Below are 133,562 nucleotides of genomic sequence, written 5' to 3' on the forward strand. Positions count from 1 at the left end.
CCTTTTTGATATATCTTGAAATTCAATCACTATTTGACTTTAAAATCATGTTGCTTCCTAATAAAATACATAGTCATTCAGTTTTCACTATGTTACCAGGTCCAGCTGTTTTCCCTGATTTCTTCTTAAGTTCCAGTGACCATTTCATATCCCTTTGTTGCCCTTCTTTGTTATTATTGTTGTTGTTCAGTCATGTGCAACTCTTTTGAGGGGTCAATGAGGGTTAAGTGACTTGCCCAGGGTCACACAGCTAGTAAGTGTCAAGTGTCTGAGGTCAGATTTGAATTTAGGACCTCCTGAATCCAGGGCCAGTGCTTTATGCACTGGGCCACTTGGCTGCCTCCGTGTCCAACTCTTGATGACCCTATTTGGGGTTTTCTTGGCAAAGATACCAGAGTGGTTTGCCATTTCCTTCTCCAGCTCATTTTACAGATGAGGAAAATGAGGCAAACAGGGTTAAGTGGCTTGCCCAGGTTCATACAGCTAATGATTTTCTGACGCTGAATTGGAACTTGGGTTTTTCTGACTCCAGGCCCCCGAGCTCTATCCACTTTACCACCTGTTGTTCTGCTGCCCTTCTACTTTAAGTAATCAAGACTCTCAGAATGATCTTGAACCTCACACATATTCAGCTGAGTCTCACCCTCTGTAGCCTCATTTTCCTTTTCTTTTTGTAGTTTTATGAGGCACTACTTCTTCAATCTTCCATCCTCTTCCAGAATGGTTTTGCAAATGAGCTTACACTGAATAATGTTTTGCTCTGCTCTCTGTGTCATGAGGAGACTGTGCTGACTGAAATGACTTATGGATTCTTTTAGTTCCCTCAGTACGGTAACTGCGGGCATCTGTTAAAATTTTTAAGAGGTTATGAAGATCAGAATTAATGTCTTTTGTTTTGTCCATTTTCTGCTTTCCAGAGTTTAACAGCTTGTTGATAGCTGCTATAATTGCACACAAGGTCATAATTTTTCACTTTTTTTTCCTCCTAATTTGTCATGTTAACCAATCCAGGAGCTGACTACCAAAACACAGTTGCACAGCTGATTACAGAATGATTTTTATATCAGGTAGCTAATTGTTTCTTTTCTGTAAAGATATTATCAGTTTCCCTTTTTATGATGTTGCTAGATACTTGGCATTTATCACTAGCCCCTTCTGACATCCCTTTAATAGAAGGTATTTGTGACTAACAGGCATGAGGTATTTGAGTCATCCATAAACCTTTGGCCTAACTGTGTCCCCTAGGACACAGGCTCCCCTGGGTCCACCATCTAGAGACATATCTACTTTGTTTAGAGAATCTTGTCAAATTCTTCATAGGATTTTGTTTTAATAAAGAAGAAATGATCATCATAACAGAGAGAGTTACACTGTGCTTTGTATCTACCAAAACACGTTCTCATCTTATTTGATCATAAGATAATGGGATTTAGAGTTGGAACAAAAGATACCATCGAGGCCAGTTGCCCCATTTTACAGATGCTCACATCAATCCTGTGAGTTGACTAAAGTATTATTATACCTCCCTTACCACTAAATCAGAAATTAAATGACTTGCACATAGTCACACAGGTATTAGTGGTAGAATATGGACTAAAGTCTAGATTTCCTGACTCTTAATTCCAGTGGTTAGGAAAGAGAATAGCTTTAAGAAAACAAAATTTTAGGTAGAGAGAGAATCTACATCATGCCCCTAATTCTCTGTGGGAAACTCCCTCTGTTCACACAGCTACTTTCTCCTTTAGTCCAGTATGAAGATTATTATCACTGAAAGTGTTGCACAATGCGCTATCAAAACTTTTTTTTTTTGGTGGGGCAACAGGGGTTAAGTGACTTGCCCAGGGTCACACAGCTAGTAAGTGTCAAGTGTCTGAGGCCGGATTCCTATCAAAACTTAAAATAATGGCAGGTCAAGAGCACAGCTTTCTAATTGATTGATTAATATATCTTGGCAAAATGGAACCAAAACCTTTGACAAAGTCAAGTTGAACAATCATTATGGCATCCAGTATTCTGCCACAGAAAGAGCTGCTCTCTTGTCGGGAGCACTGCAGAGTTTCGTGTTTAAGGTGTGGGTCTGCCTAGTTGATTTCTAAGATCCCTTCCAGCTCTGGGTGTCTATGACTCAATCAGATTAAATTAGATCAACAGTACTCGATGTTCAAGAAGCTACGACTTGTGCCTAGTACCCTATTCTTTACCAATCATTCTGATGATTTATCTAGGCCTTTTCCTAGATATAGTCATTAAGAACGCTGCCGGAGTCCCCTAGAGCCATGGCTGCCGCCTCGTCCGCCGCCACCGTCGCCGTCCGGGTCGGCGGACCAGCCGCTGTGGAAGGCGGACGCCGAGAACGTCAAGGAGGAGCCGGAGGACTTCGACGATGACGAGCCCAATGAGACCTTGACCGAGAGACTATGGGGCCTGACGGAGATGTTCCCCGAAAGCGTGCGGTCGGCCGCGGGCGCGACTTTTGACCTCTCCCTCACCGTGGCCCAGAAGATGTACAGGTTCTCCCGGGCGGCTCTGTGGATCGGGACCACCTCCTTCATGATCCTCGTGCTTCCCGTGGTCTTTGAAACGGAGAAGCTGCAGGTGGAGCAGCAGCAGCTGCTGCTGCAGCGGCAGATACTCCTGGGTCCTAATACGGGCCTGTCTGGAGAGATGCCGGGGGCATTACCTCCACTTCCCGGAAAGATTTAGAGAGAAGCCGCTGCATCTGACTGTGCTTGAGGGGGAAAGAGTTTCAAATTCAACTGTTTGCAAACTGTTGATTATTTGAAATGGCTTTGTTTTTTCTGGGGTTATTTGGGGCATGTTGAACCAACTGAACATTACGGGCCTCAACCTCCTCACCCCTTCCCTAGAGATATCCGTCTTTCCGCTCGGCCCTCCACACCGGCATGAGGTTTTGTTCTTTGGTCCTCCCACTCTGATGCGAGTGAGTGCCAGGACACGGTGACCCCAGCTCTGGCCTCCCCATCCCCACCCCAAGCTGCTGTCAGTCAGAGCATCCTTGCCTTTTCCTGGGACCTGAAGTCAGCAGGGTCGTGCTCCTTCGTCGGAGCAGGAACCCGAATCAGACCCAACGCATCAAGTTTGGGGTGGACAAGAGTCACTGTGAATCTGTGTGTCCTGGGGGGGAGGCGGGGCGCAGAGTGAAGGGTGAAGGAGTCGTGGCTTCCTCCTGGTGTGCTGGCTCTTTTTGTTTGCCCTGTAAAACAATGTGTGTATGAGAAAATCCGTGCTGACATTTTGTATTAAATATTAAAAACGATCCGAAAAAAAGATGCTTATGTAACTTTAAGGGTTATTCTTTACCCCATTTTATAAAACAGTTTCCTGAGGATCCTGGGCCTGATTCTGGGCCTACCCTTCCATATTAAGCTGCTGCCCGGAGGGATTTTTCAGGAGGATTAGCCTTGTCCAGCTTGGCCCCAGTGAGTAGGAGACAAATGTCTTTACCCCATTTTATTGTTTTTGTTTTTGCAGGGAAATGAGGGTTAAGTGACTTGCCCAGGGTCACATAGCTAGTAAGTGTCAAGTGTCTGAGGCCAAATTTGAACTCAGGTCCTCCTGAATTCAGCGCCGGTACTTTATACACTGTGCCACCTAGCTGTCCCTCTTTACCCCGTTTTAAAAAGATAAGTAGAATGATAACAACTTTTTTGGTTGGAGTAAACCTTATTGGTGTAAAAGGTGTGTCCAATCTTTGTCCTGGACCGTCATTTCCCCAGTGCTAATGAGGATTTTGTTTTGGCCCTGACTGGTTATCTCTGGGGAGCATAGCTCGCTTGCTCTGTGTGTGTGTGTGTGTGTGTGTGTGTGTGTGTGTGTGTGTGTGTGTGTGTGTGTGTGTGAGAGAGAGAGACAGAGACAGAGACAGAGACACACACACAGAGACAGAGAGAGACAGACACACACACAGAAACAGAGAGTGAGGGGAAGAGCTGAAGTTGGTTGAAAACACACTGATTTCGTTTTTCATTCACTAGAGAACATGGTCTCCTGTTATCCACAGTTCACTGTAGGAGACAAATGGCTAAGCAGGGGGTCCCTCCAGGAAACTAAGCCCGTGTGTGTCCTAACAGTTTCTCTGTGTCTGACCTCCTAGCTCTTGTTCTCCGTGCTCCTGTCTCCCATCTCTCTTTTAAAGTGCATGAACTGGCTGTAAATTAGTCATCCTCAATAATGATGTCAATTAAGCAACCCAGAACAATACAACATCACTGGCTAGACCAAGCCCTCAGTAGTGACTGGCCTCTGACCTGTCTGGTAAGGCACCAGGAATGCCGTGATTTGCAGTTAGCTGGTACACTGCAAAGTCTGGGACTTGGAGTTCCAATTCTGCTAGTTGTGTTGACTCCAGGCAAGTCGCTTAACCTCTCTCAGCCTCAGTTTCCCCTTCTGTAAAATGGGGATAATTACACACCTACTTCACAGGGTTGTTATGAGGTTGAAATGAGATACACATGAAAAGAGCTTTGCAGATCTTAAAGTGCTATATAAAATTATTATTATTATTCATTACTACCTCATCTGTAAGAACAATTAGGGACAACAGTACCTGGGTATATCCTCTGTCTTTAATGATCATTAAATATATTTGAGTGTCTACGTATGCCTATGTAAGTATGTAGTGCTGATAACTTTGATTTAGCCCATTTAGTCTATCTTAACAGGGATAGAAGATTTAAACAGATTTAGTTGTATCTGACAGAAAAGAAATGAGAAGTGGATCTCAGGGGGCAACCTAACTCATTATTTGACTATCGAATTAGACTCCAGCTTCCCCTTGATAATAAAATGATAATATGAAGCTTTGGTGGTGTTTTCTTTTTCTAATGAACAATCCCTCATCAGCTCTTTGGTAATAACTAGGATATTGTTATAATTAATAAGAGTTTATAAAGCTTTTACCCACTTAAAAAAAAAGTGTTTTTACTTAATCTGTGCAGTCCTGCCCCAGTGGAGCAAGTACAGTAAGCATCATTTGCATTTTGCACAAGTGCCTCCCAAAACCTTGTTCAAAGCTTCTCTTCTCCTGTCCTTCCTGGACATAAGTAGATGGAATATCGAAGAACCACTCATGGCATTTGAGGAGGATGACTTTGACTACATAATCTCCTTATCATGCCCCATTTAGCCAACCCTTTGGAAAAGTAAGAGTCATTCCTGGTCTTGCAGAAAGTTCTTTTACTTTCTGTCTTAATCTCTTCACCAAAAGCTGTACAGATAACATCATCAGCTTTTCCCCATGGTCCTTATAGGGAGGACAAGTTGGTATTTGTAAAACATTTTCAGTTGCTGCCTGGGAAATCCCCAAACAATGGTATTTAGTATTCGTGATTGTGATTCATCATCTATGAGTCCAAAGAATGCTTTTAGGTAGAGAATGCCCACATAGGAGACCCTGCCCAAGAAACTTGTGATGTTAACATTTAAGCAGAAGACAGGCTACTTTGTCCTGAGTGAGTGCATGCTTAAATAGGAAATGACTGCCAGGATCTTGAAGTGTTTTCAAGGGCAAAAGGGAAGGACAACCCCAGGGAAAACTGTGAGGTAGAGAAAGTTAGTCTTCCCTAAGCCTTTACCTCATTCAAACCCATTTATCTCATTGCCCCTAGACATCCAGTGTTTTCCTCTTACTCCAGCCACATATTTTTTTAGATCTAGAAGGACCTTCATGGATGAGGAATCTAAAGCCCAGAGAGGGTTATTGATTTCACCAAAATCACACAGTTAAATGATAGAGCTACAAAAAAAAGGGGCTTCTGACTACCAAAACCCTGTTCTTCCACATCACCATGATCTCTCCTGAGAAGGAGAAGAGCAATCTGGTCAATTGAGTGATATCTAGGTGTGGCCTTTCCCAAGAGTAATTACTTCTTAATGAAAGATTCCATAGGGAAGTCCATATTTACGTAAGCCAAAAGAATGAATCTCTTTTGTTTCTGTTTTGTAGACATATATAGACATATAGGCACATTTCTACATGCACAAGTTGTTTTATCTGATAGAATGAAAGCTGCTTGAAGTCAGAGGTTATTTCACTTTTGTTTTTATACCCATCAGTGCCTGGCACATAGTAGGCACTTTAAAACTGTTTATTGATTGATTGATGAGGGTATATTTTCAGGCACCATATTGCTTGCATGGGAAAGATAATTTGGATGAACTGGGGCTGATTTTGATTAGATATTAACTTTTTATGTGTCATTGGACCCCTTTGGAAGTCTGGGTCTATGAACCCTTTCCCAGAATAATGTGATAATATTTGCGCAGGATTATAAAGGAAAACATTTCTATTCCTTTCCTCGTTTCTCATCTAGCTACATCACTCTGGGACTTCTCTGACTGACTTCTCCTCTAAGCCCCTGGAAGTTCATCACTGGGATAAGTTCATCATTCTATTAGATCCCATCAGCCTTGGCATTGTACCTTTTTACTCCCTCTGATTGAACAGTGGGGTCATGGATCACAAATCACTTCAGGAGAGAGCTCGGCTCAGATGTTTCCTCATTTCTTACCTGGTTTCACAACTTAGGGAATTAACTGACTGACATCTCCCAATGCTTACCTTCTCCTTCCCCTGCACTTCCCTCCCACTCCATACTTTTCAGCTTCTTTTTATGTATTCTCCCCCCCCCTCCCCGCTAGATTGTAAGCCCCCTTCGTGCAGGGACTGTCTTTCTTTTTTCATATTTGTATACCCTGTGTTTAGCACAGTGCCTGGCAAATAATAGCAGCTTAATAAATGTTCACTGACTATTGATTATATTGAAGTGCAGTTGTCATTTAAAAAAAATAAGTTTCTGGGCTCCAAATTAAAAATTCTTCTCTAGATGTTATCTAAGGTATCTTCAAGCTCTATTATCTAATTATTCCAACTTGAAGAAGTTATCATAAATGAACAAAGACCAGAAAGGCCAAGAGTTGAACATTTCACTTAGAAAGGAAAGGGAGAGTGAAGCCAATGACTTTATGCAGCTCTTGCCCCATACATATACAATTCACTTGCAAGTCAAGACATCACCCTAGTGATGTCATCAGTCCTCTTTGAGAAGGAACAACAAAATCACATTTTAAAAATTGACACACATATGTTCATAAATCTTTATATAGATATAGATACATATTCTGGTAGCTATTGAGATATATAGAATTCTGATTATATATACACTGTCCTTTCTATATACAAAGGTGAAACTTCCAGAATCAATGAAGTATTCCCTTGGAGGTATTTTGTTAATAATAGTGATGGATTAGGCCCGAACCATTCACACTCCTACTAATGTTCTCAAGACAAGCAAAAGACATTTTTAAATGCCTGGATAGAGTCATAGAACAGAGTGAAGCCAACTGATCCATAAACATAAAGACATAAAATGAAGAATTGATTTTATATGCAAATATTAGAGGGGGGAAATTAGGTATTTTAATGGACAACCATAAGTCAACAATATAGCACTATAACTTAGAGTGCAAAAAGATTCCAGGGTAGGTTTGGTATTAGCATAGTGCCTGATACATTCTTTAGCATTTTGAAGAGTTTTGTTGTTGTTGTTTTGACACCCCTACTAAAGTGGGGACCCTAAGCCAGTAATAATCATGATAATTATAACAACAACAACAATAATAATAATAATAATAATAATAGCTAACATTTATGTAATGCCTTTTATGTGCCAGGCACTATGTCTCAGACACTTGATACTTACTAGCTGTGTGACCCTGAGAAAGTCACTTAACCCTCATTGCCTTGCAAAAAAAAAAAGCATATAAGGAATATGAGGCAAACCTCCCATTGTATTTGGTACTGCATTAGACCCTCAATAAACTGTATACAGTTCTGGGCTCCACAGCTAAGGACTTAGAAGAAACAGCTCAGTACAAAACTACAGAAATTATGATTAAAGGGCTAGAAAAAAATATTTCTTATCCTGAAAGATTAAAAGAATTGTCATTATCTAGCCTGAGGTGACTTGATAATGCTTTCCAAATATATGAAATTCAATGACATGAAGGATGGTGACCAGCTGTTCACGTTCCCTATTTCCATGGAGGATAGAATATGGAGGAATGAGCTTAGATAGCAGCATGGGGGAATTTAGGTTCTGTGAAGTTTAAAAATTCCAAAGAGGATTATTAAACTCTGGAATGGGTGACTGGGGGGTGGGAAGGCTGGTAATGGCATATCCTTTTCTGGAAATCTTTAAAAATAGAAGAGATTCTCATCTGTATGCAATGGCTTAATAATGCCTGAAGACAGACAATACACTAGGTAACTACTCATGGTCCCTTCCAACCCTCTAATTGAGTATCTATCAGAATGTAATCTAAACCAAACATACTCGTGAGTTATCTGCTTTTTCTTTCTTGGATACTTGGGACATACAACTGAATTTGTTGTGCCTCCAGAATTCTGTGAGATTTTCATGAGTGCTTATAAGCAATAAACCCGTAAGAACAGCATATCATGTTTATTTACTGCTTTAAGTTTTGAAAATTGCTTTATATGTGTTATATCCCTAAATTTATGCAACAACTCCAATAATATGAGGGAAATGATGCTGAAAGTTTACAGAACCCCACTCATGACAACAAGCCATCATGATTCAAAGGACTGTGTGAAACAGGTCATCCACCTGTCGGCAGAGGTAATGAACTAGAGGTGATGCAGCATATTTACAGATATGGTCAGTGTGGTGCGTGGTTTGGCTTAAACATGCTCTTTTATTACAAGGCAGAAGGGAGTGTTAGTGGTTAGTGATAGAGATGAAAGAATAGAATATCATTAAAGCATTTTTAAAATACACAGAATAAACAAAAAAAATGTTCAGAGGGGGACACAAAGAAGTGATTTTTGTTACCCTTAAGTTAAATTTAATATACAACTTTAAAAAAAGACACTATATAACAGAAGTACATGGTTTCAGATACAAGCTATTTCTTTTGGTCTTTGTTTACTGAGTGCTCATGTTTGTTATATTTATACTAAAAGGGGGGATTTATTTTTTTAAAAACTCATAGTTTTTATTTTTTTTAACTCTATTTTACAAATGAGGAAACTGAGGTTTGACAACACTTAAGTGATTTGCCCAACACCACTAAGTGTCTGGAGTTGAATCTGAATCCAACTCTGCCTACCTTCAAGTTCATTACTCAAACCAATCCTCTACAATGCCTCTGTGTTAAGAGATGCTTTCACACAGAGAAGATGGACACTGCCCCACTAAGCTCCAAATGGAATGCATAGGGCTCACAGCCCATATTTGACCTACTGGGCCACTACAAAGTCCTTTTAGCCTGGGTTTCCTGCTGTCTGTATCTTGATCCTAGGAATCAGTCAACTTTTCTCCCTGATGGTTTGTTGTGGTGGTTATTTAAGATTCACCCTCCTTCTGTTTTGAAGTTTCAAATTTCATAGTCATGCTTCTACATCTTTAAATGGTACCATCTTGCAGCTGGAAACGCTATGGAAGCTGATGAGTCAGGATGAGAAAAAACAAATAAACTTTTATAGCTGATCTCTCTCAGACACTTTCCCTGACTCATTCCCGTGAACACTCTTTAACTCTGGATCAATTCAAGTCAAATCAATAAGCTGTTGTTAAAGTGCTCACTGTGTACAGGCACTGTACTAAGCATTGGGAATAAAGATACAGACAGAAAGAAAAAGAGTCCCGGCCTTCAAAAAGATTACATTCTAATGGGGAAACACAACGTATAAATATAAAATATTGAAAAACAGAACCTGGGAAGGGGGGGGAGAAATGAGGGCACCTGGTGTGGGGACATGGGAAAGACAATTTGGAGAGTCAGGAGTGCAGCCTGGAGAGGAATGAAGACATGGTTGGTTTGGGCATCCTTTTTTAAATGGATATAACACCTAGCACTTATATGGAATTTTGAGGTTGAAAAAGTGGGGTACATACATAATTTCATTTGATACTCATTACAACCCCATTTTACAGATGACATTAAAGCTAAGAGAAGTTAAGTGACTTGCCAGGGGTCACACAGCCAAGTAAGGGACTTCCTCCCTTTACCAAGTCCATAACTCTCTCTCTCTCTCTCTCTCTCTCTCTCTCTCTCTCTCTCTCTCTCTCTCTCTCTCTCTCCCCTCCCCCTCTCCCCTTCCCTCCTCTTCCTTTCTTCTTCTTCTTCTTCTTCTTCTTCTTCTTCTTCTTCTTCTTCTTCTTCTTCTTCTTCTGTCTCTGTCTCTGTCTCTCCCTCCTTCCCTCCCTCCCTCCCTCTTTCCCTTGAAGATGAATATTTTTGTTTTTATTTTGTTTTGTCTCTCACTTGCACTGTACTGTGTATATATATATATCACTCTTTTCCATTTCTGTACATGTAGAGTATCTGCAGTTCTAGGGTAAGTCTCCCTTATTATTTTAATTGAGGTTTATGGACAAAAAGTAAGGGATACAGAGAGAATTAAATGTCTAAACGACAGAAAGAAATACAGCTGATTGGGGCAGCTAGGTGGCATAGTGGATAAAGCACTGGCCCTGGATTCAGGAGGACCTGAGTTCAAATCTGACCTCAGATACTTGACACTTACTAGCTGTGTGACCCTGGGCAAGTCACTTAACCCTCATTGTCCGGCCAAAAACAAACACACAAACAAACAAAAGAAATACAGCTGATGTACCTTAGGGCAGAGGCCTCCAATCAGTAGGTGAGGATCTACTGGCCAAACTAATAGGCTTACATGATCAATTCCAAAGCTTGCTGGAGCTGTCACATTCCGACTACAACAGGCTTCACTTTTTAAAGTTTGCTGGGAGAAGCAGTGCATCTCATAGCAGACACCACCTTCGTCACTCCAAGAATTAACTGTCAGCACTCAAAGCCCCCTCCCCAGCTGTCACCTTTGTTATCAGCAATCCTTATTCATTTTCCCTCCCCCACTCTGCCATCCCTTGTCCCTACCAGGACTCTCAAAGTTTCTCCTGGAAATAGATAAGATAAAATGGGGACCTTAGGACTGAAATCAAAAGCTGCCTAATGTGAGAAGGCATCCTCTCTTCCCTATAGCTCATGGCTGGAGTTGACATTTCCCTCACAAAACCTTAACATAATCCAGCTACTTCAGTACTCTACCAGATGGTTATGTAGTAGAGCTAGTAAAACAAGGGTTATGTTAGGACACCATTTGTACTGATTCTCCAAAAAAGGATCGAACCAATCGCAAAAGTAACATTTTACTGCATAAGACACATACCAGTTGACCATTGCTTTAGGGGCAAGGGATCTATGAACTTGTTTCTTTAATGTAACATGCTACTCTTGCCCCACTCTTTTTTTAATCATAAAAGTATTTTATTATTTTCCAGTTACATGTAAAGATAGTTTTCAACATTTGTTTTTGTAAGATTTTTAGTTCCAAATTTTTTTTCCTCCTTCCCTTCCCTCCCTCCTCCCCAAGACAGCAAGCAATCTAATATAGGTTATATATGTACAATCACATGAAACATATTTCTGCATTAGTCATGTTGTGAAAGAAGAATCAGAAAAAAGGGGAAAACCTCAAAAAACAAAACAAAAAAAAAAGTAGAAAGTATGGTTCAGTCTGCATCCAAATTCCACAGTTCTTTTTTCTGGATGTGGAGAGCATTTTCCATCATGAATCCTTTGGAATTATCTTGGATCATAGTATTACTGAGAAGAGTTAAGTTTATCACAGTTGATCATCACACAATGTTTATACTGTGTACAATGTTCTCCTGCTTCTGCTCATTTCACTCAACATCAAATCATGTAAGTCTTTCCAGTTTTTTTCTGAAATCTGCCTACTTATCATTTCTTACAGCACAATAATATTCCATTACATTCATATACCACAACTTGTTTAGCCATTCCCCACTTGATAGGCATCCCTTCAATTTCCAATTCTTTACCACCACAAAAAGAGCAGCTATAAATATTTTTATACATGTGGGTCCTATTCCCTTTTTATGATCTCTTTGGTATATAGACCTAGTAGTGGTATTGCTGGGTCAAAGAGTATGCACAGTTTTATAGTTCTTAGGGCATAGTTCCAAGTTGCTCTCCAGCATGGTTGGGTCAGTTCACAACTCCACCAACAAAGCATTACTGTTCCAATTTTTCCACAGCTTCTCCAACATTTATTATTTTCTTTTTTGTCACATTAGCCAATCTGATAGGTGTGAGGTGGTACTTCAGAGTTGTTTTAATTTATATTTCTCTAATCACTACTGATTTAGAACATTTTTATATGACAATAGATAGCTTTTATTTCTTCATCTGAAAACTGCCTGTTCATATCCTGGTCAAACATTTTCATCATGAAATTACACATCACATTGGCTATTAATTGTACACCCTACAATCAGTCCATTTTTACCAAGTCTAGCCTTGATTCTAGCCCAAAAGCTTTCTTTCTTTTTTAAATTTGAATTTTCTTTTGTTTTTGAAAATTCTGAACACAACACCAAAACAAATTGCCATTTTTATATACATAGTAGAACAGGAAAAAGAAGATTATATACTAAATAGTGAATTTTGGTTACATGCAACTTGTTTTTCTATTTAAATATATAAGAATCTCAGCATGCGACTTTCACAAAAAGAAAAAGAAACTGAGGTCAAAACTGATGGAGTAACTATGAAGGGCAGGTGGGTGGGAAATGTAAAAGTCAGAGTTTGAACCCAGACTTCAAATCTTAACTCTTTCAGCTTCACCAAGTCTGTGATTACAACATGTTCATCAATGGACTCAGGCTGACAACAGGAAAAGGAAAAATTGTAAATTGACATATCCTCTTGATGAGTTACATAACATTCAAAGGAGGATGGTAAAGAATCCAGGAACCACACTAATGGAAAGCTGATTGAAGGAACTAGAGCGATTGAAGTAGCTGCAGTCCTTTGTGTATCAACACAGCTCTGGTATGAGCTAACTGGGTTTTTCCAATGAGTATTCAAGGAAATGTTTCAATAACAAATATTTATCAAATGCCCACAATATGTGAGGTGCTTTGCTAGGCATTGGTAAGTGGCATGATGGTATTATTCTGTTGCCTGAGCCCTTTTCTGGCTTTTCCTCTCTTTCTTCTTTAATCTTAATGACTAAGGACAAGTTAATGAGGAGATCCCCTAAGAAATGCAAGCTGGAAAATAACTGTTCTCACGGATAGTGGCTATGAAACCAAGATTTGAACCCATTGTGCAACCTGTATTTATGTACATCATTGTTATTATTATTGATAGTCATGGAATTGTTCTGCAATAAAATTGATTCAATACCTAATATAGGGTCTTTTTTGTGGGGCAATGAGGGTTAAATGACTTGCCCAGGGTCACACAGCTAGTAAATGTCGAGTATCTGAGGTTGCATTTGAACTCAGGTCCTCCTGAATCCAGGACTGGTGCTTTATCCACTGCGCCACCTAGCTACCCCCATAATATAGGGTCTTTTAAACTCCAATTTCCCAGGTAACTATCCCAATTCTCCATTTCACTTGAACTGTGGAGACCTGGTCCATCAATCTAAAAAGCCCTGACAGCTTGCTCTATATGCTGGAAGGCAGGGTGCTACTTGCCCTGCCTACTCAAATGTTGCACTATCAGGCAAGGGGCCAATTCTCATTCCTCCATCCATCTTTCTGCCTACTGAGTTCAAAGGGTGAGGAAAAGGAGAGGAGAAAATCACTGGCCTGGTGAGTGAAGCATCTCAAATGTCAGTGTGAGAACTATGTTTAGGGTACTGTGTTGCTATTGTCTTACTTGGGTATAACAACTGCTCAAGGGATTTCCAGAATTTCTATTAGAAAAATTTTCCCCTTATGAAGCAGCAACATAATAAAGTGGCCTTGATAGGGGTCAAGAGCCTTGGGATCTAGTTCCATCAATTGCCTAAGCCAAGTCACCTCCAGTCTCTTTGTCTCAGTTTCCTTACTGATGAAATAAATTAAATTAAGAGCTCTTTATAAAATAAAATTGGGGTCCTTAACTTTTTTGAATTATGAACTCCTTTGACAATTTGGTGAAGCTAATGGATCTCTTCTCAGAAGAATGTTTTAGATTTATTAAGTAAAATTGATAGGATTACCAAGGGAATTTGTATTGAGATAGAGTTTGGGGGGAAAAAATTAAATACTTTCATGGACCCAGATTAAGAAACTTTAGACTTATTATTGTTTAGTCTTTTCAGTTGTGTCCAACTTCTTATGACCCTGTGGACCTCTGTCCATGTGGTTTTCTTGGCAAAGATACAAGAGTGGTTTGCCATTTCCTTCTCCAGGGGCAAACAAAGGTTAAATGATTTGCCCAAAGTCACACAGCTAGAGAGTTTCTGAGGCTGGAAGTTTCTGAGACTAGATTTGCAGTTTCTGAAGCTGAATTTGAACACCAGTCTTCCTGACTCCAAGCTCAGAGATCTGTCCACTCCACCACCTAGCTTCCTTAAAAAAATATTGTATGAAATTGTAAGAAATGAATGAAGCCAAAGGCTAGAGTCGTGACCCCAGTTGGGGTCTTTCTTGGCTAAGATACTGGGGTGGTTTATTATTTCCTTCTCTACCTCATTTTATAGATGAGGAAACTGAGGCAAATGGGGTTAAATGACTTGCCCAGGGCCACACAGCTAGTAAGTAGCTGAGGCTGGATTTGAATTCAGGTCCTCCTGATTCTGGGGCCCATATTCTATCCACTATGCCACCTAGCTGCCCATATACATATAACATGTATCTATATATTATCATTTAGTCAAAATGATGTCTCAAAATTACATACATTTTTATACAGGGATATATACACATATGTTCCTTATATGTAAGAAATGTGTGTAGAAAACAAGTTTTCCATTTGTCTTTAAACAGGTTACCTTGAGCTCTTTTATGCTATCTGGGCCTGAATTTGGTTGGAATGTAAATAAAGCCTCAAGGGAGAGTGTCTGTTTTAGATGTGGCTTCTAAGCCTGGTTCTCTTCCCCATTAAATTTAGCCAGCTTGAGGGAATAATCCACCATCTCCCCAGTCCAGATGACTAGTAAAGCTAGTTAACTTCTTGAAGCAGTTAAGTGGTTGCTTTAGGGATGCTCTTCATGTTACAGAAAACCATATCTCTGATTTCCCGTCATCAAAGTTTTCCAACCACAGTGCTCCAAATATTGGAAAAGCGATCTGTTTTGAAGCTAAATCCATTTTTTATACATGACAGCATTCTATTTGATATGGTGGATCAGTGTGCAACCAAATGAAGACAAAGTGATTGAAAATAAGGCATGCATTTGCTTCACAAGTAAAGAAAGATTGTAAAGGAAATGTTCATAAATTTTAAAAATTGTTAACTCTCAGAATATCTGAAAGAAAGAAAAAATGTCAGACTTCCTGTATCCTAAAATCCATGTAAATACAAGGTTAAGTGCCTCTATAATATTTAGCGCAGAGGACATACAAAGCTCTACTGGGTTTTATAGACCCCCCCCCTATCTTTTTTCAGTGGTGCCCACAATAATTGAAAAAATTACTACTTGGCACTACCAACACATGCTTATATGTAACACTAGGTAGGGCCTTTCCTTGCATGCCTTACTATGTGGTTTTCTTGGTCTATCCCTTATTAAATATGCCTTTGGAGATGTGGGGCTATAGCTGGTAGAAGCTGGCGATCTCATTTTTTCCTCTACAGCTGCTAGTTGGTATCTGACCCCAAATCTGCACCCTGAAATAAGTCTAGAAAACCTATATCCTATATTGTGGTTGATTATGTTGATATTGATCCAAGCCTATTTCTAACTGTTATAGCAAATGTTCCCTCTCCAAGATGAAAGAGGAGGCCTGGTGGAAGAGAAAAAGCCTTATGCTAAGAGCCAGGGACCTGGGTCCTAGACTTAACTCTGTTACTAACTACCTATGTAATCTTAGACAAGTCATTAAACCTTTCAGGGTCTTGGTTTCCATATTTGTAAAATAAGGGAGAGATAGGAATGGATGGTCTTTAAGGTTCTCTCTAGCTCTAAAGTCCTATGTTTTGTATTAAAATAGAATCATGAGCCTTATAGGATTATAGATTTCAGAGAAAAGCCAGATCCACTTGTGTAGATTGAACTGGCTAATGGAGCAGGGCAGATCTATTAGGCAACACTTTGCCAAAAGAATCTAGATTTTAGGGAAAAAAATAAAACTCTGATATGATATAAATCTACCTAAAACATCTGGCTTCCTTTCTAGCCAAAAAAACTTTGACTGTAACTTGAAATATTCCAGATGCATAGAGAAGATTTTATTCAATAGTCCAAAAATTTGGGAAGAAAAAAAAAGTATACGGATAGTCATGGTGGTTTATGTTTCAGACAAGTAACCATTATTTCTTTTTTTTTCTTTTTGCGGGGCAATGAGGGTTAAGTGACTTGCCCAGGGTCACATAGCTAGTAAGGGTCAAATGTCTGAGGCTGGATTTGAACTCAGGTCCCCCTGAATCCAGGGCTGGTGCTTTATCCACTGTGCCACCTAGCTGCCCCCCATTGTTTCTAAAATGTCTACACATCTTCAACTGGGTAAATTCCATAATTCATAAGGATCGTCCTCTTGGTGGTAATGTTCTAACCACAGAGCTTTCACCCTTGGCCAGAATCCAGTGAGGCCCAATGATCCCAAGAACATTCCTATGTAAAATACACAGAAAGGACAATCAATGACCATTAAAATGGAAGACACTTGTCAGTATTTCTATGATAATTCCTTTTCATCATCAGTGTCCTAGGAAGTACCAAATTTGGACCCTAATGTTCTAGTTTTATAATGAAAATGGTGTCTAAGGTGAAGTGGGGGGAGGGGGAGTGGGGAGACAGAAAATTTAGAACACCATGGTCTTTAAGGGATCCAAGTAATGGACAATTTGTAGGGCAATGGAGAGAAGCACAATAGGCTTGAAGCATATTTCCAAGGATAAAGAAGTGACTTAAGGGTTACTAATTATCTAAAAGTCCTGGAAATTACTCTATATTTACTTAGTGTGCCTGTGATTTCCTTTATGCAAAATGTAACCTCCATAAGCACCGGAAAGCCCTGCTTCATTTTTTAATTTGCATGCTCAATACTTAGCATATTACCTGCTATGTAGTACATAGTAACAAAAGTAGGATTCAATTAAATCAAATCTACTTGATTTTGGTTTCAGTTCCATAGTTATGGGAACATGCTGAATAGACTTCCCTTGGTACCAGTCAATTCCCTGACTGCTGGATTATGGTGAGATTATGAACATTCTTCCCAATGGTATATTCTGACTTGGATCTGGAAACATATGAAATAGCAAAAGATAGAACATAAGATGAAATAAAGAGCAAGATTGCTTTGAAACCATCTGTTGAACTTACTGCATACTTTTTTTTTCCTTTTTGGGGGGCAGGGCAATGAAGGTTAAATGACTTGCCCAGGGTCACACAGCTAGTAAGTGTCAAGTGTTTGAGACCAGATTTGAACTCAGGTCCTCCTGAATCCAGGGCCGGTGCTCTATCCACTGCGCCACCTAGCTGCCCCCCCTTGCATACTTTTTAGAAGGAAACAAGATGAATGTAGTGGAGGTACAGTTTTGTTTGTAATCTTTTTTTTTCCCCTTTCTCAATTGTATATGGAAAGGTTCACGTTTGTTGGTGTTTGTCAAGTTCAGAATAGAAAAAGAAAAATTATTTAAATGAAGAGAAAAATAAGAAGAAGTCTCATTCCTCTTTCTTTGGGAAAAGTATAGACAAAATACTGATTTTTCTTATGTTTGCATATGTGAACATTTTCATATTATTATGCTATTTTAGAGATGAAGGGAACATCAGTTTCTATCCCCCAAGTAAACAAAGGTCTAGAGAGGTTAATCCACTTGTGTTCAATCATTTAATGAGACATAGCCATAGCTGGGGCTTTGACCAGGGTATAAATGTGGGGAGAAGGGCGCAAAGAAGGATTCTATGCTTTCTCTCTCTAGTGGTCTGCAGACTACCATCCCTATGGCTTGAGTTCTACCATGTTGCGCCCTCGTGACAGTTGGAAGGAAAGAGTTGCTGAGTTATTGAGGAAGTGGGGTGCAGAACTGACAGAAGTCAGAAGAGGACACATCCTGCCTACATCCTCTGTCCATGGCTAGACTTTCCTTTGAACCAAATCACTCTCCCACTCCTCCCAAACTGTTCCCAGTTATACTTTGGCCCCAGATTCTCATTAGACCTGAGCTTTGACTTTGATCTCTAGTACACTGCTCTGTCCACCAAATCAAGTTGCTATTTTCTCATCTTTTTAAAGTTCTAAGTTCCTCTGGGACTGGGTTCTTAACCTTTTAGATCCATACGATCCCAAGGACTCTATGGACAGATACCAAGGGGTCCATGAACTTTGATGGGGAAAAATTTACATCTTCCTTTTCATTAACCTCTAACTGAAAGGTTCTATTTTTTCCATTATGAATGTAGGTAATGAACATTATTGTGGGAAGAGATCCATAGGCTTTACCAGCCTGCCAAAGGAGTTTGTGACAAAAAAAAAAGGTCAAGAAGCCCTACTCTGTGGTGAAAAGAATCATTTTCCTCTGTCTCTTCTGGACATCGAAGAAAAGGATCAAAGCAATTCATTACATAAGGTTCAAGGATTCCAGAAAAGTTTTGGCCACTGGTCACCAACCTGGAGATGTATTTGAATTAGCTGACCTCAGGAAAGTGGACTGCACAAGGCAGAAGAGTCCAGACCTTGATTTGCATCACCATATAATTATGATATTTAGTTTAGTGTCATTTACTAAACAGCAAACATTTAATTTTGTTAAATCATTAAGCCTCAAAAGCCCAAGGAGTGATTGATGGAGGTCAAGGAATATATGAGCATTATTTTGGTAAGGGGCAGTTAATTCTGTCTTTCTTTCTGCTCCTTTTAATTTTCATTTCCTTTTGCTCTTGCTGTCAAGATTTTGAATAAGAATGCTAAGACTTAACTGGAAACTATAGCATCAATTGAGGCCAATTCTAGTCCTTTCTCAATCTTATTACCTCTTCTTTCCAAAACGCTGTTATTCTAACAAGGCATTAATTTTCGTTTTCCTTTGAATGTTTTGGGAAACTATACTGTAACCAAATTAACCAACCAACCAATGAATTAACAGCATTTGTTAAGTGCTTAGTATGTGCTAAGCACTGGGCCAAGTACTATGAATCCAGTGGGGGGTGGGGAAAACAAAAATAAAATAGTCCCTGCCCTCAAGGAGTTTACATCCTAATGGAGGAAATAGCTGTCTATGAGATAAATACAGATTCAAAGTAACCTTAGAGGGGAATGCTTCCTGGAGAAGATGGTCATTGGGATGAACCAAAGGAACTAAGAGGTACAGATGAGGAACAAGAGAATTCCAGGCAGGGAGGATAGCTAATGAGAAGAAGGCAAGGAAGGAGGCAGAATGAGAATAATAACATCATCTACCTCTCAGGGTTGTCCTCCTTAATCTTAGTGCCTTCCCTTTGAGATGACCCAGTTCATCCTGTTTATATCTTGTTTGTACATTGTTGTTTTACCCTCATTAGACTGTGAGATCCTTGAGAGCAGAATGTGTGTGTGTGTGCACGTGCACGTGCACGTACACACGCACACATGCACACACATTCCTTTGTATCTCCACCACTTATCACAGTGCCTGGCACACAATAGGTGTTTAATTAATTCCTGTTGATTGACTAACTTGTCCAACCACTTGCCAAAGCATGTTGTTTCTCTCTCCACAATATCTCTCATGTCTGTCCCCTATGATATGTAATGTTACAAAGCCACAATCCTCACTCAGACCCTCATCACCTCTCAACTGGAACACTAAAATGGCCTCCTAATTGGTCTTCTGTTACAAGGTTCCCCCCTCTCACCCATCTTTTACATAGCTCCCATAGTGATTTCCCTAAATTGTAGGTCAAACCCTGTCACAACTTGACTCCATACACTCCAGTGGCTCCTTATTATGTCCTGAATCAAGTACAAACTCATGTTAGGTCTTTAAGGCTCTTCACACACTGGCCTTCTTCTATTCATCTACTCTTCTCCTTTATAGCCTGGCACATATTTTGTGGTCTGCTACTACTATGGGCTACTATTGCCCCCACTCATGTTGTGCTCCATCTTCAACTTAATAGCTTAAAACTTAGATAAGACTGTTGGAATACCTTGTATAGTCAGAGATTGGGGCAACAGAAAGTTACCTCAGATCTTTCTCTTTCCAATCTTTTTACCCATTTACTGATTCCAGTAATTCTTTTAACAGGAAATAAAGTAAATTGAGCCCTAAAGGTCATAGCTGGAAAAACATGTGAAGAAAATGGAGGCTTCAAGAAATAAAATGTAATATAAGGGGGTCAACTCTCTTTTCCCTGTGTGACCCTGAGTAAGTCACTTAACCTCTGTTTGTCTCAGTTTCCTCAACTGTAAATTGAGGATAATAATAGCATCTACTTCACAGGGTTGTTATGAGGCTCAAATGTTTGTAAAGCATTTCAGCACATGGTAGGTAGGGAAAAGAGAATTGTTTCTCAATAAAACCTTTCAGTGTAACATGGTTTGACCCTGATAGCCTCAAGGCCACACGATACTGAGGCACCTCATGATATGAACAACCTTGAGACTATTGAAGACTTTCTTCACTCCTCCCACCTTAAATGTTGCTACTCACATTGAGTTTGGCCTTCTTCCTACCCTTTAAGGTCCCTTCAGCTCTAAATCAGCAATCCTAAAAGCCTTTGAGCCAGCATATCAAACTCTTGTTCTCCAAAAAAGGATGTATGGCTATCCTTTGCCTGGTTCATTTTACTGGGATTTATTGTTTGTGTTCTCAGTACTCCAGGTCCAGTGTGTTGTTTTCAGTTCGAAGGGTAATTTTCCCATTATCCTCTACAAGGCTAACCTCTTAGAGTGGATTATCCTCCCCTGAGGTGGATAAGCATCCAATAGAAATAAATAAATGAAGCAGCCTTGGCAGGTGTCCCCAACCCACAAGAGTTTACCAAAATGAGACTTCATCTCCTTCTGGATTTTGATTCACGTCTTATCCATATGAGGCATCATCTGGCACCCACTGTCTGTCCATAACTGGTAGCCTGGATGTTGGTGCCTGAATAGACAATTCTACAATGTCCCTGTCCTCATTTCCTTGAGAGTTTACAGCTCCCCTATGAATAGCAGTTGGTTTCAATGTATAGTGTTGGCCATTCTCAGCCTAAAGTAGCATACAACCAGTTCTTCATTCAATATGAGTTCACTCTCCAGTTTAGTCTTGTACTTTCCCCTGACACAAAGATTTCTTGGGAGGACACTCTTCCCTGGCCAGGATTCTTGAAAGCAAATGTAAGTATCAGTCAGAACACTGCTTGTTTGCCTGTGTGTTCTTTAGGCTTCTTTCAATAGATCTCTCAGCTAAGTTATGTACTGACTGTAAGCTTCCACATCTTCCTATCCCTTCCAAAGCACAATTGAACAGAAAGTTTTGGCTTGCATCCAAACACCAACAGATAGGGAGTGAATTCTGTGGACTAATTCCTATGGACTTTTATGTGTGAGCTAGAGAGACCACAAGTTATCCCCACTGAAGCAGCTCTTAGCACATTGTATAGCACATAGTGGGCGCTTAAAAATATTGATTGACTCAACTTTCTATTCAGGCCTTAGGGCCTTCAACTTGTTCAGCAGTGCTCTGGCTGGTATGCAACAGTTCCAGATGTCCTGTCTCCTGCCAAAGCTAGCACTTCTTTGAATAGCTTTCACTCAAAATCTTGACCTAGATCAGTGAATTTTGGCAGGGAAACCATATGTAGAGAAATATTTCTCCCACAAGACTTTTCCCATTGTGGAAGCCTTCTGGTGTCTGTTTGAGAAAGCCTGGGTGAAGTGCTCTGTCACCACAAGGAAGCTTCATGTGCTCTTCTTCTCCCCATCTAGAGACAAGAAATCTGACAACTTAACCCTATACTCTCATTGTTACTTACACTCTCAAGGTAAGCAGCTTGAGTTAGGAACATCTTACTTTAAACATGCTTAAACACACATCTCACACTTCTTGAATACATTTCCCCCCATCTTGAGCTGGTAGAATATCATCCCATATGAACTATTCTTCCAAGGTAACCACTTATCTATAGATTTAGGAAGGAAACTCACATCTGGCTTATTTGCCCTAATTTTCTTAGGAACATCTAAGGTTAACTCAATTTGATTTGTACCACACTTACAGACCAAGCAAGAATCATGCCTTTAAAGAGTTTAATATTGAATAGGAGCTGAAACAAGCAGGAAAATAATCTCACATGCCTTCATAATTGAATACATTCTCCTCCCTCTTTCCCCAGAATTTTCTGGAAACCATCTCCTTCAAGACTTATATATTAGTCTAAGGAAGGATTCAAGTCATCAGTAAAGATATCTTTGCCATCATATCTTGAAAAATGCTACCCAGTAGAATCTCTGCCTGTGCTCTCATTCTGTTTCTTCCTGCAGTTCTGAGCTTGGCTGTTCTCAGATACTGGTCACTGTAGTTGGTCATGTAAAAACTTTTAAAGATTCTCAGCCTCTTCTTCTATCAAGAACAGAAATCCCCAATCATAACTTCCATCTTCTTCCTTCTCTTTCCTAGATTGTGCCAAAGTTTGCATTATAGGAAGTGTAGACCTTATTTAATTGTACTTATGCTTGAGGCCTAGAGTCTCATAAGAAATGTAGTCATCTTTGTTTCATTTATTCAGTGGGTAAAAAACTCAAGTCTAATGAAGGAGAGCAAAGGACAAAGTAAGATCCTAAAGAAAAGAACTTTGTCTTTTATTATACATGCTAATCCTCTATCCTATGCCCTGGGAATGCAAAGAAAAAGACCAAGCAGTCCCTTTCCTCAAGAACTTACTTTTTTTTTTTTTGAGGAAAGAACATGTACACAAATAAGTACATATAAAATACATGCTAAGTAAATTCATATGGATCAAAAGGGGACAATAACAACTTGGAGATCAGGAAATGCTTTATATAGCATGTGAAACTTCAATTGAATGCCTTGAAGGCAAGAAGAGGAGGAAAGGAGAGAGTACATTCCAGGTCTGGGGAGAATCTGTAAAGGAATGATGGTGGAAAATGGAATGTCACTGACAGGAGTGGCATGTAGCCTAGTTTGGCTAGAACATAGAACTTGAGGGGGGAAGTAACGCGAGATCAGTCTGGAAAATAGGTAGGAGTTAAATGCTTAAAATGCGGGGGTGAGGAGGCTATATTCCACCCACCCACCCCCAAACCCCAGATTCGTTAGGAAGCTTCTGAATCTTCTTGAACAGGGGAATGGCATGGTCAGACCAATGTTTTCAAATGACCAGTTTTGCAGATGTGGGGACAGATTGAAAGAAGAGAGATTGGCAGCAGAGAAATTAATTAGGAGGCTCTTGCAATAGTGAAGGTGAGAGATGATGAGACTCAGAACACCCCTAAGTTGTATGGTATATGCAGCTTCAGTTTGCAAATGGTTGATATTTGTAGGGAGTGAGTAGTGAATATTAAGAATATCTACAACTTGATGTGGTTCAGTAGGCACTTCTGGGTGATCTATGGCATTGACCTAGATGGGGTTGATGAGACCAGCTGTTGGACTAAACTGGATACAGGATCTCCTACCTTTCAGGATAGCCAGTGATGACAATTGGTCAGGATCTTGGTCATATACTGTCCATAGATCGTCAATTATTAAACAACCAGTCACTACCTTAATATGGTAGATGAGGTATGGATCCTCTAATCCAAACCAGTTAGTTCACTTTTTTAATGTTAATATATCTTGGGATTCATAGATATAAAATTTGAAGGGTCCTTCTTCCCACTCCTGCATTTTCCTGGTGAGGAAACTAAAGCCCCTTGACCTGGTCCAAGTTCATAGGTACTTGAATAAATAACAGAGTCAAACACAGGCCTTCTGACTCTTACTCCAGGGCTCTTTACTCTACACTACTCTATCTTACCCAACATTACCCATCTTGTTCTGCCACAAGACATAACTGAATGGATTATAAAACCATAAGAAAGCTGAAAACTTTTTTTTTTGGTGGGGCAATGAGGGCTAAGTGACTTGCCCAGGGTCACACAGCTAGCAAGTGTCAAGTGTCTGAGGCAGAATTTGAACTCAAGTCCTCCTGAATCCAGGGCTGGTGCTTTATCCAGTGTGCCACCTAGCTACCCCCTGAAAACTCATTTTTAAGATAAACTCCTTTGGCATCAGCAGTACCCTTGGCCACAGAATGATAACCTAAGCATCATAATAACAATGAAAACACAGTAGGATGACCCAGGGATGCTACTAGCTGTTAAAAATCGCTATACATGGTGCCTTATTTATTTCCCCTGCCCCCCTCCTCCATATGTTCTTCACAGCTCCAGGCCTGCTGTGATACCCAATACGATCCCTAACAAGGCAGGTGCAGTGAAAAAAAGAAAGTTAGCTGAGTGTTAATCCAGGCCCTAATGAAAAACTAAACAGCTGTTGCCCCTGCCAACCAAAAAATGAAAACTGGATGCTGCTGGGGCAGTGTGTATGTCAGATAGCCCAGCTTCCACTCAGGTTACAACTTCAGTGTCTTCGGCAGGGAGGGACAGATCAGGGACGTTTCTGCTATAGAAAATACCAGTGCTAACCATTGTTTTACATGTAGCAGCCAGGATGGGAGAAAACATTAAATAAGTCCAAATGAAATATGCAGACTTTTTTTGGTTAATATTTTATTGAGTGACATTGAAACTAAACTTGCTTAGTAAAAATTGACATTTAAATTACTTAATTTCAATGCCTAAAATATTATAACAGTTTTTTGGTTCCCCCATCCCCTTAAGTCTTCAATGAGAGTCTTCCTTTATCCTTTCATTCCCATTTTCATTTCCTGGTATATGGTTTTGGCGAGTATGGGTTCCATGCTTCTGGTTTGGCCTTAAAAATGTTTTCCTTTGTATTATTTCCTATAGTTCTTCCACAGTTTCTTTGTGTACCCCATACATACTAATCTCGATTGCATGATAGAATTCTCTGACAGTAATGTACCACATTTTAGTGAGGCAATTGGGGTTAAGTGACTTGCCCAGGGTCACACAGCTAGTAAGTGTTAAGTGTCTGAGGCCAGATTTGAACTCAGGTACTCCTGACTCCAGGGCTGGTGCTCTATCCACTGTGCCACCTAGCTGCCCCAATGTACCACATTTTACTTAACCTATCACTGGATGCTTAGGTGGTTTTGAGTTTTGTTTTTGATCTTAATTATATGGAACACTACCATAAATATCTCTGTACAGATAACTCTTTTTTAAAAAATAGGGCTGTTGTGTTGTTTTTAAACCCCAGATTTTCCCCCAACACAATGACTGAGAAGTATTCACCTCTTGGTCAATCTTTTTTGATTTTTCTCAAAAGCCAAGTGGTACTTGAAGAAATATTTTGAGAGTCAAAATATTGTGCTAGGAGACTCCCTTTTGTAGAACCATAATGTTTTATTAAAATAGGCCCTCTTTTCAAATGTTATTTGCTTCTGCTTTTTACATAACTTGTTTTTGTACTGTTTTCAGTAAATGATTAAAATGGTGCCATTAGAATAGCCTGGATCATCTCCCAGAATCCATCAGATCTGAATTTCACTACAGCCCTCCTCTTAACAACAAACAGGCACAAGACCCAAACACCTCCTGGGTATGTTTGAGGGGTTTAGTTATGTGGAATATGGCCAAAAAAAAAAGGAAAAAAGGTAAAGAACCTCAAGAGATGTCTTCTTCACTTGAGAAACTCTTTTCCAACCTTCTCCAGGAGTCCCTCAATATTCTATTGCTTTGGAGGGAAAGGTTTATTATCACTTTATTATTATGCTTTTCCATGGACTTTCTCATATGTCAAGTGAATCTGATCTGGAGTTCAGCACCATAATTACACTGGACCAACTCCAGGAACTAATAAATAAATTGATGGTGTCTCCTTCATTGTTACATCTCTCTGGGTTTCTATTCTTTTGAAGTAGCAAGGGGCTCTCTACTTAGAGAAGATTTGGCTCCAGCTTAACTTTCCTACCCTGCTTACAGAAGACCTGGGGTGCTCACGTTTCCCCCAGGAGACAGTGGGAAAGAGCAACTCTTTTAATGTGGGATTTTTTTGTGAGGTAGATCATGGTAGAGACTAAACGAAAAAATTCTAGTTCTGCTTTTCTCTGACATGCTTACACATGGCACAACATTGCCTAAGTATCATTTGGGGAGTCATAAATGGGTAAGAGATGTATTTCCCCCCTCTGTTCTCTTTACAACAATTTTTGGCAGAAGAAAATAGCTTTGTGTGTTTGTATTTCAGGCAGCATCTCCAGTTACCAAACATCATTTATTTTGTGCCTGACTCAGAGGGTGCCAAAGGTGTGCCTTTTCCTATGATAAATTTTACCTATTTTATTCCCCAAAGAAATGAACAACTCAAAGACAATGCCAGCTGGACTGAATGAGCTGATGAGATCCGTAATTTTAATCCATTGCCACAGGAAGGGTAACTATGGGGAGCTGGTTTTTTTTTTCTTACCAGTTTTCTTGACCAATGTTCCTTTAATCAGAAAATAGCCCTTTTAAGAGGATTCCTGTTGTGAAGAAGTAAGTTGTCACAGACCCACAGAGCTGTAAGGAACATAGCTGGTCATTTGATCTTGCCTTCCAGCAAAACTACAGTTAGACTACCCCCTCAAAATAAAAACCACCCTATTCTTAAAAATTTCTAGCTCTTCACCAACCCAAAAGGCAGGAAGTACTTCCTGTTTAGCCTAAATCCTTCCCTTTAAGCTCATTTCCTCATTCTCCCCTGAGTGAAAAATGACAAATGGCCACACAGTGGGAGTCCCCAAAAACTCTGTTATGACTCCCCTTCCCTCCCTTCTCCTTCCTTCCCCTTCACTTCCCTTCTCTTCTCCCCCTTTATAGTACTTTTTCACTTGGTGCTTTCATCAGCTCCCATAGCTTCAATTATCACCTCTATGCAGATGACCTACTGATCTGCTTGTCCAGCCCTAATCACTCTCCTGAATTCCAGTGTCACATCTTCAACTGCTTTTTAGACATTTCAAACTGAATGTCTCATAAACATCTTAAACTCAACATGTCCAAAACTTAACTCATTTTCTCCACCACCACCCCCCAACAAAAGGCTCCCTTCTTCTTAACTTTCCCATTGCTGTTGAGGGTACCATAATGCTCACAGTCACCCAGGCTCACAATCTAGGTGTTATCCTCAACTCTTCACTCTCTCACCCACCACATTCAATCGATTGTCAAATCTCATAATTTCTGCCTTTATAACTTCTCTTGCATATGTCCCCTTCTCTCCTCTGACACTGCAACTACTCTGGTGCAAGTCCTCATCACCTCACACCTGGACCATTGCAATAACAACATTGAGTGACTATCATTTTCATTATTATAAATGCCCAAATCAACCACAAAGGACCTACAAAGGATGATCCCAAGAAAGATCTGATAAATAGAACTATGTATAGAATGGTTTTACACACACACACACACACACACACACATATACATACACACACACACATATATATATATATATATTTTTTATATATACATACATACATATTTGTATCCAACAGTAGCCATCTCTAGGGTGGGCAGGGAGGGAGAGGGAAAAAAGTTACATAATAACTTTATTGTATATTTAAAAGGAAGAGCAAATTGTGCATAATACAGTTGAAGTTTCATGTGCAATTATCTTTTTTCTATTCTACTATGTTATAGAAATGATTGTTTTATTTCTTAAGTTCAAAATAAAAATAATAATTTTTTTTTAAATAGCCTGTTGGTGGGACAGCCTGCTTCAAGTCTATTCCCAGTCCAGTTCATCCTCCATTCAGCTGTTATACTGAGCTTCCTAAAATGCGAGTCTGACCATATCACTGCCTCCTTCCCCTATTCAAGAACCACCAGTGGCTCCCTATTACTTCCAGGATCAAATATAAAATCCTAAATTTGGATTTCAAACCCTTCTAGTATTCTTGTACCTTATACCCTTCCACATACTTTGTGATCCAAGGACACTGGCATCCTTGCTGTTTCTTGAACAAGGGTGATATTCTGTCTCCCAACTCCAAGTATTTTCATTGGCTGTCTCCCATACTTTGAATTCTCTCTCTCTCTCTCTCTCTCTCTCTCTCTCTCTCTCTCTCTCTCTCTCTCTCTCTCTCTCTCTCTCTCTCCTCATTCCCACCTCCCAGCTTCTGATTGTTTGAGTCTCAGCTAAAGTCCCACCTTCTGCAAAAAAGCTTTGCCAGTACTCCTTCCCTCTGAGATTACCCATCATTAACCTGTATCCACAGTTGATCATGTTGTTCTATGCTCCTCCTCTCCTTGGACTAGGAGTTCTCTGAGATCAGGAAGTGTTTTTATCTTTCTTTGTATGTCCAGCACTTAGCATAATGATTGGCACATGACATAGGCTTAATAAATGCTAGTTGACTGACTTAACTGATGCTTACTCCTTGTCCCTGTTTAGGCCCCCTCTACTTAGGGCAATGGGCTCTCAAAACTTAACCAGTGTCCTCAGTAGTTATTTTGAGTTGTCCAAGTATTACAAGCATCCTTAGGATCACAGGATCAGAGCTGGAAGGGACCTCATGGGTCATCAAGTCCAACCCTCTCACTTTCCCCTAAATCTATGTCTAGGGTTACACAGCTAATAAATGTCTGAGGCATGATTCAAACCTAGATCTTTTTGACTCCAAGTCCACCTTATCACACTTTACACCCATATCTTGTTCCCCACCAACATGCTTTAGCTTTCCACATGGAAAAGGGAAACAATTCAATTTAATCGAACAAATGCTTCTAAAGTACCTACTGTGTGCTACATGGCTATGCTGGGCACTAAAGATGCAAAGATGAAATAAGACAGCATCTACCTGATCTTATAATCTAATGGGGATGGAAGGGTAGAGATCGAACATGGAATTATTCAACTGGATATGACAAGGTCAAAGGAAAGATCAAATTAAGAGGAAGAGATTATCAGTTAAAGTGGATCAGAGAAAGATCAGATCACAGGATCTAAAGCTAACAGGGACCTCAAAGGCTATCTAGTCTAATCCTCTCATTTTACTGATGAGGAAACTGAGGACCTCAAAAGCTAAGTAGTTTGCCCAAAGTCACTCACATAGTAAAAATTAGAAGCGGGATTTGAATTTAGATCCTTTGATTCTAGAGCAAAAGTGTCAAATTTGATGTGCACAGCCTGCAAAATTCCCCACTGCAGCCTAAATATTACAATACAATTGGGAAATGTTTAATAAAATAAATAGAAATATAGTATAATATGAATGTATAGCATGTGTCTGAGCTAAATTTGAACTTGGGCCTTTCTGACTCTAGGCCTGGCGCTTCATCCACTGCACCACCTGGCTGCCCAAATCTATCTTCTATATACCTACTAATGTAATAATCCTAAGAAACAGGTCTGAGCTTGTCATTCCCCTGCTCTCAAAACTCCATATCATTTAAAATATAAACTCGGCCTGATAGTGAAGGCTCTCTGCTATTTGTCCCCCACATACCTATTCAGCCTTTTCCCATCCTATTCCCCTTCTCGACTGAATCAACGACTGAATACAGAATCATTTATTAAGCTCCTACTATGTGCCATACACTTAGCTATGCAATGGGAAACCAAAGACAAAAGGGAGATGGATGGCTCTTGCCCCTGAGGAGCTTGTCGCTTATATTCTAATGTCAGACAGAGCACATGGAAGAAGCTTTGCACTAGAGCATCACAGGATCAATGAGTGGAGCCAGAGAGCTAACAATTGTCCCGTCCGGTACAGAAGCAATGATAATATCGACTGGACTGCTATTGCCAGAGCAAGAGGTGACAAGCAGGGGCAGGGCTGATATCAAGATACCCAAATCTGACTGTGTTGCCTCCCCCAGAGAGAAGCTAGTCCAGAAGTCTGGTCCAGAGGGGGCTGTCTAGGAAAGGGGTGGGGTAGCAGCAAGATGCCCAGTGTTGATGGCAGGCTAGGTTGAATTCTACATGTCAACCAAACTGAATGACTTTCCTGAATTCATTATTCTATCACCCACCTCCAAGCATTCGTGTGAGCAATCTCCCATGCTTGGAGTGCCCTATCCTCCCCCTCTGACTTTCAAGAGCCTTATCTTTCTTCCAGATGCAGCTTAACTATTACCTCCTCCACAAAGACTTTCCTGATAGCCCCAGTTAGTTTTTTCTAGAGCCTCGTTTTTTTCCAGGCAAGCCAGTCTCACTGAAGCAGTAAGTGACTTTGAGAAAGAGACTAGAGGTGCCTTGTGTCAGATAGATTAAATTACTGTTACCACCTGAATCTCTCAGGCCCTGACAGAGAGCCCAAGAGTCCCTGGAATATCAGTGCCCCTCAGACCCTTCCCCTAAAGCCATCAATGAGGAGAGCAATGCCAGTGGGAAATGGGCCCCCCCAATCCTTACCACCACCAACACCATCCACTGATCATCTTCCACAGACAAACAGGTAAGCCCAAGAACCCTAGTGGGAGAACTACTATTAAGAGCCTACTGTGTACAAAGTATAGAGGATACAAAGAAATACAAAAAGCAGGCCCCTGATCTCAAGGAACTCACTGTCTTATTGGAGAGACAACCAGCAAACATCTATGTACAAACAAGAGAAATACAGGATAAATTGGAGATAATCTCAAAGGGAAGGCACTAGAGTTAAGGACTAGGAAAGGCTTCCTGCAGAAGGTAAGACTTTAGCTGAATCTTGAAGAAAGCCAGGGAGGCCAGGAGGCAGAGACAAGGAAGCAGAGATTCCAGACATTAAGGACAGCCAGGGAAAATGACCAGAGCCAAGGGATGGAGTATTGTATGTAATGGTATGGCAGCTTGCTAAGTTACTCAACTTGATCATCTACTTCATTCACAGGACTTGGTTTCAACTTACTTTTTTCCTGCTTCCAAAAATCGATCCACCCATAAAATTTAAAGATTGGCCCCTATTGGGGATACCACTCACAAGGATCTCCAAGATTTTTTTGTTTTGTTTTGTTTTGTTTTGTTTTTTTAGTGAGGCAATTGGGGTTAAGTGACTTGCCCAGGGTCACACAGCTAGTAAGTGTTAAGTGTCTGAGGCCGGATTTGAACTCAGGTACTCCTGACTCCAGGGCCGGTGCTCTATCCACTGTGCCACCTAGCTGCCCCTCCAGAAGCATTTTGAGCAAAGGCAGCTTCCTTAGCATATAGGGGGAGAGCACTTGCTGAGATTTGTAAATTCTGCCATATTTGTTTTAAAATAAATCACTCTATTTTATAGCTATGCCTCATGTTTTCCATTTTTATGAAACTTTTTATTGCAGTTTTTTTAGGTCGTTGTTCTTGTTGTTGTTGTTGTTCAGTCATTTCAGGCACGTTCAACTCTTTGTGACCCCATTTAGGACATTTTTTTTTTCAATGATATTGGAATGGTTTGCTATTTCCTCCTCTATCTCATTTTACAGATAGGGAAACTGAGGCAAACAGGGTTGAGTGACTTGCCCATGTTCACATACATAGTAAGTGTTTGAGGCTGGATTTGAACTCAGAAAGATGAGTCTTCCTGACTCCATGCCCTGTACTTTATCTACTCTGCCACCTAGATGCCCTATTTTAGGCCTTAGGCCAGGGTTAATTTTCAGCATGCAAGAAAAAGACTTTCTAACAGCAAGGACTAGACCATAAAACAAACAAACAAAAATTCCTTATCGCCGACCTTATAATCTTTAACAAGTGTTATATAAATGTTAATGTTATTGTTACTTATACTCCATACATGAAACCATCCATTTCTAAAGATTTGGGGAATATATCCAGGATTCCTGCTACTGAAGCTATGTACTATGGATGGAACACTTACACTAATCCATTCCTTGAGAGATCTGTACTTTCATTAGTTTTACTTCTTCCACTTATAGCTGATCTCAACCTCTCCATACCTTCTCATCCTGGGAGTAAGTTGGCAATGTCTTTCACTAAATCTTCCATAGAATATTTGTAGAACATGCTAACAGCCTTCTTCTGGGTCTCTGAATATTTAACAAATGCCAGAGTAACGCAGGACCAATAAGTTTATCCATCTGTTACCCTTCTGGATTGCTCCGTGACTAGAGCACCTCTTTTTTGTTCATGCATATCATTAATGTCTTTTACACCACTTCCCATGCAGAAGTCATTATTATTAGCATGCTGCTGACTCCTTCTACCCACCAAGAACCTTTCCGTTACCCTTGGACCCCCTCCAACTTGTTTCTTCAAATATTGGTTTTTCCATGGTTCATAGCCATAGCCATATAGCATCACTCAGAGAATTGTAGTCTTCAAAAACTAGACTCTGTTGATAGGAAGCAGCTTTGGATCAATAAAAGTTCTATTCAGATTCCTAAATGCAATTCACTTTTTTCCCTTTTAATTAATTAATTAATTCATTTATTTAACAATTTATTTATTTAATAATTAATTAATTAATTGATAATTAATTTATTTAATTCTGGGCCCCACAGTTCATTTGGCTGTTGATAGTCCCAGATGTGTTCTGATGGACTAAGTCAGTGGACTTACATATTATGTTATGGACAATGGCCACATACATTCTTCATCCACTTGGTGTTTCCCATGGAGATAACTAGACCAATCCCTTTTTTTTGGTGAGGCAATTGGGGTTAAGTGACTTGCCCAGGGTCACACAGCTAGTAAGTGTTAAGTGTCTGAGGCCAGATTTGAACTCGGGTACTCCTGAATCCAGGGCTGGTACTCTCCACTGCACCACCTAGCTGCCCCACCAATCCCTTTTGAATGGTCTTTAATCTCCTTGAGACAAGACAGCACTGCAGTTTTCTGCAGCTTAATGGAATCAGCATAAAAACATATACAACAGGAATATCTGAAGAATTTCACTATCTGTAGGAAACATTTTGACTTGATCTTTTTTAAGTCAAGTCAACAAGCATTTATTAAGTACCTACTATTTTCTAGACACTGTACTAAGCATTGGCAATATAAAGAAAGTCAAAAAGCAGTCCTTGCTCTCAGTCTGAAACAACATGCAAACAGCTATGAATAAACATAATTTGTCCTATGTTTTACATACACACATACATTTTTATACAGGCATACTTCATTTTACTGCACTTTATTGTGTTTCACAGATAATGTGATTTGTTGTTGTTGTTATTGTTGTTGTTGTTGTGTTACAAATTGAAGGTTTGTGGCAACCCTGGGTGGAGCAAGTCAATTGGTGCCATTCTTTCAATGGCTTGTGCACACCTTGTATCTCTGTGTCACATTTTAATAATTCTCACAATATTTTGAATTTCTTCATTATTATTATATTTGTTACGGTGATCTCTGATCAGTGATCTTTGATGTTACTATTGTCATTAGTTTGGGGAGCCACAAATTACACCCATATAAGATGACAAACTTAATCAATAAATGGTGTGTATGTTCTGACTCTTGCTCCAACCAGTCATTCCCCGTTTTTCTCCCTCTTTTTGGACTTTCCAATTCCCTGAGACACAACAATATTGAAATTAGGCCAAGTAATAACTCTATGATGGCCTCTAAATGTGCAAGTAAAAGGAAGAGTCAATTGATGAGGCAAACTTTATTGTCTTGTTTTAAGAAATTTGTACAGCCACCCCAGCCTTTAGCAATGAGCCATCAACATCGAGACAAGACTTTAAAAGGTTATGACTCACTGAAAGCTCAGGTGATGATTAGCATTTTTTTAGCTATAAAATATATATTTTAAAAAGAATACCTTTATTTTATTATTTTTGGTGGGCAACGGGGGTTAAGTGACTTGCCCAGGGACACACAGCTAGTAAGTGTCAAGTGTCTGAGGCTAGATTTGAACTCAGGTCCTCCTGAATCCAGGGCCGGTGCTTGATCCACTGTGCCACCTAGCTGCCCCCCTAGAAAATATTTTTTAAATTAAGGTGTATGTTGTTTTTTTAAGACATATTTTTGGGATTTGGTTGGGGTTTTTTTTGTAAAATGTATTTAATATTTCATTTTCCCTAATTACATGTAAACATAATTTTTAACTTTAACTTTAAAACTATGAGTTCCAAATTCTCTTCCTTCCTCCCTTGCCTCTGCTGAGTAGGCAAGAAATTCAATATAAGTTATACATTAGACATAATACTTTTGCACAATTAATAAACTATAGTATAGTATAAACATAATTTTTATATGCACTGGAATACCAAAAAAATATTGTGACTCACTTTATTGTGATATTTGCTTTATTGTGGTAGTCTGGAACCAAATCTGCAATATCTCCAAGGTATGCCTGTATATGATAAATTGCAGATAATCTCAGAGGGAAGGCACTAAGGTTAAGGAGGACTGGGAAAACCTTCTTTCAGGGAAAAAAAACTAGAAGAAAACCAGGAAGTAGAGAGTTACAGGCATGGGGGACAGACAGTGAAAATGCCCAGAGTTGGCAGATGGAGAGTCTTGTGAAGGAACAGTAAGGAAGCCAGTGTCACTGAATAAGACTACATGGAAGAGGCAGCAAAACTCACAGAAGAATGTGCTGAAATCATCTTCTAACCAAGAAAGGATTGGAAGGTCAGAAGGAGGGAGCTGCTGTGCTAATACAGGAGTCGAGCCCAACCCCACAGTCACCCTGACACAGATCCAGTCCCAGGAAGGCCTCATCAGAGAAGGAGACCCCCCAGAGCCTCTGAATCAGCTGAATCGCTAGTATCATCTGGAACTAAGCTCACAATCTGGTGAGTGGGCTGAGCCCTGTGCAAGGGGAAGACTACAGGGGTCCTAAGGCAGAACTTGGATTTTACACCCCTGCTGAGAACCAGGAGGTAGGCTCGAGTAGCAGTGGACCAGGTGGGGGAAGGGTACAGGCTAATCGGAGCTAACAACCACAACACACAAAGCTGGTTGATTAGCAAATTGGTCTGGGGTCATCTAAGGACCAGGGAACAGGCCAGGTGAGTGAAGAACCTGATTCTCCTTAAATCATACCACCTGGGACTTCTGAAGTTTGGGATACTGAAGCCTGGAAACAGTGCCCCACTTTAAGGAGCTAAAAGTCAAGTAAAAGAAAGGCAAAATGAACAGAAAGAGAAAGGTGAGGATCATAGAAAGTTTCTTCAGTAACAAGGAAGACCAAGGGGCACCCTCAGAGGAAGATGTCAATATCAGGGCCCCTATATCTAAAGCTTTCAAGAAAAATGTGAATTGGTCTCAGGCCATAGAGGTGCTCAAAAAGGACTTTGAAGATAAAGTTAGAGAGGTAGAGGAAAAAATGGAAAGAGAAATGAGGGAGATGCAGGAAAGACATGAGAAAAAAGTTAACAGCTTGAAAAGTCAAATTGGCCTAATGGAAAAGGAGGTACAAAAGCTCTCTGATGAAAATAATTGCCTATAAATGAGGATTCAACAAATGGAAGCCAGTGACTTTATGAGAAACCAAGACACAATAAAGCAAATCCAAATGAATAAAAAAATAGAGGCAAGTGTGAGATATCTTCTGGGAAAACCTGCTGACCTGGAAAATAGGTGCAGGAGAGATAATTTGAAAATGATTGGTCTACCTGAAAACCATGATCAAGGAAAGAGCTTAGACATCATCTTCCAAGATATTCTCAGGGGAAATTGCCCTGAAATTCTGGAAGAAGAAGCTAAAATAGAAATTGAAAGAATCCACCGATCACCTCCAGAAAGAGATCCCAAAAGGAAAACTCCTAGGAATATTATAGCCAAATTCCAGAGCTCTCAGGTTAAGAAGAAAATATTGCAAGCTGCCAAAAAGAAAGAATTCAAGTACTGTGGAGCCCCAGTCAGGATAGCACAAGATCTAGCAGCTTCTACATTAAAGGACTGGAGGGCATAGAATATGATATTCCAAAGGGCAAAAGAAATGGGATTACAACCAAGAATCACCTACCTAGTAAAACTCAGCATAATCTTTTAGTGGAAAAAATGGGACTTTAATGAAAAAGAAGACTTTCAGATATTTGTGATGAAAAGATCTGAACTGAATGGCAAATTTGACTTTCAAATACAAGACCCTAGAGAACCATAAAAAAATTGGAGCTGGGAGACATACCTGGGGTCATACATTGGGCGACTGTCTTGTGCCTGAGGCCCGGTTATGGCTGGGATCCCCCTGGGGAGTGGGAGAAGAGATGGGAGAGGAGCAGGGCAGTAAATGAATTTTATACTCATCAGAAAAGGCTCAAAGACCTTAAACTCATCAGAGTTACCTCAAGGAGGGACTAACAGACACACCCAACTGGGTGGAGTATTCTATTTAATCTGGGCAGTAAATGAGCCTAATGCTCATCAGAATTCGCTCAAAGACCTCAATCTCATTAGAATTGGCTCAAGGAGAGAATAATGTACACACTCAATTGGGTGGAGTAATCTCTCTAACCCAGCAGGAAAATAGGAAGGGAAGGGGATAAAGAGAGAGGGGCAAAAGAAGGAAGGGCAGAGTGGGGGAGGGGACAGACAGAAGCAAATCCCTTTTGAAGAGTGATAGGATGAAAGAAGATGGATAATAGAATAAATATCATGGGGAAGGGAATAGGATGGAAGGGAAACAGTTAACAATAGTAATCATGAAAAAGAGAAAAGGGGGAAAAATTATACAAAAAAAATTTATATCAACTCTTGGTGGAGGCTAAGAATTGAGAATCAAGGGAATGTTCATCAATTGAGGAATGATGGAAAAAGCTGTGCTATATGATTGCAGTGGAATGGTCTTGTGCTACAGGAAATGACAAACAGGATGATCCCTGAAAAACCTGGAAAGACTAATGAACATCAATGTATAGTGAAGTGAGCAGAGCTGGGAGGACATTATGCATAGTGACAGCAGTATTGTTCAATGAACAATTGTGAATGACTTAACTACTCTCAGCAATGCAATGATCCAAGACAATCCCAAGGAACTAATGAGGAAGCTTACTATTCACCCCCATAGAAAGAACTGATAAAAAGAACACTTGTGGATTTTACATATATAATCTGGTTGAAATCTTGTGGAGGGGGGAGCAAAGGGAGAGAGGGAGGGAGAAAAATTTGGAACTCTAAATCTTATGAAAATGAATGTTGAAAAATACCCTTACATGTAACTGGAAAATAAAATAAATGTTTGTTGCTGGAAAAAAGGAAAGAAATTTTTTAAAAAAGAGTACATGGAAGTGAGGAAGGTAGAAGACTGGAAAGGTAGGAAGGGGCCAGGTTATGCAAGGTTTTGAAAGCTAACCAGAAAATTTTATATTTCAGTCTGGAGGTAATTTTATATTTGAGCCATTGGGGTTTATTGAATGAGGGTAAGGGGTGGTGGAGATGTATAAGGTCATATATGAACTTTGGAAAGATCAATTTGACAACTGAGTAGAGCATGGACTAGTGTAAGGAGAAATTTGAGGCAAAGAGACTATCCAGAATCTGTAATAGTCTAGGAATGATGTGATGAGGGCTTGTATCAAGGTGGTGGCAGTGTCAGAGGAAAGAAGGGAACATACTCTTACTATGGTAGAAATAACAGAACTTGGCACCTGAATGGAACAACTGATTGTGGATAAGAGAGATTTTGAGGAGTTAAAGATGACATCTAGGTTGTGAGCCTGAGTGATGAGGAAGATGGTGGTATTCTTGACAGTAATAGTGAAGTTAGGACTTTGTGCAGAATACCTTCCATGACACTGTTGAGTACTTTCTGTGAGCAAATATCTCTGTTCTTTATGTCTTGCTTGATATTGACAAAAGATCATTGAACAGAGATCTCTGTGTCTGCATGGATTCAAGAATCTTATATGAACTTGATATATGTAATAGAGGCATTTTGTTGTATGATGAGATTGCCCAAGACCACATTTGCTCTCCTGAGGAAAGCGCTTATTCATAATAATAAACAGAGCAGAACTGTGCATTTTCTACACATCTCTGTAAAACTGTCTACCTGTGAATATGTAGTGTGATGTAGAAAATTTTCAGAAAAGCCTGATTGTTACTTTTTATTTTTATCAAGGATATCTTTGATATATACATATACCATTCTCAAAGATTTTATAGATATGAGAAAGTAGAGATACGTGTCAATAGTTACCAATGTCTTTTCACTTGTCTTTTTATAGTATTAGACTCTGTGTACAATTTCTGTGCAAAGAGCACTTGCACAAGACACTTATGGAATAAAAGGATGCCATCTGATAAATGTATGACCAGAAAAAAAAAAGATAATTTGCATCCTTCATTGGTATCCATGCAAAGTCAAGTGATTTAGAGGAAGGCCTGTTGAACTCTGGGTGGATCTGCTTGGCAGATGCATAGGAGGACAGGGACTTGAGTTGTATAGGATGTGAAGGCAGCCTTAGGTTATGATCTGCATCAAGGGAGGGAGTACCCACATTGATGAGATCACAGATACATGAAAGCAAAAAGCCCTGGTGATTCCACCCCAATCCCATTCTTTTGTAGTCTCCCTTTCTTTGAGGTATTTTGACCATCAATCCCTAAGTATCTTTAAAGACTATGTTGCCTCCGAAACAGATATCTTACTTCACATGTTCCTATTATCTGCTTTTCAAGACTTTATTTTCTTGAGTGCCATTTCCACTTCTTCACTTTGGTGGTTTTACTTTAATAGATGATGAAAATGGATCACTACAGGAAAAACTGTTCTATTTTACTTCTGTTTGTTGTTTTCCTTCCAGTTTTTTCTTTAAAAGCTCATAATATAACTCAATTTGGTCTCACAATATACTTTTGGCAGGTTCCTTTCCCCATTCCCCTGTTTTTCATAGATCTGTGAGATAATATTGCTCATGATCTTCCATGTTCAATCATAGTTTGCAAATAAGTGTACATTCTTGTCCTTGACTGCCAGGTCTCCACTTGGCAAGGAGAATAAACATTTGTTGGCTGAAATGGCTTCTGTGTTTTTTTGGCTTCCTTGTTTGGGTGATTGTTTTACAAGACTGGCTAAACTTCTTTCTAAAATTGTATTAGGGTCAATATCTTTATTTTTATCCTTTTCCCATTTGTCAGAGCACCACAACTTTTAAAAATCAGTTGAGGTTGTGGATGTTATAATGGCATGTGATGTCTTCTTTTCATCTTTATCCTCTCCCATAATTTGATGTTAATTTTGACCTTTGTTCTAATAAGTTGATGATCTGATTGCATGCAGGCAGCTGGTTCTGAAATAGCTCCCTTGGCACCAACCAATTTTTTCCTATCTGTTATAATATACTGTAATCAATTTCACTTGGGAGGATATTCATTACTTATAATGTCTAATAACTTCTGACATTTTTTCTTGAAGAAAGTATTCAGATACATGATTCTGGCACTTCTAAATAATTTACAAGTCTTTGGCCTCTTTCATTTCCTATTTCTAATCATATTTTTCTAATATATTTTTCAATGCCTTTCTATGTGCCTACTTCCATATGGAAGTCATTGACTATCAAGGTATATGTTGATTTGGTTTGGAAAGTCCAGTCAAGGTCTCCAAACAATCCCTTTACTTCGTCATCCTCTGAAACAAATGTTGGCATATAAGCTGACACAGGTTTTGGAGTGGTCCCCTTCCCTCAACTAATCATGAGCACCACCAAGTAAAATAATTACTAGCAACATATCGACCTCAGTTTCCTCAACTATAAAATGATGGGGCTGGACAAGATGACTTTTAAGGCCTCTTCCAGATCTAAATCTATGATCATAGGTTACTTATTGCCCTTGATCTGTGTTCAAAAAATGTTTATTCTTTTTTAAAAATCATAGGGGGCAGCTAGGTGGCACAGTGGATAGAGCACTGGCCCTGGATTCAGGAGTACTTGAGTTCAAATCCAGCCTCAGACCCTTGACACTTACTAGCTGTGTGACCCTGGGCAAGTCACTTAACGCCAATTGCCTCACCAAAAAAAAAATCATATAAGTATTTTAGTATTTTTCAGTTACACGGAAAGATAGTTTTCAACCTTTGTTTTTATAAGATTTCAAGTTCCAAATTTTTCTCCCTCCCTCTCTTCCTTCTCCTCCTCCCCAAAACAGAAAGTAATCTGATTTAGGTTATATATGTACAATCACTTTAAACATATTTCTGTATTAGTCATGTTGTGAAAAATGAATCAGAACACAAGGGAAAAACCTCAAAAAGGAAAAAAAAATAAACAAAAAGAAGTAGAAACAGTATGGTTCAATTTGCATCCAGATTCCACAGTTGTTTTTTTCTGGATGTGGAGAGCATTTTTCATCATGAGTCCTTTGGAATTGTCTCGGATTATTGTATTGCTGAGAAGAGCTAAGTCAATCGCAGTTGATCAACACACAATGTTGTCCATACTGTGTATAATGTTCTCCTGGTTCTGCTCATTTCACTGAGCATCATTTCATGTAAGTCTTTCTAGATTTTTCTGAAATCTGCCTGCTCATCATTTCTTATAGTACAATAATATTCCATTGCATTCATATACCACCACTTGTTTTGCCATTCCCCAATTGATGGGCATCCCCTCAATTTCCAATTCTTTTCCAATACAAAAAGAGCAGCTATAAATATTTTTGTACATGTGGGTCCTTTTCCCTTTTTTATGATCTCTTTGGGATACAGACCTAGTAGTGGTATTGCTAGGTCAAAGGTTATGCACAGTTTTATAGCCTTTTGGGCATAGTTCCAAATTGCTCTCCAGAATGGTCAGATGAATTCACAACTCCACCAACAATGCAGTAGCGTTCCACTTTTTCCACAGCTTCTCCAACATTTATTATTTTCCTTTTTTTGTCATATTACCAATCTGAGAGGTGTGAGATGATACCTTAGAGTTGTTTTAATTTTCATTTCTCTAATAGTTATTTAGAAAAAAAATGTTTATTATCAGTTGCCTCTCCTAGGAGAACTTGTGAGCCAAATCTTTTAAACCAGCAGCTGGTGTTTCTAGCTACTAATTTGACTCTATTTATGCAAAAGACCAGGAACTAAGAATTTCCATGCTTACCTTGACCATTATGTACTTTAGCCTACTCTAGAGGAACTGCTAAAGAACAATCAAGCTCCTTTGTGATTTTCAGAGAGGTTGACCTTCTATCAATCCAGTGTAGGTGACTGTACTTCTGTTAGTCCAAGAGGTGCAATATTGTGTGTTTACACAATCAGAATTAATGCTTGAGCCTTCACTACCAGAAGTTTCCTCTGCTCCTCCATAAATTTGAGTATTTCACTAAGCCTTGCTCATATGACCTGGGCACAAAAGAATTGACCACCCAAACAAACCAACAGACATGCATAGGGACCATGTGCAGTGTTTTGCAACTAAGGAAAGAGATAGTAGAATATCTACCACAAGATTGTACAATCATAATTTCTTCTATACCTAGACTACCCTGCGTCCCTCTCCCACCTGGGCCACTGCCACTCAAGCCTACTTCCTGGTTCCCAGAAGGGGTGAAACACCCAAGTTCTGCCTTAGTGCCAGCAGAGACCCCTGTAATCTCTCCTTGGCTAACCATTCAACCCTCTCACCAGACCATGAGCTTAGTTCCAGAAGTCACTGGCACTGCAGCTGATTCAGAGGCTCTGGGATTTCTTTCTTTGGTGAGACCTGCCTGGGACTGGATCTGTGTCAGAGTGACCTCAGGGTTGGACTCTACTCCTTCCCCAGCACAGCAGCCCCCTCCTGCCAACCTTCAAAGCCATCTTTGGCTGGAAAATTATCTCAGCCCATTCTTTTGTGGTTTCCGCTGCTCCAGGAATTGTCTTATGGCGTTATTTGGAGGTTTTTTGGAGTGGTCATGTCATGAGTTCCAAGAGCTTATTGTCTTGGCTCTGCCCTGGAAAATCAGGATGCTTCCATTTAAAGGCAACTTCCTTTTGTCTTCTGCCTTTGTTTATATTATGAATGCCAGTATTGATATGGGATAAGTTCCTCTTGTGGCATATCACTGGATAAAAATCACACATTGAGTATTAACAGTTAAATTAATGTTTCAAAGAAGACCTTGACTTTCTTAGCACTTGATCATCCCCTTTCCATCCCTTTGCTACTCTCTTTGGGAAGTAGACAGGACTGAGAATTTTCTTTTGTTTTAGAGAGAGCTGGCATGGAGGCAGTGATACCTGAATGCAAGATTCACTTCTGTTATATGATGGCTGTGTGACCCTGGACAAGCCATGTACTCAGTACTCAGAGCAATTCTAATACTGTAAGTTGTAGAGAATATGTTGATTTGTATTTAGTCTACTGTCCTCAGGTACCAAGTGAGTGGAGAGAGTTGGAGGGATTTTTCTTTTTATTTCTGTCCCTACTATGCTTTCTCAGTAAGTATCATTTTGTAAAAGTTAATTGCTAACTCTTTTTGTGGTAGCTAAGAATTGGAAATCAAAGGAATACGCATCAGTTGGGGAGTGGCTAAACAAGCTGTGGTATATGATTGTAATGGAATATTATTGGGCTATATGAAATGACAAGCATAGTGTCAGCTAGGTAGCACAGTGGATAGAGCACTGGCCCTGGATTCAGGAGGACCTGAGTTCAAATCCAGCCTCAGACTTTTTTTTGTGGGGCAATGAGGGTTAAGTGACTTGTCCAGGGTCACACAGCTAGTAAATGTCAAGTGTCTGAGGGCGGATTTGAATTCAGATCCTCCTGAATCCAGAGCCGGTGCTTTATCCACTGTGCTACCTAGCTGCCCCTAGCCTCAGACATTTGACACTGCTAGCTGTGTGACTCTGGGCAAGTCACTTAACCCCAATTGCCTCACAAAAAAAAAAAGAAAGAAAGAAAGAAAGAACAAAGAAAAGAAATGACAAGCAGGACGATTTTAGAAATGCCTGGAAAGACTTATATGAACTGATGTATAGTGAAGTGAGCAGAACCAGGAGAACATTGTACACAGAGACATCAATATTATTTAATGAAACACTGTGAATGACAGCTATTCTCAGCAATATAATGACCCAAGACAATCCCAAAGGACTAATAAATGAAGTATATTATCCACCTCCAAAGAAAGAACTGATAATTAATTGAACACAGACTGAAGAATGCTATTTTTCACTTTTATTTCTTTTATTTGAGTTTTCTTGTATAAGATTACTAATGTAATGTTTTATATAACTGCACATGTATGTTCTCCACATCCAGAAAAAAAGAACTGTGGATTCTGAATGCAGATTTAACCATACTGTTTCCACCTCTCAGCTGTTTTTTTTCTTTTTTGAGGTTTTCCCCTTGTGTTCTGCTTCTTATTTCACAATATGACTAATGCAGAAATGTTTAATGTGATTGTACATATATAACATGTATCAGATTGCTTCTGTCTTGGGGAGGGGGAAGGGAAGGGAGCGTGGGAGAAAAATTTGGAACTAAAAATCTTATGAAAACAAATGTAGAAAGCTATCTTTACATGTAGCCAGAAAAATAATAAAATATTTTATAATTTAAAAAATAATAATTGCACATGTATAATCTAAATCTGATTGATTACTGCCTCAGGGAGGCTGGAGAGGAGGGAGGGAAGGAAGGATAAATTTGGAACTCAAAACTTTAGATAAAAATGTTTATTAACAACAAAAAAGTTAATTGCTATTGGAGAGCACAAAGGATGAGAGTTCTTAAAAGATAATGACCATGGGGGCAGCTAGGTGGCGCAGTGGATAAAGCACTGGCCTTGGATTCAGGAGGACCTGAGTTCAAATCCAGCCTCAGACACTTGACACTTAACTAGCTGTGTGACCTTGGGCAAGTCACTTAACCCTCATTGCCCTGCAAAAAAAAAAACACAAAACAAACAAACAAAAAAAACAAAAGATAATGACCACAAGACATTGATAGAGAGTATTTCCTTAACTGATAGTCCCTAATTAACAATGAAATCACAGTCCTCATCTGCTTATCACGGGAAAAGAATTGATCACATAATGGATGGCTTGATTATGGTCATTTAGTCATTCAACCAACAAGCATTTATTTATTATCTCACATATACTCAACACTGGGCTAAGTGCTGGAGACAGAAAGACAAAACTGAAAACATTCCGTACTCTCAGTAGGCTTATATTTTGACAGGGGAGAAGATAGGTACATATATAAACAGTTTAGAAACAACATGAACACATGGTTATGTTGGGAGAGAGGTACTAGCCCCTTAGGGATCAGTAAAAAATTCACGCAGGATATGACAATTGAGCCAAATTTTGAACGATAAGCTTGGCCCCAAAGAAGGAAAAGAAGACCCTTCCTCCTGCTTTTTTGAAGATGTGAACCTCTTTGTAGAGGGTTTATGGAAGCTAGGTGCTGAAGTGGATAGAGCTCTGAGCTCGGAATCAGAAAGACTCATCTTCATGTGTACAAATCTGGCCTCAGATAATTGCTGACTGTATGACCCTCGGTAAGCCACTTCACCCAGTTTGCCTCAGTTTCCTCATCTATAAAATGAGCTGGAGAAAGAAATGGCAAACCACTGCAGTAGAGTATCTTTGCCAAAAAAAACCCCAAACCCAAATGGGGTCATGAAGAGATGAACGTGAATGAAACAACAAAAACAATAAACAATATGATTGTAGAAAACTGAATTTGATGTTAGATATTTTTATAACCCCAACCTTAAATTCAGATATGTTTATTTTCCTTAACTTTTTATTCTTGAATATGTAACATCTTTGGGCTTTCTCCCAACCCTCACCCGTGGGCACATTAGGTCTCTAAAGACCAGCCAATTACTTCTCTCATTGTCAAGGGATTGGAGTTTCTAATACTCTAAGAACTCTCAACCTCTGTGCTCTCCAATAGCGATTAACTTTTACAAAATGCTACTTACTGAGCAAGTATAGTAGGGACAAAAGGAGAAGAAAAATCCCTCCAAATCTTTCCACTCACTTGGTCCCTGGGGACAGTAGACTAAAACTGTAAATGGTTGGTACAAAACACCACTTACTGTGGTGGGAAGGGGAGAGGGTACTTCCTGGACCTGGGATTCTCTTTTCCCTGGGAGGAAGTTCTGGGACAAGGGAAGGATGAGGTGATGTTAAAATAAAATAAAAAGGCTATGGATGTATTGTATAGTTCCATATATATGTATATGTATATATGTGTGTATACACATACATACATACATACATATACATACATACATACATACATACATATATATATATATATCCACATCAAATGTTGGCCTTCTCCTAATGTACTGGGAAAAAAGATATTTAAAAAAAAACTTCCCCTTTTTCATAGACTGGAACAAAGGAGGAGAGAATGGGGTAATGTTGAAATTTTGTGAAGTGTAGAACTGGGGAGAAGAGGGAGCTCCCAATGGATGGCTTGTGTTTTTTAGGTAAAGTTTGAGGAGAGTGATGGAGAAGAGTCATCCAAGTGATTTTTGAGGAAATAAGGTTTGGAATAGAAGGTGAGAATCAAGATAACATCAACCAGGGAAGATGAAAAGGATTTGAGGAGCAAGGGAACCCCAGTGGAGATTAGATTAACATAAATTTGTAGCAGACCCAGTCCACATGGTTGTGTGACTTTTTCCAGAAAAGCAGGTGCTAATAAGGCAAATGTTAAGCATGGCCTGGAGTTGGGGTTTGGAAAGGGATGAGCAGTGATATCCAGGAATTTGGGGATAGTGGACAGCACAAAGTTTAGGAGGGGAGGGAAGTGAGGCCATAGAAGACCTAATGGACTGATATTGAAGTGGAGTAACTAGAAGCCACTATGGAGGCCAATAATAAATTCAGTAGCCATGAGGTTCAGGGAGAGGTGGAAGGAAAAAAAAGATTATGGTCTTAGAGAATTTCAGAGTTCTGTATCATGGAAGATGAATAAATATAAATGATGGTGTCATCAAGGGTATAATATTTCTGGTAGGTTTGAGTTTACTCCAGTGGAAGCACTGTCAATTATGGGAGTGAAGGAAATTGATGGACTGGGAGACCAGAAGTTTGAGGGGACATAAGTAGATAGATATAGATATAGAGATGATAGAGATAAAGATAAATATAAAGATAGAGATAGAGGTATATAGATATAGATATATAGATATATAGGAAGCATGGAGGCTGGGGTCTGGGTTGAGAGAAAGATCATGAGCCTGTTCAATTTTTTTAGAAAGGAAGGAGATTGACGTGGGGTGGATGTTTACAAAATGTTATCAGAGACCTTACAAATACAAGACAAACGTTAGTCAGATCCTCTAAAATTTACAAGAATTAATTGCTGACTAGTGGACAATCACCTCTTCCAAGCAGTGGGAGTTAATTATTTACATACCTCTGGTCTGTACAGGTTAAGTGCTAAGTGCAGACAACTAGACAACTACTTTTGCCAGCTATTCCCCGTCCCCCCCCCCCAACCCCTTCTCCAAAGGTGTAAAATACTGCCCAAGTCACCCAGGCCTGGCAGGGGATCCGAAGATGTGTTTATTTTGCAATTAACAAATAATATTTGGCAGTTGAACCCGTGTGTGCACCTTGTATATTTTAAGCTTCTCGAGGGCAGGGATAGTTCATATTTCCCTCCCTCTTTGTCACTCTACTTGTGTGTGTGTGTGTGTGTGTGTGTGTGTGTGTGTGTGTGTGTGAGAGAGAGAGAGAGAGAGCGCCTAGTCACTGTGGATGCTCCGTAAATGAGGAGCTGATTGACAAAGGGAAGGTAGGCCAAGCCAGATTGCAGGTTAAGGCTCTTTTGTAGACACCAGGCTTGAAATACACCTTTGTATCTTTCTCTAGGGAGATACAAAGGAAGAATGAGTAGAGAGTAGCATTGGGAGACTGGAGGTAGGGGTAGAGAAGGAACCAAAGTGGAGGTGACACTAACCATCCCCCAAACAAGGAACATAGCACGTGATTAAGCCCTTCTAGAATTTGACTCGAGCTCCGAGTCGCATCCGCAGCTTTTATCTCCAGCCCAGGGCAACCGGGGGCGGAGCCGAGCCGCGGCTCAACTGGCTGCGCGGGCCCTTTAAGGCAAGCTCGGTTCCAGTCCCCCGGAAGCTCCGGGCGAAGCCGAGTGTGGTCAGGGGGGTGTGCCCGCGCGCTGAGCTGCTGCCCGAGAGTCAGGAGCGTGTGCGCGCGGGGCCTAAGGGAGCCGGCCCAAGTAGGGGCGGAGTAGGGAAGAGGAGGAGGGCCGGGCGCGCGCCCAGGGGGTGGGCTCGAGCCTGCCGGGTTTCCTTGGCACGCGGTCCTGGCCATTCAGAGAGCCCGGCGCCTGCGGACTGACAGCAGACCGAGATAGGGGAGGGGGCAGTCGGGAGCGGGGGACACAACACGGAGGGGAGGTCGCGGCTGAGGTCGCTATATAATTAATACACTCCACTCCCTGCTCCAGGCTGGAGGCTTGCAGAAGCTGGGGAAAGGACGCGCCCGGGGGCCGGGGGAAGAGCCTCACAACTTGTGCCGGGCTGCTGCTGGTGGTGGTGCCGCCGGGGCATACGGGGCCAAGACCCTCTGTCCCTCTCCCTCCCCCTTTCCGAGGGATCCAGCTTCACCCGGGTTGCTGCTTGTCGCGGCCCCGAGGGTGAAGAAATAGGGAGACCGGAGCGTTAAGACTTGGCGCTCCTCCTTGGGAGCCAGTGCTGGGGCTTGCACCCGGGAAGTTTTTCCTCCACCGCTAACTTTGGTCTCTGGAGGAGAGAGTCCAGGCAGGTGTGTGAGCGCTGCTGGCCAGTCGGGCTTTCTGGGGGAGGCACAACTGATTATCAAGGTAAGATCGGGAGGCGTGTTTGTGTGTTATAGGGGTGTGCGTGTGTGTGTGTGAGCTTGTGCAGGCGTGCGTGTGTATGTATTTATGCATGTGCGCGAGCTGTTTCTCCCAGGAGGGATCATCTCATCTCTGAGGTTACTCCTCAGCCAGCTGCTATTGGGAGGTTTGCACATAGACTAATTGGATAACTTTTATTCGGCTCCAACCCTGTTCCCCCACCCCCACGTCCCCCCCGCCCTCCACTCCACCAGAAAGGGTTGTTTTAATCAAGGACCTCCATTGGGGTCCGCCCGCTTATGCTGTGGATGTTTGCACAGGTGAGAGAGAGCCTGGTGAACCCTGGAGAGAGCGTTGCTTCCAACTCTTATTTCTTTGCTCAGTCCCTTTGGCACCAACCCCTGTCCCTGGGGGCGAAACCTGCCTCCTTAGCCCCTTAGTTTAGGGGGCACCGGAGCTCTGGGCTTGAAGTTGCACCCTGACTACTCGCCTTAGGACCCAGGGGAGTTAATAAGTCGGGCTTCCCTGAAAGCCCTCCCCCCCCCACCTCCCTTTTCTCCCCTCTTGGTCTCTCTAGCTGCTGGGAATACAGGACAGTACTCAATTTTCAAGGACAGGAAAAAAATCTCCTGCCGGAGTTTTAAAATAGGACTTGCATCCGTCGGGTTCCCGGCAGTTTCCTTAGGACGCCGCCTGGGGCCAGGGTGTGGGCTCTTTCGCCCTCCCCGCGCGGCGGAATCTCTTCTGCTGGCTCAGCTCCCTGTGTGTCAGCGCCCTGGGGTGGGGGTGGGGGGTTGCTTTGCTGGGCGGTCGCGGTCTGGGGGGCTTTGGCCGCTGGCCCCGGGCGATGACTGTTGAGTGACTGTCCTTTCTTTCTAGTTGAGAAGGGCTGGGTGGAGCCTGCCTCCTTTAAGCTAGAGGCGGGCATTTGCTAGGTGCTGTGTTGTGAGGAAAGAGGTAACGTGGGTCACTGCACACTAACTTATGCTGCTGGATCTGTTACTGCCCACTCGCCCCCTTTACACGCACTCCTATTCCTCTCCTCCTCCCCAACTCCCCTCCCACCCCTCGGCGCACTCTTTCGGGTGACTCAGCAGAGGGCGCCAGTTCATGCTTGTTGCAGAGGGTAGGAGAGTGGGGAGGGAAGGAGAGGAGAGCGGGGCCGAGTGTGGGACTTCTCTGCTAGTCGACAGGTAAGGCATGAAACTTACAGACGGCCTGGAGAAATGGGCAGCCTAATGTGCCCTCCGGGATCTTGGAAAGAGATCAGGGAGCCGACTGACTCTGGGAAGGACCAGTTTTCTGGGATCAGAGACATTGGAAATGAGAGGGAATTTAGGAAGGTGAGGGGCTACTTTTCAGTGTTGTTTCTTGTATTGTCTGAGTCACGCAGGAAGTGAACTGGTTTCAGAACGCCTAAAGATGCCTCAGTGGGTGCGGGGCCACCCATATTCCTAGGACAATTTTATGGCTCAAGGTCTTGCAGTTAGAGCAGGAGGAGAAGGGAATTGGGGAATACTTAGAGGTGGAGGTTTGCCTGTTTGAGGTGGAGAGAAGTGCCTGACATTGTTATCATTCGGAGGTAACTTATGTAGCTGGGAGTCCCAAATGAATAACAATCGCACGCCCTAGCACACACCTACACCTTTTCTCCCTCATCCTCCACCCTCCTCTGCCCTTCCCCCGGCAACGTTTGCAAGGAGCTCATCTCCTGAGCTGTTGATGCACAGCACGATGGCTCAAGATTTCCCTTCTTGGATTTTGGGGAAGCTTTGTAGCTGAAGGCTGGGGAGCAGGAAAAGGGGTCTCGGGATAGGAGGCGGCGCTTATCTGCGTGTGGACTTGGGGAAACCACCCATTTCCTTCTTTGACGTTACGGGCAACTGCCTTGAATTCCGAGCTCTTTCCGGGGCCATCCCAGCTCTCGGGCGGTTTGCTTTTGACAGCTCAGTGGTACTGAAGTGGGAAGGAAAGCCCAGAGTACGGGACTGGGAGTCCCGCCCTGCCCTGTCCCCTAGATCAGTTCCGTATGTACCCATCACATTTTTACGTAACTATAGCCTATCTTTAAGAAAGGAGAGGGGAAAAAAAGCACTTCCCTTCCTTTCTCAGTCCTCCCCCTTCCTCTTTACTCCACTCTCGACAAGCCTTAGGCTTCCGATACTTTTCTCAAATAAACACTTCAAGTTACTGGTCTGGCTGTCTATCGAGGACGGGGAGGACATGTTAGCATAGGCAGCAGACAGATAAAAGTCGGTAATTGCATTAAGATGAGGCTGCTGAGGCCATGACAGCAGCCTGTAGGTTGAGATTGGGTCGAAATCTGGGTCACGTACCCTGCTTAAAAGCTTCTGGGGTAGGAAGAACAGCATCTGCGACGTCTGCCGGTTCATGCAGCTGAAAGTTCTCGAGAGGGTGTTGAAGGTTTTGAACCGGCACTGGGTAGCTTGTTTTCTTCCTCGGGGTTATAATAGCCCGTTTTGGAAGTGCTGGGGCGACACCTCTCTGATTTCGTGCATGAAGTGACAGATTTTGGTGAAGGGAAGAGCCAGGGGGAATGGGAGAGGATCTGATAAGCAACTTTTGTGATCAATGAAAGAAATGAATGAGCTCTCCTCTTCGCGGCCACCCCCCCACCCCCCCGTCTACCTCACAAAATGAGGGCGATCATTTTCTAGTGTGTGTTGGTGGGGATGGGGGGGAGGGAGAAATTACAAATATTTACTTCAGAGTTTTGGGGAGTTGAAGATTTGGCAAGTGCCTTGTTGACATTTTCTAATGGAATCACGTGTTGCTGTCCTAAGACTCTAGTCATCTATGTACAAGTAACCCGATACAGCCACTTGTGGAGACCGACTGACTGTCCATATGCCACAGGTTTTGATGGACTTCCTTTCCCAATACCCCCTGGCCATTGTTAGTGCTCGTGACTTAATTAAGCTGGCGTTTATTAAGCATTCAAGAGAAGGACTGAATGAGAACTCATTCTTGGCACTTCTTGGAACCAATTTCTTGATGGAACTATGCAATGGAATTCAAAATAGCACTTGCTTACTTCATACGGTAGCTGTAATGGTAAACTCTTTAGAATCCATACCTTCTTTTAAAGTGTTCATTTTGTTAGTGTAAGGGTCTATTGAATTATTAATTACATGTCACAACTTAAAATAACTACATCAATCTGGTAAGACCGAATGAATCAATCTCCAATCAAAGGCATTAAAATAGGTGAAAAATCCTTAATCGGTTTGGAAGGAATGAAAGTCATCGGATAAAAAAAAGAACACGGCAACTATATTAGCATTGGTTGAGGTTGAGGACACAATCACACCCTATGGGGTTTGTATAAAATATAGCAAGCCATCCTGGAATCTGGGCATTCAAGTGGAGGGCAAACCTAGACAAGTAGCCAGCCCCTACGGCTTGCATTGCATCAGTGTATAAAAAATATAGCTAAGTCCAATCTAGTTGTATTTTCTATCATTTTAACTTATGTGATGAGTCAATTCCCCTCCTCAGTGAACTCTGCCTTAGGAATGTCACTCAACCTACTGACTTTACAGCTGAATCCCCCTCAATTGCCTTGGGGCATAATTCATATGTTAATGTAACTATACATTAAGATTGGGCTGTATAATGTAGTACCTGCCCCCCCTTGCCCAATAATAAGCTTTTTTGAAGAAATTTTTTTTTCAAATTCTGGAATGATACTTATTCTAATTGGTGACTCAAAATGTCCTTAGTGCTGAACCAGTTAGAATAGGGAGTGGTGGGGGTGTCTAGCTACTATTAAATAGATGAACTTTCCTTCTTCCCTTCCTTTCTGCCCTACTTTAATTTATTTTCCTTTTCTTCCTGGGCTCCAGAGACATACCAGCAAAGACACTTAATAGTTAGTCTTTATTTATCATCACTTTGAGTTTACATATATATGGATACACACACACACAGAGACACACAGACATATACAGACACTGCGTTAAGTGTATCTTGTTACTTCTAACTTGCAAGGAATTGAAGCATTAACTGAATAATTAGAATATTTAACAAGGAGCTCAGAAATCATGGGTATGCTCCCTCATTCTATCCTTTTATTTCAATTTAGTAATTTTTTTTATCGATCTGTTATGGGGTAAACATTCCCCATCCCTTTTTCCTCTTCCCTTTTGGTAGAACATTGGCCCAAAGGACCGTTTTGCTGTTGCACAATGTTTTGTATTGTGGATCGGTTGTTTCAAGGTGAGTTAAGTGGTAGGTAGAAAGGAGTGTGTACACAGGTATGGGGTCTGTGACCTGTTAAACCAACTCCAGGAAGATCTCTCTCTCTCTCTCTCTCTCTCTCTCTCTCTCTCTCTCTCTCTCTCTCTCTCTCTCTCTCTCTCTCTTTCTCTCTCTCTCTCACACACACACACACACACACACAGTGCAACAAGGGCATTACAAGTTGAAGGAAACCAGTTTTACCCTTTTATCGAGTGAGCTCATCAGTGAAAGTTCTTCAGTTTCACAAATAGAAGAAAATTGGGGAAGGGAAGAACCTGAGGGGAAAATGCAATTTTCTTTCATAACTTCTGGTGTATTAGAGGAGGGAAGGCTACTTCTCTAATTCTAAGAGCATTAGAACGAATGACCAAATTTCAGAGGTGAAAGGGGAGCTGCTTACCCAATGTGTGATGGGCCTTGGGCTGGAGAATTGTTTTAGAAAGAAAATTAAGGGGCAGCTAGATGGTGCAGTGGATAGAGCACTGGCCCTGGATTCAGGAGTACCTGAGTTCAAATCTGGCCTCAGACACTTAACACTTACTAGCTGTGTGACCCTGGGTAAGTCACTTAACCCCAATTGCCTCGCTAAAAAAACAAAACAAACAAAAAAGAAAGAAAGAAAATTAGACAAATTGAGGCTGTAGGTTTAGCTAGTAGGAACTGGCTGCCTCTCATGCCTGGAATGCTCTTCCTCCTCTGCTGTGCCTACAGACCTCTCTGGCTTCCTTTAAAAACCAACTAAAATTCTACCTTCTCCAGGGATCCTTCCCTAACTCCACTTAAGTCCAATGCTTTTCTTCTGTTAATTATTTCCTATTTATCCTGCATGTAGCTTGCTTTGTACATATTTGCATGTTGTCTCCCCTGTTAGATTATGGGCTCCTTGAGGGCAGGGACTGTCTTTTCTCTTTTTTGTATCCCTAATGCTTAGCACTGTTTCTGGCATGTAATAGGTGCTTAATAAAGAGTTTACTGATTGATTAATGTACAAAGTACTGGGGATACCAATTAAAAAACGAGGGCCCTGCCGCTCTCAGGACACATTGTAACAGAGGGCTACCGAATGTCTAAGAGGATTCAGCTGCTGGGCAGATAGAAAGGCTTCATTTGCCGTGTTCCTTAAGAATTGGCTACTGGGCAGAAAGACTTGGGTTCTAGTGAAGTCTCTGACACATGCTGGTCATATTATATTTACTTCTTAGTGCCCCCAGGTTATTCTTTGACATTATAAGTTGCTGAGGGGCAGCTAGGTGGCACAGTGGGTAAAGCACCAACCCTGGATTCAGGAGGACCTGAGTTCAAATGTGGCCTCAGACACTTGACACTAGCTGTTGAACAGTTGTCAGTCTGCATTGGTGCAGGGAGTTTGCAAGCTGGGAGCTTGCTATACCAATGAAAGGAGAGAAAAGTGGGGGAAATTTTTTTGCATAGGAATTTTATGTCAGAAATCTCATAGCTAACTTTATGTCCAGGAAATCGAGAGAACTTTCACTGTGGCAGATAACTCACAAGGCCAGAAGTCATACTTTATTTTAGTTCTATCTTCTTCACTTCTCCTATAGTTCAGCTAGGTGGTACAGTGGATAGAGCACTGGACCTGGAGTCAGGAAGACCTGAGTTCAAATGTGGCCTCTGATACTTACTAGGTGTGTGACCCTGGGCAAGTTGCTTAACTCTGTTTGCCTTAGTTTTTTCATCTGTACGATTAGCTGGAGAAAGAAAGGGCAAACCACTGCAGTATCTTAGCCAAGAAAACCCCAGATGGGGTCACAAAGAGTTGGGCACAAACTGAACAAGCCTCACTTTTATCTCAAGTCAGTTTCCTCATCTGTAAAATGACCAGACTAATGCTTGTCTTGTCTTACTGGGATTTAGATATAGATTTAGAGCTTTATAGATTCAGATGTGGAATAGACCTCAAAGCCATGGAGTTTGTGTAGTGAAGTGAGTAGAACCAGGAGAACGTCGTTTGAAGAACTGTGAATGACTTGACTATTAACAATACAATGATCCAAGACAATCTCAAAGGACTAATGATGAAACATACTATCCACTTCCAAAGAAAGAACTGATATTGATGGATCAGAAAGAAACATGCTATTTTTCACTTTCTTTCATTTTTTCTTTTATTCAAGTTTTCTTGTACAAAATGACAAATACAGTAATGTTTAACATAATCATACATGTATCACCCATATCTGCTTGCTTGCCCCCTTAGGGAGGGGAGAGGGGAAGGAGGGAAAGAGGGATAAAAATTGGAACTCAAAACTATAAATAAAAATGTTTATTACATTTTTTAAAGCCATCTAAGTTAGTACAACACTCTCATTTTTGCAGACTAGGAACTTCAGTCCTGGAAGTTAAATGTCTTGTCAAAGGTCACACAGGTAGCAAAGGTCAAAGGTGTGTGATTTGAAACCAGATGTTTTGAGTCCAAAATCAGTGCTTTTTGAGGATCAACAAGAGTTAACACCATCATTATAAAAGGTACTTGTAATTGGCTTGCCATGTTTTTGTTTGTAACATGTAACTTATAGTCTAACTAGGAACTGAGCTGTTTGAAGCCCGTCATTACTTGTGAAGGGTTAGGAGCAAAACCACAAGGGTTTTTGTGAATGAGGACCCGGCCATTTGTATCCACTTGTTGCGCTCTGTGACTGTGAAGAAAGGGGCAGCTGGAATACATGTGCCAGACTTGCCCTTGCCGTCGCCTCCATTGTGCAGCGGATCAAGGCTTAGCCTTATTTGGGGTTGCCCAGCATCTTGTTCAGAAGCATCCCACATTCCCCAGCTGTTCCACAACCTCTCCATGAAGGAGCCTGCCAGCTGCTCCACAGCAACTGCAGTGACCCTGGCTGCTTCTGTGCAATCAGTGAAGCAAGGTGAAATTGGGAACTTCTGTCCAGTTCTAAGTCATTGTGAGCAGGCTCTCGTTTGTCTGGGTGTTTCTAGCTATAACCTGTGATCACTCTGGGTTGCTTAAAAAGGAAACCACGGAGCTGTATGTATATTAAACTCCAGCATGTAGAATAACTCTCGGTTCTTTAGGATTCTCCTTATAAAATCCTTAGTGTGTGTATTATTCTCTCTTTTGCAGAGAAGGAACCTGTGGTTCATATGTAGGAACTGACTTGCTTGTGGTTACAGAATTAGCCAATGGCAAAGCTGAAATTCAAACCCAGATCTTTTGACTTTAAATCAAGTGAGGTTTTTTTTTTTTACTTAACAGTATTTTATTTTTTCCAGTTACATATAAAGATAGTTTTCAACATTCATTTTTGTAAGAGTTCTGAGTTCCAAATTTTTCTTCCTCCCCTTCCCCCTCCCCAAGATAGTAAGCAATCTTTTCCATAAAAGTATTTTATTATTTTCCAGTTACATGTAGAGATAGTTTTCAGCATTTGTTTTTATAAGATTTCTAATTTAAATTTTTTTCCCTCCCTCCCCCTGATAGTAAGCAATCTAATAGAGGTTATACAGTGCAATAATGTTAAAAACCTATTAATACAATGTCATGTTATGAAAGAAAAATCAGAACAAAAGAGAAAAAACACGTGAAAGAAAAACCAAAACACACAAAAAAGTGAAAATAGTATGCTTCAATATGCATTCAGATTGATTCCACAATTTTCTAGATATGGAGAGCATTTTTCATCATGAGTCTTTTGGAATTGTCTTGGATTGTTGTATTGCAGAGAAGAGCTAAGTCTATCCTGGTTGATTATCACACAATGCTACTGTTACTGTGTACAATGTTCTCCTGGTTCTGCTCACTTGACTCAGCATCAGTTCATGTGTTTCCAGGTTTCTCTGAAATCCACCTTGGTGGGCTTTTTATTATGTCACATTGATGTCCTTTGCATTACATTTACTATCAAATAAGTACCATCGTATTTCACAAGTAAATCTACTCTATAGTTTCTAGACAAATGGATTTTGTAGTCTCGCTGCTCTAATCTGTTACACATAATGCTTCAAAATGATTGTTTGGATACCCTTCTAACCTCCTTCCTCACTCCAATCGCTTAGAATCCTTAGGTCCTAAATCTATGATCCTGTGATTATTTATTAGTGGTGCTAATGGTCAGTTATTTGGACAGTAGAATCATATTTTTCCCCAATTAACCTCATGCTTCTCAAGCTTTCCTGTTTCTGGTGAAGGCACCAAAACCCTTTCAGTCACCCTGCCTGGCATCTTCACAGTCACAATACCCCCTCTTCAGTCTCCCTCGCTACATGCATCTAATCAGTTGCCAAGTTTTGTTCATTCTAATTCTATAGCATCTCTTACATAGCAACCACCCTTAGGCCCTGGCCCTGGAGTCAGGAGGAACTGAGTTCAAATCTAAACTCACACTTGACATTACTAGTCGTGTGGCCCTGGGCAAGTCCTTTAACCCCAATTGTTTCAAACATCCGGGGCCATTTCCTAATGTATATTTTACCATTGCACTCAGATGGCTCTGGAGGAGAGTGAGGCTGGTGACCTTGCACAGTCCTCCCTCACTTAAATCCAATTCACTGCAAGTCATGACATCACCTCCTGAGTGGTCCTCTCCAAGAATGAAGGACAAACAACAACAAGCAACCACCCGAGTTCAGGCCCTCACCATTTTTCATCTGAACTATTGCAATAGACTCCTAATTGATTCCTCTGCCTCTAGTGTCTCCTCTACACACCTGTCCAAGTGGTAGTCCCATAGCAGAGGTTTGACCACGTTCCTTCTGAGCTCAGTTAATCCCTTCTTACCTCTAGAATAAGAGTTAAATCATCTATCAGTTTGGCATATAAAAAAGTCCTTTGCAACTTGCCAAGTTAACTTACCTTTGTAACTTACCTTTCCACTTGTGTGATGCATTACTCCTTTTCACTCTCAGGTCCAGTCAAACTGGCTTTCTTGCTTTTCCTCACTCCACGTTCCATCTTTGTACAAGTTGTCCCTGATATCTAGAATGTACTGCCTTGTTACCTCTGCTTCTTCAAAACCCTCCTGGTTTCCTTCAAAGCACAGATCAAATGCCACCTTCTATAGGAGGCCTTTTTGGTTGTTTCCCCAGCCTCCTCCCCACCCCTCCCCTCAGTTGCTCACCATTCTCCCCTTACTTTGTATCTACAACTTAGAAATTGTCTTGACAAATAAAATTAAGCTTGCTGAGGGCACGGGCACTTTTGTTTTTGTCTTTCCAGCCCCAGACCCAAAGTATCACTTAATCATAGTTTCTTTATCTTTCAAATGAAGATAGGATTAGAACCAACCAGATCGTTCTCTAAGGCCCCTTGTAGCTCTAAATCTATGACCTTGTGCATTGATCTATACAATTGGTAGATTAGCGGTTTATTTTTTCTTCCACCACCTTCCCTGACCCAACCCCACTGTCCATATCACCCAGTTCTGTTGTCTAGAAGAATCATTTTATATTAGTACCTACAGGTTAATAACTCCTTTCCCAAGGCTGTGATGGCAGCAGTAGTGATGGTAGATATCACACACACACACACACACACACACACACACACACACACACACACACACACGGCATTTTAAGGTTTTCCAACCCCTTTGCACTAATTTTCATTTAATCCTCACAATAGTCCTGTCTGTGAAGTAGGTAAAATACTCACCCTATTCAGAGTTGTCACAGTGGCCCTTTACTACTTACTTACTTACATTTTTGAGAATTGTTCTCACTGTTTATAGGTGCCTTGTCTTATCTCTCTCTAGGGTAAAGATGGAAGTTTCTTCTTTCTTTTCTCCCCTATACACAGGTATAGAACTTAACATAGTGCTTGGCATATGGAAGGTAATTTGTAGAGTAAATATAAGTAGGTTTCTGGGTATGTAATAATGTCTCTTCAAACTTCCAAGCCCTTTCAGGAGGTAATCAAAACGTTTTTGTAGACGAGTGCTTGCAATTATTTCACAGCTTGGTGTACTACAAAGATTCTGTTCACGTCTGATAGTCAGGTGGAAAGCTAACACATTTTGTCACTTTCCCAGTGGGGTTGTTGGGAAGTGAGCCAGGCATTCCCTCTCTGGTGGGGAGCATGTTGGCCCTTCAGTGCCATTGAACCTAAGAGATTAGGAACCAAGCACTGTTGCCTGCAGAGGAAAGAGTACTAACAATTCAGCTCTGTTGGCAGCAGTTGGTAGACTCTTCTTTGGCCCAGACTTTTTCTTGTGTAGTTCCCCAGCCAGCATCACCCCACCCCGCCTTCCAAAGGAGAGGGCTTTGCTTTCTCAGTCTAGGTTCCTTTTGTTGCTGTTTGAGCACTAAATTGGCTTGGATCCATCTGGCTATTGGGAGTCTTCAGTTTAGAGTGTTGGTCTCTGATACTCTTCTCCAGATCTTATCTTTGCCTTTCCTAACCACCTAGTTCCTTTACTTAAGGCACATCTTTTTCTTTTCTGCTATTCTTCCAGTCACTTCCCTAATCCTTTCTCTGGCTAGTTAAGACCCCCATTTCAACTCTTACATCCAGCTGATCCTTGTGCCAACAATTTCCCAGGACTTCCAGTGCATTTCTTTGTCTGTCAATCCTAGCTGTTCCATTCTTCAATTCCTTTTCACCTCCCCCTTTCTGCCACTACTTCCTAGGGAGAAGTGCTCCCCCCTTTTTTTCTTTAGCTGTGTTCATATTCTGCTGCCTTTGTCCTAAACCAATTATGTTTGATTTTCATCTTTCTCTATTGGATCATTATGTTGGGAACAGGATAGACAGAAGACCTGTGATTTAATTGGTATAGGGAACTCCTTGGTGAAGTCAATTAGTCAATAAATATTTATTAAGCACTTACTGTGTGCCAGGCACTGTGCTAGACTAAGGTGAAGAAATTCCACTCTCAGAGCAATCTTGTTCTTTCTTTACAATTTTATTTTTTTTTTTTTTGCAGGGCAATGAGGGTTAAGTGACTTGCCCAGGGTCACACAGCTAGTAAGTGTCTGAGGCCAGATTTGGAACTCAGGTCCTACCAGGGCTGGTGCTTTATCTACTGCGTCACCTAGCTGCCCCTCTTTGCAATTTATTCTAGAGCACTTAGAGCCTAAGAGACTTGCCCAGGGTCACACAGTCAGCATCTGTTAAAAGCAGGACTCTAATTCATAATCTTTTCCTGCCTTCAAAGGTGTCTTTCTATCCATTACAACTTTCTGACTGTCATAATCATTGCATTAAGTGCCAGTATTCTCAGTCTGGCCCATCATTAAACTCCAATAATCCCATATCAAGGTTGATTTCATAGGAGACTATTTAAAATAAAAATAGTGTGGCTAGGTGGCACAGTGGATAGTGGAGTCAGGAGTACCTGAGTTCAAATCTGGCCTCAGACACTTAACACAAGCTGTGTGACCCTGGACAAGTCACTTAACCCCAATTGCCTCACTAAAACAAAACAAAACAAAACAAAACAAAAATACTGGCGTGATATTCAAAATTGACAATGCCAGTCTTGAAACTGGCCAGTTTGGACATTTAGAAATTCTGGACTTTGGGGAGAAATAGTTTAAAATTTATTTTGCCAATGATTTTTTAAAAATAACTGAAATGTCAATTTATTTTGGATAATCTTTTTCTTTACAAAATTGAAATTATGTGTTTATAGAATTAACAATGGAATAGCTGTTGTTCTTAATGGCTCTGAAATCTAGTTAGAAATGATTTGGTACCTTTCTAACTTGCCTTTTTTTTTTTTTTTTTTGGTGAGGCAATTGGGGTTAAGTGACTTGCCCAGAGTCATACAGCTAGTAAGTGTCAAGGGTCTGAGGCCAGATTTGAACTTAGGTCCTCCTGAATCCAGGGCCGGTGCTCTGTCCACTGTGCCACCTAGCTGCCCTTCTAACTTGCCTTTTTTGTGTGTAACAGCAAGTATATTTTCAGTAGAAATCAGAATATGCCACAATTTCCCTTTTCACGAGACTTGTGAAGGTAAGATCCTAATAGTAATCTACCCTTAAAAGCAAATATACATCATTCCCCCCACATACCCACTCCCCCACCAAAAAGCACCCTAGAGCTCAATTCCTTTGTCATTATAGATTAATATATTACTAGAGTTAGAAAGGTCCTTCCCATTTTATTAGATGAGTCTCTTTAGTTCTCCCTTAGAAATCCTGAAAATAAGAATAAAAATAATAACTCACATTGCTGCAGGACTTTGTTTTTCTCACAACAACCCCAAGAATTAGGCAATACAAGTACTATTTTACAGATGTTGCTGTTGGGTCGAATACTTCATGACTCTCTGGACCATTATGACCCTGGGGTTTTCTTAGCAAAGATACCTGGAGTGGCTTCCTATTTCCTTCTCCAGTGAATTAAGGCAAACAGAAGTTAAGTGACTTGCCCAGGGTCATACAGCTAGTAAGTGTCTGAGGCCAGATTTGAACTCGGGTCTTCTTGACTCCAGGCCCAGTGCTCTATCCACTGTGCTACCTAGCTGCCCAACATAACATCTAACTAGACAGCAAAAATTTCACCAGTGCCATTGTAGTTAGAATTTGGCCTTGTGACATTGGAATATCTATTTTCCTCCCTTTGGGCTTATGATTTAATCCCTGTGGTAGAATCCTGAACCACTGAAAATTTAGGTGACTTACCCACAGTCACTCAGCTAGTATGTGTTAGCTGGCAGGAAACATTAGATGCAGAAAGTCTCCCACTGTCATAGGGGTGGGGAGGGGAATGTTGTCACACTAACTTTTCCAAGTTCTTAGATGACTCCTGTGCACCTTGATTAACCTTCTGGCAATAGGAACAACGACATTAGCAGCCTACCTTTTTTCTATGTATCTATTCATTTTCCTTTGATCCTCACAGAAACCCGGTAGAAGAAATATTCTTTCTAATCTTTAGCAATGGTAACCCAACTCCAGTCTCCTGACTCCCAATCCAGTGACCTTCGTACTGCACAGTAGAGGGGGCACCCAGGAACTTCTGATCTCCTGATGGAACAGGAAAGCTGCTGCAGAGCAATGGCACAAGACATTCAGGTTCCCAGGGCCTGAAGCTGCCCGAAGTGGGCAACAGCATTCAGTCCTACTACTGCTTGGCACCCACCGAAGCACAGTAGTGTTCCCCAACCCAGAATGCCACAAATCATTTATAACTGAGAAAACATTCATTACCCCAAACTTAGTTCAAAAAATACTGGCAAAACTGAAGCTTTCTCTTCTCATAACACTTTGCAGTTCAGAAGTCTGGGTCTTTCTGATAAGTGTAGAGGAAAGTGTTTTTTTTCTTTTGTGGACATGGCTATCAGTTTAAAATGGGCAGCAGTATTATTATTTCCTTTTAAACAATTTTTATTATCATTTGTTTCAACATTCCCTTCCTACTTCCCTAACCAGAAAGCCATCCATCATAACAGAGGATAAAGAAGAGGGCAACGTGGTTCAGTAAAACTCGTGAACAAATCACCGGAGGCTGACAGTATAAGCAGTGTGCCACACCTGTGGCCCTCCACCTCTGCAAAGAAAGGAATAAGGTGCATTCTCTCCTGTCGTCTTCAGGACCAACCTCAATGAGCACATTTTAATTTTCTGGAAAGCAAAATTTGTATTCTTGATAATCTTGTGAGTAAGATTGAAGTTACTTATGCCTTCATTGGTTCATAGCATAAAAGAAATCTTTTCTCACTAAAAGTATATATAGTGCCTTAGGGAAGGCAGTCAGTCATGTGAAGCGATTGAACACAGAATGACTTTGTATTCTCCCATTCCTTCCCTCCTCTCTCATCTGCTAACAGTCTTAATGCTCTCTTTATTATATCTGGATAAGACCTTGGTTGTGAATACCGTAACTCAGCATGTCCCAGCAGGGAAGAATAGTGTACCCTTTGGTTTTCCACGAGCTGTGGCTCTCATCCTGAGGACAGAGAGCTAGAAAAGGAGGCTGGAGCCTGTCCAGAGTCAGTTGGGAAGGGGCAAAGAGTCTCCCCAGTTAAGAGAAGGTATTATGTTAGTATCCAGGAAGAAGGGCAGGTCTGCCCCCATCCAGGGAAGAAACAGTATTAGAGCATAGAGCAAGCCCCAGCAGGCTCCTGATGGATGAAAAGGCAGACCTGAAGTAAGCCAGAGGGACTTTATGGTCTGAAGATCTCATTTCTGCTCCTGAGCTCGCAATGCCTGCTCAAGGCCCTGCTTGAGGCCTATAACCAACCAGCCCAGCAGTTCTCCTAGACTCCCAAGGCTGCCTCAGCAGAGGCTATCTGAGTTTTAAAATAAACTCCCTTGTCATTTTCAAAAAAAAAAACACAGTAAGGGGTAAGTAGGTGGCTCAGTGGATAGAGCATTAGCCCTGAAGTCAGTAGGACCCGAGTTCAGACTTGACCTCAGACACTGAATGTGACCCTGGACAAGTCACTCTACCCTGATTGCCTCCAAAAAACAAACAAACAAACAAACTCCAGTAAAATGAAATTCTGGTGTAACTGCCTTGTGAGAGATGGTGGCAGAGGGTCATTTTGATGGCATCCAGAATCTTGCCAAGTTCCTTTCTCTTCCTCATAGCCTGGACAGGAGTTCCCAGCCTTTTTTTTTTTTTAAATGAACTTCAGAGCCCAATTTTGGTGGTGGTGGTGGTGGTGGTGGTGTTCAGTCATGTTCAACTCTTTGAGACCCCAGTTGGGGTTTTCTTGGCAAAGATACTGGAGTGGTTTGCCATTTCCTTTTCCAGTTCATTTTACAGATGAGGCAAACAGGGTTGAGTGACTTGCCTAGTGTCACACAGCTAGGAAGTGTATGAGGCCAGAGTTGAACTCCGGAAGATGAGTCTTCCCGACTCCAGGCCTGGTTCCATTGCACCACCTATAACAATTCATTGGCTGGCCTCTCTGAGGGGGGCAAACCCTCTTGCTTTCATATTCCTCATGAAACTAGTGCACTTGGTCAAGTGCTGGATGAGAAGGCTGTGCAATGTCTCCTTAATTCTGAGTCACTGTGAGGCCCATGACCATACCAGCAGCATTCCTATCTACCCAATGGCTCTATATGTTTTAAAATAAACTCCTTTGTCACTTAAAACCCCAAACCAAACACATGTTTTTTGTTGCATAGACATTTTTTTTCTCACTTGACTTTTTCTAGTCTGAGAGAAAAACAAAAAATCAGTTGCTTCCTGCTACATAAGATTTATTCTTTTGGAACACTTTTGATGCTGCTATCTTCAATAGATCAGCATTTTCCCCCTGCAGAAAACCACAACTCTTATTGTGGGAGACTTCACTTTCATTTTATATTCAACAGCTGGTACAGTCTTAATGTAGTTCAATTTGTTTGGTCTGGGGAAAGAACTATTATAATAAAATGCAATAAATCCTCACATATGTCTTTTTCCGGCTATGCAGGTCTCAGATATACATTTTTTTTTTTAACCATTGGCAGACACCATAGGGATTTCTGAATAATTTAGTGTTATTATTTCTGTCAGTAGATATACCCATCATTTCCCATTTCAGCTGGAACTTTTCATCCTAAAACGACTGTTGGGTTGGCAGTATGGTTTTTTTTCTTTGTTGTCACTTCGTGCTGCCAAATTCACATATAGTGTGGTTGCCCACTAACTTACTTTGCTAGTTTCTCGCTTAATCCCTGACTCCTTGATTTAAAATGGGGTCATTTCCTAACTTCTCATTCCTTCTAATCCCAAAGTAAATAGGAAGGAAGGAATGTGCGCAGACAATATTATGGGTCTCAGATGCAGGGAGTACAGTGTTTGGAGTCAGAGGCTTTCAATACTGGCCTTGCTCCATATTAATAGTGTAACACTGAACAAGCCATTTAACCCCTTCTGTAAACTCAGGAGCTAGATTAGAGAGTGTAAAAAGTCTCTTCAAAACCTAAATTTCTGCCTATTTAGACTTTCTTATGACTAATGAAGATTTTTCTCCAAACGTGAGTGTAGTTGACAGCTCCTCTTAATGTTGGTGTCCCGGTCAAAGCTTTGGCTGCTCTAGGCTTGGTTTTGTAATTGTCTAGTTTTATCTCCATAATTTGTCCTAGGAATAGAAACCAGTTTCAATACAGAGTAATCACCTAAATCAGAGTGCTAGTTTGTATCACATCAAATTGTGTATATCCTATATTCTTTCTCTCAGATTGCAAACTCTATGAGGGCAGGGTTTATATTGTTTTTTTTTTCATTTATGTATTTCCAGCATCTACCTCAGTGTTTTGCACATATTTGGTGCTTGAGGAATGTTTGTCTATAAATGCAGTGTAGCCTAGAAAGTGAGTCATGCTGGCATAGTACTACCCCTTGACTCTCCACTCCACCTCCAACATAATCCCCTAACTAGTGCCATTCCCTATGCTTAATCTGGCAGGGCACAGAGCTCGAAGGAGCTGGCTTCCTTGTCTTCACTATCTTTTTGACAAGGAGCATTGAAAGTTTGATTTGACAAAGAAAAGAAACTTAGGCCAGGAAATCACAATAGGAATGCCAGTTTGAGATGTGATAATCTTCTGTGCTTCATATAAACTTTGCAGTGTTGACATAATGAAAGAAGTGCCATGAATCTGGTAGATTGGCCCATGAACACTCTGATTGTTAATGAGTATAACTGAAATAAAACTGCAGAGAGACAGGACAGAGTCATCTAACTGAAGGCAGCATTTCAAGTACCATCAGTATCATGAGTAAGGAATGAAGACCTAGGACTATTTTGTTACAGCAGCAGATCAGGACCTTGCTCATAGAGAGACAACATACTATGTGGTCTCTCTCTCTCTCTCTCTCTCTCTCTCTCTCTCTCTCTCTTTTTTGCAGGGCTATGGGGGTTAAGTGACTTGCCCAGGGTCTCACAGCTAGTAAGTATCAAGTATCTGAGGCGGGATTTGAACTCAGGTCCTCCTGACTCCAGGGTCGGTGCTTTATCCACTGCTCCACCTAGCTGCCCCTGTGTGGTCTCTTTAATGTGGCATGTATCCACATCCAAGTCCAGAGTCCAGTCTGGTAATGGGGGAAGGAATCATAATTGACAAAATCTACAAAATGAGCATTGCCACTGTTTTCTTGACTTTCCAGCAAGGCTTGTGGGTCTTGGCTTTTGGGAGGAGTTTGGTTCAGCTAAGGTAGATTTTCATAAGTTCTCTTCTTGGGCCTCATAAGGTGACCCCCCCAGCAAGTCGTTTGGTCTATTTCTTGGTATAATACTTATTTTATAGATGTAGGAAGGGAAGGTGAAAATCTTAAGTAAAAATGAAGCTTATTTAATTAGAGTAAGGGTTCTCAACCTTGAAATCCATGAAGTTCTAAAAAAAATTTTTTGATTGACTCTATTTCCATTGAATTGGCTTCCTTTTAATCCTGTATGTTTTATTTTATAATGTTATTCTGAAGAGTCTATAGATTTCACCATAGTCAAAGGGGCCTAGGACACCAAAAAAATTAAGAACCCCTGAGTGAGGGGACTTTGAAACTTTAAAGAGATTAGTTAGAGCAGAAAAAGTTTTGGTGAGCACTAACTCAACACTGTTGTAGAGTATGAGGTAGAGACCTCCCCTGCATCCCTTCTCAGCACCTCATCTGGGTGTAGAGGCAACAGCAGGGCCTACCAACCTGAAAGGGTTGTAGGATTGTATCTGTTATATAAGGATCAGCCTAGATAAATCTGGAGAAGCTTATCACCAAAGTTTGTCCACTGGATGAACTGCTTGGTCCACATCTGCTCTTGAAGGTTACGTACTAAGTCATAGAAGCATTGTGATCCATGTGGGTGGAAGCGAGTTACCCATGCTGACAAAATCCTGGATCCTTGAAGTATTGAAATATAAAGGGAGGGCAGATGTGGAGAAGCAGCAGCCTAGTAAAACCTGCATTTGATGATCAAAAATACATACTGAGCATCTACTTTGTGCCAGGCAATCCTTGGGATGGGTGGGAGGGGGAGGGACACCGTACCTCCAAGCAGAGGCAAATCCAAATAACAATACCCTCCCAATCCAATTTCTCTAGCCACTGTGATAGATATTAGGTCAGCAGTGGGGATAATTCCAATTTGGGGATGATACTAAATAAAACTCGACTTTGCCACTTTGGGTTTTTTTTGTTTTTTTGTGGGTTTTTTTTTGGTGAGGCAATTGGGGTTAAGTGACTTGGGCAGAGTCATATAGATAGTTTCAAGTGTCTGAGGCTGCATTTGAACCCGGGTCCTCCTGAATCCAGGACCAGTGCTTTATCTACTGCGCCACCTAGCGGCCCCGACTTTGCCACTTTGTAAGTGAATGTGAGTGTTTTTTACCTTCTTGAAATTTATAACATGTTAACATAATGAAATCACACCAAAGGGTTAACTCAAGATACTGGGGTAAGCAGCATGAGATGTATCCATAAATTAACTTTTTGGGGGGGAGGAGGGGCGAGACAATGAGGTTTAAGTGACTTGCCCAGGGTCACACAGCTAGTAAGTGTCAAGTGTCTGAGGCTGGATTTGAACTCAGGTCCTCCTGAATCCAGGGCCAGCGCTTTATCCACTGTGCCACCTAGCTGCCCCCCATAAATTAACTTTAAGAGAGATTCAGTTGTGGGAAAAGAGCACTCAGTCTCAGAATACAAGACCCCGTGTAGGGCAAGATAGACATTTCTGTAAGAGATCCTAGGATGGATGTGTGGAAGAACTCCTCTGGAGTATAACCAGCTGTTGGGGGGAGGAAATGGGAGAATGGGCCATTTGGTAGCTTCCTATTTAAGCTACTTAGCTTGTTAACTAGGTGCATAATTCTCTTATTTTCTCTCTGACTGAGGAGTGTAGTTATCAGCCCCACTTAATCTTGAGTGCCCTTGGTCAAAGCTTTGGTTGCCCTGCCCTAGGTTTGGTTTTGTAATTGTCGAGTTTTATTTCCCCTTGCTCCATCATTTGTCTTAGGAATAGAAAGCTACCCTTTGGAGGGTAGCTTTCTCCAGTGGAAGTAATAAGGCAAGTGAAGGAAGATAATTAAATGTTTCTGCTTAAAAGGTCTTGTCTTCTGGGTCTAAATGGATTATAAACTAAGTAAAAGCCAGCAGGAATGATGATCGCAAAAGCAAGCAGTTGAAAAGATTTGCTAAGGTTTAGCTTCAATATGAAATATCTACCTTCTGACCATGTCTGAAACTCAGGAGTATCACGTAATCACTTCCTAGGATTTCAGACTTCAAGATATAGATGTGGAAGGTACTGCAGAGATAATATAGAGGGAACTAGATGGTTCAGTAGATAGAGCAACTGGACTTGGATTCGGAAGTCCTCCTTCAGACATTTACTAGCTAAGTGACCCTGACTCAGCCTCAGTTTTCCCATTTGTAAAATGGGGATAATAAAATAACTTCTAACTCCTAGGGTTGTTGTGATTGGATTAAATGGAATAATATTTGTAAAGTGCTGTCAGTGCTTGTTAATATTATATCAGGGGGGCAGCTAGGTGGCGCAGTGGATGAAGCACCACCTTGGATTCAGGAGGACCTGAGTTCAAATATGGCCTCAGACACTTGACACTTACTAGCTGTGTGACCCTGGGCAAGTCACTTAACCCTCATTGCCCCACAAAACAAAAACAAAAGAAAACAAACAAAAAATATATTATATCAGGCAGCCAGGATGTGCAGTAAATAGTGTTGGAGTCGGGGAGATCTGAATTAAAATCCTGCCTCAGACACTTAATACTCTGTAACCCTGGGCAAATCACTTGATTTCAGCCTCAGTTTCCTCATTTGTAAATATAAGGACAATAATAGAATTTATTTCACAGGGTTGTGAGGATCAAATGAGATCAAATACATAAAGTGTTCTGCAAACCTTAAAATACTATATAAGTGCCAATGATCACCATCATCATCGTTATTATTTAATACAGCTGCCCATATTGTGCAGATGAAGAGACAGACCTCAAGAGGGAAAGGGACTTGTTTATGGTCACACAAACAGTAATTCACAGAGAAGGTTTGAACCCAGGTCTTTTAAATTTTTTTTATTTTTTTAGGCAGGGCAATGGGGGTTAAGTGACTTGCCCAGGGTCACACAGCTAGCAAGTGTCAAGTGTCTGAGGCCAGATTTGAATTCAGGTCCTCCTGAATCCAAGGCTGGTGCTTTATGCACTGTGCTACCTAGCTACCCCAGAACCCAGGTCTTTTTTACCCTAATCCAAAGTGCTTTACTTTACATCAAGATGGCACCAAACTTTTTTCTTTCTCTTTACTCCCCCTTTTCCTTGCCTGTCTGATAGAGACTGAAATTTGTGAAGTATGCATACTAGGAGGAATAAGTTAATAGCTATGGATGGGATCTCTCTACTCCCTTTACCCATTGAAGCTGGGCAAATTTCTTAGGCCATCAGATCAGCCTTGGTCCAGAGCCCAGATTTCTGGGCATTGGTCATGGCTTGTCTAATGTAACTAAAGGTAGATTTAGGGGCAGGGCCAAGGCAAAGCTGATGATGGGTCAGCCATCACTGGGCTGCTTCCTCCCCTCCTCTCCAGAGGAATGCAGGCTTTCCTGTGGGCTACTGGGCAGATAGTCAGAGGCCTTTTGGAGCAACAGAACCCCCAGCATATGGTAACTTGAATCCTGGCCCCATGAGAACCACTTCCCATTACCTGATAGTCCATTTTATGGCTCTGGAAGCAGCACAGACTTCGTTATCAAATGGCTAATGAGGATGTTATTGGAAGCTGCTTTCTAACTAAGCTGGCTGGACATGCTTTAGAACCTGATCTCTGTTAATAGCGACGATCAATTAAGGTATACTCAGGAAATCAGAAAATAGAGTACTTGGGTTTTCATGAGGATGAAACAGAACACTTTGTGATAGGTCTCTATATTCTGAAATTCAGAAATCTAGCGGTCATCCAGACAGTTGTTTGTAATCATATAAACAGTAATAAAAATAACTAACATCTATGCAGAACTTTCATGTTTACAGAGCATTTTTCTGACAACTCTCAAGTGTAGGTAGTGTGAGAACTAATTCACATTGTACAGATGAGGAAACTGAGGCTCATGTTAAGGGCTACAATTCTAGCTATACTGTCTAAAATATCTAATGAGTGGTCACCAATAAATTATAAGCTTTAGCAAGAGTTAGACTTTTTAGCATTTATTAAGGAGAATAAGAATTTGGTAAAGAGAGAGAAAGGGCTAGATTCCTATCTATTAAAGCGAGAGCACATTTCTAGCTCAGCTCTCCACCAGAGTCCAAAGGAAAGAGCGTAAGAGCGAGCGCCAGTCTCTTCCTTCTTCTTTTCACTAGCCCGCGTCACTTCCTGACGCCAAAGAAAAGACTCCTGGTCTTGCCCTCAAAGACCTTCGCTTCATGGGCGGAACTCTTCTACAGTAAGTCTCCAGCAGGTGGCGTCATTCCAATCGTTACACTCAGAAGAGTTAAGTTAAGTGGCTTGCTCAGGGTCACAACTAGTAAGGTTTGAGTTGGAGGCCAGGTCTCAGCCATAAATCCAGTGGTCTTTCCATCACCCCACACGGCCTCTCATCTCCTGCTTCTGGGATATTGTCTGCCCAGTCCCATTCTGCTCAACCAGTCTGGCTCATGCCTCTGCTCTGCCTCTTTTCATCTCTGAAATACTGTGTGTGCGTGTGTGCGCTTGTGCGTGTGTGTGCGCGTGCGCACACGCTCAAGCACATGCGTGATTGGTGATTTGTTGCTTTGTTTCGTGTGTTTGTTTTGTCTCCCCAAGAGACAAATTGCAAGCTTAGGTCATAATCTCCCCGATCTTCTATTCCTCTTCCCCTTCTCCTCCTTCTCTAAACACAGAGTCTTCTTTCTGTATACTCTGTGTGATCTCTAGGGATCCACTTAACAGCTGTTGTTGCCTTGCTCTTCTGATTCACTCTCAATGAAATTCAAAGCGTGTTTGGTGATATTGAGATTGATTTGGGACATTACTCCTGATTAATCATGGACTAATTTTCCAGTACTTCCCAGGCCTGGTGATTCTTGAGGAAACTAGCAAACCCAGGCTTTATTTTAGATGTCTGAGCTTCTCATGTGGGATTGTCTTAAGATTCAGCACTGCTATTACTTTTGGCTGTGCTTAAATATTCACCTAGGAAGAGCAACATAAAGATTTGATGGTTTGGTTCATTCAAAGATCTTATCTAGTTATACCTTCTTATTGGGTAATGGGAAAAGCACTTAGATTAAGATGTCTGTAGACTTAGATCCTAGACCTGGCCCTGATCTGACAAATCATTTGACCCTTCTCTCCTTCCTATATCCATTCATTCACCAAGTCTTCTCAGTCCTATCTCTGGAAAGTTTTTCACCTGCATTTCCCTTCCCTAGACCCTGGCTCTTCCCACCCACCCCAGTTCCCATTGTTGCCATCTTAATGTAGGCCCCTTGTTACCTCTTGCCTAGATGATGGCAGCAGCCTCCTAACTGGTTTAACTGACTCCACTCTTCTCATTTTACAGATAAGGAAACTTGAAGCCAAGAGAGGTTAAGAGGCTTGCCCCAGATCATGTGTGTAGTTAGTGGCAGGGCTGGGACAAGGATTCTGGTGTTGTCTGCCTCCCAGAGCCCTCTTCATCCCACTACATTGAACACATCTGCCCAAACAAACTTAAAGGAAATAAACCCACCTACCATGAACAGCACCCAAAACCCAACAACTGTTAAGGAAGGATAGAGATCTTAGCCAAAGAAGACTTAATGACTCCAAGCTGGTGTCGTTCATTTTGATTGGAACTTAGTAAAAGATTTCTCCCTTTACCAAGCTACTAAGCACCCTAATTTTCCTCATCCTTAAAATAATCATAGATATTTAGGGGTTAGTAGAGAAATCACTTAAGCCTGTGGTAAGTTTTAGGAACTGAAACATCTCTTTAATATGATGCAAGTGAAAAGAATCATTTAATGATTATCGAGCACCCACTCCTTTCATTTTAAATTTAAATATTTAAAATTCTTTGAGTTTCTTAGGTACTTTATAAACCCGTTTCTGGGTGCAGCTAAACGTTCAAGCAGATATCAACTTGTGCATTTTGGTCAAAATAAAAATACAAGGCTGTGTTACTCTGGGATGTTTCATATTTTTTTCTAAATTAAAAATGCTGTAAAAATGTTTTCTTTTAAAATCATCATTCCTGTTAATAATAAAGCAATAATTCAAATATGTAGTATTGTCACATTGAGGCATTAGAGCATCTAATGGCTAGAGAGCTGGCTTCTGAGTTAGGGAGACTTGGGTTTGAGCGCTTCCTCTGACACATCCTGTCTGTGTGACCCTGAGCAAGTCACTGCCTCTCTAGAACTATAGACTTCGTCTCCAGGAGAACTTGTAGGTCAAGGCATCCTCCTTCTCATTCTCTTTTCCTGTCATCCTCCTGAGTCCTTACTATGTTCTGTTTTGTTTTTTGATGAGTTTATAATGAAAGGTTATATTGACCGTGACTTTCTGAACTCATGGAAGCTTGTAAGTGTGTAAACATCTTCTAGGTTTTATTCTTTGTTTTGTTTGTGATCCTGTCAGGTTAAGCTTGGACTAAGAGAAAACAGGAAAAAAGCGAAAGTCCAAAACAGTTTCAAAATGAACATGTTGAAATATGTTTGGTCTGTCATCTTTATATTACTTTGTTTCATGCATGTCCTAACATGTTAGAGTTCTCAGGTGACTTAGTTAAATCTCCTTGGTTTAAGAATAAGAAATTGCTAAGCCACTAGTTCTTATTTATTTCAAAAGTAGATTTATAAATGGTAAAGTATTTATACAAATTGATGTTCATATTATGTTTCCCCCAAATAAGTACAACATTGGTATAGATATTTATGTTTTTAGATTTGAGCAAACATTTATTTATTTATTTAAATTCCCCATTTATTTAGAATTTATTTAGAATCTTATTTTTCTCCAAATTATATGTAAAAACAATTTTTAATGTCAATTCTTTAAACTTTGTTCCAAATCTCTTGCTTACCCCCTCGTGATTCCCCTCCCCTTAAGAATGTAAGCAATTCAATAAGTTATACATGTGTAGTCATGCAAAACATTTCCACATTAGTCAGGTTGTTAAAGAAAACAGACCAAAAAAAAAAAACTTAAGAAAAAGGAACTAAAAAAAAATTAAGCTTCAGTCTGTATTTAGACACCCATCAGTTCTTTCTCTCTTTTTTTTTTTGGCAGGGCAATGGGGGTTAAGTGACTTGCCCAGGGTCACACAGCTAGTAAGTGTCAAGTGTCTGAGGTCGGATCTGAACTCAGGTACTCCCGAATCCAGGGCCAGTGCTTTATCCACTGCGCCACTTAGCTGCCCCGGACTGCATTTTTAATAAGTCCTTCAGAGTTGTCTTGGATCATTATATTGCTAAAAATAGCTAAGTCATTCATAGCTGATCATCTTACAAAATTGCTGTTACTTTGTATACAGTACATTTCACTCTGCATCAGCTCATGTAAATCTTTCCAGGTTTTTCTGATAGCATCCTGCTCATCATTTCTTATAAGACAATAGTGTTCCATCATAATCTCATCCCACAGTTTGTTCATCCATTCCCCAATTGATGGACATCTCCTAAATTTTGAATTCAACTTTTTGTGAGAAAGCATTTAAAAAAAAATGGGGGGGGGCAGTGAAGATTAAGTGACTTGCCTCAAGGTCACACAGCTAGTAAGTGTCAAGTGTCTGAGGCCAGGTTTGAACTCGGGTCCTCCTGAATCCAGGGCCAGTGCTTTATCCACTGTACCACCTAGCTGCCCAGCAAGCATTTATTAAACATCTAATGTGTGCTAGGTCCTAGGAATATAAAGACAAAAATGAAACTAACTATTCCTGTCCTCTGATGATTTCCATTCTATTGAGGTGGACGTGTTCTTATATAAATCTCCAATCTATATATTAAGCTGCTCTTTTGCTTGAAGTTGGCAGCATAACAAGGTCAAAACTTTGCTGAAGGTCATCAATAGGAATACCAGATTAAGATGAGACATGTTTGTCAAAAGTGAAAAAGTAGAATAAATATCCATGAATCGACTCATTTTCCCGTAAACTTTGATAAACTTTAAATGTTTTGAAGAAAAATGATACCTTTGTGTGACTTCAAGTACATGTGGTTTCATCATTCATTTTATCCTCCTCCACTTACATAGATCAAAACCACTTTGCTCCTGTATATTCTTTAAAAATTGCTAGGGCTCAAAAAACTTCATTGCCTGGTAGCCAATTTGTTGGTGATGAGTCCTTCTGAACTTTTGCTGGGCTGCTTTTCAGTAAATATGTAGTTAATTTTCAGGCCCATATTTGAAAATCTTTCCAGGACATGCTAGAGCTTGTAATTCCTTATAACCTTTGAAAACCCAGGGTTAACTCCACAAAATTATAAGGCACTAGCGTGTAATTTTAGTTGAAGGCATTAATGCTCAAAATAAGAAAGTTCAAATCCAACATATGCCTCAATTTCTAAACATGGTCATGGTGTTTTGACCTAACTGTGTACAAAAATTGATCGTTGCAGAAGACCAAGGTGTAGCTGGCATGTCAGCGCTCTACTTGGGAGAAAGAGAGCACTGAATTCTGTTAAGACCTGGCATCATTGCATCCTTAAATTAGAAGGGATTTTAGGGGTCGTCTGGTGGGGAATGTCCTGTTCAAAGTTGGAATCCCCACCATCATATTTCTGAGAAGTGACAACCCAACTTACCCATGAATACTTCCAGTAATGAGGCAGCTCTTCCATTTTTGGAGAGGAAATATATTTGAAAATTCTTCCTGATGTTGAGCTGAAATTTGGCTCCCTATGACTGCCCTTCATTTTGCAGGAATCATTTTCAACTTAAATCTTCCTGCAGGCTAAGCAGTGGCTTCAGTTGTCTTTTTGACATAATCCTCTGGACAAGCTCCAGTTTGTCTATGGTCCACTTAAGAGCTGAGTACAATACACCGGGTGTAGTCTGACCAGAAGAGAATATATGTCATTTCCTTTGTTCTGGACATATTTCTATTAATGTGATCTCAGATTGGTTGAGCTTTTCTGGCAGTCTTATCAGGCTTTATTGAGCTTCTAGTCAGCTAAAATTGCTAGCTTGCTTTCTGTCACTCAGTGTTAAACTGTTTCCCTATTCTGTGGCTGGGCACCTGATTTTATGGACCCTCGAGGAGGACGTGTGTTAAAATGAAATTTAAAAGGTAGAAATGTGGATTCTGCCCAATATTCTGGGCTGTAAGGTATCTAGTTTTTTGGGTTTTAAAAATTCTGTTCAGCATTTTAGTTGCTTTTCTCAACTTCATCCCATCTGAAAATATGATAAACAGAAACTAATATTTTCATCTACCTGAGACCTCCATGAAGGCTTTCTTCATCCTTCTTGATGAAAATGACCGCATCTTGGGGGGCAGCTAGGTGGTGCAGTGGATAAAGCACCAGCCCTGGATTCAGGAGGACCTGAGTTCAAATCTAGCCTCAGACACTTGACACTTACTAGTTGTGTGACCCTGGGCAAGTCATTTAACCCTCATTGTCCCCCCCCCGCCCCCCAAATGACCCCTTCCTCCTTAAATTTCTCATAGCATCTTGTCTGACCCTTAACACTAACCACATTCTGCCTTGTGTTGCATTTATTTTATTTCTATCTTCCCCCCCTCCTTCCCCTTAGATGAAAGGCAGCCCAGATACTTAACTAGCTGTGTGACCCTGGGCAAATCACTTAACTAATCTCTCAAAGCTTCAGTTTTCTTTTCTTTTCTTTTTTTTTTAAGTAGAGATGTGTCTCATAGGTTTTCTGAGTCAATCACTTGGCAAACTTTATAAAACTTTGTAAATGTGAGTCATTATCATAAGCCCCTTGAAGGCAGAGACTTTTTTCTTTTTATCCCCAATAGCTAGCACAGTATCTCAGTTGTGGTAAGCACTTAATTAATGTTCATTTGAATTATATATTTTGTTAAACAGCACCAGGCTGAAGACAAAGTGCTCTGACATACCACTGGCGACTTCCAGGTTGACATTGATCATTTAATCAATGGAACAGTTGATCACTAAATTACATTAATTCAACTAATAGTACCCTCAGTCCATATTTCTCCATTTTGTTCACAAAGATTATCTTGAAAGACTTTGTCAAACATTGCAGCAGGGCATAGGGGAAAGAGCCTGGACAGGGGAACTAGGAGTTCTGGACCTTCCATTTAACCAAATGTTTGACCCTGGCCAAGCCACTTGACCTCTTTCTGAACCTTAGTTTCTTGTGCAAAATAAGAATAGTAATGCATATGTTCATTACCTGCCTTCACATGATAGTTAAAAAGAAAATAATTTGTAAATCTTTGATATAAATAATGAGTTGATAATGATTCTAACAATAATGTGACCCCAATTGACATTTTCTTGGCAAAGATACTGGAGTGGTTTGCCATTTCCTTCTCTGGCTCACTTTAAAGATGAGGAAACTGAGGCAACCATGGTTAAGTGACTTGCCCAGAGTCACAGCTAATAAGTGTCTGAGGCTGGATTTGAATTCAAGAAGATGAGTCTTCCTGATTCCAGGCCTGTCACTCCATTTACTGCTCCAGCTAGTATAATTTGTATATTGTCTTTCCCATTAGAACATGAGCTCCTTGAAATCAGGGAGCACATGTTTGTCTTTCTTTGTATCCCTCATGCTTAGCACAGAGCCTGACACACCATATGTGATTAATAAAGGCTCTTGACTAGTAGTACTGCTGGTTTAGTGACTGCTGGGGTATAATTCCAAACTGCTTTCCAAAGTAATTAGACCCATTCACAGCTCCTCTTATAGCACATTGGTTTACAATCTGATGGCTGTGGTGTAGTACCTATGAGCTATTTTAATTGCCGTTTTTCTTATTGGTGATTTGGAGCATTTTTTGTTCATATGGCTGTTGGTAAACCAGTTCTCTCTCTCTCTCTCTCTCTCTCTCTCTCTCTCTCTCTCTCTCTCTATATATATATATATATATATATATTATATATATATAAATATCTTGGATATCAGAGCTTTATGACACCCTTGCTACAAAGCAAATTGTACATAGTAGATTGGCAGTCTCAGCGCAATGCTCTGGTTTTTCTATCCCATTGTGTTATAGAAATGCTTGTTTTATTTCTTAAGTTCAGAATAAAATAAATAAATGTATTTTTAAAAAAGTATCTCCATGGGCTGCATATTGACATAGATTTAAAATGTAATATTATCTATGTTTTAATGTATTTTTGTTTATTTTGTTATTTCCCAGTCACATTTTATTCTGGTAGGCCACATCTTTGATATCTCTGTTCTACGATATCTCTCACAAATGGTCATCCCACCTGTGCTTGAGCACCTCTAATGACAGGTAACCCACTACCTCCTGGAGCAACCCAGCCCATTTCACTTTTAGACAGCTTTAACTATTAGAAAGATTTTACTTGCTTCACCAGTTGGTTTTGGTTCTATCCTCTGGGGCCAAACAAAACAAATCCAATCCTTGCTCCTCATGACATCCCTTAAGGTACTTGAAGATAGTCATCAAATCCTCCCTAAGCCTTCTTTTCCCTGGTTCCTTCAACTAATTCTATTGCCCTCTCTGCAGATTGTGAATTTATCTGGGGATTGCTAAACCACATACATCAAAGAAACATTGCAAACTCAACTAGACTTTTTTCTTCTGCCCAAAAAAGTCCATGGAAAATTCTTGCCAGTATCATTTCTTTTTCAAAAAACATAAAGACGAGATTGATCCTTCAACAGTCAGTTACAACTAAAAACCCAAGAAAGTGTCCTTTCTAAAGTTTGTCACTATACTTCCCCTGATGAACATGGAGTCACAAGCATAGTGGATGGGAAAGAGCCATTTATTGATGGTCAGAGGGCTTGGGTTTGAATCTCATCTTTGCTATTTATTTTTTTATACTTTGTTTTGCAGGGCAATGAGGGTTAAGTGACTTGCCCAGGGTCACACAGCTAGTAAGTGTTGTTTTTGAGGCCAGATCTGAACTAAGGTCCTCCCGAATCCAGGGCCGGTGCTTATCCACTGTGCCACCTAGCTGCCCCCATCTTTGCTATTTATTGACCTTAAATTACTGGACCTCAGTTTTGTTCATCTGTCAAGTGAGGCATTAGACCAGACATCCTCCTAGCATCCTTCCATCTGTAAATCCATGCTCTCATCACCCAGACCAGAGAGGTAGTTACACAAATGACCTCATTCCTCCAAGGCTTATCTAAGTGATAATCTTGGATGGCCCTTGTTCTATCTCCCCTTTCCTTAGATGAGATTCTCTTCAGTACATTTATGAATGAAAAGGAATGGATGAATGGAAAGCTGTTTGGGGTAGAGGATGATCATTTTAAAGATAATAGTACTGTCATCTGACAACAGGTGGTAGTGGTGTCTGAAGGGTGGATAGCTCTTGAGGTCCCATTTATCAGCTGGGCACCAAAGGAGTGCAGATATACTCACTCCTTGGTATTTACTCTCAAACCTCTACCCTTTACTCTTCTGCTAAGAAGGTACTCTGAGAACAAAAATCTAAGAACACACAAAATATTTGTAATGTCTGCTCCTTGAGTGAATAAATAAATATACCATGAATTTGTAATATAGTATTGGGTTATTTTTTTAACACACCCTTTTAGTTTTTTAAAGTCCTTATAATTCACATCATTCTTGGATCAGGAAATTTGAATGATTAGAATGCCTTGGCTAAGAGCTTGTGAGCAGCTAAGTCCTTTTTACTTAAAAGGAGAAAAAGGAAAATGATTCATTTCCTGGCAGATCCATATCCAATGAGGTTGAAAAGAAGACTCATGAACACTTGTAAATTACCTACTGTGATCAGGGCATTGGGCTGGGCATTGGGAGAGATGCATCATTTAGGGAAAAGGTCATCTCTTCCCTTTAGTAGTGATGTAGAGTATAAGAATAAACATAATGAAAAAAAGCCAAACAGATGTCTCCGTTGTCATTTTGTATAGGGATGGATTAAGTTTCAATGTCAGCATAATAGTTTTTGTGGTTGCCAAGGTACATAGAACTTTGCATTATTCATGAAACAGGATAACTTTAATTGACATTGTCTGACCAAGGTGTGTCTTGGTGATAAACCTGGTCAATGTTTGACCTGAAAATAAATTCCTAGTTGTCCTGAGATTTGGACTTAATATCCACCTAAGTATAAATGAATAAGTGGCAAATAAAATACTTTTGCTTTCATAGTTAATGGCTATTTAGTAGAACTCTAGCAAGTTGGAAATGGGTGGTAAATTTCGGTATGACTGGACTGAGATGAATAGTTTTGGCATGGGTCCCATTGATCATTTAGAGACTATAGGAAAAATCCTTGCGGTTTTAGTGGTTTTACTTGTTTTGATGGAACTTTCCTCCAAGAAATAGCAGCTATTAGCCATAGTGGTCATTCAGCAAGAACTGACTTTGGGTTTCTTATATTGAACTTGGCATTTTTATAGTATGCTGTTTGCAAAGTGCTTCCTATATATTATCTCATTTGGTGCTCCCACTACCTACTACAAAGAGTTGTTGTGACTAGTTCTTATTCTTGTTTTTACAGATGAGGAACTGAGACTCAAAGTATGGTACAAAAGAAAAAGCTCTGACTGTGGAGTCAAAGGACCTTGATTCAAATTCAGCCTCTAACGCTGCCTTCGTATCCTTGGGTGAGTCACTTAGCTTACTTGGATCTCAGTTTTCTCAGATGTTATTTCAGGAGTTTGGACTATATAGGTTCTGAGATCCTTTTCAGCTCTATATCAATTATCTTATGAGCACATGAAAGATTAGGTTTATTACTCAAGGTCACATAGCTAGTAAATGGCAGACCCAAGATTCAAACCCAATTGGCTCCAAATCGAATGTTCTTTCCACCAGACCATTTCATGCTTATGCGTCCTCTACACTTAGGGGATGGTAGTGTCTGAGCCATTGGAAATGCAAAGATTAGCTTAATGTTTAAGATGCCAAAACAGGTGCCTCTTGGACAAGATCAGCTGCCTGTTGGGTACTGGATGTCTCACTTTCATCTGAAACTCGGAACTCTATCTCTCCCTATCCCCCATCTCATGCTTGTTCTTAACATCTATAGGGTGCCTCCATTTCCCCATTATCCAGGAAGCATCCTCTACTCTTTACTCTCTCCTGTCTCCTTTCCATAACCAATCAGTTGCCAAGACTTGTCAGTTCTACATCCATCAATAAATGTTGAACCTGGTCCCTTCTCTCCATGCCTATTACAACCCCTGGCTCAGGACCTCATCACTTCTCCTCTGGACTATGGCAATAGTCTCATTGATCTCTCTGCATCTAATGTTTCCCCTCTCCAATGTCCTCCACATAGCTGCCAAATTGATATTCCCATTAGACTGTGAGCTCCTTGAACAAGTACTGTCTTTTGCCTTTCTCTGTATTTGGCAGCACAGTGCCTGGCACATGACAAGCACTCATTCTATCACTTTCTTCCATATCTTTGCACAGACTTTTTCCTATTCCTGTAATATACTTCCTCATTGCTATTACCTTTCACTATTTCCTTCAAATCTTTTTTTTTTTCCCTTTCGTTTTCTTTTTTTAAAAATTTCTTTGTGGGGCAATGGGGGTTAAGTGACTTGCCCAGGGTCACACAGCTAGTAAGTGTCAAGTGTCTGAGGCAGAATTTGAACTCAGGTCCTTCTGAATCCAGGGTGGGTGCTTTATCCACTGCACCACTTAGCTGCCCCACCTTCCTATCTCTTAATATGACTTTGGTTTGAATTGGACCTTAGCTTCCTCTTCTGGAAGTTGAAAGACAAGTTTTATTTCTGGGTTATTTCATATACTCCAGCCCAAGTGGGTTTCTATGCTCCATCCCCTTTCCCCACCACGAAAAAAAAAAATCCCCATCAATCTAGTGAGCTGGGCAAATAGGATTTTGCCATAACTTTGCCATAGTACTCTCATCAGATTCCTTGGGGGAAAGCAGCTAATCTGTAAAATTGAGAGGTATTATTGAAATCCCTGTAATTACAGTTGAGAGATTCTCCATGTCCTTAAGCAGTGTACTAACTTGTGCATTATCCTGATTTTACATAGGCAAATCAGAAACTCAGGTTAAATAAAGGCACAATTGACTAATAATTGATGCATGTCAAAGATCAAGCCATGGACATGATAACAGTCTTGGGTTTTTAGTTGTAACTGACTGTTGGAGGATCAATCTGGTCTCTATGTTTTTTGAAAAAGAAATGATACTGGCAAGAATTTTCTATGGACTTTTTTGGGCAGAAGAAAAAAGTCTAGTTGAGTTTGCAATGTTTCTTTGATGTATGTGGTTTAGCGATCCCCAGATAAATCCACAATCTGCAGACAGGGCTTGGATTAAGGTGAGATTAAGGATTTCTTGAAAAGTCTGAGGGAGAAGTAGGGGAAAGGTCAGAAAGGGTGCTCCACGGGGAGAACTATATCACCCTCTGCTGTCATTTCCCCTCCTCCAAGCTGAGTTCCTACCTTCTTCCTTGAATTCTCTTCTTCAGAACCTGAAGCACTATAACCATCCTTGGTGGTTTCAGGGTTAGATGGGTGACCCTCCTAACATCCTAACTTCAGTTCATCAACTCCTCAACCCCACTACTCCTTCTCCATTCTGCTTAAACTACTGGGGTAGCTACACTTTGGAATTCACCATCCACATTCAAGATCTTGCATTCAATTCAAGAAGACAAAGAGCTTTCTTTCATCCAGCATTGAAGGCCTTCTGTAACCTACCTTCAGCCAACTTGACCTTTCATCAGATTTATCTTCCAGCCAAACTGGGCTCCTCAGGCAATAGTTGCCTGAACTCAACCTGCATTCTCTTGACTTTATGGATTCTCACAAGCCTCTTGTCTAAAATAGGACTTCTTAAACTTTTTCCACTTGCAGCCCCTTTTGGCCTGAGAAATTTTTACATGACCCCGGGTATATGGGTATATAAAATAGGTATACCTAACCTTTTACTGTTGCCAAATTTTTCATGACCCCCCCCCCCCTTCAAGAAGCTAAAGTCTAGAATGAACTCCAGCTACATCTTACCCCATGGAAATCCTTCTCTTCTCTATGGTCTGACTTGGGTGTCATGCCCTCCATGAAACCTTTCCTGATACCCCAACTAAAAGGGATTTCTCTCCCTTCAGATTTTCTCAAGTATTTTCTTCTGGATTTCTCCTTTGTTCCTCCTTTCACATTTTACTTTGTATAAAATACCTATTAGTGATTTTCCCCCCAATTTCTCCCTGATAGGTCACATGGCTTACACTAGGATAACCCAGGTCTTCTGACTCTCAGCCTGGAACTCTACTATGTCACTTTGCACTCATTTGCAGGGATAACAATAATCAGTAATAAATATCATGTGGAAAAACTTTTGGTTTATCTTCAGGGTAGGGGCAGTAAATAGCACAGTACTAGGTATGAAGGTAATAGAGAGTCCAAAAAAGTGGGATTATCCAATCAATTCAACAGGTCTTTTGGAGTAATGAGTGATTCATCTAGTTATTTATTCTTATAATTAGTGATATTGAAGTTAAACGCCTTGAAAAAAGAAAGGCATCTTGAGACATTGTTGGCTCCTTGGGCATGCACCTTTCCTGTCTCTGTGGGGGAGGATAGCACATTGCAGACCTTAAAATGCTGCATACATGAGAATTGGTATTAACATTGTCATCTACAAAATGTTATCCATCCAGAGAACTGATGGATTCGAGTGCAGATTAGAGCATATTTTTTCCTCTTTTTCTCTTTCCCTCCCAGAATGTGGCTAATGCAGAAATATGTTTTGCATAAGTGTATATGTATATGTAATGGGTATCATATTTCTTGCCTCCTCAGTGGATGGGAGAAAGGGTGGAGGGAGGGAAAGAATGTGGAACTAAAAATAAAAATAAAATTTAAGTTACAACAAATTATTATAAAACCTGATCTGGAATCTTCGGGGAAAATGAATTGTTCAGTTTAGCAGAGTTCTCTGGTTACTAAGTCTTTAAGCACTAGAACTTTATATTTTAATGACTGAATAGAAAACTTTCTAAAATTTCATTTACTATGGAATAGTACAGCCAGAAGTCTCAAATTGAAATCCCACTTCTGATGCGCTTATAACTTCTTGTTGTTTTTATTTTTGGCAGTTAAGTGACTTGCCAAAGGTCACACCAGCTAGTAAGTGTCAAGTGTCTGAGGCTAGATTTGAACTCAGGTCCTCCTGAATTCAGGGCCAGTGCTTTATCCACTGTGCCACCTAGCTGCCCCATGATTATTACTTCTGACCTTAGACAAGTTGCTACCCTCCCTGGGCCTTTCTCTTCATCTGTAAAAATAAGGGTCTTTGAGGTTCCTTCAACCGCTATGACCCTATAATTGTGACTTAGAGATGCAGAAAATGTGTCTCCTCACTTCCTTTAAATCTTAGTTATCATGAATGAAAAAGCCTTGATGAAGTGCTTTCTATGTACAAAGCCTGCTGCCCTACTTATTCACTGTGGGGGGAGGGGAGCAACAGGGAGATTAAGTGTGTGCACTGCTTGCCTTTTTATAGCTAATTTAGTATAAACTGAATCTCATAAAATCAGAGGATTTCCATTTGAAAAAGAACCAAGTGACTGGAAGTTTTAAATCACTTGGCAAAAGTCACCCCAGCAGCGGAAAGCCATATTCAGAGGAAATGAGTTCAAATCTTGTCTGTGATGCTTACTACTTGTGTGGCTTTGGCTACCTATAAAATGAAGGGTTACTGGTTGGTAAGAGTTTCTGTGGTCCCCTGACCTTATGTCAGAACTAGAGTTTAAACTCATGACATCTCCAAATCTACTCCACTGTGTCTGAATTCTTGTTAAAAGCCAGGTTCTAGGGTCTTCCTGCCCCTCAGCCCCCAACCCCTGCCACTTTCATGATGAGTTATCACCTTTTTCTTCTAGTTTTTTGCTGGATCATTACATGGGTTAGGAATTTTAGAAGAATGAGTTAGAGATAGACTAGGCCTAAATGTATTTCCCCAGCAACCAAATGGGAGGAAGAAGAGAGTTGATGCGAACATGGAAAGTACTGGTTAAAACAACATCTAATTTGCCTTTCTAGGAAGGAATAAAGAGTTTGACTTAATTGGCAATGTGACTTCATAGATGTGACTAGGAAGATACTTATTAGAATGGTAAAGAGCTTCATGTGTGCTCTCAAAATTCCTTGAGTAATGTATTCCTTTTTTTTTTTCCAGTGAGGCAATTGGGGTTAAGTGACTTGCCCAGGGTCACACAGCTAGTAAGAGTTAAATATCTGAGGTCGGATTTGAACTCAGGTACTCCTGACTCCAGGGCTGGTGTTCTATCCACTGCGCCACCTAGCTGCCCCCGTGGATTTCCTCCTCTTTTAATTTTTTTTTTAATTTCCTTTTTTAATGCATGGTTAGTAAGTGGAGCTTTGTGCTTAATTCACCTCTCTGGGAGTGAAGAGCCTAATTCAGCACTGACCTCCTGTGGTTTGACCCAGCCTCCTTGGCTAGTTCTTTTATAGATGGAGAAAACAGACTATTAATCGAGGTAATAATAACTTGCCCAAGTGAGCATACAGCAGGGATTACTCATGGCTCTTGAATTTCCAGTCTGCTCGTTGGTCCATGTGCCAAGTCACCCTCCTCAGTACTTTTTGCTAGCTTTATCTCAGGAAGAGGGAGCTGATGAGGAAGACCAGGCTGGGGTGGGAAAGGAGAGCAGCTCAGTTGTTTTCAGCCCAAACCCCACATCCTGCTGCAGATGCCAGTTAAGCCCTGGTGTCTGCTACTGGACAAGAGTGGTCAGGCAAACAATGTCAGATGTGTGTGCCTTGACCCTGGCCCTGGTAGCAAAGGGTTACATGGGGTCATCTTGAGGCTGGAAATCTGAAAGGAAAAGAAACATTAGTCATTCTGGCAATGGTAGGTCATAAACACACTCATTTGAGAGATAGGGAAACACTATAGACACTGTTGAGATCAATGGTCTTAAATTTATCCCTAGAAACTGAAATAAGTACTAAATAATTTGTGATTCAGTATGTTTTTGACTTTAGTCTCATAAACTGGAAAGTCCCAGATTAGATATTTACGTTTTGTTCCCCCTCAGAGCTCTCCTATTCATTTTTTGGCATTTAAATTCCTTATTAGAAGGTTAAATAGGAAAATATAGTTTCTAGTACCAAAAATCTGTTATTTTTAATCTAAAAACCAGAAATCTTAAGCCTATTTTCTTGCCTTTCTGGAGGGAGAAGCTATGAGATAACATTTCATTTAGAAAGCATTAGTTACTGTGATATTAGAATAGAATTTGGCAGAGGGTGGAAGACTTAGTGCCAAGTAAGCCTCAGACCTTTTAATTTTTTATTAGCGTGTCCATTTTGATCTGAAGAAAATTATAGCCAATTGAAATATTGGGAAGATGACTGGGTGGTACAGTGGAAAGAATGCTGGGTTGGTGTTCAGGAAACATGGGTTCAGATGCTTCAGGTCTGTTACCAAGGCCTTGGGGAGCCCAGTTAACTTTCCTGGGCCCCAGTTTCTCATCTCTAAAATGAGTTTTATATTAGATGGTTTCTGAGGTCTTCTATAGCCCTGAGGATAATAGTGCCCTCTCCAAATCACTCATCCTGCTTCTACTGCCATTATTCAGGGAAGCTATTCATGTGGATAAAGGGCCAGTGATCCCTACCAACTGCCAACCAACTGCCACTTCTGGGCCAAGCAAACCAAGCTCAGCTGAACCAGGAGCATCCTGAGGAAGGTGGTATGTGTCAGGCAAGTCAATCCACCACCACATCTCCTCTGACCCATGGAGATAGTTTGGGACCCTGAACCTAAGAGTGTTTGAATACTGGTGCCTCACAGGTAGCTGTCCCCACTTTCAGCCCAGGCCCCACTGCCATTATTGAGGGGAGAAATCCCAACAACTACTGTCCAACACTTATTGATGTTCAACCCAGGAGTCCAGGGAGTTGACGGCGCCCGCAGCCCATTGGTCCTGCTATCAGCTCAGCCCTGCCAGCCATCCTCCCAGGAAGTAACCCCTGAGAAGATTAGGCAGAACCCAGAAAAGAAAGTTCTCACCACCAAAGTCCTTGATCCTTACAATTAGTTATGCATCAGAAACCAATCAGTGGAAATGACAGAGAAGCATTACCAGGTGCTTTGCCCTTGTACCCTAAGGACCATGGGACCTTTCTCTCTGACTTACATCTTAAGGCTTCTCTCTATCTTGTCGGCACCATTAGATGTAAACTCCTTTGGATCAGGGACTGTCTTGCTTTTCTGTTTGTATCCTCAGAACATGGCTATGCACAAAGGAAGCACTTAATAAAATCCTTTTCATTCACTCATGATAACTGGGGAGAGTCCATGGCTATGCAAAATCACAGATGATCACTAGATATGGCTCATTGAAAATGCCAAATAGCAAATCTTCTCAACCATTCATTGCTGAATGTAGGTTTTGTACATATACAATAGAACAATCATCACAAAGGTCATAAATTAAAAGTGGAAGGAATTTAAAACACCATCTACTCCAACCCCTTCTAACCAATGACTCAGTGGGAAGTGATGTATTTGCCTCTCCATTGCTCAGCATGTAAACAAAAGAACTTTGATTTGATCTGAAAAGATTGGAACCCAGGACTTCTGACGCCAGAGCTTGATAGTTAGGAACTTAATTGTCTAATCTAATGGTGCCCAGACAGTAAAACTCTCTCCAGCTGGTGAACCACATTGTAGGTAGGTCAGATATTGTGGTCTGCCTTTTGAAAGACAATATTTATTTATATATTCTCCCTTGTCTTTTTATATAAAATGGGAGCTTGGGCACTGATTCACAGTGTTTGTATTAGGTGGTGTTATTTAAGCATAAAGGAAGCAGAGAATGTGATCTGCTCTGGGCAAGATGTTGCTATGCCTGGTCTTGCCAAACCCTTCTCTTATATATAATTCCTAAAGAGCAATTGCTCATAATGTGTAAATAATGATACCTCATTGGCTATGTGTAAGTTTAACGATTTACTTTCTTATGTGAAAAGGTGCATTATTCCAGGAGTCAGACCAGGCACCTACCACTTACTTCCTGTGCTTCCCCATTTATAAAAGAAGGGGTTTGCACCTGATCTATGAGTTCCCTTGTAGTTCTGGATCTATGATTCTTCTGATTGTTCCTTTTTATGGATTAGGAAACTGAAGCCTAGAAAGACAAATGGCTTGCCTAAAGTGATTGTTTGGGAGGACCCCGGCTACTTTTTGGCTACTGCACATGTTCTGTCCAATCTGAAGTAGTTTTGTGAATGAAAAGAATCCATCAGATCAAAACCAAACCAACTCAGTTATAGAAATTAACTGATACTTTCCAGTTTTACTCCAGAGCTTTTTTTTTTTTTTTTTTTTGCACGGGGCAGTGGGGGTTAAGTGACTTGCCCAGGGTCACACAGCTAGTAAGTGTCATGTCTGAGGCCGGATTTGAACTCAGGTACTCCTGAATCCAGGGCTGGTGCTTTATCCACTGCACCACCTAGCCACCCCCAACTCCAGAGCTTTTTGAAATACACAAGGCTGGGGGGATTGGTAACAGATTTGCTAATCTACAAGTTATATTTGCTATAATCAATTAAAATTATATAGAAAGCACTGTGTTTTGGACTTAAAGCAGTATATGTCAGCAATTTTTATTATTGAGTATTTATTATTAAGTATTTGCTGAAGCCAAGATATATGTGTGATATAGATATAGAGTTTCGTTCCCTCTTCACAAGAACCCTATGAGATAGATACTATTATTATCCCCATTTTACAAATGAGGGAATAGACACTGATGGGCAAATCATTTAACTTCTCTCCAAGGTCACACAGCTGGTAATCAAGCACTGTCCCACGCAGAATTTGACTTTTAATCTTCCTGAGCGCAGTGCTCTATCCATTATACCATCTAGCTGCCAGTGATAACTTTTTTTTTTTTTAAGTGAGGCAATTGGGGTTAAGTGACTTGCCCAAGGTCACACAGCTAGTAAGTGTTAAGTGTCTGAGGCCTGATTTGAACTCAGGTACTCCTGATTCCAGGGCCAGTGCTCTATCCACTGCGCCACCTAGCTGCCCCAATAACTTTTAACTTAATGTAGGTGGTGACTTAACTTTTGTCTAGAGTAAGTTGAATGGACACCTATGAAGCTGGCCCATGAGTTCATCTACAGGGTTAGCCCTAAAGGCTTAATGTGGTTAAAAATTGTTGTCAGATAGTGAATTGGGCCCAGAACTGAATAGGAGGAAGAGAACAGAAGAGATCTCATTTGGGAAACTTGAGCAACACTTCTGTGATTCCAGCTGTTCCTGAAATAAAACCCCATCTTTTTAACATTATTGTTCTTCTGGTGATTTGTTATGGCTATAAGTCATGGAATACCACATGGTTTGAGGCATCAGATCTGTAGGTCATTCAAATACCAGTGGAGAGATGCATGATGGACTGAAATAGGCTGCAGGGAATTCTGAATCATAAATTCTGAGCAACAAGTGATTTAAAAGATATAAAAACCTATTTGGACAAAAATACTTTAGCAGCTCTTTGTAGTGGCTAAGAATTAGAATCAAAGGAATGCTTATCAATTGGGGAATAGCTAAACAAGCTTTGGTATATGATGGTGATGGACTATTTATTGTGCTATAAAAAATGACAGGCAGGATGATTTCAGAAAGGTCTGTAAAGACATGTATGAACTGATATACAGTGAAGTTAGCAGAGAACCAGAACGTCGTGCACAGTGACAGCAATATTGTTTGATGAAGAACTATGGATCACTTAACTATTCTCAGCAATACAATGATCCAAGACAATCCCAAAGGACTAGCGATGGAGCAGACTATCCACCTCCAAAGAAAGAACGGATGATGATTGAATGTAGACTAAAGCATGCTATTTTTCAGTCATTTTTTCTTTTATTCAAGTTTTCTTGTACAAAATTACTAATATTATAATGTTTTACATAATCACACATGTATAACCTATCTCTGATTGTTTATTGCCTCAGGGAGAGGGTAGGAGAGGGAGGGAAGGAGGGATAAAATTTGAAACCTGAAACTTGAAAGTAAAAATGTTTATTACTTTTAAAAAATTAAGTAAGCAATGGAATACTATTGTGCTGTAAGAAATGATGAGCAGGAGGAGTTCAGAGAAACCTGGAGGGTCTTACGTGAGCTGATGATGAGTGAGATGAGCAGAACCAGAAGAACATTGTACACAGTATCATCAACATTGAGTGTTGACCTACTGTGATGGACTATATTCTTCTCACCAATGCAATGGTACAGAAGAGTTCCAGGGAACTCATGATAGAAGAGGATCTCCAAATCCAAGAAAAAAAAAAAAAGAACTGTGGAGTATAGATGCTGATTGAACCATACTATTTCTTTTTTTTTGGGTGCTGTTGGTTTTTTTTCTATTTTGAGGTTTTGCATCACTGCTCTGATTTTTTCTCTTGCAACAGGATTAATGCAGAAATAGGATTAATGTTATTATGTGTGTATATATATATATACATCTATATGTATATAGATATATAGATATAACCTATATCAGATTACCTGCTGTCTAGGGGAGTGGGGAGGGAGGGAGAAAAATCTGAAATTGTAAAGCTTGTATAAACAAAAGTTGAGAACTATCTTTACATGTAACGGAAAAAATAAAATACCTTATACATAAAAAAAATTAAGTAAGGAAAAAAATTAAAAATAAGATATCACAGATGACATGCATGCCCAAAAAAGTGAGAGGAACCAGCCTAGTCATGTATCAGCAGCTAGTGATTATAGAGACATAGCCTGTAGTACATTGTAGTACATTGGGTGGGCCCCTACTGGAGTCTGACGGAATGTGAACTGCTCAGGGTTGTGATCCGGGCCTTGGGAGGGAAGACTAATATTGAGATAATGGAGATACAGATACCACAGTGAAGACAACCCCTGCCTTGTGTTCTAACAAGGGAAAACTATATGTAGAGGAGTGGTTATTTGGGAGGGGTATTTTGTTTTGGAAAGACATTGGGATAGTGAGTAGATTAACATAGGGATGGTGAGTAGATATTAATTTGGTTATAGTTCTAGAACTCTAAAGCTGAGGGAGAGTTGACACAAGATGTCTGAGGGTTAAAGGCAGACATGACTAGAGGCCAGCCTGATGTAGGGTTAGATCATGGGTCCATTGGAATATTGTCTGCCATGAATCATTATTTTCTATGCACAAGTAAGTGGATAGGTGTTTAGAGTTATTATCATATTAGTACATGTTTGAGCTGTTGGATAAGAAAAGGCATCCATCCAAAGAGGAAAAACATATACACAATTATGAATTTGGGGGCATCTTGCCTTTTGCAGTAATTTATATTAAATATATCAAGAGATGCCCAGTTATTAGAGTAGATTTAGGTCAGTCAATTAAGAAGAACTCATTAACTTCAAAATTTTTCAAAAATAGCCTTCTTGTCCTTTTATATTTATTTAAATTTTGTTCTGTTTTGTTTGTGGGGCAATGGGGGTTAAGTGACTTGCCCAGGGTCACACAGCTAGTAAGTTTCAAGTGTCTGAGGCCGGATTTGAATCCAGGACCGGTGCTTTATCTACTGTGCCACCTAGCCGCCCCCTTTATATTTATTTAGCAAATGTTTTAGTGCCTACTAACTATATGCGTTAGGGGGATGGGGGATGAAGGATATATAAGATAGGATAAAGCTATAACCTTTAAAACTAAAGGAGAGGTGGAAGTGAACATTTCACATGTATTTTAAACAGATTTATTTGTTTTTCCAGATTAATTTTGCAGTTTCTCGATTAAAGACCTATTCTGAAGCCCCATTGTGGTGTGGAGGTGACCTTGGGTTCTAGCAAATGCCAACAGAGCACAAGTTCTGGTAGGTTTTTACTAAGCATTTGAATTAGTGAACAATGATGCCATGACTTCAGGGTCAGGCTTAGCTTGATGCACCAGGCCTTATCCCCAGGACATGGGCCACCAGGCAATTCCTTTTTTTTAAAACAAGACCACTAACAAATGTGGAGGGAGGCATACCGGTGAAATCACTGCTTTCTCAAAGTTCAGGTATGTAGCTATGTCAGAAAAGTCAATGATGATTTGGTTATTTTATTCACTAGATCTAATTTACTGTAGGACACACACACACACACACACACACACACACACACACACATATACTTAATAGGAAGACCAAAAACCTGAATAAAACAGTAAGGTTTTGTTTTCAACATATTATTCTCCATTACCAGTTAGATTTATTTTTTTAAATGTATTTCCTAATTCATATATTTATGTATTTGTATATATGTAATATCTATAATATGTAATTTATATGTGGTATTATATTATATGTGTAATTTATATATGATATACATATATACACACGTATACATATACATATACCTACCTACACATATATATCCACATGACTACATACATATATGAAATCTGAAGTGTGAGTTTAAAAAAACAAGAGTCATTTTTATTGAAACTAAAGAGATTATTTAGACCAAGCCAACAAGGAAAAACTTGAAATATTGGTGTGTGACAGTTTTCATCAGGTATCTGCCAATAGAAGTCTTTCCCTATGTGAGGGCCAAATTGCATTGGTTGTCCCAGTCCCATCACTACCATCTCTGGGTGTAAGGAGGAGTGAGTGGCCGAGTGGCCTTTTATCTTTAACCTTTTTTTTTTCTTTATTTTTTTTCCAATTACATGTAAAGATAGTTTTCAACTTTCACTTTTGTAAGATTTTGAGTTCCAAATTTTTCTCTCAGCCTCTCCCTTCCCTCTCCCCTTCCCAAACCAGCAATCAGTCTAATATAGGTTATACATTACAATCATGTTAAATATATTTTTACATTAGTCATGTTGTAAAAGCAGAATCAGAACAAAAGGGAAAAAAACACAAGACAACACCCCAGGTAAAAATAGCATCCTTCAATCTGCATTCAGACTCCATAGTTCTTTTTCTGGATGTGTAGGGCATTTTCCATCATGAGTCTTTAGGCATTGGTTTGTTTTTTGTTTTTGTTTTTGTTTTTGTTTTTGTTTTTGCAGGGCAATGGGGGTTAAGTGACTTGCCTGGGGTCACACATCTAGTAAATGTCAAGTGTCTGAGGTCGGATTTGAACTCAGGTACTCCTGAATCCAGGGCCGGTTCTCTATCCACTGCGCCACCTAGCTGCCCCTAGGCATTGTTTTTGATCATTGTATTGCTAAGAAGAGCTAAGTCTATCCCAGTTGAATATCACATAATGTTGTTGATACTGTGTACAATGTTCTCTTGGTTCTGCTCATTCACTCAGCATCAATTCACGGAAGTCTTTCCTGGTTTTTCTGAAATCTGCCTGCTCATCGTTTCTTATAGCACAATAGTATTAATTTGCATTCATATACCACAACTTACTCAGCCGTTCCCCAATTGATGGGCATCCTCTCAATTTCCAGTTCTTTGCCACCACAAAGAGCAGCTATAAATATTTTTGTACATGTGGGTTATCTTTTACTTTTTAATCGAAGTCTGGTTCAATGCTTCTAGATATCTACCTCTGTGTGGGGGTCACAAACATCTCACAAACCCTTCTAGTTAGAGTACAAAATCTGCTTGCTATTATGTGATGATTGTTGGGGTATAAGACAACATGTCTTTTCATAGTTCCAAGTAGTTTTTAGCCTCAAGTCAACTGATTCTCTCTACATTCCATAATTCTTATGCAACTATTTCTTTTTTTTTTCCTGGCCTCAAGCAATAGTATCTACATTCTATGGAAATTACCCTCTAAAGTAGCCACCTGATTCTTTTATTATTTTTCATTTAAATTTTTAAAAATTAATAATCTTTTGTTCCCCTTCTTACATTTCCCTCATTGAAAGAAAAATGGAAAAACAAGTCTAGTGTAAGAAGCAAAAATAATAGTAACAACTAGTATTTGTATACTAAGATTTTCAAAGCAATTTATAAGTATTATCTCATTTTATCCATAGAGCAACCCTTGAAGTTGAGTGCTATTATTAAACCTACTTTATAGGTAAAAGAATTGAGCCATACTGAGGTTAGGTGACTTGTCCTGGATCACATAGCTAGTAAGTGTCTAAGGCTAAATTTTAACTTAGGAAAATGAGTCTTCTTGACTTCAGGCCCAATGTTCCATCCACTGGGTCACATAGCTACCCTCATATTAACTTAGAAAACCGCATATTAACATTATCTATGTTCTATTGTGTTCTATTCATTGAGCCACACAGCTGACTCTAATATGCATAGTCAAGTAAACCAAATCCCCTAATTGGCCTTGTCCCCAATATATATCTCATCCTGCTCTCCATCAGGAGGTGAGTAGTTTCCTTATGGGTCCTCTGAAATCCTGTTGGGTCATTGTGTTTATCAGAGTTTTTAAGTCTTTCAAAATGATTTGTTTTTTCAATACTGTTGTCATTGTATAAATTGTTCTCCTAGTTTTGCTCACTTCAATTTACATCAGTTGATGCAAGTCTTCTCAGATTTCTCTGAAACTGTACCCTTTATCACTGTGTTTTATGACACAGTAGTGTGTTATTACATTCATGGACCATTGTTTGTTTTGGCCATTCCCTAATTGATGAGTTGTCACCTGGTTCTTGAACTAGTTATCCTATCTTCTCTTCATTTTCTCCACCCCAAACTCTTTAACTCCCAGCCCAAGGTTCAGTTCCACTTATTTATTTTCTAATTTCCCACTTGGATAACTTACAAAATACCTCCCCAATCCTCAAGTTGGGGGAACTCACATTCATGGGTCTTCTGCTCTTCAGGTGCTAATCCAGCTTTGTCTCATCTGACTAACTCTTTTACTTAGATATGGACTCACAATTATAAAATAATGTAGTTAAATTAAGATCAGTCTAGTATCAACCAAACTCATACACACACACACACACACACACACACACACACACACGTATTTTAAGGTAATGTTTAAAAATATCATTGCTATCTCATTAGAGTGTTAAGGAATGTTAAGGGGTCCCCTGCACTTACATTTTTGAGGTGCCATATTTTCCAGAATCACTGGACTCAGAACATGCAGGAGGCCCTGAATGTCAAGGACAAAATTCCCTCCCCCGCCCCTCACTCCAAGCTGACATAGTTTGGTGTTTGCTTCCCAAACTGAACTAACTCCCTATGTGTTCTTGGGAGCCAACAATCACCAGACAGTCTGCACTAGGCTTGTGTACCTGGGACCTGTGTAGATAAGCACACCATCCTATCTTCATAGTCTGGCAGTTGCCAAGGGAAAAGAATATGTCTTATACTCCCTGAAGGAGAGGAGTTTTATCCTTTTCCCACCTTTATTGCACCTTTCCCCCTTCCATGCCACAGCCTTTTAGGTAGAGATTTGTTTCTTCCCCCTTGGTCTTACTGTTATAAAAAGGCAGATTTCCATATGGATCATGAACTCTTTGGGTTTCACATGAGTGTTCATTTCTCTTGTAATAAACCTAGTTATGAGTTTCATGAAGTTGTGATTGCCTGTTGACATTTGGTGGCAGCAGCGGTCTATGATGAGAGAAAGTGACTCACATTGGCCAGAAGCTTCAGATGCAGGGCTCAATACCAACATGGGGTTTTCTCCCCCACCTGTATCAGATGCAATATGGTGCAATGGATGGAGAGCAGGCCTGAAAGTCAGGAGAATTTGTATTCAAGAGCCACTTCTGACAGATTCTGGCTGTATGACCCTGGGCAAGTCACTTAACTATTGTCTGTCTCACTTTCTTCAATTGTAAATGAGACTAATAATAGCTCCTAACTCCCAGAGATTTTGTAAAGATAAAATAAGATTTGTAAAGCACTTTATAAAAGTTAAAAGTATTATATAAATGCTGGCTATGATGATGATATTTGACCTTAGATCAGTCTCTTAATTTTCTAGGTCTGACTTTCCTCAAATGGAAAATATATGTATGGCATATGTAAAATACTTTGATATTCTTTTATTAAAAATTGAGTTCCAAGTTCTCTCCTTCCCTCCCTTCAAGTAATATATCAATTATACATTTAAAGTCATGTAAAACTTATATATCCATATTAACTATGCCACCAAAAAAATTAAAAGCAAGAAACATAAAGAAAGTGGAAAAAAAGGAGCTTCAACCTGCATGTAGGGTTCATCCATTCTCCCTCTGGAGGTAGCTAGTATTTTTCTTCATGGCTCCTTTGGAATTGCCTTGAATCATTGTCTTGATCAGAGTAGCGAAGTCATTCAAAGTTGATCATTGTTACAATATTGCTGATATTGTGTACCATGATCTCCTGGTTCACCTCACTTCACATTGCATCAGTTCATAGTCTTCCCAGGTTTTTATGAAGCCATCATGCTCATATTCCATCCCAGTCATATACCACATTTTCTTCAGCTCTTCCCTAATTGACAGGCATCCCCTCCATTTCTAATTCTTTGCCTTCACAAAAAGAGCCGCTATAAATATTTTTGTACAGATAGGTCCTTTTCCCTCTTCTGTGATCTTTTTGGGATACAGACCCAGTAGTGATATTGCTGGGTCAAAAGATATGCATGCAAAGTGGGCATAGTTCCAAATTGTTTTCCAGAATGGCTGGACCAGTTCTACCTAAAACGTGTTGAAAACCTCTGAGATTTAGATAAATGTTTGTTGTTGCAGCTGCTAATACTATTACCTCCCAGGAACCTTAATAACAAAAAAAGTGTGCCATGCATAATGGACACAAAAGTTCTCTAAGTATTAATAAAGGTATATTTCCTCCTTGTAAAATTATTAGGCATTGTAGTTTATAAACCAGCCACTTCTGAGTTTGGTTAGTGTAAATCAATTTCCTAGGGCTGGGTGAATACATAATGTTGAATTTATGAATCTATACAAATGAAGACCAGATAATAGATTGGGTTGATCTTTCCCAGGTATCAGCCTTCCTATCTATTACACTCCTTCTCCCAATAGATCTCTTTTTAAAATTCATTTTTTTAATTAATAAGTATTTATTTTTTCTCCCTTCCACCCCAAATGATCTTTGCTATGACATCCCCTCCAGGTAGTGCCTGCCTATGGAGGTGTCTAATACCCCATTTGGTGATGGAAACTGAAGAGCACTGCCTCTCATCTCTTGTGTTGAAAACAAAACTCAGGCTTTTGCCTTCTCTGAAATGTTGGGAAAGTTAAATTATGTTATAATCTTATCCCTAAATGGACTGTCTACTAAGAGGGCAAAGGGAACCCAGACACTGGCCCAGAAACCTAGCATCTTTGTTTACTTGCTCTGTTGACGTGACCCCTGCATGAAACTTCCTCTCTTGGGTTACTGAAGCGGAGGGAAAAAAAAAGAGATTGGCAGGGTTGCCACAACAGGAAGAAAAAAGAAATATCCTTTTGGTCAGATCTAAAAGGAGGGGTTTTATAAACCACTAAGAGACTGTATTTCTCTTCTTGTTGAGGGATTGGGAGGCTTTTTGGCCTATTGGCCACAAGTAACTAAGAAACCCTGCCTCCTTCTAAATAAGGTTTTGATGAAAATGAGGGAGCCCAGGGAAAATGAGTTTTTATTACAAATGTGCATAATTTGATTTGAAGCAAATTGGGAGTCTGGCTCGGGGAAGAACTGAGGCTGGTGAAGGGGTCAAATCTAATTCTGATCCTCTAATTGCACAGACCAGTAAGTCTGAGGGTGGAAGCTTATAATTTTGGTTTGTCCTCACAAAGGCAGAGAAAAGAGTTTGCTAGTGCAAGTTTGATAAGAGTAGAAGAGTCCTTTGGTGGCATTTGGGGCTTGTCTGTCGGCTGATGACGAAATAGAGCTATCTATTTAGACAACTCTTCTGGAAGGTAAGAGAACAAAAACTGAGTTTGACTATGAACATATCTCTCTTTTTTTTTTTTGTGGGGCAATGGGGGTTAAGTGACTTGCCCAGGGTCACACAGCTAGTAAGTGTCAAGTGTCTGAGGCCGGATTTGAACTCAAGTACTCCTGAATCCAGGGCTGGTGCTTTATCCACTGCACCACCTAGCCGCCCCTGAACATATCTCTTATTAAAAACAACAACAACAACAACAACAACTGTTCAAAGACTTCTTGGGTAATACGGGCACTGGTTAATTTATCTTAATTAAAATATACTTATACTAAGCATCTTCTCTTTCCCCAGAATACAAGTTGTAAGAAGTACAGAGAATGTATCAAGGAACCAATAACTTCACTGGGGAAATGGGGCACATAACCTCTTTCTCAAAACATGACTCTCTAGGTGATGAATAAATGCTTAATGAATAGTTCATAGAGTCAGTGGCGTTGGGATTTGGTAGAAGGAGAGGTCACTTTGAGGTACTTGGTCACAAAGGCCTTGTGGGAGATAGGAGATTTGAACTGTTTCTTTAAAGATAAGAATTATAAAGGGTGAAGGGCCTCATTGTAAATGGGGTTGGAAAGATCCAAAGGGTAGAGGTGCATAGGTGAGAAAGTGTCATGCATACTTAGGGAACAGTGAATAAACTAGTTAGGCTGGAGTAAATAGTTTTTATAGTGGACTAGTAAGTGAGAAGACTAGAAAGGTCAGTTGGGGATAGATTTTGGAGTGCTGTCAATGCCAGGCTAAGGAATTTGGATTTCGGCCTATAGGCAGTTGGGAGTCACTAAATGTTTTTTCCCAGGGGGGTGGGAGTAGGGGAGGACGAAAGGGCATGATGAAAGTAATATTTTAAGATAGTACACCTGGCCAGCTGGATAGATTGCAGGAAAATGATTAGAGACAGAGACAAGTTGGGAAATATTGTAATAGTGAAGGTGAAAGGTAATGAGGACCTGGACTGGGGTAGTGATGGTGGAATGGAAATGAAGGTATTTAGAAATTTAGAAAAAGGACATTGTCATGGGATCTCCTCTCTGTCTCTCTCTTTCTCTCTCTCCATTTGGGATTTTCTTGGCAAAGATACTCTAGTGGTTTGCCATTTCCTTCTCCAGCTCATTTTATAGATTTATAGATGAGGGAGAACTGAGGCAACCAAGGTTAAGTGACTTTCCCAGAGTCAGTTTTCCCCTGCCCTATCCAGCAAGCTATCCCTTTAACAGTAAAAAATGAAACTAGGCAGGGGTGAGAAGCAGCCTAGCTAAATTAACTAACTAATTCTTGGACTGATCTTGACATATATGCAGCCCTCCATATTATACACAGTCCCTCATCTCTTTGAGGAAGAGAGGGACGACATGCATTTTGCATCTGTTCTCCACATCCCAAAGTATTTTTCCAAAGGACCTTTGTATTATTGTGAGAAGCAATTCATTTTCACTTTGTGATTACAAACCAAGTCTTACTACAACGCCATGTTGTATTCAATTGTATTCAAGTTCGGTAAAGGTGCTTAAGGTTTACTTTCTTCTTTGTTTTACCTTACTCAAGGTACCTACTTTATCTATGAAATATTGATTGAGACTTGTAATCTCATTAATATAGGGTAATTTTGGATGAGAAAGCTCCTGCCAGTGTAAATTGGCACCTTCTCCGTAACTTTTAGTCTTATACAGAGATGTTAGGTAAAACTTATAGTTTCCTTTGTACTGAAAACTGATAATTCACCCAGTCATCCAGTCATATGTCATCATAATGTCCGAGGTCTTCCTGTCCCTACCACCAGCTCTTTGTACACTTCCTTTGTATTAGAGGCATCATTTGCAAAAGGAACAAAAGAAAGAAAAAGATGTTGATGAATCATTTTTTAAAATGCACAGAAGAGAATGCAAGAAAGATCACAAGGGCACATGGCCAAATCAGGATGACAGCAACAACATTTAAGCTTTACCTAGTGGAAATTCAGTTTCATACAACTTTTTTTTTTTTTTTAGTGAGGCAATTGGGGTTAAGTGACTTGCCCAGGGTCACACAGCTAGTAAGTGTTAAGTGTCTGAGGCCAGATTTGAACCCAGGTACTCCGGACTCCAGGGCCGGTGCTCTATCCACTGCACCACCTAGCTGCCCCCGGAAATTCAGTTTCATAAGCTACCTACCTTTTCTTTGCACAGAGATATGTTCATATGTATTGGTATGATCATTTAGCCTTTACTTGAAGACCTCTTTAAGCATTCATTATCAACCTCAACTGGCTGGTCTGTCATGTTCTTAAAATTCTGGTAGGGAAGAAGGTCCATCCTCCATCCTTGGGCCTGGGCCTGGAATAAGAAAGACCCAAGTTCAAATGGGGCCTCAGACACTTACTAGCTGTGTGACCCAGGGCAAGTCACTTAACCTCTGTTTGCCCCAGTTTCCTCATCTGTAAAATGGATATGATAATCATAGCATGATTAAGGTAACCATGCTAAAGGTGTCACCATTTGGTCCCTCAATATGTGTCTTCCTCCTGTCCCTTTGTTATATAAGCTGCTTAAAGAATTTGTGCTATGATGTCATGGCATTCTTAAAACTTCCCACTCATGTCCTGCAAATGAATTTGAGGGGGCTTTTAGGGCTGATTTTCAGTTTCTGTTCAGGTGTCGGCAAGACACAAGACAGGTAGTGGTGATTGAGATTGGTACTTTTAACCTTTGGCTTGAAGAGCTCTTTAATTATTTTGGGGGAGTTCTACATTCAAGGATGGTTCATTCCCCCAAGAAATAGCTGTGGGATTGTTTGTTTTGGTTTGGTTTTTTTACCTATTACATTTGGAGAATTCAATCCAGTCCTAGTAATGATGGGGTGTGGGTGAGGGGGTTAAGGATACTTAGAGCTGGGGGCAGCTAGGTGGCACAGTGGATAGAGCACCAGCCCTGGAGTCAGGAGTACGTGAGTTCAAATCTGGCCTCAGACACTTAACACCTACTAGCTGTGTGACCCTGGGCAAGTCACTTAACCCCAATTGCCTCACTAAAAAAAAAAAAAAAAGGATACTTAGAGGTGACTGCAAGTGATTATGTAGGCAGGTGCTAATTTAATTTCATGTATATTGTCGTAGAAGAGGTTTACACAGAGAGATCCCATTGCAGAAATTTATAGCTAAATCATAGCTCTTTAAACTCCAAAAACCAAGTAAGAAGTGAGAGAAATAAAACCTTGGATATTACTGGGTTTTTTTTTTTTTAAAAAACTGCACATTCATTTGTATTGAACAATATTAAGAGTAGAGGTTCTCGGGGGCAGCTAGGTGGCCCAATGGATAAAGCACCGGCCCTGGATGCAGGAGTACCTGAGTTCAAATCCAGCCTCAGACACTTGACACTAGCTGCGTGACCCTGGGCAAGTCACTTAACCTCCATTGCCCTGCAAAAAAAAAAAAAAAAGAGTAGAGGTTCTCATGGCTGACTTTAATCAGGGCTGTCTGATTTAATTTCTCATTTCTAAACAAATAAAATATGTACAAGAAGAGTGTTAGTGGCTGAATTCAGTCAAAATGCATTCAAACTCATGGTCATTTTACCTTCAGAACAACAGGTTGTTAGATTACAAATATTACATAATTCTATAACTTTGCTAGGAACTTGGGGTTTACAGCTAAGTGGTGCGGAGATTAGAAGCAGCTCACTTACATATAGATTCCTTTGAATCAGAGGAGATAGCATAAGCAGTAGCCTTCAGACAGTAAGGGACATGGTGCTTGGGAGAATTGAAACTCCCATTGAGAATGGGTTTTGAACTTATGATGATTCTAGTACGGAAAACATTAGGTTGTAAGTTTGCTTATAAAATAGGTAGCATGAGAGTGCTGCATTTCGAGTCAGGTAAACAAGTCACTTCATCTCTCTGAGCCTCAGGCACCTCTGTAAGATCTAGCTACAAAGTTATATGAAGTAGGTTGGGATCTGGGATGGATGGAGTGACATCACATATTCTTGCCTACCTATTTCTTTTCCCCTTTTCTTCATACAATGCTTTCCCAAGTCATTCATGGATAAGCATGGATATGGATGTCCAGAAAACTATAAAACTGGTATCCTGACCAATCAGTAGTGCCTGGCCCCGAGTAGGTTTTTAATAAATGATACTTGAGTGTTGGTACTACTTGGGAGACTCTTTAAAATAGGTTCTTCCATTGGTCAAAGGATATGGGCTGTGCATGCCAGAGGTGTACAACTTATTGAAATCTTCCATGGTTCTACCCTTTATAACTAGGAAATTATTCCTTGTGGAGAAGGCATAGGATCATGCACATGTCTTGGGCCCAGGGAGAGTAGTTTTGCCTAAATAGAGGAGGAGATTATAGGATTAGGAGATGGTGGCCTTGGCCTGCTTAAGGCTGACTGAGTGTTTCTTGGTTTCTCACGATTGAAGACTTTAGAGGGCAGAGAGGGACCCTAAGGGATTTTTCAGTGCTGAAGGTGGCCATTGTGTAGCGTAGACTAGTAGTATAGTCAAGTCATTTTAGTAGACTTTTTCCCATAAAAGTGAAAACTTTATAGTCTTTTTTCTTTTAATAAGTTTTTATTGACAGCTTATTTTTATATCACCTTCATTTCTAAATATATCCCTGCTTCCCCTCCCCAGAGAACTATTCTAGGAAAGAGGAAAAAAGAAAGAAGGGGGAAAATAATTCAATGAAACTAACCAAACTATTAACCAAATATGATAATATATGTCATGTTTTATACCCATAGTTCCCCACTTTTCCAAAGGGGGGAGGGAAGTATGTCTTCTCCTCTCTTCTTCAGGAGGAAGCCTAATTGTTATTATGATTATCAGTAGGTAGGTGAAGCAACAGCTGAAGCACTGGGCCTGGAATCAGGAAGACCTGAGTTCAAATGGGGCCTCAGACACTTTCTAGCTGTGTGACCCTGGGCAAGTCACTTAACCTGTTTGCCTCCGTTTCCTCATCTGTAAAATGGATATTATCATCATAGCACCTACCTCCCAGGGCGGGTGTGAAGATTAAATGAGATAATAATAAAGCACTTGTTATTATTATTAACTCCGTAGCATTTGGTTTCATGGTATATGTCATTTTTCTGGTTTTGCTTATATAACTTTGCACCAGTCTTCCCCTCTTCCTCTGTGTTCTCCATAGTCATTGTGTCTTACATTCCGGTGATATTCCATTATGTTGCCACACAACAGTTTGTTTAGTCATCCCCAGCTGTAGTAGATGATCATTTACTCTGTTTTCAGATCTTTGTTGCTACCAAAAACAGTCACAAATATTTTGGTGTACATGAGACCTTTCTCTCTTTGACTTACTTCGGGTATATACCTGCCTAGCAATGGGCTCTCTGGGTAAAAGGGTTGTAATTTAATATTAATTTGGCATTATAAAAAATAGAATCACAACATTTGGTGGGGGCTAGAAATGGTCTTGGAGATCTAATTCTAAAAGCTCTATCATTTTACAGAAGGTAATCCTGAGACCCAGAGAGAAGGTATTATAATTTTTTTTTAATGGCCCACGGTGCTTTCTCAAAACCACACTTTCAAATGTTTCAAAGGTAAGGGTCCAGAAAACCCAAGAAGAGATCTTGTGCCAAGAGGACTGGTTTTTGATGGATGAACCTAGTACTGTAATGAGGATAATTTCCTGCCAATAGGAAATGAGTGTTGGAAAAATCCTGTTTCATGTTGCCAAATGGATACTACATCCCACTCAAGTCCAGCTGAAATATAACCTTATTGTTATTCTTCCTAAAAGATATTATCAAAACCAGAATTGTTGGCTTTGGAAATGGGATGTTGTGACTACAAGAACCAAGTGCCCTGCATCTTATAATAATTCAATATACCACATGTAATATCCCAAAGACCTAGGATGACCTACCTCTCTTAACAGAGCCAACAAAGCCCACACAGTTCTTTCTGTATACTTTTCAGTAAGACACCATACAATCCTGTAAAATTTGTTGTCCTTGTACTTATTAAGTGTCTACCTATGAGGGTGGGGGAGGGAGGAAGCTAGACCAAGTTATGAAGGAAGCAAGTCAAACACAATCCTTGCTGCTTTTAGGTTTATTTAAAAAAAAAAAAAAAGACAACTCCAAGGTGGATCTCAGAACAGAATGCCGTAGAGTAACAAACATTCAATTATGTAGGGCACGAAATGACAGGATCACAGAGATACTTCGCATTTATACATATTGTATGACTTTATATGATTTTATATATGATTCACTAGAGTTGGGGTAGGACAAAGGATATCATCGTTCTTCAAAATTCAATAAATCAGTTTCATTTTTTTTTTAAAGCAAACTTTGTTGTTGTTGTTGTTTGTTTTTGGTGGTGGGGCAATGGGGGTTAAGTGACTTGCCCAGGGTCACACAGCTAGTAAGTGTCAACTGTCTGAGGCTGGACTTGAACTCATGTCCTCCTGATAAAGCCAGTGCTTTATCACTGTGCCATCTAGCTGCCCCTCAGTTTCATTCTTTTTTTTTTTTAAGTGAGGCAATTGGGGTCAAGTGACTTGCCCAGGGTCACACAGCTAGTAAGTGTTAAGTGTCTGAGTCCGGATCTGAACCCAGGTACTCCTGACTCCAGGGCCGGTGCTTTATCCACTATGCCACCTAGCAGCCCCAATCAGTTTCATTCTTAAAATGAAGACTTAAGATATGGGCAGAGGGTAAGGTGATCGGAAGGAAGTAGAAATCATCAAAAGGTGATTTAATATGATTAGTATAGAGCCAAGTATCCTATTTTGGTGAAACTCTGAAGAAGTTGATAGGTAGAGGTGGATTTCAAAGAAAATTGCTATAATCTTGACTCCATTATGGATGGAGGAATAAATTAGCTTTTTTTTTTATTCATGGTTTTCAGTGGTGTTGGTGTTCCAGATTTACATAATCCCCCCAGTCATGCACCAGGTTATAATAACTAACAACATGTCAGTGTTTTTAAAACTTTAGCATATTAATAGTTTTGTGTCTTTAAGCCTCCATCTCTGCTTTTAGCTCTTTTTCTCTCAGCAGATGATCTGTCTTTTCCATTTAAGTCAACAAATATGTTTCAGGCAGTGTACCAAGCAATGGGGATGCAAAGAAAGGCAAAAACACTCCTTGCCCTCATAAAGCTTTAAATCTAATGTGGAAGTAATATTAAAAAAAAAAATCTATGTAGAAACAGTATATATCCAGGATAAATGGGAGATAATTTTGGAGAGGAGACACTTGCTAATGCTACCCTAATAAGGGGGACTGGAAAAGGCTGTTTGTAGAAGGTGTAATTTTAGTTGAGATTTGAAGAAAGTCAGGAGGAAAAAGGGCATTCTAGGCATAGGGAACAGCCAGTGACAGTGGACAGAGTCAGGAGATGGAGTGTTTTGTTGAGGGGGACAACCAAGATTGTAGACTACATGGAGGAGAGTAAGGTGTGAGAGGATTAGAAAAAAGGCAGCCGAATGGGATTTAAGGTTTTCTGTGACATATCGCCTACCCTTTCCTCCTGCCAGGGTAACCCTTGCCCTGGATCTTTGAATCTTCAGCCTATCCTCATCATCTACTGCCTCCTTCCCAGCCAGTACAAATATGCCTCTATATCCCTGAATACAAACCAACCCTCCATTCTGCTACACCTCAAACTCTGCCCCACCCCCATCAGTTTTCCTCTTAATTGACAAATCTTCTTGAAAGAGTAGTCCAGGATTATTGCCTTCTCTTATCATTCATTCACCCCTTACCCCCTGGAAATCTGGCTTCAGAAACTGCACACCATTGAGTTGCATTCTCAGAGGCCACCCCAAATCTCCTAATTGTCAAATTCAAAAGTTTTCCCCCAGTATTCAGTCTCTACAACCATCTATGCTGTTGACTGCTTTCTCCCCTGACACTTCCTTAGTTTAGCTCTGGGACTTTTTCTCCTCTGCCCGCCCCCCCCCAACCCCTAAATGTAGAATCATATTTACAGCTGGGAGGGACCAGAGGCTGTCAAATCTGGTCCCCTTATTTTACCGATGAGTTAAATGAGGGACATTAAGCAACCTGCCCAAAGTCACAAAGTAGTAAGAAGCATGAGAAGGGGAATTTGACCCTAGGTGCTGTTACTTACAAGCCTGTAAGCATTATTAACTGAAGGATATGATGTAAGACTGGTACTCTAGAGTAAAGCTAGGACTACACTCTCTGGAAGTCATTCCACTTAAAGCAACAGTTGGAGCTGTGGGCGTGGATGAGCTTCCAAAAGGAGAAAATGTAGATGCCTCCCAATATGTAACCTCTCTTGTCTGTTATTACTTCATTTCCCTTCCCACTGTCACCATCCTAGCTATAGCTCTTTTGGATTGTTGCAGTTCTAGCCTCTTCCCACTCTGATCCACCCAACCCATTACTATAAGAGTAATCTCCTGCTCCATAAGAATAATCATATTATTCTATCTTTCAAAAATATTCTGTGACAATTTGCCCTGTGATTCAAGAGTGTCATTTGCATATGTATATTTTTCTTTAAAACAGAGTTAACAAAAGTCTTTTTGGATTCTAGATCCTGCTTAGTTAAAAAATATAAAATCCTATCATTTAAAACCCTTCATACCTTTCCAGTTTCTTATACCTTACTCCATCTCCCCCCCCCCCCATATATACCCCACTATGTCCTTGGTAATCTAGACTCTTGTCAAATAACTTTTTACATTTTCACCCATCTCTGGACCTCTCTCTCATATCATCTCCACCTCCTGGCTTCTTTCAAGTCCCAGTTAACATCTCACCTTTTACAAGAAGCCTAAGCTCCTTTAATTCTCTCCCTCTGTTGATTATCTTCAATTTATCATGTATTTATCTTTTTTTTTTGTACATAGTTTTCCTATGTATTTTTTCCCCTATTAGACTGTGAGCTCCTTGGGGGCTGAGACCACTTTGCCTTTCTTTTGTGTCCCCAGTATTTAGCGCAATGTGAAGCACTCAATAAATGACTGTTGATTTGATTAGAGTATAGTGAAGAATACTAATATGTCCCGATTACTTGAACATGAGACCTTTTGCATTCTCTGGTCCTTTATGATGTCCTTTATCTGTATGAATAAAGAATCTAATATTTAGAGAGCCTTATTGACTGCCTGTGTCTGGGCAGCCTGGCACCATTTGGAGGGAAGGATTTTCCTGTAGATAAAAAGTGGAGGTAGCCCTATAGTAGTTGGCTCCATAGCTACGGGTCTTGACATACCTTGAGGATTTTGCTGGACATCAGGGCTTTAAAATCTGTACTGGACCCACAAGGAGCAGAATGGATTAGTAAGAGGGATTCAGCCTTGACCCAATTTTCTAGCATTGCCACTTCACCATGATTAATATTTAACAGACATCTGAGAATCCAGATATAATACTTCTTGAGGCCATTATAGAATTCAAGGAGCCAGCCTCATTAATCCAAACTTGGCAGGTGGTTAGAAGATTTTTGTTTTTATTCTGAGAAGCTCTTTTTTTTTTCACCTCAAGATGATTTGTCTGGTTTTGAGCCATTTGGGGAGGCAATAAGGTAAATATTTGAACTGTTGCCCCCAAGAAGCTGAGAATGCAAAGCTACCTTACCAAGGCTAGAACTGTTTTGTCTGGGATGATAGAGAAACAGCTGGGCAGTGTAAAGATGATCATCATTGTGAGACCACTTACAAACCCTTAGTATAAAAGGAAATCCCAAGTTCTGATTTTAAAAGCATCTTGACATCTTAAAACAATATGCCAGGAAAAAACCTGTCTTTAATAATGAATGCTGTGGGAAAAGTCACTAAATTTGGAAAAGATTTTTGAGTAAGGAATCTTATTTAGTAAGTAAAACAATGATTTAAAAAAAAAAGACCTGATCTTTTCAAAGTGTATCCTAAGAGATTTAGTGCAGAGAAACACCTGGAAAATCAATCAAAGGATTTTGAAAATATTGCTAGAATGAAGGTGTTTTTGGTGTTTTTATACACCAGGAAGTCATTTAAAAAAAATACACCCTGGCCCCTTTGTACTGAAGGGAGGGGGAGCTTATGCTCTGGAGAAATTGGCGGCAGAATTGCTTTTGTGGGGTGATTCCTATGTATTTCCCTTTGGGTAAAACTTGTGGTTTTAAAAACCAAAAGCAGACTAAGTTTTAAAAGCTGTTTTCAAGCTCAAAGCCAACTGGATTGAAATATTCTCTCCCCAAAAAGGAATTAAGTCCAACAGATGACTAAATCCATGGCCGCCAGGGATTACCGTGCCTCATTTTGGGAGTGTACTCTACTTTGGTTTCCCCATCAGACTCAAGAGTTGATCCACTTACAGATAGACTAGGAAAGGGAAGAAAAATATCCAAGTTGGTATCCTGGAAGAACCTGTGCATTTAAAAAAAACAAAAACCACACATTTCTTAATTCCAACCAAAACAAATGAAATTTTTTCCTTATGCTCTGAGTACTGGCCATGAGTTTTGTCTTAGAGTTAACAGATGTATTTTTAAGACTTGCTTAAGTTACTATAATGTTAAAGCTAGACTTTCATCCTTTACTTTAAAATACACAAACACACACATATACATATTTTAAAGCTGGTGTGTGTGTGTATGTGTATACTTTTGGTGTGTTTCTAGGTATAACAGCTTCATAATATGTTTAAGGTGGCTTCCTTTATATGTCAATCACAAAGCAATTAAAGACAATCTGTAAGCAACTAATGGAGCTTTGATGTGGAGTGTTATGTAAACACTGTTGATTTAGAAGACTTTAATATCTAAGCCAAATCAGAGTATTCCTAATTTCTATTTCCCTCTTTTCTACCTCCACTTTGCCCTGTTCTTTTGTTATATAAATACAGTACAGAACACTGAGACTCCATAATATTACTGTACTCCTTTGTTCCTTCCCCGACCCTCCCCCTGCCAGGGTTAAATGAAGGGGATCTTCAAAGCATTGTTGACATAAAATACTTCACAAAGCTTTGAAGATTTTATTAGACACACTGGAAGTCAATCTATTTCCTGGAATCAGCTGTAAAGTGAGTATCTCAGAAAGCCATTTCTTAGTATGGATGACAATAAATGCTCATCAGCAATGCCAAAACCACACACAAAAATCAAAATTGCCAGCAAAATCAAATGTTTGCATACTTATATGGACCTCCTTAATATCAACTGCTGGATGATGTGAGTTCAAATGAGCATACATTTAACCTTTCTCTTCTCACAGGGTATTTCATTAGTCCCTTGAGCATAGAAAAAGGCACACAGATTGGTAGTATCATTCACATTTGTGAATAATTTAAACTGCTGTGCTATGAACAAATAAATGAAGCATTTACTGAGTGTTTATTCTATGCAGATAGAAAAAGATAACTACCCTTGCTGTCAAAGAACTCACATTCAGATGTTCACAACACAAATCAATCAATAAACATTTATTAAGCACCTACTATGTGCCTGGCACTGGGCCAAACACTGAAGATACACTGGAGATACAAAAAGAGGCAAAAGAAAGTTCCTGCCTTCAAGGAGCTTACAATCTAATGGTGGAGACAATATGCAAACAAACATACATATGGAAGTGGTACTATAGATGTTTTAATTTGGAAGTGCACTCAACAATTATAGCACTTCAGCATTATAAGAGACCATCAGGAATTCCCTGTTCACCTTCCTGGCCAAGTGATTATCCAACCTTTGCCTAAAGACTTCCTGTGAAAGGTTATTCCCTGCTTAATCAGATCACTGAGTTGTGTATATCAAGCCAAAAGTTGCCTCTTTGCACTTATGTTTGCTCCTCTTAGTTCTACCTTCTGGTACCACCTAGAAGAGTTCTAATTCTTCTTCCGTTGGACAGCCTATTGAACGCTTGAAGACAACCATCACTTACTTGTTGCCTTTTCCTCCCACCCATTTCTTTTAACCAACCCTCAAATGACATTATCTCAAAATCCTTTCCCATCCTAGCCACCTTTTCTGGACATCCATCCATTCTCTAGCTTATCCACATGTCGCCTTCCACTTCACTGGCTGTTCCCATGCCTGGAAATCTCTCCTATCTCATCTCTACTGTCTAATTTCCCTGGCTACCTTCCTAAAATTCTGTCTTCTGCAAGAAGCCTTTCCCAGTCCTCCTCAAACTCAGTGCCTTCCTTCTTACCTTGTGTGTACAGGCATACTTGGAGATATTAATCATAGAAAAGTTATGTTTAATCTATACTGAAGTCTATTAAGTGTGCAATAGTATCATGTCTAAAAAAATGTACATACCTTAATTAATACTTTATTGCTAAAAAATGCTAACCATTCTCTGAGCCTTTAGGGAGTTCTAATCTTTTTGCTGTTGGAGGATCTTGCTTCGATACTGGTGGTTGCTGAGTGATCAGGGTGTGGTGGTTACTGAAGATTGGAGTGGCATTGGGCAATTTCCTAAAATAACAAAAGAAGTTTGCTGTGCGGTTTGACTCATCCTGTCACACAAACACTTGGAGGCCATAGTAGCATTATTAATTGGCCTAATTTGAATATTGTTGCGTCTCAGGGAAATGGGGGACCATAGAAGAGGGACAGAGACTGGGGAACAGCTGGTGGGTGGAGCAGTCAGAACAAATACAATACTTATTGATTAAGCTCATTGTCTTATATACACACAGTTTGCGGTGCCCCCAAACAGTTATAATAGTCCCATCAAAGATCAGTGATCACAGGTCACCATAACAGATATAATAATGAGAATGAAAAAGTTTGAAACATAATGAGAATTACCAAAATGTGACATATAAGAGACATGATGGGAGCCCATGCTGTTGGAAAAACTGTGCCCATAGACTTGCTCCATGCAGGGTTGCCATAAACCTTAAATGCAATCAATCAAAGCCCAATAAAACAAAGTGTGCCTTTCCATCTTATTTGTACCTAGTTGTTTCCATTCTATCTCCTCTTTTAGAGTATGAGTTTCTTGAACAGGGGCTGTCTTTTGCCTCTCTTTGTATCCTGGCACATGGTACATTTTCTGGCATGTAGTAGGAAGCACTTAATAAATACTAGTTGATGTGATTGACTTAGCTGTTCTCAGCAATACAGTGAACCAAGACAATTCCAAAGGACTCATGATAAAAAATGCCATCTACCTCCAGAGAAAGAACTGATAGTCTGAACACAGGTAAAAGCATATTATTTTTCCCTTTCTGTATTTTTTTCATTGTTTTTTTCCTTTGGGTCTGGGTTGTTTTGTGCAACATGACTAAAATGATAATATATTTTACATGATTGAACTTGTATAACCTTTCCCTCCCCCCCGCCCCCAGGTCAATGAGGGTTAAGTGACTTGCCCAGGGTCACAAACTAGTAAGTGTCAAGTGTCCTCCTGAATCCAGGACTGGTGCTATATCCACTGTGTCACCTAGCTGCCCCGCCCCCCCAACATATATAACCTATAAAAAATTGCTTACTATTTCAGGGAGAGGGGAGGTGGGGGGAGAGAGAAAATTTGGAACTCAAACTTTCTTGTAAAAATGAATGCTCAAAATTGTCTTTTATATGTAACTGGGGAAAAAATCAAATATTTTAAAAAAATACTTGTTGACGTTGTTCCTAAAACTTGGTTCCCCAAACTGGACACATCATTTCAGATTTTGCCTTATCAGAGCAGAGTACAGCTAGACCAACACCTCTTTATTCTGGGACAATGCAAACTAGCACTACTGTGTTGATGATTCTTAACACTCATCGAGTCTGAACTTTTTTCTTTCGGAGGAACTGCTTTCTAGTCAAAGCTCCCCAAATCGTACTTGGGGATTTTTAAAAAAATCATGGTATAAGACCTTTCACTTCTCCCTATTAAATTTTATCTCATTAGACTTAGGCTGGTGACCTAGGCTAACAAGATCCTAATCATTATCCCACATTAGCAATTTTTTCAAGTTTTGTGTCATTTATAAAATCGATGAGTATGTGATAATCTTTGCCTTTATGTTGCAAATAAAGATGTTATCCACATAGGAGGCAGCTAGGTGGCTCAGTGGATAAAGCACCAGCCCTGGATTCAGGAGGACCTGAGTTCAAATCTGACCTCAGACACTTGACACTAGTTGTGTGACCCTGGGCAAGTCACTTGACCCTCATTGTCCTGCTCCCCCCGCCCCCAAAATTTTATCCACATAAAGTCAGGCATAAATCCTTGACCCACTCCACCAAAGACCTTCCTTTTGACTTTTTTTTTTTAATTTTTGGTTAGATCTGTGAATTTATGGGCATTAGGAAGACTTTACCAATCTGGGTCAGCACCCATTTTGTGACTTGTAGTCTTAGAGGGTTGCCAGTGAGTTCCCCCACTTCTCTGGTGTCACCCAGTCCCAGGATGTGTCCAAGGTAGGACTTGAATTCAGGTTTTCTTGACTTGGAAGATATCCATTATTGCAGCCTGCCTTTGATACTGCTTCTAAATTCCTTTAGTGTACCACGAATTGTAACTTGACTTCAGCAATTCAGCCGGTTTTAAAATCTCCTAGCTAGAGTATTTTCCAGGCCATATCTTTTAATCATTTCTATAAAATACCACAAAGTAATTTTTCAAATGCTCTGCTTAAATCTAGATAAACTTTCTGAACATATCTGAATCTGTCAGCCTAATAACCTTGTTAGCAAGGGAAATGAAATGAGTTTGTTCTAATTCTTTTTTATTTTTTCATTCTGAAATAGAAATAGAATGGGCATTTGCATATACATAATAGAACAGAAAGAGAGGGTTGTACATGAAACTGCAAGCTTGCTTTTCTTTTTAAGTAGAGAGTGAGATCAAACTTTCAAAGTTATCCTGCTTGTCTGACCTTCCTGGCTTTCTGATTTCTATCCATGTTTAAAAAAGAAAAAAGATGCCTCAGTGTCTCCTTTTTTTTGGGGGGGGGGGTTACCCCATCCTTCTCTCTTGCCCTTCCTACTTCAGTCTTCTCTACTCCATCCTCATTAGAAAAGAGAAAAGAAAAAGCTCTTGTAAAAAATATACAACATATGCAAGCGGAACAAACACAATAAATTCCTACATGGATTATGTCTAAAAATGTATGTCATTCTGCATTGTATTGATCAAAGTTCTCAGGTCTTTCATAGTTGTTCTTTTCTTTATAATGTTATTAGATGAACTGTTTGGTTCTGCTCACTTTACTCTGAATCAGTTGGTACAGATCTTCCTCAGTTTATCTGAAACCATCCGTATTAGCATTTCCACAGGGCAGTGATATTTCATTACATTCTTTAGCCATAACTTATTTGGCTGTTCCCCAATAAATAGATGGATACCTCAGGCTAGTTTGATGTATTTCCTGATGAAGTCACACTAGCTGGCTTTTTGTATGGTAGGTGCCCCACTAACCATCTCTTATGATACCTTCCAGAACTTATCTAGGCAGCAAGGTCAGATTATGGGCCTGCCATTTGTGAAATTTAAAAAAAAATCCTTCAAGACCCAATTTATTTATTTTTTAAAAAATTTTATTCCATTTGTGATATATAATTACATTTTATACATATATCAAACATAGATCTAATATACTAATTTGTAAGACCCAATTTAAACCACAGCTTCTCTAGGAAGCTTTCTCTGATTACTCTGATAATCTTCTGTATTTTGTCACTCTTTAACTTCCATTCTTCATCTGAATGATTTCTCTTTGAAACTTGACAGTTTTGTTAAGTTTCCCATCCTCTCCTGGGCTGATTTACACTTTAGAATTTTAGTCTATGGTATGCTACTTATCCTTTCCCTAAACACTTTGAAATCTTCTCTCTCTAAATCTTGATTCTATTTCAGACTATTCCCAAATTTCTTCTCCTCTATCATAAAATCTAATATGGCATATTCACTTTCCTCCAAGATTCCCTTCATTTCCTTTCTGGCAGCCAAATTGTTATCCATTCATCTAGTCCAAGCCTACTGTTTTTGTTTTTTGGTGTGGTGTGTTTTTTTTCAGATTAATGAATTAAATCCCAGAGCAATGACATGACTCGCCCAAAGCATCCCCATGGTTAGTGTCAGAATCAGGTCCAAAACTAGGTTTCCCAGCTTGAACCTCAGTGTTCTTTCTGCTCTACCACATCCCCTCCAGAGCAATATGGCACCGTCATTACAGGATTATAAATCTAACCCTTGAAGGGACATATATTGGCTTCTTGGTCCAAGGCACAGATGAGGAAACTGACACTTAGGGAGAGGAAGTGCCTGGGTCAGTGGCAGAGGCAGAGGCAGAGGCAGAGTTAAGTCCATGGGCTCCCATGCTTTCTTCACTGTACCACATACCTTTCTTTGGGTCTAGTTTAAATAATTAGTTATATAAAGTAATTTAACAAGTGCTGATAACAATAGTCCTGTTATAAAAAAAAAGTTCAGCTGTTTTATGGAGGTATTTGTGTATATGGTATAATAAAGACTGTACAGTGGGCTTCTTGCTACCCTCTCTAACCTTGTGTAATCCATAAATAAATTCTTAGGATGAATAGAAGGACTGGGCTGCATGCTCAACTCTATTTTTGATAGTGGAGGGTTCACATCATTTTTTTTTTTTGGCGGGGCAATGGGGGTTAAGTGACTTGCCCAGGGTCACACAACTAGTGAGTGTCAAGTGTCTGAGGCCAGATTTGAACTCAGGTACTTCTGAATCCAGGGCTGGTGCTTTATCCACTGTGCCACCTAGCCGCCCCCCACATCATTTTCTAAACACTGAGGTGTGAATTCTTAAATTACTAAAGGATCTTTTCTTACTACACATGAGCCAGTTGGAAATTGTGTGTGTGTGTGTGAGAGAGAGACAGACAGACAGACAAACAGAGACAGAGAGACAGAGAAAAAAAAAGAGGTGGGAATTAATAGGGGAAATTGGATAAATGCTTTATGGACCCTTATCAAAGATAGTAATAGCCTGTTTCATGAGGTAGTCTTGTCACGATAATAGTTCTGACCTTAAAAAAAAAAAATCCTGAAATCATCATGTCCTTAGTCAGTCAAACAAGCACTTCTAAAGTGGTGATCATGTGCCAGACACTGACAAACTCTGGGGATAGAAAGAAAAGCAAAAACAGTCCCTACTTTAAAGGGGCTCTCACGTCTTAATGAGGGGCATGAATATGAACATAACTGGCACATGTCAGATTTATACAAAACAGAGGGGAAGGAATCTCAGGGGAAGGCACAAAGCAGCAGGTGGGGGGAGTAGGGAAGGGTTGGGGGGGGGGTGCTTCTGCTAAAGTGATTTGAGTTGTCCAAAATGAATTTCCTTTTAGATGAGAGAATATTTGATTCTTTACTTCTGAACTTTGAATTCCAACCCAAATTATACTTTAGCCTTTATACTTTAAACCTAATCCCTTATCATCAGAGTACTTCACATTCTTCTTTTGGACAAGGAAGGTTTAGAACAGGGATGGCTAACTGAGAGCTTTCCTGGCCCATTGATACACATGGAATTATTTAAACCAAGTCAAGGGATACCTTTGGGGCTAGAAGGAGCAGTCAGAACTGGGCTATTGCCCTGGTGGGGAAACTTGGAGTGGAAGGAGAATTAGGGCAGTTCTTAGAACTTGGAGAGAAAATTAATTCTTACTGTTGAGTTCCCTGCAGATGTGTTGCAACCACTCACTCCATCTCCAAGCTCCGGGAGACTTGTTTTTCTTAAACAATTCTCTATTGTTATTAAAAGTACTAGTGTCTTCACACTTGTTGGACACTAGCCCCGTGGTTTGTTGAAGCTTGAGAAACTTTGGAGGGAAAATGGATTAAAAAAAAAAAACCTCTCCATAAAATGAAAATTCTTTCCCATACTTTTGTCTGGCCAGCAAGAATCTTGTAGAATTTGCTGTACTTTTACAGCTGACAGGTGTTAGACTAATGGTCAAAGATAGACTGAAATTTGGTCAATTTTCAAGAGTCAGGATTTTGTGAACGTGACTGGCTTACTCTCTCCAGATGAGAGATTTTCATCCATCTGTGTATAAAATATGTCAGGAGTGGTCAACAAATAAAATGAATGTTTATTTCAGAACTTGGATAATGGCATTACCAACTTTAGACTTCAGAAATCACTGTATTTTTACACATAGCAATGAATTATTTGGTTAGTACAACCTATGGGGAAAAAAAAAACTGGGCCTTCTGATTTCTTCCTTTATACTATGTAGTCATGCATGCATGTGTTAAATTTGTAGCTGGTTCCTGACTTATGCTAGCCACTTATTTGATTGGACATGGAGACTTGAAAGAAAAGTTCCGTCCATTTCTTAAAGTGCTGTTTCTTTAGCTTCTGTGGGAATTGTCTTGATCTAGCAATTGCCTCTTCCTTAGATGCCCCCATTTGGATGACTAAATTGGCACTTGCTCCTATGGGCTTAGGACAACACAGCTTGCTGGGGCTGATGTATGTTTTGGCACATGCTTTTTGGTCTTCCCTTTCAGGTACTTTTCCTGTGGGTTTTTTAGAGGAAAAAGTTTGCTTCAGATGTGTTAACCATTTTTATTTCTGATGTTTCTTTACTGGGGTTTCCTCTTTCATATGGAAAAATTTTCCCCCTTGGGACTTTGCTCAGGCTCTGTGGCTTTGTAAGAGCCACCACCATTGCCACCACTCGAGGGTTTGAAAGCTCTGTTGTGATACTCTCAAACAAAACTGAAGATCTAGCCCCTTTGAAGACCAAAGGGAGATTCACTTTAGTGAAGGGAGTTTATTTTAACAACTCCCTAGTCCATCAACCCTATAACCTGAGGACCTCCTGTGAGCAAGTGTTGCTGAACTGTAAGAAGTGGCAGGAGAGAAAGCAACCTAATCATTTATATACCTGGATGAAGGAAATGTGGGAATTCCAAATGCCCGAAGCATTAAGGGAACTACCTCTGTAGGAGATTACAGACCCAAGCACTGAGGGAGGTTGGTGGTTTCTGGCTTTATCCACTGAGGACTTTGATGCTTATTTTAGATGTATCAACTTCATGTGTCATCTACATCAGCTGCTATTTTGTCTCAAAACATCCTCCAGCAGTTGGTGGTGTGCCAGTCTCCAAAAGCCCTCACTGGGAGAAGGAGCTGCTTTGCTAAGGTGCTAAGGAGCACCTCAGTCTAGTTCCTTTCTTTCCAAAGTTTTCTTATTGCCTAATATTTTTATTATACCATAGTTGTTTCCTCCCATATCCAGTCATGAGCTTCTCTTTGTAACAAACTAAAAGACAGGCTGCACCTGACCATGGACTTCCTTTTTTACATCCACAGTCCCCACCTCTACTGAGAGGAAGAAGGTATATTTATTTTCTTATCAGTCCTCCAGGAGTGAGATTGCCCATTACATTCATCAATCAGTCAATAAACCTTTATGAAGTGCCTAAGTGCTTGCTATTGTGCCATGCACTGCCCATTCATCAGTTTGATTACTTTTTCATGTTATTGTTTACATTACTGTAGTTGTATATGGTTTGCTTTCATCATTCTGCCTCACTTCCGTTTTATCCTGTGGTTCTCTGAATTCCTTGTTCTTTCTTCTGATGCAATAATCTAGTATATTCATATACCAGAATTTGATCAGTGGTTCCCTATTTGATGGGCCCCCATTTTGTTTCTAATTCTTCAGGCAGTTGGTAGCATAACAGACAAACCTTGCTGCACTCAGAGTCAGGAACACCTGGGGTTGAATTCTCCCTCAGACATTTACTTGCAGCATGACCCTAAACAGATCATCTCTCACCCTGTTTCTTTTTTTCTTTTCTTTTCTTTTTCTTTTTTAGTGAGACAATTGTGGTTAAGTGACTTGCCCAGGGTCACACAGCTAGTAAGTTCTCACCCTGTTTCTTTATCTGTTGAATGGGAATAATAAGAGCATTTATCTTAAAGGGAGAAAACATTTATAAAGTACTTTGCAAACCTTAAAGCACTCTATAGGGTTCCCAAAAGTCAATGTAAGCTTTAATAACTTAATTAAGCTATAATAGCTTAAAATATCACATAAGCTATTAAAGTTTAAAATGGCTCCAAGACTTTTGGGATACCTTGCATAAATACTAGCTATTATTTTTGTTGTGAGTACAAAGAGTGTTGCCATGAATATTTTGTCATATATGAATGTGTATGTCCATTTATTTGTTTATGTTCATATTGTAAGTTGTGTGTGTGTGTGTGTGTGTTATAAATGTTACCTTTCTGTTGTTGGCCATATGCCTGGTGGCAGGAGTGCTGGTTTAAATATAAGCTCTTTCCAGAGTCTTGAAAGAAATATTAGAACCCTTGAAGTTGCAAAGCCCCAAATTCCACTCTTATCCACAAGGGGTTGTTGAATACTTAAAATATGCACAAAAGACATGGTCTCTGCATGCAAGAAATTTGCAATTGAATTGGGGAGAGAAGACGTACACATGTGAAATCTAGCAATGACATAGGATATTATGGAGAAACCCTGACCCTGGGGATCAGAGTAATTAGGAAAAGCTTCAAGGAGAAACTGAAGTTTAAGATGGGCCTTAAAGGACCTAGGTAATGAATAAGTAGATTATAGGACTAGAGAGATCAGAAATTAAACTACTTCTTTGGCTTGTGAGGCCAGAGTCCTCCAGGAATTTTCTGAGAAGAAAGAATCTTCACTTTCTAGGAAAACTGTCCAGGATAGAGAGTGGATTACTGGAAAACCAGACCCAATAGCTTTGGTAATGGGCACAAGTTGGCTCTTTAGAGGAAGATGGCAAATATTTTATAAAGAAATCTCTTACAGATGTGTTGAAGTGACTGTTACATAAGCACTAAATTCCTATCTGAGGCACTTTAACATGTCTCCTGCTAGGGTTAAACTTTCAGAAGAATTTTATCTATCTCCTTCTCCCCCTCTCCCCCCCCAATTTTTTCCTCTCCTCTTCCTGGGATCGGTAATTTCTAGAAAGTATGCCAATGACTTTTTCTAGCCTTTGAAGGACCAAATGAAGAAACCTACATTTTCCACTAACATTTTTGTAGCAATTTCTCTCTGTTTTTGAAAAGTTGTTGCTACGTTTGTCAAGAGGGATAACTCAGATTATAGTCATGCTTCCACTAGGGTTCTTCTTTGTGAGTTTATAGGACCCTGCAGTAGAGTTTGAAATACTGTCCATGGAATTACCTATTTGAGGGCCACTTGTCCAGATTGGCCTTACTCTGGGCAGAACTGGCCCTCATTGTCTTTTTTTTTTTTTTTAGTGAGACAATTGGGGTTAAGTGACTTGCCCAGCTAGTAAGTGTTAAGTGTCGGAGGTCGGATTTGAACTCAGGTACTCTATCCACTGTGCCACCTAGCTGCTCCTCATTGTCTTTTGATAATGCTAAAAGGTTGTTCTCTTTAAAAACAACATTCCTCTACAGTCTAGGGCACCTGAAATGATCATTTTTCAGTTCCTTCCTTGGCTTAAGGTTTTTTCCTTCTAAAGGCTCCCGTTAAAATTAAATATTCCATAATAATGCATTGTCATTAGCAGCCATTAATGCTTCATAACATGAGTTCACTTGCTCCCTGGGTATCCTAGGAGTCTGAGGGATTGGGACACAGGAAAAGTCAGTTTTGATGGGAGTCAGAACACAATTCTCTGATCCTCCCCTACTAATTTTTTCTCTTTTTTTTTTTGCGGAGCCGTGGGGGTTAAGTGACTTGCCCAGGGTCACACAGCTAGTAAGTGTCAAGTGTCTGAGGCTGGATTTGAACTCAGGTACTCCTGAATCCAGAGCTGGTATTTTATCCATTGCGCCACCTAGCTGCCTCAGCACAGTAATATTCTATTACATTCATATGCTACAACTTGTTTAGCCATTCCCCAGTTGATGGGCATCCCCTTAATTTCCAATTCTTTGCCACCACAAAAAGAAGAGCTCTGAATATTTCTGTACATGTGGGTCCTTTTCCATTTTTATGACCTCTGGTATATAGACCTAGTAGTGGTATTGCTGGGTCAAAGAGTATGTACTGGGAACATGAATTTAGAGCTGAAAGAGACCCCAGAGGTCATCTAGTCCAACCCCTGAGGCCTGGAGAGTGGCTTTCCTGAGTCCACACAGGTAGTAATTGGTAGGATTTGAATCTGTGTCCTCATTCAACTATACCATTCTGCTTCCCCAGTCTCTTTGGTTCAGAGTTTTAGTGTTGGAAGGAATTGTAGATTCATCTAGTCTGACTTAGCCATTTTACATATGAGGAAACAGGAAAGAGAGCTCACCCTGGTCACACAGGCAGATCAAAAAAGGGTGTGGGTCACTTTTTAAAAAATTCTTCAGAGAATTTCAGGATGTTGAAAAGCCTCTCCTGGCCTGGACTCTTTCCCCAAAAAAACAAACTGCTCTGAAGAGCTGTCCATTAAGCACAGTGAAGACTGGGAGTGAAGAAAGAAACATTTGTCTAACTAACCAGGGAGCATCATGTGAAAATTCCTCACTGCCTGAAAATACTTTCTGCCACTGAGTTTTCCTTAGAACTAAAGCTGTATTAACCATTACATTTTATGGGGAAGGCCTAGGTCCCCAAGTAGGGAGACATCCCTTGGTGTAGTGGTTTCTACTGGGTAATTTGGCTAAAGAAGTCCTCAAGGAAGTGTTACTGATTAAGTACTTCTAATTCCACAAGTGTTCAGAAAAGAAAGGGAAAAAAAAGCAAATGTAGTATCAGCTGTGTACTTTTCCATGATTTCTTTTGTTTCCTTTATTTTAATGAATGGTTAATTAGGCAGGTTATACTTTATATGGCATGGTGTCTTGCGGGGGGGGGGGGGGGAAGAAGCGGGGAGAATCGTACCACAGAGCACTGAGCGGGTTTATGCCAAAGGAAAAAAGTGATTCTGTTTTGCCATTAAATAAAAAGAAAATCAATTAAAAAACCCAGCAATTTGTTGTCTGTGTGTACCTTTGTCTTCAAAGATACACATAACTTTTACTTATCCTTGATTCACTTTCACTAATGAGAACATGGCTGACTATATCTCCCCCCCTTAGTTCTAGGGATGCCCCTGAATGACTGGGGGGGGGGGCATTTTTCTCTAAGGCCATTGGCTCAAGCCCTCTTTCTGGTGTGTTCTCCCAAATAGTAATTTCCAGTTACCATTAGCATATCTTTTTTGTCATTGATGTCCTGCTGTGATTGGTACCCCAGCATCATTATTAAACTAATTAACTTCAATTAGCCTTTCCAAAGGGATAGTTAGTGAGAAAGATATAGCTAGAACAGAAGTATTTTTCCTCCGTGTCCAGAGGCCTGCTCTTCCCTAGTCTATCCTAGTCCCTAAGGAGAGTGGGCTCAAACTCAATAGCCTTTGCCTGCCCCTCCCCCCCCCCCAGTATTCTTTAAAAATGGCGCAGGGGATGGATGAGTTGCTCCTTTTCCCTCTTGGTTGCCTTTGAGCCACTGTTAGGTTGGGTTAAGTTGGACCCTCATCACTCTGCTCCTCACAGGACTTGATGTGTGCAACATCTGGCATCGACTTCATCTCTCAGGGCTCTGGTGGATTGTTCTTCTGACTTTTGAACTTCACAAGGTCACAAGAACATCTGATACTCTTCCACTTATGAGCCTGAAAGAATAGATACAACAGAAATAGAAGCAACTGTGGGCAGTGAGCCAAGTGGCCCCAGAGATTTAACACTCCTCTCTTCAATGGGGTCAATCAAGAAAGAGGAAAAGCCCTGACCCCTTAGTACCTTTCTTGGTTCAGGCTCAGCAGCCAATCACCATAATCAGACTGGAAATAAGACCTACATCTGTTCAAGTCTCCGTGGCCTTTATCATTGGCCAGTTCCGGTGGCTTGTTACACACATATTACTGGGTGTTTGAATTGTACCATTTAAAAATGCTTTTTAGTTGGTGAGAATCTCATTAAAAGCTCCCTTCTGGTGAACCTGCAGCAAGGAAACGAGGATACATCTTATCTTTTCCCCCCATTAACATGCTGGTTGGGTGGTGGTGTTGGTGCCTCCATAGGGCAGTGGGAGACAGGAGGAATTAACCCTGTTTGGTACCACATTGTTGAAGATGGATTCCATCCCACTCCAAAGCTCTGTAAAGAAAGAGCTCTGGAAGCTGAGTACAGAAGTATAATGGGGAAACTAATTTTCTCGTTGGCCTTTGTCCCCAGAACAAGCTATTTACAACTCCGAATCCAAAAGGCGTTTATCAAGCACCTACACCAGGTGCCAGACCAGGGAGGATTTCCCTTTATTTTTGTGTGAAGCATCTTAATGTGGTTTCCCAAAATAGAACACTGCTTACTATCAATGTTTAGAGAGGAGCTAGGATGGAAATGTCCGGGAAATAACCTGGAAACTGAACCAGAGGGCTCTGGAAATTCACTGATTATGCCACTACTCCCAAAATTAAACTTCCCTTTAGAATTGGACTTTGGCCTTGCCCCTCTGTCTTCCATAGAGAATCAAGAGAAGTTCATATTCTTCTTCAATCCTGTTAGAGTAGTAGCATTGGTAGTCATGATAATAATATTTATTAGAGTGTTTGAGGTTTATGAAGCATTTTATATAGTCTCTTCTGATCTCCACAATGACTCCATGAGGTAACTACTATTGCCATCACTCTTTTACAGAGGAGGAAACTGAGGCTTTAGAGGTTAAGTGACTTGACCTGGGTCAAACAATTATTAAGTTTCTGAGGCAGGATTTGAACTTGGGTTTTCCTGACTGCAAGTCCAACAGTCTAGTCACTGTACCACTTATCTGCCAAGTACAAGGACATATTTTATTATACAATATGAAAAAAAAGCTAGGACTCTAACTTGTTTACAGATAAGATTAATGAATATCTGTTTTCTTGGTTTCACTTTTTCTCTACTCTCAACTCAACTGGGCTTTGTTCTTTTCTCTCCCTCCTCTTAAGAAAAATGTTCTATTTTGGCCAATAGAAGATAAGCTACAAATTTAAGCCAAAATGGTATTCTCTAACTACCCATACAGATTATTCAACCCTTTTTGATAGCTACACAAGGAATATTGGGGGGGGGCAATGGGGGTTAAGTGACTTGCCTAGGATCACATAGCTAGTAAGTGTCAAGTGTCTGAGGCTGGATTTGAACTCAGGTCCTCCTGAATCTAGGGCCAGTGTTTTTATCCACTGTGCCACCTAGCTGCCCCACAAAGAATATTTTGAACAAATTTGTTTTGGGCATCTTTCTCAGGTCCACCCTTCCCAGTCTGCTCTTTCCTAAGCAAAGGTAAAAGTAATCCTCACCTTCTCTGCTATTCCAAAATATTTTCCAGTTTTTGTATCTGGCCCACTTCCAGATTCCCAAATACTTCTTTGGGATATGAATTTATATTTGAATAGTGACTATAATTATATAATATAGCTTTCATCAAAACCCAAGAAGCTTATAACAACATCCTGGGACAATGGAGAAAATGGACCATAGGAAAAAAAATTAAAACCAAAGATTCATGGGATATGTTATTGTAGAGCTTATTAATTATTTTAGGTGAAGGAGAGAAGCCATCCTTGTCATTTTTATAGGGTTTTGGGGTTTGGTTTTTTTTAACATAAGAAAAACCACTCTCCTTCAATTCCACTACTGACAGTGGTTGAATAATTTAAAAAAGAGAAAAGATCTTCACGGGCAGAAAATTAATCACTGAAGAAGATCCTGGTCTACTTTGGGAATCTACAAGGTTGTCATATCACTTGCTGTATTGTTTCCCAGTTGGCAAAATAGTAACTTATGGTTTTCCCCCTTCCTTTTCTTTAGAGGACAGTTTACATCTATCGCTTGAGAAGGTGGAGAACGAATGATGTTATTTGGCTTCACCAGTGAAACCACGCTCTGAAGATTAAAGATTGAGGTAAGTGGGGATGGCGGACCATTATGGTCACTGTTGACTCACTTTGTGTCCAGAGAAATTGTTATCTTGCCCTGTGAACTACTGGCAACTGTTTCTGAAAGGTATCAGTGGCCTAGGTAAAATGACAATGGGCCTTTAGGATTTCCGGAGAGCTTTTCTTAATAGTTACCCTGTTTGATGGATATTGAAGATGTTATCCCTTATTATGCGAGAAAAGGTTTAGAGAGTAACTTCACACAGGTGGTAGGAAGATGACTCACTAGTCAGATGATTTCTATTTATTTGACATAGATCTGTGATTTTGCTGTAGACGGCAATCTGGCTATAACTAAGGAACATAAGTGTTAGAAAATTGCCTGTGACTCAGGCAATCACAGTTAAGTGACTTGCCCAGGATCACACAGCTAGCAAGTGTCTGAGCGCAGATTTGAACTCAGGTCCTCCTGACTTCAGTGCTGGTGCTATCTAGCTTTCCCTCAGATGATTTCTAGTCAAGCACTCTACATTATGCTAAGCTGCTTCTTCATTTTTTTGGGGGGGGGGAGTGAGAATAAAGAGAATATTTTTATTGCCAATTTATTAACGTTAGTATACAGGTTTTTGAACAAACTAAAAAAAATGAATAAGGAATAAAAACTTTATTTGGCTTTTTTTATCTGGCTTTGATAAGAAAGTATAAGATAATAGACTTATCTTTCTGTTTTGATCCCTAAAATGGTTCTTGAAATGTTAGAGTTGAAGGGGACCTTGGAGAAATTATTTTGTCTAATCCTTTTGCTCCCATTCACACCTACTATTTTTTTCCCAATATTTAGGTTTAGAATTTAATTTTCCCAAATTATGTATAAAATACAAATTTCTATATAAATATTTAAAAAAACCTTTGTGTTCCAAATTCTCTTCCTCCCTCCCCCCCCCCCTCCACCAAGAACTCATGCAATTCAATATAAGCTATACATGAGCAGTCATGCAAAACATTTCCACATTAGCCAGGTTGTGAAAGAAAATCAACAAAAACAAAACTTCAGATAAAGGAACTAACAAAAAAAAAAAGCTTTAATCTGTATTCAAATACCATCAGTTCTCTCTGTGTAGATGGATTGCATTTTTCATAAGACCTTCAGAGTTGTCTTAGATCATTTGTACTAAGCTTCTCTTGAGGCAAGAGAGGAGTTTGGCCATTTGGGATAAATACCTGAAAAATTTATGACATCCCTATGTTGTTCCCTGATATCATTTTCTCTAGATGTACCCAGTTCAGGGAAAGTCAGAGAACTAGGATTCCACTCCTGCCTTTGACCCTAAGGAAGTAACTTGACCTCTCTGGGCCTCAATTTTCATATATGTAAAAGGTCTGCGAAGTCCATCCCAGATCTCCAGTGGTCAGCCCTGTGAAGTGGACCTCTTCTCAGCTATTAGCTAAGTTGTGGGTGTCAGAGCGTTTGTATCTTCTTGATCCCAGAGCGTTTCAGGCACTGGAGCAATACACTGAGGTCAAACACAGAAATGCCCATCATGTATTGTTGGATCTCTTCTTCAAGATCCTAGGGAATCTCAATTACATTGGCTCTCTAGGTGTACACTTGAAGGACTTGAATCCCTGAATCCCCAGTAAAGTTCTAGAAGTCCCCACCTTGGAGCTGGGCTGGGTTATTTATTAGAGGCATGCTTACTGAGTTTGCATTGAGTTGTTTCTATATGCACCACCACTGCCTGCCTCTAGACAAGGTGGGTTCTTAATGCAGATCCCTGTGAGGACAAATTATGGCTTCCCATGTTTGATCTTGGCTTCATGTGTTTTTATCATCTTTTCTGGTGTTGGTGGAGACACTCAGCAGGTAAAGGCAGGGCAAGGTGAAGTATAGGCCCTTCGACAGTGTGGATATGATCCCTGTCATGGTGAGGCCACCTGGACCTGCACCAGAGAGGCAAATCATGCTACTGAAATTGATACTTTTCCAGAAACTTCCTTAGAGCTTAGTTGTGAAGCAGAGGTAGTTTGGCTGTGGTCATTGCAGATTTGCATAATAAGTTCTCTTGATTTTTATAGTGTTAAAGCATGTTTCTAAAATTAGTGATCAATTAGTGACCCCACCCCTTCTCCTCCTTTTGAATGTGTTTTTGGAAGAAGACTTTTCTCCAAAACCTGTTTTGCTCCTTCACCCAAACCTCATGTTTGAACATGTGACTAAACAGGGCTCACTCAAGATGACTCTGAGCAGGGCAGGGAGATATTTTTCACTTTCTTTCCATTTCTCCTGTACATGATCTTTCCCCCTTTTATTGAGCAAAATGCTATCTATGAGGAGACTTCTCCTGACTCTGTGAGACCTACACAGTCAGAATAACCAGTGCTCTCTTGAGGGCTTGGCATGAAATCAGAGGGCTTCTTTGTTTCTCAAGCCCTGGTAGAGGCTCTTTGTAGGTTTTATTTTTGTGGTGTGGGGCTTGGGAGGGTTTTTTTAGTATTATATTTATCAGGGTATTGCTATTCTCTAAGAAGTGTCTGATTAGTCAGCCAGAGTGAATTTGATACACAATTATGAGAATACCAAAAAGAAAGTGATGCCAACCAATCCTATTTGGCTGAAAAAGCCCAAACAGACTCTGAGTCCTCGTGGAAGAGCCCTGACTTTCCTTCTGCATGGTGCTTGTACACTTAGGACTCTCCAGGGACCTCTAATTAGTTTGGTTCACAGGAGATTTATGAGGGTGATTATCAGAACAACCTGCCCTTTTGGAGTGGTGATGGTGCAAAAGGGCACTCGGAACTGGGAGATTGGATTTCTGGGTTCCGAAGGATAGGAAGTGGTTAACAGAAACTCATTGGTCTGTTCTGCTCTGCTCAAGATGCAACCCCTGAGAAGAGCCTACATTCCTGGGTCACTCATCATGTCTGGGGATGGACAAGGTAGGCTTAAGTGTTCCTCTGGCCATCTCCAAGAAATGCACTACCTTGGGCAGGCTTTAGCTTTTCACTTAACTTGGGGATATGTTGTTGATTCCTTTCCTCTGCCTGGGGCGGATCTGTGCAAATTGCCTTGCAATTCTCAAAGACTTGGTGTTTATCTTGTGATCCTGCCAGGCTGCCGCCGACATGTCACAAATCTCTGGCCGAACTCTGCTGTTCTGTTTGATCAGATGAATATGAGTGACACAGGGAGAGACTGACTGAGAAAACTTAAGGGGGGTGGGGTGCCAAATGTGAAAGTGACGTTTGTGGAGCAGCCTAGGCCAATTCTGTGATCAAACATCCCGTGAAATTTGGTACAACAGGTGAGATGCAGAGCCAAGATTTGAAGAATACAGGTAAGAAACTTCTGCTGCTTCTAAAAGGATTCCAGCTAGTTAACTGTAGAGAGAGAAGTGTTGCATAATAAAGCCCCAAGGAATGATAGGAGGAGGTAACTGGCATCTCCATTCTGGTCCTTGGTCTTCTATTGAGCTTAGCCATCGGCTTCTTTTAGAATTAGACAATAAGTCGTTAAAGGAAGGACTGCATCAGGTGGTGTTTTTTCCTAGCATGACCAAACACTCATTTTTGTTTTTCTTGGCAGCAGCACTTCAAATAAAGATGGCACAGATTGGACTCAGTGAAAATAAGAATACTCCACCAGTGCCAATAAATAGAAAGCACTTTGTAGAGGGGGTGGAGTGGAATTCTTTTTTATTTAGGGTTGGGCTTAAGAGCTGCTCATCCTCTGTCAAGTGGCATTCTCTGTAGAGCAGGAGATAGAGACCCTGGAAGGCTACAAGAACAGTTCCTCTTTTACCTACACTCCCAGTCTTGCATTTCTGCCATAATTGGGTAGAAGACTTAGCAGAATATAGAAGGGAAGGTGAAAGTACATCTGAGCAACTACCTCCCTGGTCCTCGTTTTCCTCATCTGTAGAATGTTTAACTAACTTGTCGCTGAGGTCCATTCCGGCTCTAGACCTGTAATTCCTATAGTTCTAGGAATCTGGGTGATTTTGCTTTTAGAGTTCACATTTATTTGGATACCCTTGTTAAGGATTTTTTTTCTTTTTTTTCCTGCCGGGTTTAAGACTTTTTGAGCATTCTTTGGCCCTGGGAGAGAGTTGTATAACCATAAAACTTGAGAATCCTGGCCATAGAAGAAATGTTCCTTTCAAAACCCCAAGGACAGAAAATTGAATGCAGCTGTGCACAAGAATGATGACGCCAAGTGATAGTTCAGTTTGAGGAGTGCCATGTGCAATTTTCCCAGCCCACTCATGCTCCGGTCCCTTGGAGATGGGAGAAAAGAGGAGTTTGTTGTTTTCAAGGTTGGAAGAAGAATCTGACATACTTCTGTGATGTGTTTTTTTTTTAACAATTTTTAACATTTATTTTCATTCTTTTTTTTTTTTTGAGGCAATTGGGATTAAGTGACTTGCCCAGGGTCACACAGCTAGTAATTGTTAAGTGTCTGAGGTCGGATTTGAACTCAGGTCCTTTCTGAATCCAGGGCTGGTGCTCTATCCACTGTGCCACCTAGCTGACCCTGTGATATGTTTTTTTTAAAAAGCAACAAGGCGGGGGCGGGGGGGGGGGCGGACAGGGACGATGATCACTGCCTATCTCCTTGCTTTCTGCTATGGCCTGGCTTTTCTTCATGTAGTGCCTTTCTAGAGGATCACTACCCTTCTGTAGACATGTAGACCTTAGCATTCTCTGTGAGACTCAAAGATTAAGCAGTTTAGAAATCACATCATTGGAACTAGAAGGGATCTCACAAGGTATCTAGTCCAACCTCATTTTCTTAATTAGACAATTAAGAGGGAGAGAAGTGAAGTGACTTTCCCTGAGACCAAAGGGACAGCTGGGTAGAGGTTAGCCAGAGAGTCTGAGGCCCAGGTAAGGATGCCACACACAATTCTGCTTTGAGAAGGGAAGGAGGAATGGGGGAAAGCATTTATTAAGCACCTACTATGTTCCAGGTACTGCGCTAAGTGCTTTACAACTATTATGTCATTTGATCTTTTGGTGTGTTATCATTCTTCTAAATATGGCCCTTAAAAAAGTGGGTGGGGGGCAGCTAGATGGCACAGTGGTTAAAGCACCAGTCCTGGATTCAGGAGGACCTGAGTTCAAATCTGACTTCATACACTTGACACTTACTAGCTGTGTGACCCTGGGCAAGTTGTTTAACCCTCATTGCCCCACAAAGAAAAAAATAAAAAAAAAATAAAAAATAATGGGTGCATTGGCCCTGTTCACTCTCTCCTTTAATAAAAATGAAGTAGCTATTTTTTCTGTTATTAGCTGGGTGGACTATGTTAGGCTTCTGTTGAAAGCCATCTAAGATGGCCTGCTTTTAATCATATTGCTCTGTTAGACCTTGAACCAATGATTCATGCTTCTTCCTGCTCAGGATTAGATTACTGTAATTGTTATATGCTAGACACCCACTGGGGATCTGCTTCATTGCTTGTTGGGACATAAAGCACTATTAGATTTCTGGTGAGAAAGGACTGAATCTGCCCCTTTCGAAGTCCTTGGCCAACACCAAAAATATTGATGAAAGGCCCGCTTTTGTTCTTGGCCTTAATTTCAACCTTAGGATGTATTCTGAAAAGGGACTATATCCTTCTTTTCAGGTAGCAATATATACAAGTAAATAATAAAGACTAACATTATTTACTTTATGTAGTTCTTGCATCTTCATAAGTGCCTACAAATATGCTTGTAATTGAATTAAGAGGAAGATGTCCTTTGAGGGGGAAAATTAGGATGTTGAGATCAAACGCTGCTTAAGCTTCACAGGGGAAATGAATTTTAAATAATGCATGATACATTAAGTTATGCCAGGCATATGGTAAGGCCTACACAGAGGGGCCAAGGAATAAGACATTAATCACCACAGACAATGGCCAGTGAGAAAGTATGAATTCCCTTAAAGTGTCTGCCTTGGCATTTCTCTTAGCAGCCATATTTATTATGGTCCTACTTGGAACGGGAGCATGGACTCCAGGGTAATGTGAAACTGGAAGGATAGAAATGCTTGGTAACAGGCATCTAAATGAGTAGCTTAGAAGTATATTTATATATTCTGAACTCTACCCCTCTTTCACTTTTCAAAGGTGTTACTACTAATAAGTGTACTTTGACACCAAATGATATCTAAGGATGATTCACACTTTCTAATGAAATACCATTAGATGAGATTAAAAGCAAATGATGGGGCAGCTAGGTGGCGCAGTGGATAAAGCACCGGCCCTGGCGTCAGGAATGCCTGAGTTCAAATCCGGCCTCTGACACTTAACACTTACTAGCTGTGTGACCCTGGGCAAGTCACTTAACCCCAATTGCCTCACAAAAAAAAAAAAAAAAAAAGCAAATGATGACTTTGGGGGCCTAGAAATTGGTTATTGGCTGGACTACATACACAGACAGATCTTTGCTCCCATGGATCTCTTATACAGGACACCTAGTAGTAGGATAACCCCTCCAGGGACTGAAAACTGAGCTTTGCAGAGGCTTGGGAATGTGATGAAGATGACCTAGTCAGAGTCTATTTCTCCATTGCCTGCCTGCTGTCTCCAGCAGTCTTCCATGCTGTGAAATGGATGGGTTTCCTGTTCTCCATAAAATCTGGTCATTTTAAGGGAAATTCCAAAGAAGTACTACATTCAATGCAGACAGTTATTAACTTAGATGGAGTTTAGGAATATTTATCATGTGACAGGGGGGATAGCCACATGAATTTCTTTTTCTTTTGCTGAGGATTTCTTTCTGTCCCCTCTCCCCCCTACCCATCACCATAATCACCAGCCTTGCCCTTCCAATATAGTCAACTACCCTCATTCCTTCTCCACTCTCCCAATCCTGCTGTTCCTTATCTGCCTCCCCTTGACGCCAGAATCATCCTTTCTCCTCTCAGCCCCTGCCCATGAAGCCAGAGCTAGCATTCATCAAGCTGCTGACCCCCATCCCACTGTAGTTGCCACCAGTCACTTGGAGCCAATGAAGTCTCAGGTTTTTGTGGTGGGGAAAGGGGTCCCTCACCTGATGGGAGCAGGGGGAGAGAACAGTTAAACAGGGTATGCTATATCCTTGATATGTCCCAAAGGAGAATAAAACACATTTTTCTTTTGGAAACTTTGTTGTCACTGGTTAGACTTTCCAGTTCAGCTACTTATTGGATTTTATTATTTCCAGGATCTTTGATGATGCCATCCATGCGGACATTCCTTCTACCACCAGAGCATAACCTCCTCTTTCTTTTAGTAGATGGCTTTAGTATAATCTAGTGTCCAACTCTCTAATGATAAGTCTCTGAGTTTAGCCTGGCTGGGACTTGGATGGCAGACGTAGTTACTCAAAGCTTCAGAGCTCTGAGATACACATAATAATTGAGGTATAGTGGGAGAGTTGAACTTCATTGTGGATTTTCAGGTTGACCCGGCCCCAAAACTTAAAATGATCACTCATAACCCCATTTCATGTCCTGGCCCAGTGTTACAACCTAACGTATTGTTTTGTACTTTCATCTACTGCCATGTTTTGATTTCTTGGTTCATGGAAATAGTGAGAGACTATAGTTCCAAAGAAAGGAGGGTCAGTTTTTGGTTTTTTGGTTGGGTTTCCCCCCCCAAGCACTAACTCCAAAGTTGCCAGAATTTTGGTTTGGGAATCCTGAATGCTGCCCTTGGCTTTCGTTGGATCTTAGCTACCCCCTTTTGAAATTTTGAGAGTTACAGAAAACTGCTTATGGATACAGGGAAGCTAACACTCAAAGGAGATCTCAAATGATGTTCTGGGTAAGGAATACTTATTATGTGGGGCAGCTAGGTGGCATAGTGGATAGAGCACTGGCCCTGGAGTCAGGAAGACCTGAGTTCAAATCCGGCCTCAGGCACTTAACACTTACTAGCCGTGTGACCCTGGGCAAGTCATTTAACCCCAACTGCCTCACCAAAAAAAAATTTAAAACAAAGAATACTTATTATACCAAATATATAATATTTCATACTTAAATGTTCAGGCTTTAAGAAAGGCTAAACCATCTCAATTGGTACTGTTATATGTCATTTTAGAGTGGAGAGTATTCCCATATTATTAGGCCTATCTGTATAGCAGTCTAAATGGAGCCTATCACAGCATATACATCTCCTCTTACTTTCAAGTCTCTCAGACCAGTCTCCTAGACTGTAATGTTGACCCAGCATTGAAAAGTTAGCCTCCCAAATGCCAGGAATCACAAAATATTGCTCCAAGCTTAGCCCCGGAAATCCTGTATTTCAATTGGACTATGAAACCATGTTTTGTGTTTCCATCATGCTTTGTTACATACCCACTGCCATGTAGTAATAGCCCGAGAATAAAGAGTTTGGCACGATGATCAGTTGGCCAAGCAATTACCTATAGACCACCCCACAGCTCAAATTCAATTTTTTTTTTTTAGCTAATAAAATTCTCCTTAACTTTAAAAAAGAAACCAATTGATAGAGTTGGGAGATAGGATAGAAAACTTTATATGTTTAAATAATACCCTACTGTTTGGTTTCTCTTCCATATATATGTATGTATGTATGTGTGTGTGTGTGTGTGTGTGTGTATGTATGTGTGTACATATGTATATTTAAAAATTGAGTGTGCACACGTGTGTGTGCTGTAACGATTGGAATAACGCCACCTGCTGGATACTAACTGTAGAAGAGTTCTGCCCATGAAGCGAAGGTCTTTGAGGGCAAGACCAGGAGTCTTGTCTTTGGTATCAGGAAGTGAGGCGGACTAGTGGGAGGAGGAAGGAAGAGACTGGCGCGGAGTCTCGGGCTTTTTCCTCTGGACTCTGGCGGAGAAGGGAGCTAGAAATGCGCTCTCCCTTTAATAGATAGGAATCTAGACCTTTCTCTCTCTCTTTACCAAATTCTTATTCTCCTTAATAAATGCTTAAAAGTCTAACTCTTGCTAAAGCTTATAATTTATTGGCGACCACTCATTAAATATTTTAGACAGACTAGCTAGAATTTTAGCCCTTAACAGTGCATATACATGCACACATTCCAAAACGGCTTTAGTTTCCTCAGACCTCATCCCTATGACAAGAAGATCATTTTAGACTAATCTGGGAAATCCAAGCACATGATATTGCCTTCTCTTAAGGGAATCAGAGATCCCAGTGGGGAGGGGCATACAATGGAGTATATCTAAGCAGACTTAAATCCTTCTCTTTACAGTTCCTAGTCTTCCAGTGTTTTTCTACATTGGAGATGGGAATCCAAAGAAGCCCATTCACCAATTCCTCCCTTCAGTTACCATCTAGAGGTAGAGCTGAGACCTAGAAGCAGTTGAAGGAACAACTCTGTTGTCCTCCTTGCCTAACACAGTAGTCATCATCCTCTCTTGTTATGGAAAGAATGAGTGTCAAAGAAGGTACAAAGACAATTAAACTATTACCTCTGCACCTTGTGTCGTCCCCCCCCCCCCACACACACACACAGAACTAGAGGACTACTTCCCGTTCCAGGAAAAATATATATACATATAGAGAGAGAGAGGCCTTGAGCCTGGAACAGGAGGTGAATAAAATTCAAATTGAATGAATGAGATAAGGGCCTAATATATGCAATTTTGACTCTCCTTTGTCCTTGATGTTCCCACCTTATCTCACTTCAACAAACTTGTGAAATGAAGCATGCCTGGTCTCCTCTGTTGTACTGCATGACATTCTCTGGGGCTAATCTTTTCTAAAAATAAAGCATCAGCATACATTAGGTTGACCCATCAGTGACAGTTGAGGGTGTTTGAGTCTTGATTTTATGCTATGGAAACCTTGAGAGAACTCAAAGATGCCATCCATCAATCAACCAAGAAACTTAGATGAAACTTCTGCTATGCTGGATCTTCAGAAAAAAACAAAACCACCCCTGTCTGCAAGTACCTTACATTCTATGTGGGAAATCACATGTGGAGTGTGTGTGTGTGTGTGTGTGTGTGTGTGTGTGTGTAAATAAATACAAGGAAATTGGTAGAGGATTAGGGAGATTGGGGCTTAATTCCCAAGGGGATCAAGGGAAGCCTCCAGTAGGAGTTTTGAAAGACACTAGGATTTCTAAGGGGGAGAAGGGAAATGGGACTTTAGTCTTGGCAAAGGCAAGGAGGTGAGAGATAGTTATGACAATTTGCTTGGACCATATAGTGTTAATCCATTCTTCTTCTTTTTTTTTTAAATATTGATTGATGTCTTCTTACATTATCATGATTATCCCAAGTATAGCTTTCCTTTCCAGAGAGCCATACCATATAACAAATTGTATTTTTGGAGAGGAAAAAAAAATCAGCACAACTGGTTGATAGATTGAAAAAGAACAACAGCAATTTGCAGGGTGTTTTGATCTGTGATTTGGAGTGTACTTTCATATGGTTGTGGATACTTTTTAATTATTTTGATAACCGTTTACTCATACCCTTTTGGAGAATGGCTATTATCTCTCTAATTAGTGTGTATACACATGTGTATGTGTACATACATACATACATACATACATACATACATACATACATACATACATACATACATACATACTACATGTCTTGGATACCAAACCTTTATCAGAGAATTTTGATACAAAGATTCCCCCCCCCCATTCAATCACTTCCTTTCTTATCCCAGGTGCATTAATTTAAATTTTAAATTTTAAATTTTTTTTTTTTTTAGTGAGGCAATCGGGGTTAAGTTAAGCCCAGGGTCACACAGCTAGTAAGTGTTAAGTGTCTGAGGCCAGATTTGAACTCAGGTACTCCTGACTCCAGGGCTAGTGCTCTATCCACTGCGCCACCTAGCTGCCCCACCAGGTGCATTAATTTTATTGGTGCAGTTAAACATTTTTTCTTTTCTTTTTTCTCAATAATATGCAAAAAATTTTAATAGTCATTTTTTAAAATGTTGAGTTCCAAATCTCTCACTTTCTCCAGTTCCCCCTCCCTGTGAAGGCAGGAAATTTGATATAAACTATACATGGTTTTGTTGTTGTTGAGTTATTTCAGTCATGTCCAACTCTTATACGACTCCATTTAGGGTTTTCTTGGCAAAGATACTGACTGAAGTAGTTTGCCATTTCCTTCTCCAGCTCATTTTACAGATGAGGAAACTGAGGCAAACAAGGTGAAGTGACTAACTCAAGGTCACAGCTAGGAAGTGTCTGAGGCCACATTTGAATTCAGGAAGATGAGTCTCCCTGACCTTTAGGCCCTGCACTCTATCCACTATGCCACCTAGGTGTCCTGATTATACATGTGCAGTCATGTAAAACATTTCCATATTAGCCATGTTGTGAAAGAAAACACAGTACCATATATCTATATCTAGCTAGCTATATGTGTATATATCTACATTTGTCCATATGAATGTGTATCTATAGCTAAAGATATATGCCTTTATATCTATCTATCTAGACCTATATATGTATGTGTGGAGTCATTTTGGAGGGAAGGTACTCAAAAACTTTAGGGATCTCTGACCCTATTTCATTATCTGTACAAAGGAATCTTTGGATACTATTCCTTGTGGCACTGATGCATACTGTTTGCTCATCCTCATCTGTCAAATGGGGAGAATACTTGCATTGCCTTCCTAATAGATTTGTTGTGAGGGAAGTACTTTGTAAATCCTCAAGTACTACAGAAATGTGAGTTATGATCATATTTATAAATGTGAGTGGGTATTGTTGCATCCTTAGAGTCAATTGAGCCCCCATTCTTGCTTGATTTAATCATTTCTTATTGATTATCTGTCCAGTTTTCCACAGTGACTGTTCTAGACCTTCTCTACTCCCCTAACTCCACTCTATCCTCTTTTCTTTTAGATAATTTTATCCCAGACCTTCCTGAGAAAACTGAGGCCATTTAGTGGGAATTTGCTTATCTCACCTCCACTTCTCAAAGCCTTGCTGCCTTCTTCCATCCTCACCTTCTTCCCTTTAGCCAATTAACAGAGATGTTCCTCCTACTTG

The 133,562-nt window shown here is 40.3% G+C and overlaps 1 long non-coding RNA gene and 1 pseudogene across 2 annotated transcripts; both read left to right on the plus strand.

Moving 5' to 3' along the window:
• The first annotated feature begins 2,276 nt into the window (after positions 1–2,276).
• Positions 2,277–3,239, plus strand: LOC122729889 (annotated as a pseudogene).
• Positions 3,240–47,299: 44,060 nt separating this feature from the next.
• On the plus strand, positions 47,300–121,604 carry LOC122729842. Of its 2 annotated transcripts, none has more exons than XR_006353360.1 (4): positions 47,300–47,738; positions 78,489–78,594; positions 89,742–89,842; positions 121,511–121,604. It is a non-coding gene; the product is annotated as an uncharacterized LOC122729842 (long non-coding RNA). The 2 variants fall into 2 exon arrangements; XR_006353361.1 differs by lacking the exon at positions 121,511–121,604 and adding an exon at positions 100,641–100,770.
• The last annotated feature ends 11,958 nt before the right edge of the window (positions 121,605–133,562 follow it).

The sequence above is a fragment of the Dromiciops gliroides genome, chromosome 5 (assembly GCF_019393635.1).
Source record: "Dromiciops gliroides isolate mDroGli1 chromosome 5, mDroGli1.pri, whole genome shotgun sequence".
NCBI lineage: Eukaryota > Metazoa > Chordata > Mammalia > Microbiotheria > Microbiotheriidae > Dromiciops > Dromiciops gliroides.